The sequence below is a fragment of the Fistularia commersonii genome, chromosome 27 (genome assembly GCF_037954325.1).
Source record: "Fistularia commersonii isolate RoL2024-O1a breed Wild chromosome 27, RoL_Fcom_v1.0, whole genome shotgun sequence".
Classification (NCBI taxonomy): Eukaryota; Metazoa; Chordata; class Actinopteri; order Syngnathiformes; family Fistulariidae; genus Fistularia; species Fistularia commersonii.
This window is the reverse complement of record NC_141310.1, coordinates 5,173,070-5,317,248: the sequence shown is the minus strand read 5'-3', so window position 1 is coordinate 5,317,248 and position 144,179 is coordinate 5,173,070. Positions and strand designations below refer to the sequence as shown.

General features: G+C 39.6%; 2 protein-coding genes across 5 annotated transcripts in view; both read left to right on the top strand.

Annotated features, from left to right (window-relative positions):
* Nucleotides 1–3,680, top strand: part of ppfibp2a (PPFIA binding protein 2a) — a 15,457-nt gene extending 11,777 nt beyond the window's left edge. For 2 of the 4 annotated variants that reach the window (XM_086175204.1, XM_086175202.1), the window contains 8 exons: nt 114–242; nt 519–669; nt 772–883; nt 1,088–1,176; nt 1,268–1,390; nt 1,781–1,906; nt 2,047–2,235; nt 2,325–3,679. In XM_086175204.1, the coding sequence (XP_086031330.1) occupies nt 114–242; nt 519–669; nt 772–883; nt 1,088–1,176; nt 1,268–1,390; nt 1,781–1,906; nt 2,047–2,235; nt 2,325–2,543 (1,138 nt within the window). In that variant the 3' untranslated portion in view covers nt 2,544–3,679. Of the gene's footprint in view, nt 1–113; nt 243–518; nt 670–771; nt 884–1,087; nt 1,177–1,267; nt 1,391–1,780; nt 1,907–2,046; nt 2,236–2,324 lie in introns of all 4 variants that reach the window. The other 2 variants (XM_086175201.1, XM_086175203.1) reach the window with 2 other exon arrangements.
* A 64,364-nt stretch (nt 3,681–68,044) lies between these two features.
* Nucleotides 68,045–136,809, top strand: mafa (MAF bZIP transcription factor a). Its single transcript, XM_086174630.1, has 3 exons — nt 68,045–69,282; nt 77,029–77,094; nt 135,678–136,809. Exons 1-2 carry the CDS (start codon nt 68,315–68,317, stop codon nt 77,054–77,056), a joined length of 996 nt encoding a protein of 331 aa, XP_086030756.1. The 5' UTR covers nt 68,045–68,314; the 3' UTR covers nt 77,057–77,094; nt 135,678–136,809.
* The last annotated feature ends 7,370 nt before the right edge of the window (nt 136,810–144,179 follow it).

Here is a 144,179-nt window from a genome sequence, read left to right as displayed (position 1 = left end):
ACACACACACACTCACACACACACACACACACACACACACACTCACACACACACACACACACACACACACTTTTTTAAATTGATTATCTAATATTTATTCATTTCCTCTGAAGACTTAGAAGAACCCAGTCTGGAGGACTCCAGGGAGCAGATCAAGAAGCCGGTCCATTTAGAAGAGGGGGCTTGCGAGCAACAGCAGGTCCTAGACTGACACGCACCCCTGAATCGCATGACTCTGCATGGTAAGTATTGGTGTGCCTTTTGCTCACTACTTGTTTCATTTTCTTTACTGAACTATTTCTTTCAACAATGTAATAATTACACTAAGATATGTTGAATGAATTTTTTTTTTTTTACTTTTTTTGTTATTATTGTATGTTTTTTTAAGTTCAGAATGGCCAAATCAATAGTTAATCATTGGGGATTTCCCTGACAAGACCAACCTTAGTTTTCAGTGCACTTAAATTACAATGGACAAGCAAATTGACTTGAAATTTCTCCTTTTATTTTCATATCAGTGATATGAATATTCCATTCAGACAGTGGACCAAAGAACAGGTGTGTAGCTGGTTAGATGACTATGGATTGGGCCAATATGTCAGTCTCACTAGACAGTGGGTGGAAAATGGACAGACCCTGCTGTCTGCTACACCTCAAGACTTTGAAAAGGTGAAAAAACATAAGAAGGCAGTAATTGTTAATTTATAATAAAGATCTCAATGTAGGTGAAGAAAAACACACTGAATGACCAAATGACCTTACTGACCCCAGGAAATGGGAATGAAGAATCCCCTGCACAGGAAGAAGCTGCAGCTTGCCCTGAGGGCATTTACCACTAAAGTTATTGAGAAGTCATCAGAGCTGGACCACATCTGGGTGACACGTAAGACATTTTCATATTTGTCATTCTATCCTGTTTGATGTTATTGCAAAACAGTGGCAAACATAGATCAAGGAAAAAACAGTAAAGTATAAAGTAAAAACAGTAAAGATAAAGTAAAAGCACACACATACATATACATATATATATACATATATATGCATGTGTGTGGTAAAATGATGAATACAAATATTGTCAATTTTTTAGGGTGGTTGGATGACATTGGTTTACCTCAGTATAAAGACCAATTTCTTGAAGCCCGTGTAGATGGTCGGATGATACAATACCTTACAGTGGTAAGAAATATAAAACAATTTGGTATGTAATAAACTTGCATGCTCACCTATATGTACAGATCTCACTTGGGCTACTTCTCTGATTTTTCAGAATGACCTCTTGACTCTTAAGGTGACAAGCCAACTTCATCATCTCAGTATCAAATGTGCCATACATGTCCTTTATGCCAACAAGTTCAATCCCAACTGTCTTAGACGCAGGCCTGGAGAGGAGGTAAGCCCCAAAAAGTGAATGCTTTATGCTGCATTAGTGTGAATGAATTACTCATGCTTTATCTGTGTTACAAATAAAGTTGTTCTCATCTAATCATCATCATCTCAATTTATTCCCTTTGAAATGGTCTCAAGGAGACTGCTGAGATTTTGGAGTTCATTACATAAATTGCCCATAAGAGGGAGACAAACAAAAGGACACTAAATCCTCAAATCCCATTACAATTAATATTTTCACTGATTGTTTTTATTTTTAAGGATATTGTGAATTTAGTATTTTCGATCTTTTTAATCTTATTCATTCATTCATTCATTCATTCATTCATTCATTCATTCATTCGTTCATTCATTCATTCATTCATTTATTTATTTACTTATTTATTATTTTTAGAGACAACCATCTCCTTCTGAGGTGGTACAGTGGTCCAACCATCGTGTGATGGAGTGGCTCCGAGCTGTGGATTTGGCTGAGTATGCCCCTAATCTGCGGGGCAGTGGAGTACACGGTGGGCTGATAGTGAGTACATTCTGATCTTATTTGGAATCTTTATGAGATATATCAGCATTAAAGACTTGAATTTGTTTGACATTGAAGACAAAAATTTGCCTGGAAACAAAAAAATACAATGCATGATTTTTCATTGTGCTCTTCCATAGATACTGGAGCCACGATTCAGCTCAGAGACTTTGGCCTTGCTGTTAAATATTCCTCCGCAGAAGACTTTACTCCGCCGTCATCTTGCCACAGCCTTTTATACACTAGTAGGGGCTCAAGCTACGCAGGAAAAGCGAGAATATGGCAATGCTACTGGCCATGTTCCTTTAACTACCACAGCTAAAGTGAAGGTAAGAGCCTCAACGGAAATCAGAAATTATTGCAGCTGTTGCAAAAATGAAATGATAATTACTTTTGAATGACTTTTTTATGTTTGCAGCCAAAGAAGCTGGGCTTTACACAATTTAGTCACCTCAGAAAGAGGAAGCCTGATGAATCTGCAGACTATATTTGTCCCATGGACGGTGGGGCAACAATGAACGGGTTTGCTCGCCTGCCCTCTGCAGCACTTCAGGGCATTAGCCCCAACATCAGCCCCAAAGCTGAGAGGCAGGAAGGGGACGCAAAGCTCTCACAGACAGCAATAAAGCATAAGTGAAATAGAAGGTAGAACTCTACCCTCTTCAAGCAACTCTTCTCTCCTTTGATTATCGTATTTAAGTGGTCATAAACTCCAAGTTTGGTGGATATGCTAAATGATTGAATGTCCAGTGGACAATATTAAATCATTTTGATGTATGAAAAAATAATAATTTGAGTTGTATCTCTGAAATGCTGTAAGAAAAATTGTCCTGTGTAAAAAAGTTACCATGAAAGTTGCTTTCTGCATTCCTTTTACCATAGAATTCCAGTCCTTGCTCTCTTAAACTCCATACATTTTCCTGACCACTTTGTATTAAAAATGTCTGTAAATTTTATTTGAATAGCAATGGTCTTCTCCTACCCTTGATCTGAATTGTATCTAAATTTGACACCACTCACTTTGTTAAAGCATGGTTGTTTTTTGTTCCATTTCTGTGTGACTGACAAAATGATTTAAAAGATCAAATTAATTAGATTTTTCATGATACACTCTGTATTCCTATTACTATTATGCCTTAAATATAATACAAGAATGCTGCCTGCAAGGATTTAATATACCAGATAAATGGTAAATCTTATTGGAATCTGCTGAAAAGAAAATAACAGGGAAATCATTGCTTTTATTTTAATTCATCCATGATTAAATGCTTAATAATGTATCTGAACACCTGTATCAAATTTACATATATGCCATATTCAAAAGTTTAAATGCCTTCAGTGTAATTTTGTCTTAATCATTAAAATGATAATAGCACCTGTTTTCTTAACGACATAGAAAAATCCTGAAAAATCTTTTAATCCTGAGGACGGATTGAGGGATCTTCAACGAATGGTAGAGTAAAGCCTGTCATCTGCTGGTTAAAAAGTAAAACTGCACCTGCTATTGATTGCATCAAGGATTTCAAACTGCACTAAAAGTGGTAGTGGAAAAGGAACAAACTGAAGAGGCTTCTTTAATACTGTTGACTTATTCTGAAGTCTGTAAGTTCATTTTCTCTTAAAATTTTCAGTATATAATAAAGTCTTCTTAAACAAACAAACTAACTAAAAGTGCTTGTGTCCAAACACATTGCTTGAAAACTCTGTGACAAATAAATTTGCAATTTTCAATCAATTTGCAAAAGTCGTACCAAGCTTAAGCAGCTGGTAAGCCATGATATTTTTCTTCCTCAGTTCTCTCCAGCACATACTGTAACATATCTCTGTGTTTTGCAGCAGCTTTACCACATGTGATAGAAGAGAAGCAGACTGAAAGCATTTCATGATGTGACCTGTAGGTTATAGTCAGATGGAAGAGTAGTGATTTTATATAACATTTAGAATATTTTCCCATAAATCCACTTCACATTACAGTCTCTGAACTGTTAAGCACTCACAGTAAACAACAAAAGCCTAGGCAATAAATGCATGATTATTTCACCCCAGCAGAGTCCCAACATATAAGTGTCTGAATGGGTTTTGTGTGGGCACACTGTAGGGCAGTTGTAAACATTTCTGAATTAATCTCTATTAAATGAAAAAATATATAGCAAAAATACATTCAGCATGACATTCCTAGTTCACCAACAAGGAAAATTCTGATAAATAATTTCTAATAGCAGGCTTGTCAAGAAGCTGATAAGCCTGTAATGCTGCTCACCGAACTCCCATTAGGGGTAAAAATAGGAGAAGCCCTAAGGATTGAGACATTATCTGATGTTGATATACTTGACTTATAATTGCAACACGAAAACATGAGCAGAGACACGCGTGTATTCGCGCACGCTCAAATAATGCACAGTTAAAAGTAACATTGGAGAATATGCTTTATCATTAATGGCCAGTAGATGTCCCTGTTGTCTGTAGAAATGCCTTAAACCTCTGCACCAAGCCCTCAGCCGGTAAGTATCGCCGATTGTGTATCAAACTAAATATATTTAATATGTTTGATCTGTCGGCATTTCGTTCTCGTGAGAAAGTTATTTTACTATTATTTTGCTATTAAAAGCAACAGTTAGAATTTCCCAGTTCTCATTTAGTTATATAAGAGAGTGTGACTACATTGTTTTAGGAAAAGATGTCACATTATTAATCAAACACTGGGCCCAGACTAACAGTCTGTTGTGCAGGGGCGGGAGGTCATAGATTAATAAAACAAATCAGACTGACAGACAGACAGAAATGGATTAAAACTAAAACAGCTTAAATATGCTTCTTTTTGATGTATTGCTGTTGATAATAAAGCGATTACTTTATCAATTATGCTGAGTTTATTTTGTGTGAGTTGATCAGCATGCATGTATGCATCTGTTTAGAGATGATGGCATTGTTTATAATAGTGCATCTTTTCTAATTTCACTAATGTGACACAGCCTTCACTTGCTGACAGTTTAATAGCTATTATTTGTGTTACCCTCTCTCAAACCGCTTAAGCAGTAAATTGCTATGCACAGAAGAATGTGGTATGACTGACATTTTACCTTGCAATATGATATCTATTGTTTTAATTAAGTGAAAGCGATTGTGACATTTATTGGTTTTCAAGCAACTTGTTGATGGCAGAATAAAATATAGCATAAGTAAATTATCATGGTTTACATTACATAAATAATTTGCAAACCCGTTGCTAATGATTAGGTGCTATTCTACCACCTAGACTGTCAATTGTTATGAATACATTAGGAAATAAAACGTTGTGTTGGTGACGCAACACAATCGTGTTGGTTGTTGTGAATCCAAAGTGTTAATGTACTCCACATTACAACTTTCACCATTAAAATAACCATCGTAGACTCTATTCTGTAACATGGGTGTTAAAATTAATGCCAGCCACAATAGTATCAGGGCTTTAAGTCATCACCCTGTCTGTTTGATCTATGGACTCATTCATATGTCGTTAGTGGAATGTAATCATGTTTTTATATGATGTCATAGGTTGTTCCTGTCATTAACTTGCCACCAGCTTGCCAGTTTGGGGAACATATTCGATGTTAGGGTGGTGCATGTGTTGCATACTCCCCATCCAGGTTCTAAAGCCATATCCCTCTCCAGCACACCAGTTTATTCTGACAGGCCTGCCACAATGATGACTGCGTCACCTAGATGCAGCAGAGCAGCTTGCAAGCCGACGCTGACATGCTGTCAAAAAGAGCAGCCAGCCGTCTGCATGAACGTTCTTCTGCCCCATTGAACCTCAGAGCCCGTCTTGTCCCGCACAGCCATCCGCCAGCACAGAGGCTCTCTTTCTCTGGGTTTATTCCACACTGGGTGTGTCCTGTGTAAGCACTATTTGGATGGGATGTTGTTTAAAGAAAGATAATGTCCCACCCATGATGACTCTCTGGACTAGCCATTACAGTAAAAGCAGTCCACTGACAGAGACATAGAAAATCAAGCAAATAAGACAGGATTGACAATTCTTCAACACAATTCCACAGCTTATTGCATTAACACCTACACTTATGGATAATTTTGTGATGCTTTTCGTCAACCTGAAAGTAGAGATTCCAGCATATGTATGCAACTGGATACAATCTCAGCGGTAATACACAAAATCAAAACAAATAAATTCTGTATAACATCCACAAACAGGTACCTAAGTGGGCATCACAACTCCCCCGCCTACTGTCCAAATTAATTCAAAAGCTGCCTTTTATGTGCTAAAATGCTGAAACACAAAAGTGTTTTGATGTCAAATGAACAGGAGCGATTTCCCTTCCTCAGGCCATCATCATGGGTGATCAAGACTGATGTGCATCACCAGAGGCCTTCATGTCCGATGAGAACACCTGTCTCACTCCCTGAAACTGGACAGTGGCATGCCATTACAAATAACCTCTCATATGCACCAGTTCTTTAGAAGACACAGCGGCATTGCAGCGCATAACACAAGTATAAATGCAGTATAGAAATGATTCAGGAGAATAACAGTTTGGGTGGTTTATGTGATTAAAATATGAGGTGATGAATTCCATGCATAAAATGAAGAATCATATATGTTTGATTATCTTATGGTAAAATGGCATTAAGAAGTGTGTAAGAAGATTATTTTTTTCTCTGTTATGCACATTATGAGGACACAAATTAAGGTATACCACAGATGTTAAAGTGAATAATAGAAGAACAAAGGAGATTTCATATATTTATATCTGGTTTTATATCTGCTAACTAAAACATATTATTTAGGTGAGATGTACAGGCAGGATGACCTTTATCATGATCAGCTGTGCAGTATCTTCAATAACCAAAGGGTTGGTTTTAGTTTTAAAAAGTGAATTCAAACCAGTAACAGGATAACATGCACCATTTGACACTGATTCATTTGAGAAAAAATCTGATGTCACAATGTCTCGTGCTTCGTAACAACACACACATCAGCCTGCAATGGGAGCCAGTAGGCCAAGTGCTGTTTCATCGTCGTCCATCCAAATTTTTTTTCAAAGTATTTAACTTGTATTTTTTTAAAGGTTATTAGAATTGCTTCACAGCAAGTTTCCCTTTCAATTAGTCTGAAGTTGAAAAAAAAATGTCTTTTCATCCAAACTTGTTCACCGTGTAAATACAAGTAAATGATTTTTTTTCATGTAATTTATCAATGTATTGTTATATCATAACTGGGATATGTTGAATGGAGATTTGTCTTCAACGTCAAGCTAACCAAAAAAATCTCTATCCACTCCCAAAATGTGTTGGAGATGGATGCTAACCTGCAAGAGTTTCCTAACTACCTCACAAGGCATATTCATGGTGGCAGATTTCAGTGCCTCTAATTAACCGACCTTTACCTGCAGCTTGTAATACATGGGACAAGAGGCATGTGGCATTTTGCTCAGCTGTTGATACGCACTATTGCTGCAATAATGAACTAGCTGCTAAAATATCCAGGGCTGGAATGTAATAATCAAACACTCATCTGCTCTATATCCTAGCAATGTAGTTCATAGCATTCAATACAACATGCATTCTGCATGGCAAAGGCCCTCCAATGACAAATGGACTTGTAATCCTTTTCTGGGTTGAGGAGCAGGTTCCATAAGATATAAGTTGGATTGTTAATTGCATAAAACAATACAGCTGACTTCCTTCATAATTGAGAAATGACTGTTAATGCTGTGCATCATAATTTTGACTCATAAATTTTATGCTTTAACATATGTCCAAAAATGATTTGTCTTGTAAATGAATATCCATTGTATGTATGAAAAAGAAGAAAGCAGTTGTTTTGTACAGTATGTCCCTTTAATTAACTCCCCACAAAACAGGACGTATCATTGAACTGTTGTTTTAGTGGTATAGACCACATTGTGATGGTATTCATAGTAACCAAATCATTCCATTGGCATTGGCCACAGGTGGAGAAAAGGACTCATAGTGCCCTAAGTCCATCTTCAATTAATATTGATAAGCTCAGCTGCAATAAGTTGGAGTATTTTTGGCTCTTATCATATTCATTGATAAAAGTGCAATGTCATGCTGACACCAAGGGCAGTGCAGTAGGTGTCAGTCAGTGCAAGGTCTTCTTACTGTGCTGTGCCCATGACACACCATAAACAAACTATAAAATCATTGACAACAGCTGGCATAAAAGAGTGGCCTAGTACACATCCTGGTTGCCAGTTGAAGGCTACCAACAGTGCTTGATTAGATCTTATTGATTTTCAAGAGTATGCAAATTGAAACTATGGGTTATGGTGTCCTGGGCTAATGCTGAGCTGGCTGCTTATGCAAGTCACTGTCCTCAGCCAAGCCTGTAAACTGGAGAGAAAGCAATCTTGGCTCAAATCAACCATAGCTGTTCAATGGTGGTCAATGGGCTTAACTCAGCTGCTGTGACCAGCTAAGTTTGATGCAGAGTCAGACAGGCCTCTCTTGCAAACTCAGTTATTGTGAGGGAGATGCAACAAAACGTGTGTGTGTGCGCGTGCTGTCTGAACATGGGAGGGTTCAAATAGCAGTTAACTGTTTATGGTCCTGATTTATGAGCAAGTGTGCAGGCAGGCATTGGGCGCAGTAGGAGGAGCAGGATCTGTGAGGTTTTAGTGTGGATCATGTGCGATCACAGACCATGGCTTAGGTGACGGAAACAAAATATATTTTGCAAGGAGGAGTGGAATGGAATCCCAACTCCCAATTTCTGGCAACTGTAGGACATTTACAATGTGATGTCTTTCTGGTGTGTTGAGAAAGAAGCTAAAGGGGGCAGTTATGTTCTCATGTAATCAAGAGTCACTTTTCAGGCTCTGAGGCCTTCTCTGCGTTCTCTGGATGTACCAGACTGTTGCACTTTCTATAGAACAGGTAACCCAGAAGAGAGTGAGCATGGAGGGAATAATGAAGTCTTCCCAATCCATATCGTTGATATGGAATACATTGGGGAAGGAGATGCTTTACAACTGGGAGCACAGGGAAGGTTGATTCTGCTGGCGGCAGCTTCAAACAAGCGCCCTTCTAAATAATAATAAATGTAATGGCCCTCCATTGCTCTTGTTGTCTACTGCCTTGCACACAGATGTTACTCCAGCTTGTTGAGCCATCTTATCCCAGTCAATGAATTTGATATTCCCTTCTAAATCATTACCAAATTTGCTTAAATTGAGGTTGCCATTTGTGCTCACTAAAGTGGAAGTCAGCAGAACAACTAACCAACTATACTGTCTTCCTTTCCTTTTCTGTAAGATTCAATCTTTCATGTTATCCGCTTAGACATTGACCAGAGAGGTGATCTAGGGAACACTTGATGGATGGCCAGTTGCATTGCACCACTGGTTGCAAGTCTGTTAGGATCTGCATTGCTTTTAACTTTACAAGAAAAATGGACTGCTACTCCCCACAGCTTTCCATGCATTAGCTAACAGGCAGCTAACGTGCTTTTTTTATAAGAAAGGTGCTGAGAGGCTTTTCTGCTAGAAAAGAGGGATGAGTCTTACGGTAAGCGGATGGAGGGTCAATGCCGGTGCTTGAAGGACAGAAGAAAAAGAGTTGTCTTTTAACCGCGAAGGACAAATCATCTTTTGATATTCAGAAGTCACATAATAAAAGTATTATGTGTGAAAAAGTAATTGATTATTGTGATCCAAGTGTTACGTATGCTACACTATTATTCCAGCTATACTAGAACCATTGAAGTCTGAGAGATGGGATGCATTACATCCTATCTCTTAAACAGCCTGTTGACAAACTTGAAAAACAGACAGCAAAGGGGCTGTTTAATGAAACAAGAGTGCCTCATTTGAGCAATATTGTATTTTAAAAAATATGCAAGAAAACAAAACCCCGGCAGCAACGTTTAATGAAATTACAGACAAAAAAATTGTCTCTGATGAATTGGCACTTAATTACTGCTTGATTAGCATAATTATGCATGTTAATAGCATCTCAAATGAATTGCAGTTGTCAAGAGGGAGGAAGCATCTGTAGTGGTGGCAGCCTGATACATATTTTCTCCCATCCAACAGCCTTGTCTAACTCTTCCCCTGAAGTGTCCATCGTTAATCACGACACACTCCTTCCTTTGGAGTGAAATTTTGTGTTTTTGGATAATTGGGCTATTATGGTGTTCTTGTCACATATGTATTACTAGGCTATGAAGAAAGAATCAGAGCATGTAAACAGAGATAGGAATATACAAACTAGATATGCTGTCGATGGATCAGTACCATTCATTGTTATATGATATCACTAGTGCCAAATAACGTTGCGTGAAAACCTCTTTATATAGATTTTACACATTTTCAGTTCAATAGGTGATTAAATATTAACTGTTCTTTTTTTGGATTTCATATTTAGCAGACAAAGGAGGAGATGTAGTGAAATGAGGCATGAAGTGGGTTTGAGAGAAGAAGATGAAAAGGATAGGGTTAAATGGAGGCAGGTGATTTGCAGTGGGAACAGATGAAAAGATAAAAGTTCCATGGATTTGGACTACTTTATTTATTCAATGTCCCTTCTGTGTTATAACCTCTTAGATGGATACCACAAATTATATTTTTGACACTGCCCTTGGTAGATGGATAGTCTCAACTGAGTGTCATTCTTTAAAAAAAAAATCTTAGTGTAATCATTAATTTCCTTTTATTATTACAACTGTCCAGCCAATTCAACTGTGGCTTACAGGAAGAAATACAATTATGTAAATTGTTTTAATCTTGTTTTTTCAATTGTGAGAAAAGGGGGACATGTATTTAAAAACTAATAGAATTTAACCTGATGAAACTTTTTTTTTTTAAACAGACTTTCCAAACAGATATTCCAATTGGCATCTGGAATTTTAACTGATTCCTATTGAGAGAGGCAAGGTAGGGTAGGAGGAAATCTCAAGACTGCAGGTGTTCACATTGTGCTCTTATGGATCAAGGTAAAGGGCAGAGTCCGAAATTAGAACTGATTGCTACATTGTAGACTCTCATCAGATGAACATGACATTTATTATCATCACAAACAATATTTGTTTTTAAATTGTCACAGACAGGAAATCTACTCTAGTGTAAATACCACGTGTTTAAAATGTATAAAACTAGTCTAAAGACATGAACCACTTCTCCTCATCTATAATCCAGTTTAGGGCGTGGTTCATCTTCACTAAGTCATTGCACTATTTTGGTCAAAATCCCATTTTTAGCTAACTTACTTCCTATTCTTCTGTGCCTTTTCAACGGGTTATGGAAAGCAGCGCTATGTTGGCTATGAACTCACTGATGCCAGGCGGTCTGTCATTTGCTATGACAGCCTCTTAAGGCCTCAGTGGCCCATTTACATTATTGATGAGCCAACCCAGTGTCACCTGAAACACAAACAATTTAAAGAAAATAATTTTATGCAAACTACATATTGATGTACTAATGATCAATTGGCCCGCTTTGTGTTAAAAATATGCAACAGTTCCAGTGTGATGTACATCTACAATTAGAGGCCCTGATGACTCACACCAGTGATATGACTGCATTATTTGGTTCACTGACCAAAAGTGGTGGGAATCCTCTGTATGATTGGTTTGCCATCTGAAACAAACACTGTGGTGAATAATTCTCTTTAACTTGCCAAACTGTAACTTGGATAACTCTAATCACACCCTGCCCAGTGTTTTTGTTTTAGCACAGAATTTTACCTACCCCCCTCAAAAAACATTTGGCAAGATAGCTAACTGGTAAGGAAGCTATGTTACTTTACAAATAATTAAACACTGTTCTGGGTCATGACATAATTACATTTGTCTTTATGCTATAAGCTTGAAAAAATAACTTATTCTAAAATAATGCAAGAGTCAGTTGTCAGTTGTTAATTTATCTATTTGCTAAGGCCTTGAATGATAAAATGTAAGAGCCACAGAACAGCCACTGAACACATCTGTTAACTTATTTTTAAATCTTTGAAATTGAAAGTTCATGCTTTTCCTTTCACATTTAAATATATCTGAGATACTTTCTGAAAGGTCAGAGATGATACATTTAAGAATCCCCTTGTTCAAATGTCTCAACTCTTCCCAAGAGACATCCCCTGTCTTCAAAATACAATAATCAATATTTTGATCAATCACATTTGTTGTTCACACAATAATGCAAATTGGGTCTGCCATGATTGTTATTGTCTCCCTGACAAATTGGGGGCATTGTTTGCATGTGGGGAGAAAGGCTGTCCGCCACAGAATAGCACGTAGTTTACAGTGACATGAAGGGTTTGTTTTTCCGATTGACTGGTGTCATGCTTATACGCCCATCAGTCTCAAGATTTCAAAGAGGTATTCATGAAATAATCAAACCCACCCGGACCTGCAGAGTGCTATTAACTTACTGTCTCTTCAACAATAGCTGCATTTCATAGTGTGTGTGGCACAAAGGCCGATTCCTGTTTGCTGATAGGGCTAGAGAGCATCACTGGTGATGAGACCGTCTGAGTATCATCATTTCTATGAGAACCTCCTCCCTTACCAATCAGACAGATTGCCGATTCACAACATTAAGGGCTACAACTAAATCTACATTACCCACCCTTCCCTCTACGCAAATCATCTTATTTATTAATGAGCCGCATGTACAGAAATTATTTGCACAGGCTTATACACGAGAGTGTTAATGCAACTATGGTAGTCTGACAATCGTAATGAGCAAACCCTTAAATCCCCCTCAGTCAAAGGGTAGAGGTGCCTTTCCACCCATCAGGGCCCCACGTAGCCCACTGATCCCCCTTTTTAAATAGATTTAGATTTTCCTTCTTTGTACACATGAATGATATTGAGACTGATGGTCAAGTCTAAAATGAACTTTCAAGATATGGCGTTGGTCTGAGTAATAGTGAAATTTACAGAGGTTATGAAAAATGTTATCATGGCTGAGGTGTTACTCTCACACAATGAAAGGAAGTCATTTTTCCCTTCCACGCACACTTATATATTGCCTCTCTGCCAATGAAATAGCTTTTCTGACATGTGAGAAAAGTGTCTGCTGAAGACCGGTCACTGTGTTGATCATTATCTATAGGAACCAGACATGGAGACGCATTGAACCTCTGTATATCATAGTTTTATTTCAAGACATTGATTCAAGCGCGACAGACATTACTTGTTAAGGAATATACTTGGCATGGAAATAGAATCAAAGCTGGGCGGTAAGTGAGAAGTGAAAAAATATCTGGACAATTATCTTGTGATTTATCTGATAGCCTTAAATAAGAATAAGTACATAGCGTTAGATTCCTATGAATTGATTTACAATGTCTGAACAAGTTACACAGATAGTGACATGAAAAGGGCTAGGAAAATTATTAAACAACAATATCATCTTAAGAGACTCATATGATAATAATATTCAAATCCTCCAGTGCCCATTTAAATAACTTTAATTTTCCACCATAGAAGGTCAGGAAGTGATGAATCTTTAATGTCAGTTGCTGCTGCCTACCATTAAAGTGAAATAAAGAAGACACAGCTAGTCAGATAACCTCATAAAATTATGTCACGATCGACAAGACGGACATGTCACTTTAATATCTGGTATCAGACACCATACTGGGAATATTTGTAACTATCTGTAGGGGTTAGCAGCATGGCAAGATTAATAGATGTATACTGGATCCTTTCTGGGGCTTGAAGTCCAGTCAAACAATCTGCTCTGCTTTAGTTCACAGAGGTATGACAAATCATATTTCCCCCTGTCTTTCATTTCTAAAGCCATGTATTCGATTGTCTCATGAATGGTAGACATAAACCAAACCAAGCGAAGATAAGCAACTAAATCAGTCACCACTCCCTCAGACATGATGTGAAAACTGACTTTCCCCTCAACAGCCTACTACAGCAACACTTCAGCATCTTTATCATAACACTGAGAATGCAAATTATATTATGCTCATGGAAATCAGACCAAATGTTTGTTAGACACCATCGAAAAATTTAAGAGGTAATTTTTTGGGGTCAACATTCACAAAAAGCTTTCATTTGATTTAAATTCATGTACCATTTTAAGGCATGTAAAGATTTTATAACGTTTATTTTTGTATATATGCTTGAGTCTGTCTTCCTGTGACATCCTGCATTATATAAATGGAACATGTTTTCGTTTCAACAGAGATGGTGTTATTTTACCAGCAAAGCTGTCTGCTGGGCTGATGGCAGAGGAGAAACAGGATTCCATATAAATGGGAAATTAGCACAGAGCATCGTCAAAAGTAATTAACTCCCCACCTAACCACTGTCCATTAGCCCTGACACGATGACACAAGAGGAAAAAAAAACAAAAAAAAATCATGTCAACTCAGGCAGCTGCCTGCACTGATCAGATAAACATTTTTTGTTTTGTTTTGACGCCTGATTACAAAATGATTAGCCAGCGTGCTTGTCTCCTCCTTACCCTTCACCTCCCCTGTTGTTTGATTGACAGATGAGGTGATGTGCAGTTGGGTCTACAACAAATGTCTAGCACCCTCTCTGCCACAATCACAGACGACACACACTGACACACTGAGACACGCACACACACACACGCGCGCGTGCACACACATACACACACACACACGCACACATACGGAGGGAAAATAGAGAGAGAGAGAAAGAGAGAGAGATTTAAACATTGTAAATAATCTGTGGGATATGTGTTTGGATTGTATCTTAGCAAAGAATGAGCAGTTCTTATACATCACCTACTCCGAGGGGCAAATGAAAGTCTATTGATGGATACAATTTAACTGAAAACATATGACACAAATAATAGATTTTGCAAGTGAAGCAGCTATTTTGGTTCAGCAACAAAACTAACATTTTTTTTACAAAAACAAATGAAAGTAAATGGAGGCTTCCAATTTGAAATAATAATAATTAATGAGAAATGCCCTTCATGTGGGGTACCATTTGGTAGAATGAAACAGAGGCAGATTCGAGGCAAACAAAAAGCCACGGGCTTTGAAGGCATCAGAGAAAGATTTTAGATTGCTCATGAGGAGGCAAACACATAAAACACCTTGGACATATATATAAATAATATTATTAGTTTCTTTTTTTTCTGAATTGTTGTCATTATGTGATATCTAGAATCTCAAATATGCATACATTTAAACTTGAAATATTTTTATTTTCATAACTTGACACATTGTCATAAACTATTTTCAAGTTATTCTATGACATGTTTGAACAAACACCATGAGCACCTTTTATGGTGTTTATCACTACAACCATACTGTCACATCCTTGTCATTGATCATTTACCTGCATGTCATGGTTAACACTGGCTTTAAGGGCAAGATAAGACGCAGATAATTTCACTGTAGGACAACATATACAAAGTAAGGTGGAATACATATTACGGAGATGCCTTTCTTTAATCAATATATCAATGAAAGTGGAGAGGTTTTTCATGTGCATATGTTTGCTGCATGTTTGCTGCATGTGTGCGCACACACAGACACACACACACAAAATATGAATGCAATTTTTGAAATGTATTATTAATGTTTCAAATACTTTTCTTGGGTAAAACTTTACTATCTCATTGTGATCATGAGCGACATTCATATGGATCAATATTGTAGTAATAGATGGCCATGTGATTGTCTAGATAACACAGATGGTGCACAGGGTGCCCTTGTGTTTGTTTCAGTAGCAGGGGGGAATGTTCATTTACCCAAGGGGGTGTTGGAGCTCATATTTTGATAAGACTCTGATAAAAGCGTGATAAGAAAGGTATCTTAAATCTTTGGATGTATTCATTTACCGGTGTGTTGTGTGTACAAATGGTATACCACGTCCTCTTTCCTCCCTTGGCTACTTCACTAAAACAGGCTTAGTCTACTATGTCAGGAAATGGTTCCTGTATGCACTTGTTTGGCATTTCATTTATACACTATGTTTGAATTAATTCATGAGATGTTGTTAGCATTCATTTTGTGCAAGTAGACCTTATCCAGAACAGTGTTTACAACAAACACCCATTTTTTAACTAATGTGCTTCTCAATTATATCATACAGTATAAACTCAAGACACAATCTGAACTCAAAAGGACTTGTATAAGTAAATAATCCATGGAGTATCATTCTAATGATATTCCATCAATAATTTATCCCATAGCTCTGTGTGGAAAGACCAGTAGTTACATTAAATGCTTTTCTGGCATACTTTCAATTCCAAACAGTTGCAGCTGTAAAACAATTTAAAAACTACATTAATGAACAAACAAAGAATAAATGACTGACCAAATAAATAGTGACTGGAATTAATACATGAATACAATTTGGTTTTAATTCTTTTGCACTTTATTTTTACTTTGTACCCAATTATCTATCATGAATATTCAAAGTTTCTCATTTTGTCATACTTAATTGCTTATACAGAATACAGATAAGTCTTCCTTTATGATATAATACAATAGTCAAACGATAAGGCAATCTACTGCCTGTCCTTCCAATGTTGTAAATTTACAGCCTAAATTTCCCCCAATTAAAGTAATAAAAGTCTGTGTTTCAACTTTGGACCCAGCCAAAGCCAACAGTGTTTACAATACTGACGTGTATATTGACATAATAGTTGTGTGCCACAGAATTCCCCCACGATAGTAGTGAATTAATTCAAACTGAAGAATTGAAATTATATTCCCTTTATCTGGGAGAAAATATGGAATATTTACAGCTGCAGCATTTAGATCTAGGTGCAAACAACGTAGAAATGTGCATCTTTGTCAGGCACAATTCACTTTTGTTATCTGTTCCTGAAAATCCTTTGGCTCTCAACCTACAGTGACTGTTGTGCAATCAAACACATCACCACCCCAAACACACTACTCTTAAACACAGTCATGTGCACCAGCACATGTTGCTATGACTTGGCCTTTGGTCACCGAGTAACTGTGGAACAGTGCTCACATTTAAGAGCATGCTCCTGGTCCTAATAAACATAAATAGCCAAGCCAGTGTTGAAAACAATGTTGTAAAATGAATCGTGTGTTTCATAAAGTACAATGCACAGTATTATATCCATCTGCTGTGTCCAGAATGAAATTCACCCTTCTGATTAAATACACAGAACTTGTCAGGATTTGTTAATAAAAGAATTTGTAATAATAATGATTTATTAATCCCTCCCAGGGAAATTCAGTCTCTGCATTAACCCATCGTGAATGACCATGAGCAGCAGGGGAGCACTTGGTGGTTCAGTGTCTTGCTCAACAACTCTTCAACACACTAGGAGGAGCCGGGAATCAGACCAGGAATGATCGTTTCCAAAGAGGATTGCTCTACCTCCTGCGCCACCCCGCGCCACAACATAACGGTATATATTGTAATAGATATTTCACAAGACTAATAAAACTCTGGGAAAATCTTCACCGTTCGTGTTGAAATTTGATGAAGTTATAGGATGGTTCATGTGGCCTCATTATTCCATAACAGAGACTGGTTGTTTGGCTTATTATAAATCACATTGGAAACACACAGTGATGCAAAATCTATAATGTGAACATCATGCTTAGAACCATATTTAGGCATTCAGGAGCACTGCTATAATTACCTGTTAGCATGCATTTTGCATTTATTTACCAATTAAAAATGCATTTGGTATGGATTTGAAAATACTATGCAAAGATGCAGTGCTCCTGTAAACAGATTATAGTCCTGGGGGACTGTGTGGTATTGAATGACTAAAAAGGCGTACTATGATTTATGATAATGCATAAGAGAACAGTGCCCTTACCCTCAGTCCCCTAACTCCACATGGGAATAGGAGTATTTGCATATCATTACTAGATTTGTTCATTGACTGTAAAAATATTTTATCGGCAACATAACATTTCTGTTAATTTTTCAAAATGCTCTTTAAGCCATTCTGCATTGTCTTGAAAAAGGAGAATGGAATCAAGGGTGCAACAAGACGTTGGAAGAAAATGAAAGTGTCCCTCACTCACTCACTCACTCACTCACTCACTCACTCACTCACTCACTCACTCACTCACTCACTCACTCACTCACTCACTCACTCACTCACTCACTCACACACACACACACACACACACACACACACACAGCAAAGAGAGGCTAAGTTTTCTTTTCTTTAAAGCAACATGACAGTCAAGCAAACCCTGCACATCAGAGTACTCTGATCTCCCGGCTTTAGTTTACACACCATCAGCAGGGGCTGCAGTCCATGTTAATCAGTGAGCGGATGAGAGTGCTTCATGAGTGGGAGAGAGGAGTTCGTTAAGGTCTCTTTCATTCCAACTGACGGTTTGAAAACTCCTCGGAGCAAGAGGAGATTTGGGCATCACTTTATGTGACAGAAGAGATTACAGAGGTAATCCCGCCTGATTATCGTGGAATCATCTGGTCTTCAATTCGGTCTTCGTAACTGGTTTGCACATACAGTTTGTGTAATTAACCAGTCTCTTAATTTACACCTTTGTGACTTTGTTTCTGTATCCAGCAGAGCAATTGGACTAAATATCTTTTATTCCATGGCTCAGCTATGTTTCATTCTAAGGCCTAGCCATTATCCTTTTAGCAGCAGGTTTCCAAGACTTTAGAATACGTGGCTATGTAGTTTTGTTTTACACTATCCAGCAGCAAACCTCAGCACTCCTGGCTTTTTTCAAGCAGTGTTTTAGACAACCCAGGCCTGACTTTGTACATACACACATACGCACACACTATGGCCACATACATAAAGTAAAAATGAAGCTTAGTGCATTTAAGATACTAAAATACAAGTTGTTTAGTACTTTAATATCTTGGAGCATAACATTTTGAAATACCAATTCTGCTGCCAGATTTAAAGTGGCCTTTCAACTTCATACAGTAGCTTGCACCATAAATACAACATGACAGGAACACATATCATTACACCATGACCGTAACAAGAGTATATCCTTTACTTGAACCTGGTTTGTGAACCTTTGAAATGTAATTTAATTTTTATCAGTCAGTAAAAATAAAACCTTGTGCTTGGGTCATCTGCTTGTGTCATGTGATTCCACCATTTAAATATGACAATGGAGCCATCTCAGTGGGCCTCCCACATCAACCTGCTCTCACTTTCATCGCAAGAACTGATACTTTATTGGTGGCTCTTCTCAACAAACTATACCACTGTAGGAGCACCTCAAACATCACTTATTGGTTCATATTAAGAGGGATCAAACAAATCCTTGATCCTGTGACAAACAACGCGATTTATTTCTTTATTCTACATCCGAATTTTTGTAGGCCAAATTCTTAAGGTAACCAGGATGACAGAATTCTTTTGAGAAGTGTAGTTACTCCAACCCAAACCATGCCTTTTCCTAACCGTAACCTCATATTTTTCTACTGAAATCAAGTCAGGCCTCCACTGTGGTATTCACACATCAAAAAAAAAACTATTTTTGCAGACTGTGGTCTTTCAACAGCTATTATGATTTTTTTTTAACATAGGTCCACTGAACAGGGTTGAATGGGTTGACATTCATGAATTTTATAGAGGATATTTGAGACAGCTTTTACATGAGCTGGTATTAATAACAAGGCAGGAGGAAGAGTTGGACTGATTCTAAGTAACACATTTAGGAGATTAGACCAAGCCTACTGGTCAAGCCCACCATGCTGTCTATAATTCAGACTTAAAACATATTATAGGTATAAGATCACTAGTTCTTTGCTCATATATCTAATTTTTTTCTGACTACATGGCACATTGATTTCATTATTTATGTGCATTGGCATTATCACAGAAATAGTCCAATGGTTAGCGTTTCAGCCTCACAGCATGAAGGACCCCGGTTTGATTCTGACAAGGCTTTTCTGTGTGGAGTTTGTATGTTCTCCCCGTGTCTGCATGGGTTTCTTCCGAGTTCTTCGGTTTTCTCCCAAAGTCCAAAAAAATGTTGCAGGTTAATTGGGAAAATTGGGAAAAATTGTTGAGATGTGTGAATGACACTGGCAACCAGTCCAGGGTGTACCCCGCCTCTTGCCTGATGGCAAGAAGGGGGGCTTATTTATGGCATTATCAGGAACAACATGGGATTGGTGGAGCTGAATTCAAGCTATGGAATAGCTTGAATTGCCAGCTCTAGAAGAACTGAAAGTTCTATCACCCAGTCTTGAGGCCAATGCAATTTAACCATAGGTTGGATTGGCCAGGTGATATCTTAGTTGAATGGGATTGTGAAAAACCCTCTATCAGCAACCATATGGTACTGATGCATTTGATGAAAACTTTTTCTTTTTTTCAAAAACCAAAAGCAATAAATAGATCTTAATTCTTTTTATTACAATTGGATTGACATTCTTAACATTTCAAGGGTATTCCGTAAGGAATATGCGAACACAGACTGTATGCAATTGTCTATGATATCAATTTTATTTCAAATTTAATTTAAAAGAAATAATGCAGCCTCACAAACAAAATGCTTAATTTTCAAGTTCTGAGTTTCCCAATAACCAACATTATGCTAGTTGTTTAAATCAATGTGGCCTCATGGTGGCATGGGCCAGTTTCTCCCTGAGCCTGTCATTAGCCCTGATGAATGCAGAGGGTTGCGTCAGGAAGGGCATCCAGCATAAAACTTTTGCCAAAACCAAACATGCAAATCGAGCCTAATAATGTCATACCGGCTCGTTTAAGACCCAGGTTAACAACAACCGCCATTGGTACCGATGACCTACAGGGTACCGGTAGAAATTGGGCTACTGTGGCTCGAAGAGGGAGAGAAGGAAGGCAATGTTCGGATGCAGAGAGAGAAGAGGAAAGGCGAGAGTCTTGGACTGACAGTAGGGACTTTGAATATCAGGACTATGACAGGAAAAGGTAGAGTTGGTCGACATGACGCAGAAAAGGAATGGTCTGGAAGTGAAAGCAATGTCAGATAGTCTTATGAATCAGCAGCTGGAAATTGAAGGTGTGATGCTCAGTGTTGTTAGTGGCTATGCCCCGCAGGTGTGATGTGAGTAAGAGGAGAAGGAGAATTTCTGGAATGAGTTAAATGAAGTGATGCAGAATATCCCAAGAGATGAGAGAGTGGTAACTTGGGCAGACTTCAATGGGCATGTTGGTGCAGGCAAGAGGGGATGAAGAAGTGATGGGCAGATATGGTTTACAGGATAGGAACACAGAGGGACAGATGGTGGTAGACTTTGCAAAACGGATGGAAATGGCTGTAGTGAACACTCTTGTCCAGACAAGACAGGAACATAGGGTAACTTATAAGAGCGGAGGTAGGAGCGCGCAGGCAGACTACATCTTGTATAGATGAGGTAACCTGAAAGAGATCAGTGACTGCAAAGTAGTTGTAGGTGAGAGTGTAGCCAGATAGCATAGGATGGTGGTTTGTAGGATGAGTCTGGTGACAAGGAAGATCAAGAGGACAAAGGCAGAGTAGAGGACAAAGCAGTGGGAGCTGAAAAGGGAGGAGTGTTGTATGGTTTTAAGGGAGGAGTTGAAAAAGGCTCTGGGTGGTCAGGGAGAGCTTCCAGCTGACTGGATACCTACAGCTAATGTTATCAGGGAGGCAGGTAGGAGAGTACTTGGTGTATCATCTGGAAGGACAGTAGATAAGGGGACTTGGTGGTGTAATTAGGAAGTGTAGGAATATATACAGAGAAAGCGTTTAGCAAAGAAGTGGGACACTGAGGGGACTGAGGAGAACAAACAGGAGTACAGGGAGATACAGTGCAAGGTAAAGATAAAGGTAGCAAAGGCAAAACAAAAGTGTACGGTGACTTGTATGCTCAGTTGGACAGAAAGGAGGGAGAGAATAACCTATACAGGTTGGCGAAGCAGAGAGATGGAGATGGAAAGGATGTACAGCAGGTCCGGGTGATTAAGGATTGAGAGGGAAATGTATTGACAGGTGCTAGAGAGTGATGGAAGAGTACTTTGAAGAGCTGATGAATGAGGAAAATGAAAGCGAGGCAAGGGTACAAGATGTGACTATTGCAGACCACAAACTAGTAGAAATTATTAAAAGTGATGTCAGGAAGGCACTGAAGAGAATGAGTGGAGAGGATGAGTCTTAAGACAGCATTTCTGCTGTCTTTTAAGTTAGTTGTTTTTTTGATTTTTACAGCAAGCTGTAGATATGTAATGTTTTTTTTAAAATGATCACTGCTGACCCTGGTAGCACAATTTGCAGGGAAAATGTACTTGGGAGGTTGAACTATTTTCTGTTACACACACACCTTCTTTCAAAAGTTTAACATATTACTCGCTTCTCTCCTCTATTCTTCAACACTAGTGCCCCCCTTTCAGATCTTAATTAAAGCATGCTACCCCTCCCCACTTTCCACCCCAGTTCTGAGACCCCTGTGCAGTAGGATTATGGGATTATAGCAGTAGGGTCCATGCCTGTGAAAGCCCTCTCTAGCAACCAGCGAACAAATAGCAGCCCCACTGCACAATGGAATTCTAGGTGGAATTCTTCTGCGGGACAACAGCTGTGGCCTTTGTAAGCAGCAGAGTACAGATCTGCCAGAATCTAACTGTATGTTTCTGTGTTTGCATACACTGGACAACTAATGCATAGTTCAAATATATAAACAGGTTTTCAGAGAAGTGGCATTCCATTACGCTGGAATGATGGAATAGACCCGGGAGAGATGTGTGTATGGGTTCAATGTGCGTATGTTTGTGTGTGTTTGTGTGTGTGTGTGTGTGTGTGTGCGCGCACGCGTATGTTTGTGTGTGTGTGTGTGTGGTAGGATTAATAAGACTATTACTTCAACAATTAGTGCTCTTTGCAACACCAGGATTCATTTCTATGTAAATACAATGCCACGAATTAAAAGCGTTGCCATCACTCTGGCCTTGGAGAGGTTGTCTCAGAAGATACATTCCCCATTGAATTACAATTTATGAGTTGGAAAACTGAGCGCAATTATTTTATCAAGAATAAAACATTCTCTATCGAGCGGTTGATTGGCTAATCTAATATTAGTGCTTTTACTATATGCGGGAAACAAGGCTCATTCCTCTGAAACCATCAACAAGGGAGGTGTTTACCTCCTGTTGCTTTTCTGTGTGGTCACAGCCCATCTCGAGTGTAACAGTCACATTTATACAGGATACACTAGACTAAGACAGACATACTGTTAGGGAAAAAAAGGATCATGATGATGAGGTGGCCTTTATCAGAAAATAAATGGGCAAAATGGAGAAGTATTGTGTCTCAGGTGCTGAGGGTGGAGGGCATTAAGCTGGTTAAACTGCACAAGTGCATATTCCTTATGCATGATGTGGATGTCTCATATGTCACCTTGCTTAAACATAATCAATTCAGGGGGGTTAAGTTCGCTGGTGTTGAGCAAGAGACATGGTTGATTTACTGTCGGCCTCAGATTTGTTTATCTAAATTAATATAATAATCATCTAACAATGTATAATATTATATGATAATAATATATGATATTCAAATATTAATGAGAATGATGTGATTACATCCCTTTTGGTGATTAAAATGTCATTTACATGTGTATTGTCAGTAATATTGTTTTATTTCTCCATTAAAACAGCAGTTGAAAAACAATGTTGTTTCTGCACCTGCCAAAATCTCCATTACTCTTTTGTTAGTAATTGTATATCTGTGCCTTTGTTAACATTCAGATGCACTAATATTCAAATGTTGTAGAGAACATATACATGTGCTCGTGAAATATAATTCATTCTGAGGATATTTTACATGGAGTTAATATCACCATGTATGTTACATAAAGGTTACAGATGTCAACCTGATTCCTAAATGCAATGGAGTGTCCACTATGACTGTCTTGTATGTCAGCACTTGTAATAACCCTTGCATTAACGAATGCTATACATTTTCTGCAGCAATTAAACATGTTTGACACAAGGGATCTCCTCAAACTTATCATTACTGATTTGCAAATTACACGTATACCTCTGACATGTGCCCCCAATTAGTCACTTTGTACTCTTAATTAAGAAGCATTAATCTTGCGTGCATGCAGAAGCTGTGAGCTAAAACTGGCAGCACCACAGGACGACAAATTAAATGCAAGACTTGGTAGGGAGGGTGCTGGAATGTTCATATCGGACCTGGTGTAGGTCAAGTCATGGCTCCTACAGACAAAGATGTGATCCGGAATACAATCAACTGGATAAGCATACATCAACACTTCAGAGGAGTATTCTTATGGCATGTGATGAAGACTATACAGGAATGACCCCTTCCACTAAGATGAAGGGTATTTTGTAATTACAGGTATTTGCAATTCTGGTGCCCGACCTCAAAATCTGCTATCTTTCTCCTTCCCGGTCCCCACATCGTTTATAAACCAAATGTACCTTGCTAAAACACACAAGAATTTTTTTTCCACATTTCCAGGGCGCAAACATTCATCAGGCCTCCCATCACGTCGAGCAGTGGGCCTTCATCCTCCATTATATTTCTAATTACCGTGGATTTTCAGAATTTAACATAATTTTTCCCTGGTGCAACCCACTGTTTACACTGCCAGCGTCTCCATGAGTGCCACTGTGAGTGTTTCAATTACAGAAAGACTGGACTGTTTCTGGCAAAGGAATTTATTGTTGTATGCACAGTATTCGAGTCTCTTAATGACACAAGCTTATTTTTGAGTAAAGATGGGTTACATATGAATTTTTGTGTTTAAACTAGGGGGATTTGTGTAAGGTTAATGCAATCATAAAGAGACTATAAAGAATCTGGCCTGAAAAAAAAAACATCTGGATACATATATTATGTTATTGTTAAATGTAAATAAAATCTTAAAATTGTATCGGTATTGACTTGAAAAAAATTGCTCAGAGAGTAATGCAGAATAGAATATGAGGAAGGCAAAGGCGTTTAAATAACTCTATCCTCAGTCTCCTGCACATCTGGCACTTAAATTTCAGCTGCTGCAAACAAGGAGAAATTTATAGTGATCTTGACAGGGTTTCAGACTGGGCACTGAGCCCAGTCCCCCTACCTCACACAGCCTTGGAGCCCTGAACACACATGGGGGCCATTATTTGTAAAGTAGCTGCGGTGGCACCAGGGAATGATTTGAAAGGAGTGTGTGTGCACGAGTGTGGGTTTGCGTGTGTGTCTATGAGAATGTATGCGTGTCTGCTGAAACACGCAGCCAGAGTATATTTACTCTATGTTATCACATCCACACATCTCCAGCAAAGTGGTGGGGAGAGACTATGCCGTGTCAAGAAGGAGATATGGGGAGATTATTGTGCTGTTTAAATCTCAAACTCTCCCACCCCCTCCTCTCTCATTGAAAAAGGATTATCTTTTCAAGTATTGTAAAGCACTTGAGTGAAATGTTCGACCCACACATTTATCTCACTTGTCACTTGGCAGTGAAACCCTGCCACATGTGTTTATTGCAGCAACTTAGCAAGTCTGCAAGGAAATATGAAGACTAAACAATGATACTGGAGCGTGTTTAAAAATAATACATTAAATAACACATTAACCTGAGGGTGTACAATGGGAAACGTGTGAACAAAATACCAAAACTCCAAAGACATGAAACCCAGACAAACTAAATAGTCCAGAGCCCAAAGAGAGTGGTGATGCAGTAATAAGAGAAAACGGGAATAATATCTCTGGCGTGCAGCCCCATGGTTAAGCCACTGGTTGGTCATGGCTCTGGGCTCTAGACGGACCGTCTCCTCACAGTGCTGGGTGAATTAGGTTGTGGTTCCTCAGCAAACCTCAACCAGCCTCAGCAATGTGCTAAACCCAGACGTGACATATGGCTACCCACCAGAGATTTGGCCGCTGGACCTGGGACTTACACTGCAGAGCTGTAAGGTAAGGGAGGTTTCATCGCAAGTACCACAAAAAAAAAAGTGGAACTATTACATGACATATGTACTGGCACAATAAGCCTCGTATAATTTTGCTAACCACTCTATTCTCCAGACTGAGCATGGGGGAGCACGCCAAAAACACTGCTCTGTCCAGTGGTTGCTTGGCTGTATTCACATTTGTGGTCTGCTGGTCAGGACGAAACCACAGGACAGAGATGTTCTTCTTAGGGCCATAACCACAGCTCAGAGGGATACTCCTGTGTCGGACTATGAAGGGTACAGTGGTTGGAACTGATTTAAGAGCATGATCTTCTGTTGATGTAATACTCACCATTGCAAGTGTCCCCAATCAAACCTCAGACAGACAAAGGGGGAATAATGTGTATTTTTCAGAACATTAAGAAATGGATTATATGCAGGCCAAGTGTGTTAAGTAAGAAAAGACAGTTACCAAAGCATAAAAAAGGGAAAAAAAAACCTTTAATTCCCCCTTTTCTGCCTGCATTTATTGAACAAGACAGAAACTGTCAATGCTACTGCTCTCTAAAGCCAGTTCTGTGTCTTTCATCCCCTTTCCCAGTTAAAACCGTCTCTGATAGCTTAATAAACAACTATTAGTGTAACTTGATAAGACTCTTTCTAATTTGTCAGTTCTCACAAAGGAGAGTGCTCAGTTCTTCAGACTGTCCTTGTAGATCATGCTCTGCAGCATGCCAGGGGATCTAACTTTCATGCTTCAGCTATTAAACCCAGTCACTGACATTATGCCAGAGATTGCATCACGACGTGCATAAAATGACAAAGGGTGATAAAGTGTGGCCTCTGCCAGAGAGTTGTGTTTACTGCTTCATTCAAACAATTGTACAAACCTGAATTAAGCTGTTGCCCAAACATCCCCTACTCAACTTTAACCCATTTGTGTAGAGATTGTTATTATTTGTGTTCTCTCTGCAACAGCAGCAATCATATTTGCTGGACATTGTGCTTGAAATTACAATTATTCACCATCCCTGATGACATATAGAATTTAATTTGCAGTATGCAGTTATTTATTGACCCACAAAGGCTTATTAGCGTCCCCTTATGAAAACTTCTTCAACAACATATATCTGTCATCACGTACATAAGCAGCAGGTTTACTTGACAAATCTATCGCTTTCGCCGTTGGGCTGTGGGGAGTTCAAGATTCCCAGACATTATACTAAGCTTTGTAAATGTGGTACACATATTGATAATAAACAGATACATTTTAAGTTTGCAGGAAAGTGTATTCTTACTTTAATTTAATTACTGAATCTGAAATTTCAGCAGTATTACAGCAGAAACAATACCGTCATCAAGCTTTTCCAAAAGGTAAAGATTCTGAAAAATGTCCCATTAAACATCCTTCATTATTAAGTGACCTGAATAAAATTTTAAAATATCACATTTACAACGCTCCCATTGCCACTGACCTCCTGACCCACTTTAAACAGGTTTTCTATCATTTCTGTTGATTAATATTATCTTAAACTGTCACTGCCTGGATGATATCAAGATCATCCATTCATCCACAGGTCATTAGGCAGTTTTCAGCGAAAAAGAATTAAGAGACTCCTAGAATAATAGATGCTTGTCATATAGTATATTTTTTATCAGAAACATACAGGACTGACTCAGAAAAAAACAAAACATTAAAAAAACAAAAATTACTTTTACATGATATTCTAATATTTTGAGAAAAGATTTTTGAGTTTTCTTAAGATGTAAACCATAATCAGCAATATTAAAGTAATAAAAAGCTTGCAATATTTCAGTTGATTTGTAATGAATCCAGAATGTATGACATTTTTGTTTTTGTAATTGCATTACAGAAGATAAAGAACTTTATCACAATATTCTAATTTTCTGAGACAGTCCTCTAATACTTTAAGCCCCCAGCTAATGGGATCTATGGGTCTTTTACAACTTGGCGATATGTCTGTGTGTTCGCCTGCACTTTTGAATGCTGAGTGTAGGTGGTGCACCTTTTAGTGCTAGGATGGAGGTATGCAGTGTTAGGACTTATCGCCCCGTGTCAGGTGGAGAGGTCTGTTGCTGACACCGAGGATGTCAGAATGCAATCGGTCACTACTCTCTGTAAGAGCTGTGGTCTCGCTGAACTTAACAGTGTTACAAGCTTAAACAATAAAATCACCCTGCAGCTTAATTCAGACTCAATGAGCTGCATCAACACTCTGTGTCATTACAAAAAAAGCCTGTCAGCAATCATAAATGTTAATATACCTTCAAGATTATATTAAAAAATCCTACCAAAGTTTCTCTGTGGTTCCTCTGAGCATGTGACAGTGACATATATAACATTTAATTGCAGTTATTTGACAACTGGCATATTGTATCTCGCATTGACACAGACGAGTGTCTTTATATGTCTTGTGGTATCAGACGACAAGGATTATGATGAAGTGTCTGTGTCTGATGAGACGTGCCTCGGTGAAGTACACTCAAGAGGGGGTGGTTTGGCATGAAGCCAGATTTTTGAAGCGTCAATCTTCCACATACGCGTTATTAATACACAATAATCACTTTAAAGAGCCGTATAATTATGCTATTTTTCTAAAGTGGTCTCCAGATGACTGATGCACAATGTAGAAGAGTGGAATAGCGAACTGTTATATTTTCAGCATCTAAATAATCCAACAAAAACAATGGCAATCTAGAATCAAGCAGTGCTTAAAACTATATATATATATCACAAAAAGATAAGATAAGATAAGATAAGATAAGATAAGATAAGATAAGATAAGATAAGATAAGATAAACTTTATTGATCCCAATAGGGGAAATTCCTTTGTCACAGCAGCGTACCAGTTATAATGTAATATCTACAAGGCCTTCAGGGGCAAAGTATGATATTGTAAATCTAATTAAAATGGGGTATTGATAAATCAGACTCTACTTCATGTACCTGGTGAATCGTAATGTTGTACATTTAAATCACACACACACACTCACATACACACACACACACACCCAAACACACACACACTCATACGCACAACCTTGCTCCCCCTTTGGTTTTCAAAACAGCGATTTATCCCGGATCATTTATGGCGCTTCACTCTTCCACTTTTATTGGCCATCATCGGTCTTGCTTTAAGCAACTGTGCATTAGGAATGGAGTTGCTCGATGGTGGGTCGGGGAAAGAGGGTAGGGGGTGTCCTAGTTTGATAATGACGCATGTGAGTGGTAGTGCCGGTGGTGGGTGGGTGGGCCGTTAGAAAGAGACGCAGTAATTAAACTTTACAGGTGATTCATTGAAATAGAAGGTGGGGCAAGAGAGTTTGACAACGCAGCAGTGTAGACGAAGCTTAATTGCGAACGTTGGTTGGTGCTGCGATGGATTTTTCTTGCTGGGGTGTCTGTCTTAGTGGAGGCCTCATGCCGAGGATGAGTTTATCTTCTTAAAATGCCCTTACTGTTTGGCTCTTTGTTTATTTAAATGCTCAAATTTCCAATAAACATCAATAATGACACCACAGCTGTAGCTATTAATTATTCAAGCACCAACCAGTCATTATGTTTAGAGTCCTCATAAATTGTAAACCATAATGTTGTCTAATTCTGTAATTATGTATGTATCCTTTAAAACCTGACACTTGGAAATTAGTGTTATCTAGGCAGCGTTGTATTACAGTTCCAGCTAAAAGAACACATTCTGAAATCTCCATGTGATGATCTGTAAGAACTGTTCACATTTAAAGCTGATTTCATATAAGTCAGTTGAATTAATAAAATCATTTTATATGCATAAACCATACATTCTATTTCATTTTAATTTTTTTTGTTCCTGAAATTATATCTTCATGACAAAATTCACTTGAGTCTTACTGATATTTAGCTCAGTACTGAATAAAAACATTTGTAGGAAGGAATGCCTTCTTGAATTCATAATAGCGTGACCTATGTTTGTCCAATTTAAGGGATGTGCTTGAATAGTTTAATATCATTTAACTGCTTATTCTGTTTTCAACCTGACAACTGCATCCTTGTGACTGGTAGCTGGAAGATGCCATTGTCAATAGCTAAATGCTGAAGGTTTTTTTTGTTTTTTTTTTCCACTGTCCTCATGATACATGCTACATCCCAGTTATTTTTCTACATGCAGCATTGGTAAGTGTGGGAATAAACACAACCCTGACGCAATAATGAATGCATTCATTACTTTTTTCCTCTGTAGGGACTGATGAAACATTTTTTGAAGTAATTTAATTGCTTTGATATTTAAGTTACACATTATAAAGCAAAATCCACGCCGTGATAAAAATATACGAGACGGAGGAGAGTAACAGTTCTTAAATGTAGTGGATTAGCCAAACATGTAGTCACGTATGATGTAATGGATTTATGGAGTTTAATCCTTTATCAAACAGACTACACAATGAAATTAGGTCCTAATCTAGAGGAATTTCACTCGCAGTTTCCAGTGTTTGGATCCACAGGGGTGTCCTGCTCTTTCTGATAACCTTGAATAAAGGAATCCAGCTGTTCCATCAACCACAACTGCTAATTAACACCAAGATTTGAATTCGATGAATATCCATTTCATGATTTGTCTTTGGTCCTGATTTTCAAGATTGCCCATTTCAAGATTGTCTTTGGTTGTATAAAATGTATATTTTTCCATAGACTGAGCACAGCATTTGACCTTTTGAAAAGTAGGCTTTGTAAGAATTGAATATTTCAAATTATTTACCCTATTAGATGTAATTTGCATCCTTCGAGGCTTCGATCTCCCGCAGAAACCTGCAAGGGACATTGTTCTTGCAGGGATCCATTGCAGAACTTGATGTATATGTCTACTTTTCATTGCAGGAACAAGATAATTCAAAATATATATATAATATCGTCATTATTTTTCCTAGAAGAGAATGCTCAAATATATTCTGGACAAAAGTGATAAGTACTTGATGTTTCAGTGCAAGGGGCCTCCTTTTCTTTTGATCTGTGAATAATTAATTCCATGTGCTACAAAAATTTAGCTATTCATGACCTTGATAGTGGGCACATTAAAGAGGGGGAGCGTTTGCTAAACGTGAAATTATATGCGACTAGAAAGGCGTAGCTACATCACCGGAGTCACCCCAGAGTAAACAAACGAGTTCAGCAAGCAGAGGAGGGATTACCATATCTCCACTTAACTTATTTTATCCTGTGAGAATCATCAATATTAAAGGGTAAGGAGAGGGAGAGAAACTGCTGAGGTTGGCTTTTAACAGCAGGGTGAACCACTGTGTTTAAAGAGAGAGATAAATGAGAGATCTCCCTGGAATCTACAAAGAGCATAAACATAGTCTTTTCATCTTTTCTTTTCACCATACAAGGTCTCTCCATTTTGAAATGGTTCAACACTTTTGATGTCACATCCACCCTGCTCCTCCTCCTCCTTCTCTTCCTCTTCCTCTTCCTCCTCCTCCCCATCCTACCGTGCTGTTTAACTGGTTGGGATTGTTAACTTCTGTGCTTGTTTTCTCTGTCTTGGGTTTGATTTACAGTGCAGAAACTGAAACACAAATATTGACTCGACAGTTTTTACATATTTGTTGGCCTACTAATGTTTTCATTAATTCAATCACATCTTTATTTTGCAGCTCTCTGCAGTTCTGACACTTAAGGAAGGTAATGCTCTCTGAGAAGTGACCTGTGTTATTGCGCCTAAGGGTGAAAAAGCTGGTAAATGTGCTGTGTTTGCCTGCCATGCTGGTGTATAACATATGGAAGTGGAGGCTGGCGCAGGGCTGTCAGAATCAGCTTGCCTTCTTTGTCAGGTAAGTGACCCTGCATGACTGCTGATCTGTAGACTTTACTTCTGTTTGGCTCACGTCAGTAAAAAAAAAAAAAAGAAAAAAAGAAAAGAAAAATCACGCAAACACACACACACAAGAAAAAAATATCGAAAACTACAAAGAACTTTTACATACTTTTGTTTTACATGTGTTACACAATGTGCTACTTACTTTGCCCTCTGAAACACTAAGGCATCTGCACACCCCTTGCCCTCCTGGACACATGCCAGTCAAGGCAGACTCGGCCCGCAGGGGGGCCTCCGGCCACCTGCCAAAACCGCTGCCCAGCTTCCAGCTGATATTAGTTATCGATATTTTACTGGCTCCTATTAAAACTTTTATAAGGCTGCGACTAGATGCAAAAAACAAAGGGGATCCTTCATGGAGGGGGGAAACGTGGGGTTTTAAAGATGGTTTTAAAAGGCTTTGATTAATGATATAAAAAAAGTGCTGTTGTGTAAATGTGTGGGGTCAGGCAGCTACAAGGAAAAAAAGCTCCTGTGCTGTGGTCGTCTGCCAGCTCTCAGTGCCTGTAACCACAAGAATTACACTGCCATACGAGGCAAAGCTGGTTTTACAGCTTATTAGACACTTTGTGGGATGACATCTAACATTTCAGTATATATAATTTGTAAGGGATCATATTTGAACCCAGAAACCAGAGTGAAGCGTGTGAGAGAACATGTACCGGTGCATGTTTGACAGCAAGAGATTTTAAATTCATGTTCAACAGAAACTCAAACTTCTCTCATGTTTTTCATCTCTTTCCTCCTGAGTTACCAAAAATCCAGGCAAATAAAAAAAAGGAAAAAAAAGGCATATGATTTTTATGAATTATTGTTGTTATCCATCTGATGCACTTGCTTTATTGGAAATCACAGCCGTTCATGACCAGATTAACTCTCATCAGACACACAATCGTGAATTGTCCATTGTGAGGATTTAAATATAAAGGATTTATTGGCATTCTTGAGTTTTCATTCGTTATGTTTTCAAAATGTGACTTAACTCATGTGAATAACCAGTGTGGCTAGTATTTTTTATTAACCATTCATTTAAATCTGTCAAACAAGCATTTTCAATAAAAACTGAATAACAATTGTCATTAGATTTGTTTAAGCAGAAATCTTCAGCTCAAACTTCAGTGAAGTTGACTTTTTTCTGTACATAAATCTACTAATTAAGGTTTGTGAATATTTCATGAATTACAGAGAGGTTGGGTCATGTTTGCTTTGTCAGTTTCCATGCTTTTTTTTCCCTCCATACACATGTTTATGTATGACTGTGAGTTGTATTGTTTTGTCTGGGTGTGGGCCTGAGAACACTGTGAAGGAGGTTTTCTAACTGCAGCCATGTCAGTGGAGCATCAGTGATGAGGAGTTTTGGCACTGTTTAGCCCCCAAACCAAGACCCCCCCATCTTCATTCCCCCCCCACCCAACAATCCCTATTGTTTTCTCAAAGGTTGATTCTTTACATCTTTTCCTTGCTCTGTCTCTTTGTCTTTTGAAGTTTCCGTCCTGCAAAATATCCACTAAAACTATGAGGCTGCGCGGAGCCCAAGCATTCTCATCAGAATCGGAGGCCGGGAGGACAACATGCTGACTCCGAGCTGTGATAGAGCAGCCTCTGAAGTGTTGCTTAATACACACGCCTTGAGTCTCAGTGGAAATACATTCTCACAGTTGAAATATTTTTTATTTTATTTTCAGTTAGAATGATTTTTATGGGCTTCTTTCTGCCCATGGCTATCAGACTGTACAACAGCAGTCTGGATAGCACACAACTCTGACCCGCCAGAGTTGCATCTGTACTACTGGCCACATTTTGCAACTGTCACTCAATCGTCACTTTACTCCCGTCCCCAGGTAGAGGATTGTCATCCATTTTTATCCTTCTCCTGTTGTTGTTGTTTCTGTTTTTTTTTTTTTTTTAAATTTCTCTATTTATATCTATAGTTATTGTTAATGTCTCTTGCTACCTCTACCCTGCGCTGCTGCAACACCTGAATTTCCCCTATGGAGATTAATAAAGTATTATCTTATCTTACCTTATCTTGTCTTATCTTATCTTATCTTATCTTATCTTATCTTATCTTATCTTGGAAACTGGACCCCCCCCCCCCCTTTGATATGATTTATGTTTTGATTATATCAAAATCAAGCTAAATTGCTTAAATCCATATGATAATCGTGAGGCACGTGTGCTTGTGTCTGAGCATTTAGGGATGGATACAGTGTGTAGGCGTGGGCGCGCACACACACACACACACACACATAGTCGGCATCACTCCTGCAGAAATAGGTGAATCATTTTAAAATGTAGGCTAATTTTTAAATAGGAATATAGAGTAGCTGTTGTATGTCAAAGTATTTTTTGTGAATATTTTTATTTATGTGATTCTAAAACACCAGTATTGGATACGACGTTTCACAGTAAATCTATAAACAAACATCATATTTTGAAGTGTATTTTTATTGTTTTGAGGTCCCTGTCTTATTCTTCTCTCCCTCTTCTTGTCTTCCTCAGTTGTTTTCCTCCTTGATTTTACTTCCCTCACCCTTCCTGTGCTTCACATTAATTGCATGGTTCCCCATGTGCCATTACCATTCCTGGGGGATGTTCTCCCATGAATAGTCAGCCTCCGAGGTTGGTTCCTTGGCCCAGCACCACGTCCCATTTGGCCTGGCTAAGGTGGAAAAGCCAAGCGGCAACCACATAATGACCTGTGTCTGAGGGCCTTGCTAATTTTTCATGTTCTAACAGGCAGCTGCGTCTTTGGGCTCAGACTGAGCAACTGTAAAGTTGTTTTTTGAGCCCTCCAGGGGTCATAAATTTGGGGGAAGGGAAAGCTTTGGCATGACAATCTTTATATTAAATTTAACTAATTTGTGATGACATTTTACTTTATGGATATGTACTGTGCAGATGTGCACAAGGTTGAGATTAACCCTAATGTTGCAAATGACTGAGTTGATAATAAATGCATGATTTTAACTTGTAATTTGATGCTCAGTTGAATGAAACCATAGTCTTCACCAGCAAATAAATATTCCTCAAGTTATTATGGCTGTGATTTTCCTTTTCCTGTCTGGCCAAAAGGCAGTGCTTCCAAATTGGCAGCGAGCAGCTTTTTCAGTGGCCTGACAGAAAAATGGTAAGTCTATAAAGTCCAAACACCATAAAGTCCAATCTGACTCTTGGCCGAAAAATCCCCTCTCCTTACTGTGTCTCCCCTTTTTATTTCAGCTACTCCGCAGTTAATTTTCATTTCTGACTTAAGTAATATATATTCCTCATTTCTGTGCTACTGCAAAGATGTCTCACTCCGTGACGTTTGTTCATTTATGCAGATTATGCAGTTACGGAGAAACAGGGCGAACCCATTCCTTCCTTGATTGATAGAAATTCCACTCGGTCTGAGCGTCATGCCGCCTGACAGGATGGCACTTCATGGTGGGCAACTGCTCAGGAGACATGTGGTTGTATAAAGATTCTGTTGGAAAAGAGCGTTGTGTTCATGTTACGTGATGGAACATTCAAATTGAGTGATTCAATGCCAGATTTTAAAACCAGGTGACCATGGTTACCCTTATACAAAGGTAAAACGCTCTATTGGCAAGGGTAGAATTTTACATTTTTTTTTCCCAAATTTCCTTTGACTTGCCTTAAGTAGCATTTCCTTTTCCTCTTTTGTTCTTTCCTTTCTTCTTTTGTCTCATTTTACTGTTCCCTGTCAAGTGGTTTGCGGTTGTCTCGCAGCACGCATGTAATTCTTGTGTCTTTGTGTGGATTTATTGGGCATTTCCTTTTGCTGCAGTAATTGCACATACCCTGGCACACATACCCAATGTAAGATCAAAGAAGATGTACCAACACACTTGTAAAGGTAGGTTTTGGCGTTAAGCGCACCACCCATGAATTCTATCAAGGCTTTTCTTTTCTTTCTTTCATGCAATCAGTAAGTAACGCCATTTGAGGACAAAAGACAAAAGATAGTAACATAAGATATTTTATTGGCCAGACATTAGTTTTTATATGTCGTGGTGGTATAGCGGTCCAAACAACCACTCCAGGAGCCAAGAGTATAAGAGAAGCACGACTGCCACAAAAGATGACTGGACTGGTTACTGCAGGTTTTTGGAATAAAAAAATTGTGCTTGTATCTATTTTGCAGTGGCTGAGGATAGCATTCTTACCGTACTTGAGATGTGTATGTGTGCATTTTCCTTTACTATAAATTTTTAGCTCCTACAAGCTGGCTCAAGATGTTGTGGTTTCTCTTTCCAGTTTTCTTTTTTTTTTGTCTTTTTTCTTGGATTTTCTTGTTTCCCAGGAAATCCCACTCTCTCGCTCAAAAAATCAGTAACAAAGAAACTAAACGTCTCAAAAAGAGAGGACAAAAAAAAGGAAACGCTGCTCTGGAAAGACGTTTACATAATAGGCTGATTGTTATCTGATAGTAGACAGAGAATAACTTCTTGTGCAGATGCCTTTATTACTTGGTAAGAGAATATGGCACCATTCTGAGTTGTTGCAAGGCAAAAGAACAACCTGCATGTTGACCTAAAGAATCTATTTGGTAAATCAGAACAATATTCATTTTGTTGGGAGTTAATGGGAAGTTTGCAGCACAGCTGTTTCACCCTGTGGGTTTTAATGGAAGTAGCAGTCTCATCATGATGGATTGGTGGTTCACTGTTCTGAGTCTTTTTTAACCTGCCACTATATTCGTTATGCTGTACAAATATGCAGCAAATAATTAAGGATATATTGGTTTTGCTAAATAAACACAAAAGAAAACATTGATCTCCTTATTACTATGCAAATACCTCAAACCACCTCTTCAAAATTACATAATGGTCAAATCAAATTGCATTTAACTGATAGTCCGCCAGTTCTGTACAAAAGATGACATAAAAATACCCTTAAAATAAAGAAATGAAAATAATAACAATAGCAAACTCATGGCTGATGAACAAATGAAGGTGCAGGTGAAAGTAAGGCTACAACAGCAGGTTAAGCTGTGATTCAAATTATTTACAAACTCTTTTGATACATAATGGTCATTCTGTTGTGTTACTTGAGGTCGCTGGAAGACAGAAAAAAATAAGGTAATTTCAATTGCATATAACTTTATGATAAAGGATTAGTAGTATGTGTGTCATTCTCTCAATGTTACACTGTCTGTTTTGCACAAACAAGCAATTGTGCATCTGTGACCATAATCACAACTGATTGAAAATGTGCAGTGAAACCACCGCTCATCAGTATATCCTTCTCGAGAAGTGTCTCTGTGGTTTTGCTGATGTGAAGAACAAAGACTGGCAGAAAGTTTCTGAGTAAACCTGGACTTTTTCAGGGGGGCTTCCTGCAAAAGCTTTTTCAATTGTACATAATTTGAGACCTTGCTTTTTCATGTACAGTGTAAAGCTAACCTCAAAAAAAAAGTCCACGGTGGCTATCCCAGAATAAGTGATGATAAAGGTATTGCTGCTTGAGAAAAAAACGCATAAAGTTTGATACTCTGTTTAGAATTTTGTGTTATCTTTTAAATTGGCGATAAAATGTTTTTACATCTTTTGGTTCATTTGCTTGATTCACCATGGGCAAATTACTACCAGTTATACAAATTATTACAGGTTTGAATATATTCACAAAACATTTAATTTCAACCATCAACTCACAACTCTCTGGTAATATCCTGCCCCCAGTTTTTGTTGTAAATTACTAAGAACTAGAGGAGGGATATTTGAAAAAAGGCTGTGTGAAAGTAGGGGTACCGTTTGATTCTATAATGTGGTGCTTTTCAGACAAAATGTGGTTAAACTGGCAATGATGTTTTGTGATGGTTAGAGCTCTTGTTTCTGTGCAACCAAGCACTGTAGTCAGAGCGCAACTTATTTCCACTTTAACCTTGTTTGCCTGCACAATATCAATGGGGCAGGAGCTGCAGTATGTCTGACCAAGATTAGAAGTGAAGTATTTCCAGAAAGCAAAGAAAAAGAAGACAATTTTTAGGTAAACTTAATATCAATGTGTAAGATTCTTTTTTTCTCAATAGGTCCCTGACAAATGAGATTCAACTGAATATTCATCGAATTTAATTTGAGATTGGCGGGGCTCATCCGAGGTCCACTTCGGACACTGATATGCTGTCGCTTGTAAATTATGAATTGACATGCAAGACAATTGTTTACACCAGACACAAGTACTTTGCATCTCTTCTACTATCTCCCTCTCCTTGTTTTAAAAAATACCATGTCAATATTTCATGGCACAGTTGATCGCTGTGCGTCAGAGCAAGCCTGAACAACTTCTGACTGTGTCTCTAAACATGAGTGATACAAAGCTGCAGGGAGATACTGATCCATGCAGGCCATTTGCCTCCAAACATACAAGGAAACGGGAGAAATGAAGAAACTGACTGAAGTAGCTATTTTGACAAGGTAACGTCTTATCGATTGTATGGGGTTAACTAGAAATCATACACTAAATCACAATCACACACAAGTGAAAGTGCAGACTGATTCATCAAATATTTCATCCTTTTATACAGGGAAAAGAAAAAAAAGTTGAAAATGCTGTTTTTTTGGACATGTATTAGGTATAATAAGTTAAGATTTTACACAGGAATAGATGATTAGAAGAAGGGGTAATTCATTTTTCATTTCTCTAAACAGCAAGCAAATTAAACACAGAACTTATATTAGGACAATCATTTACGGATTAAAATTTATGTATGAGTGCAAAATCAGACTTTTTAAATACATCCATTTTAAAAATCACTGGCAATCTTACAGAGGAAAGATTGAAATGGGCTATAGTATATTAACCCTCTCAGGCTCAAATTAAGTTGTGGCGTAATTAGCTAAGTAGCATTTAGCTGTCGCAAATCTGCAACATCTGCCTGGAGAAGGTTAAAATAATGAAATTATATATTTGTATGGATATACATATTTTCCCTAAACAAATAAGTCACAGTAAGAATTTAGCTCTAGTAACATTTGAATTATTTTGGAAGCTGTCTGTTGATTTATAAAGATCAGATTTGATTATGCTAATCAGGATTAATGGGGGGGCCATATAGTTTCTTTTTATTTTTATTTTACATAATAGTACAGTATTTACTGTCTGAAGAATATTCAAGGACACTTGAGCAGGGCAGGTGCTTAATGATGTAATGAATTTCAAGTACATGTTGGTTTCCCCCATTCGGCAGACCACCCTGCAACTCAAAATGTATGGTTTGGTGTGGAAATAGTGGACCTTGGCAATTTGACATAGGTTTGGACATAATAAACAAATATTAGGAATTATAAAAAGATATATAATCATTTAGAAATGCTGTCATAAGAAATGTTATAATAAGCGTAAGTGCAGATGGACGTGACCCGCGGGGCTGTCGAAATGGAAGAAACAGTTTCTCATTATCTTGCTCCTACGTTGAGGGCATGTGATGGAGTTGTGTTTACATCTGCGGCTGGAAATCTAATGCAAATGTGACGCAAAAGAGGGCAAGTTAAAGAGGAGGTTGGAAAACGAAAGGATAGCTACACCACCTCTGGGATTGTGGTTACAGGGCAGCTGCCAGCTCTGAGACAAACACAGTCATTCAGCCAAACTTTAGTCTGTTAATTTATAGTATCTATAACAGATAGCCGTAACTCACAGTCTGAAGGGAACTTTTTGAAAAATATTGTAGTAGATTGAAAAGGTAGCAATATATTGCATAATTTAAACAGTGTGAAATAAAAATCTTCAGAGAACAGAAAGTTCCTTATGACCTTGGAAATGAATTATTAAAAATATGTTTATATTATATTTGTGCAAGTATATTGTAATCTTAACCATAATGCCCAAAAAATTGCGTTTTTTTTATCACCATCTAAGCTGCCTGAGGAATATTATCTCCTAGATAAAGTATAAATAGTGAAGTAAAGCATGAGTTTTAGCACAAAAGACACCTGGTTGAGGCTAAAAAAAATATTTTCTACCGGTAAAGCCATGACACAACCTCCTTCTCGCCCTCTGCATGTGCGTGTGCGTAATTTAGCTGCAGCACTTAGCATTCTGCACATATAGTGAGCTTCAACTCACAACTGGCAGTTTTCAGCTCCATCTTAAAAGAATGTGATATTGTTTGAAAATATAAAAGAGGAAAAAAATATGCTACTATTAAACCTGTTTTCCTTGCACCGCCAATGATCAAATTTAAGTACTGCTATCTTAAACAAGCGAGCAACTCCAGAGTTCAAAAAGCTTAAGAACATTCAGAAGTCCAATAATATGGTGGGTTTTGGGCTTCTGTCCAATCTTTATGCCTTTGTCCCTCTAGTGAAATGATAAACTTGACATCCCAAATTGCAATATCTGTTGATGGGGGACAATTTTCATACTTTTATCTGCCTTCACCAGGGCTCTGACACTGTTTGTGACTCTAGTTTAAAAAAACAAGCATTTGTTTGTCATCAGTGTTTGTTTTTTATTTTATTTTTGTGTACATAAAGAGGAGCTGTCAGCGACTTGTCTATCTGTAGCCAAGCCTTCCATCCATCAGGGCTTAAGTAGTTTTCCAACAGTACATTGACCTTGAGTGCCTGCTATCGATTTCATGTGGTTTCACACTGAGAGGGGTCTTTACCACATGGCCCCTGCCGTGGGGTGTGATCAGGAACAGATTCCTGAAATCCCAATGTGATGTTGATGGATCGCCAGCCTCTGCAGACCATCAATCCTCACCTACCGTAACCAGGGTGACACCCGCACTGAATTTATCATCATACAAGCCACGACAAAAGCTGGGATGCTGTGTTAGTGTATGTGTAAGTATAAAGTAAACTTTCATACCTATACAACAAAAACATGGCCATTCATGTGTACCAGTCATGACCTTAGCAAAGAGTCAGCCTATAGTGTTGTCCCTCCATCCCATATAGTCTCAATGCTATTTATAAATGATCACAGATCAGAGATAGGATAAAGGTTAGAGAGCAGACATGACAAGACAAAATGCAACAAAAAAAAAAATTACAAATATAGTTGTTTGGCCAGATATCAAATACTTCTCACTGTGACATCATAAAGGAAAAAACTATGAATGAGGGTTAACAAACTGAATTTCATTATCAGCTTGAAAAATAAGCATACAGCACACACACACACACACACACACACACACACACACACACACACACACACACACACACACACACACACACACACACACACACACGCACACAAAGATTGTAGTATGAACCTTCTATTTGCCTCAGTTTCTGCCTTGGTTTTTCTCAACATACTACTCTAGTGTACTGTGCTTATATGACATTTAGCATTTTCTTTATCCTTAGCTTTATTTTTGCCAAAAAAAGACAAACTGATAACTGCATTACAGGCATTGTCTAAAAGGCCGCAGTATTCTGGTGCCATTGAGACTGCAGCTCTGGGCCTCAACTGCAGGCACCATGTGGAGGAGAGCAGCTTACCAGCTTTACTCACCAGGAGAACACTCCCTCAGCACAATGCGCCTTTTCAGTTTCTACATGGGCGTCTCACATACTCACCATGAGATCAGGCCACAGGTTTAAGGGCATATGCACAGATACATGCATGCACAAACACATTTCCCTGTTTCAGTTGCTTTAACTGGTAATTTGAACAGATTAAGTCATCCAGGTCATGGTGAATTCTTGTCAAAATCTTCTGCTCCGGAAACTGGAAGAAATTCAAGTTCAGTTGCCAAGACGAGAAGATTTCGAAAAGAACAGGGGAGATGATTCTTCTCAATATACTGCTGGTTTCAGCCAGATGTTACACTATTGTTTAATAAGTTGTGGGTCCATTTAGATCATCCAAAGGGCATGTCCAAAGCACTTTCACCATAGCTTGTCATTTAGTCAGCCTTAAAAGTCTGCCTTTCGTTAATCAGATGATGCAACACATAGACTCCACATCAGGTGCATGGCTCAAACAGGTCAGTCTAAGTCTCAATCATTAGTTCATGGGTGTGTTTCCCTGTAGGAGGCTGGTGCATGAGCCACGCGTGTGTCTGGGCACAGCCTGAATGTGATTACTATGAAACATAATATCAATGTCTTAAAAAAAAAAAAAAAAGGAGAAAAGGAACCGTAACAAATTATAAAAAGAAAACACCTCATGCTCATCTGGAACTGAAAGCAATGAAGGGAACGGAGGGACCATCTGGGGTCAACCTGATATGAAACAGGGTGTTGTGAGACTATGGAGACATTTGCGGAAAGAAATCTGTGAGTGTGAGTCTGTGTGTGTTAGTCCTGCGTGTCCTTAAAATAGCATTTATACATGCATCATGCAATTATGAGCTTCAGACTAGTTTATTCTTAAACTGACCTATGCCTGAGATAGCATTGCAGGAGGAAGTTGCTGGAGCACACCCTAGTTTCAGACAAACACATTCAGTGGTACACAGAGCAGCAGGTGGAATGACTAATTGAAAGACATGGCACACAGCAGAAAAACAGACCATATTACTATATAACCATATTGGCTGAAGAGCTAATAACTGTATGTATAGCTCCAGTTCAGGCACTTCTAGCACTCAGAGAGAGACCATTATATTTAAGTTGCTCTGGTCTTACTGCACATTTGTATTTCTCATTTTGGATTGTTTTCTCTGTGTCAAGTAGATGTTATTCAAAGCTGCTAATCAGGATTAGGGTTTATCTTTCATTAGCAACACATTCTGAGAACACTGATAATGCACTCGAGTGAGAGTTCCGTATGAGGTTTTCATTGGCACTGTGATATCTCTGCTTCCCATTGACTTTCAGCAGACCATTTCACAAAGAACTGTAATTGAATCGCTGAGTATTTTGAGGGAACATCTGTCTCATTACATGCTTGTTTATTTGCATTATTCTGAACCTGAAAAAATTTATGCAAGTAAGTCATGATCCAAGATGACATGGGGATCACCAAATAAAAAATAATAATAATAAAATAAGAATTAAAAAAAACAGGGTTGAAGTGAAATAAAGCAGATCCTGCTTAATTATTGATATAGATGTGTTCAAATGTACATTTTGTGAAACATATTACTTCATTTATCATCAAATAGATTCTTTCTAAGGTCTTGGTTTTGAAAACTGACTTTGAAAAAAAACGACTTTGAAATGCTCCCTTTCCATAGTTTTGTTTTACATTGTGCTGTCCACAATTTGACAATGTGGCACAATAGCTTTGTTAGATAGGCCCTAATGCAAAATATTGATTTGCAACTCCCATTAGAGAGCAGAGGAGAGGAGCAAGGGTGTCACATGAAATAATCCTTTCCCTGAAAAAAACTTAGGCTTCAAATTCATTTTTGAAGGCAAAACACTAATGGTTAAAGGATAGCACTTAAAAATAGGCTTTGCAACAGTTTGCATATTTTCCTTCATATTTGTGGTTTTAACATGGTACAGTAAATACATAAATAAAAGCATGGGGTTGGAGGGGTTGCAGAGGCTCTTCCTGTTTCCACTTGTGGTGTCCTTGTTCCTTGTCTACTTCTGGCTCTGCTGGCTTCTGCCAGCCTCTGTGTGCTACTTATTCATCTACACCGCACATAATCCACCCTGCAAGGTACACCTCACCCCCTCTTACACTATCAACTAGTGACGAGGCACTACTCATTTCCTCTATATTTGGACGACTTTTCTTACGTATCATTAAGAGAGGTGGGTTGGGCCTAAGTTTCTGGGCTCTTTAATGGAAAAAAACAACTTAGAATGCAAAGTCACACTCCAAGCATGATGATAGAAAAAAAAAAAATTATATTAATGTGTTAGTCAGCACCTTGTAAATGTCTGCATCTCAGTTGCCCACTAATTTTGTGCTCTATTTCTATGTGTGTTTTTCCGCTAACACTGTCAGCAGTGAATTTTGAACTGGTTTCCCAAGGGCCTAATTGTTTATTTCCTGCTCACAGAATATCCAGCCATTGATTTGTTATCAGACTCTGATTGGGGTGCAATATCTCTCAACTTTAGATGTTCAAGTCACATACACAAATATATATACACACACACATACTCACATGCACACACACTGTGTAAATTTTATGATAACGTGTAGATGAAGCGCTCACTCTTACTCAAAATTCCAACGGAGGGGGCGAACAAGGGGGATCACAATCTGTTTATTGGACCCACATGACTCCTCCAGTCCCCTGGTGACTTACATGTATCCTTGTGCTAGTAAGCCTGCACAGCTGTCAGCCCAGCCTGGCCTTCCTTGGAGTATCGTGGGCGGCCCCCGGCCACAGTTCCCACAATGTCCAAGGATGGTGCAGAATGTGGTTTGAATTGGAATAGACACTTAATGGACACTTCGAGGATAGCAAACACATTTAACTCTGGAAATGGAACAGCGTTGAGACGTCTTGCAAGGACCTTTGCAGAACCTTGATGCTCTCTGTGTCTTTTTCTCCAGTGTTGAATTTGGAACCAACAAAACCACTGCCTCTCTCCGTTTCATTTGGATTCCCAAGGGTGTGTCACAAATCATATTTTCTGCCCCTAAGTTTAGATGGAATACAGCTCAAATGATCAGGTGAGATTTTCTCAGTAGTCAAATGCCAACAACTGAAAACTGTTATTACCACTAATTCCATGAACTGAAGTGTTCTTGCATCTACCCGTATCCATATTACGGTCCATCTCCTTCTCACCTTCATTGTTCCTGCATTCTCTGTATTCATCATACTGGGCAGTTCAAACAAGCTGAAATTAAAACTAGCTCTACTGCCATTTGTTAGTTTCCAAGTTTTGGACAGATGTATTTAGCTCCATGCCCAGTGGTAGTGTTTGTGATGGGTACTGGCTCTGTCCCAAGCCTCACGTCCAGTCCAGACATGTCAGAATGTTGTCTGAGTCTGGTGTCAGCTCAGGATACGCTGGAGTCTGCTGTACATTCATATTTTCCGTACTTCTGTGTTTTTTTTTTTATGTCTGTCTTGTTTAAGTTCAAGCAACACCTCGTTTAAACAGGACTTGGCTTCAGTTAATGAGGATATTTATTTGCGAGAGTAGATTCTTTCTAGCTTAATATGTATATTTTATCTTTTTTACTTAAACCAGGAAGCAAATTGAAAGTTTGGCTCATTCACATGGGAAATGAGGGAGGAAACCCAAAGAAAACCTAAGCAGACATGGGGAGAGCATGCTTACTCCACCCTGAAAGGGCCCCTGTCAGAATTGAACCAGGGACCCTCTTGCTTGGAGGAGGAAGTGCTCGCTACTGCATCAATGTGTTGCCTTGCCTTTCTGAAATATATAATTATAGGTAGAAAAACAAACAAGGGATGCTTCATCAGCCACAGATCAACATAAATGTCATATATGTTTGCGGCACATCAGGGATTACAAGTCCACCACCAGCATTGGCATCTGCCGGACGACCTCTACATCTTGTACGCCCACTTCGAGAACCCCAGCCATAACACACAGGTGAGTCACACACACAGCGGGAACCCTGACCCCTCCTATCACTCCCCCTCTCTTGCAACAGTATCATCAGACCAGATACGTCGAGCACTGAGAAGGATCAACCCCTGCAAGGTAGCTGGACCAGGGCGGGTCCACAGAGCTTGTGCCAATGAACTGGCTGATGACAACATCATCCTGAAGTTCGCAGATGACACTGCAGTGATAGGATGCATCACCGGTGTCGACGAAATGGCCTACAGGATGGAGGTGACCAGTCCGGTAAAGCGGTGGGAGGACAACAATCTCACCCTCAACACAAACAAGGCCAAGGAGATGATGGTGGACATGAGGAAGGATAGGAGACCTCATCAGCCACTGTTCCATTATGGTCTTGAGACTAAGAGGGTGAGCAGCTTCAAATACCTGGGTGTCCACATAAGCAATGACCTCACCTGGTCCCTCAACACTACGCAGGCGGTCAGGAAGGCTTAACAGTGGCTGTACTTCCTGAGGAGGTTTGGCATGTCATCTAAGATCGTTAGCATCTTCTACAGCTGCATTGTTGAGAGCATCCTGACCAGCTGTGTGGTATGGTAGCACCACTGCTCTGGACCGCAAGCCTGCAGCGAGTGGTAAAGACTGCGGAGAGGATCACCAGAAACCCACTGCCTTCTCTGCAGAGCATCTACCACCACGGTGTCCACAGGAGAGCTCCCTCAATTGCCAAGGACCACGCCCATGCTCAACATGGACTGTTCACACTCCTACCCTCCAGCCGGAGATACAGGAGTGTGAAATATAGAACGACTTGCCCGAAGAACTCTCTTCCCGACAGCCATCAGAATCCTGAACATCTCACATTCATTCTTCTTTTCTGTACTTTCAATGCAGCACTGCACATGGAACTACTGCCATTTAAACTGTACAAACCGTTACACCTGGACTTTGTGAGTTGCACACCGAGCTGCACTCAGTGTTTTACTTGCACTGCAAACACCGTTCATATTTATAGTAATGTTTACAATACCTTTTTATTGTCAGTACAAGTCCGAATACATCATGGACAGCAAAGTAAGAATTTCATTGTAAAGGGAAACATGTTTCCACATTGTACATATGACAATAAACACTTTGAATCTTGAATAATTCATCATTTTCATGAAAAAAAAAACAGCATAAATTCTGCTCAAAAAATTTTCTTTGACCTTGTGCACTGGAAGTATTTTGCCACTGTATACAATGTCCACAGTATTGTTTGAAGTGTAGGTGCTTGAGAGAGAAGGATTTGTGTGCCTGTGGGAGGGAAAGAAATGTGCAATAGGAGGCAGAAGTGTCCAAATGTGACCCCCTCAGCAGAAGCATCTCTAACGGCTGTCTAATTGACTGGCTGTTGCTCTCCTGCTCATATCCTCCTCCCCCAGTCCCCGTAGATAGCCATCAGATGGATTGTATGAACTTGCCCCTAATCAAGACCCATTCACCACTAATGAGAAATCTGTTAATGACCGTATGATGTTTGTGTGTGTGTGTGTGTGTGTGTGTGTGTGTGTGTGTGTGTGTGTGTGTGTGTGTGTGTGTGTGTGTGTGTGCCCGCGCATGCGCACACGTGATTAGTTTCCCTGGTCAGTGTATCAGATAGGCAAGCTAATAGAAAGCTCTATATGTGCAACTTTTAAAAGCAAAGTTAAGGTAAAAAGCAACTCTCAGTGTAACACATTGCTAAAACATGTAGTTTGATCAAATCAAAGAGTGATGTTCTTTTTGGGACAGCGGTCAACTGTCACAGGGAATCTCCTGTGTCTCATTATGCTGCCATCATTTGGCTCAGAACCCTTCAAATGTCTGGCAAAAGTATCCAAGTTTACGGTAAATCCTAATTGCACATAGCTGATTGAGGTCAGCTTTTAATTAAATATACAGAGAGTATTTTTTTATACTCTACATTGATGGCCCTTTTGCATTTATTTATTTTTAGTCTCGGAAGGATAGCAGGTTAACAGTCATGGATTGCCGTTCAGTCAGAAATCATCCCACTATTTGCCAATTTGTGGCAAACTTTCCTCCTCCTGGTGCTACTTTTTTAATTTTCTTTCTGGGGAAAGTTCACTGTGAGGTAGACACACTTTTACAGGCACACCTTGATAACATTCACATTCACTACAATCACAGAATGATATATGCTGCATCGGAGTAGTTAGGGCGAAAAAAAAGGAAAAAGAAAAAAAAAAGTCCTAGTACACGGCATTGCCAGTATTTAGAGATAGGCAAGTTTTTTTCCTTTCCAAACTGGCAACCCGGTGATTTGCTGACTCATAACTACAGCTGGCCAAGGTAAATGTGTGTTCTGCATACGAAACTATTTGAAATTACTCTAAAAAGTGGAATGTGATAACAGGAATATCAACTTACATATTTTCACTCACTTTCCAGCACCAGCAATTGAGATCATCATGTTGTTATTCCTTGGTCACGGTTACTTCTTACCCCTGTTTCCTGCTAAACTCAGCTGCTTCTGCAATTCAAGTGCACTGTCACTGACAACAATGCAGATTTCTCTCTCACAACTTTTTTCCCTTTGCTTCTATGACCATCATTTTTAAGACTGCTTTGCTATTGGTTAAAACGTATTTTTCATAGAAATGTGTTTGCTATAATGCTATATTATCAAAAATTATTGCACTATGCTTTTTTTCTGTGACACCCCATAATAAACAGTATGTCAATATCACCCAAGCACAGACTGAGGGTCTGAATACAGTTTGCTGTGTCTGAAAAAAAACATAATAAAACTTGGTGTCATAAAATTATCTACTTGCACCCATGCTGTTTTGTTATTTAAGAGAAAATATAAATGAGGTTGTCTGGACAGAATAACATTTGTTACTAATATAAACTTCCAGTCTGTTTGAAAAATTATGGGATACAGCGTGTCACTCTTTGATCTTAGTCTCATCACCTTCGTCTCATCTCAGGAGTATATTTCAAGTATTGTTTAAAATAGTAAAATGGAAGTCAGCTTTTGACCAGAAGTTAAATAGCCCCTCAAGAACCCCCTTTCTTTACTAGTAAGAGTTCCCTGGTGTTTTCGAGAAAGCGTTGAACTACACATCCATTAAGAGGCCCAGGACTACCATTTGCTAGTCACCGTTACCCCTTTCAGGGTACAGGGTAGTGCTTTAAATAGGCTCTTTCAAAACTGATTGCATGTCATCTCTGGAGAAGATTAGACATCAGGCAGGCAGCAGGATCTTTGGCACAGCACGGCGCTCCCTTTGGCTGCAGGAGAGGCTGCTCGGAGGAGTCATCCATCACTGCTTTTGTGAAGCCCCTCCACTAGGGGACGAGCAGCTAATGACTGCTCTGGTCGGTATTTCGAGGAAACACACAGGTATAGGAGTAGTATCTCCTGAGGCACATGCTGATATTTGGGAAAAGGGATATTATTTTACTTATGAAACTGACCATGAGGTTGAATATTAAATCATTCCAGAAATGTTGATGTGAGGAAACATGTTATGATGAAGACTATAAAATGTTTGGTGTTTTTAAGTTTAACTGAGTTTCACTTTCTTTGGTCCACCGTAGTGTTAAGTAGTGCCGGATTATGTTCTTTTCCTTAGGCTACTGTGGGGGAGTATTATGGGGAAAGAGAAAACAAGAGATTTATGCCCCTGACATGCTGCTTTTACTCTCTTGTTAATGAAAAATGAGATGTTTCAGAATCATGCAGAAAAAAAGAAAGAAAAAATGGATAGCTCTGTTTGAGTCCTCTGCTTGTCAGCTAATGTTTAACAGACATGACTCCACTCCAATAGGACAATATTACTATAATGAAAATATGTTACGTTTCAGCACTTTTGTTATATTTTGACCTAGACGCCAGCATATGTAGTCCAGGGCTGTTTTTAATGCTTGAAGAACTTCATTAAGTAAAAAGATTCCTCTAAGATTGCGAAATGATCACTATTCTGACCGCGAGTTCATTCACAACAGACACGAGTTTACCAACATGCCCTCCCATGTGCAGTGATTGGTCTGTCACTGAAATGGGCTCACAATGCTTCAGCCAAGGTCTGTGAGAAAATGACTTGGGTCACAATCTTGTAATCTCTTCCAAACAAGGAGGGACCATTCCACCATTTCCATCCGTCACAGTTACCCTTTGTCCATCCAGTCTGACATTCCCATAATGCCCACATGTTTCAGATGCCTTCTTCTTCCTTGTTTCTTCAATTCTGTGCCTGTTTACTTTCTAAAGAGCTTTCCCTATACTCTGTTTTCAGGCCCACTGCCCACTCCTCTGTAGGAGAGGAATGGGGAGGAATGAGGACACTCGCTGTGAGACTTTCCCAGTGCATTGAAAGCCTTGGTGTAAGGAAAATGTACATTTAGATAAGGACGCCGAAACAAAGACAAAAAAGGAAACAAAAAGAAAAAAAAGACATTAGCTTGCCATCATGTTATACTACTTGAGCTATTATGGCACTGACCTGGGTGAAAATATATAAGATTATCATTTCTAAATATTCAGCTTCATTAATTTCTAAATGACAACTCAATGGACAAGAATTGTTTTCATTTGTTTTTTGTTTTTTTAGCAAACCTCAAAAACGTTGAATGGCCACAAGAAAAAAAAATCTATAGATTTAAAGAAACTTGTCAAGGATGATTGATTTAAATACATCACATCCAGTCGTGAATCACACAGTGTGTAGTATATTTGAACTATGAGATATGTTGTCTCCTCTGTAGTGACCATAACCCTCAAACTTTCCACACAGACTACACCCTAGAGATAGTTATCCTTGCAGGACGTCCCTGCTCAACACTTGAACCCACATTTATACTGATCAACAAAAACAATACCTAAAACAACAACAGGGGAGATAAAAACCAGAGCTGTGCAAACCACAGCAGACTCTCTTCCTCCTGAGCACAAAAACCACAGCCACTGCTTCCCGTGTCAGAGACCGTAGCTGGATTTCATCCAGGAAATGATGAGTATTCTCTTAGCTAATCCGAGTTCTGTGGTCTCAATGGGATTAGCCCGACTATGTGGCAGAGAACCCCATGGAACTAGCACATAAAGCAGCTGAAATTACCAGCAGCTGAAGGGACAGCTTGAATAACTAATAATTTGGATAAGGTGTAATTGCACTTTTTTTTTTGCACAGTTATCAGGGCCTCTTGTTTCAGTATTTGATCCATGAAGCATAACACAATGTTTTTCACAAGGTACCTGGTAAGTGATTTGTAATATTATATGCTACCGATTGTGATGCTTGTACACCGCACAATGCTGTCCTATTAAACCTAATCAAACGTAGCAGCCGATGTCTTTTTGGCATAAGACTCCTTGGAGACGCTCACTGCCTCATCTATCAGGTCTGGACCTGGTTCAAGATCCTCGAGCAACCCCTAAATTTGTGTAACAAGATAAGGGCCTTGAGATGCATGCCTGCCACAGCAAATTGCCCTCATGTAGAGCCAGAGAAGCTGTGATGGGGGAGAAGGGTGGGTGTAAAGGGAGGACGGTAAAGCTATTGAGGATGCAAGTTAGTGCTGGGAGGTAATCTTAGAGCCTCAAGGGCCTGGGGGGCCCAGCCCTCTGACGCTAAGCGTTTGGCCTCTGAAGACAGATATCATGTCGTCAGGTGGGTAATACATGGTTTCAGCCAGAGCTTGGAGTGTTAATTTGACTATGATTGATAGGCTGAGTCTCTTTTCCAGCAAACCTATTCAATAATTAGTGGATTCAAGATTTGTTTTATGACACTATGAACTGTTTTCATCTTGGTTTCATGACTGGTCACAGTAGCAGTGGTTATGAGGGCTATTATTCCATGTTTGAGGGCAACAAAGAACAGAAAAGAAACAGTTTTAAAAAACATAAAAAAATATCCTCTCATTTTTAACTGTTTTTGGAACTATTTCTGTCTGTCTTAAGTTTTATTGTTTCTAACTGCCAAAGGTGTAATAGCATGGAAATATGTATCAGAGTGGTTCATCGGGTTGATTTAATGAATATACTTTGAAATAAAAACACTGTCTACTTTCCCCATTCTCTCCTACTCCCTCACTAAAAAGTTTTTTTTTTTTATAGTCCTTGTGGAACTTTGCCTGAAATTCTGAAATTATTAAATTAAAATACTTTGTTTATCAGTAAAATAAACAAACAAGAGACAAACACACAAGCAAACACACCTAAATGAGGAAACTTAACCTATGCCAAATCTTCCCTCAGACCTTCATCAAAAATATCTTTCATTTCATTTGAAGCTACTGTTAGAATATGTTATTTTAGAAATTGACTGTTATTCGCACTCTTGAAAGAATGTTTGTCTTTTGACATTGTACTTTACCTTTACCTAACTGACCAGAGTTCCCTTTGTGAATCCTCATTGTCTCAGTTAACAGACTAAGCTGGAGTAAAGAATTAGATGTGGAAATTGGCCGTGTGTATGTCTTTGGCAATGATTTGAGAATGCAGATCAGTGCTGCAACGTGCTTGACCCTACATGTCTTCGAACGGCCCATTCAGCCCACACTGCTGCTGTGGCTTTTTTTTTTTTTTTCAGTGAGAGCCTCTGCTTTCTGTTTGAAGAAAAAAAAATCTAACTATCTTCTATGCTCTTCCACATCCCTACACTGAAAGGTGGTCAATAGTCACAGAAGAGAGTAAGTTATTTCCTCTATTGTAGAGTGATTCCACCTCACAGGTCATTGTCCTGGTAATACTTTTCAGCCACCACTACTCAATACCCACCTTGCAACAGGGATCAAGTTGCTGCTCCATGCCAACTCCACTGGCAGAGTGGAGTTGGCATCACACCAAGTCTCATTCCAATCCAGCCACACCAAACCAATGCAACCTAACAAGATGGTTCTTCAGCTCAATGTTTCACACCTAAGGCATAATCTTGCCTCAGTCCCTGAAAGGAGGAATATTTAGAACACCTAGGTTTCTGATTAAAACCAGCAATCCTTTGGCAAGGGTATTGTAAATTCTGTATCATGATGAAATGGTGGGCCCATTGTCACAGTCAGGCCGATCTTCACGATGCCTACCGTTCTCCCTCACTCTGAGTTCTTCTGATAGGAAAAGGGTCGAGAATGAGAATGTCTAAAATTGTGGGGAAGTAATGCAATATCTTTATTTTTCCATTTCTGAAAGGATGGAGCTAGAGAATTGGAAAAGTTTCTGGGGAACAGCTCAGCATTTGAGGTGGCTTTATGTATCTGAGTGATCGTCAGTGTTGCTCATTTATGTTGATGACAATTTTAACAGAGATGTGCCCTGTCTATCAAATTCTAACTAAATGTCAGCTTGTGAAATTGTGGCCTAAACCAAAACACAACTGTCAGTGACAAAAAACTTTTTTTTTTGTTTTTGTTGTTCAGTATGCAGTTTTCTTATCATCCCATTCTACCCATAGAACACACGGGGTTAATACAGACCTCCTTTCCTGGCAACTAAAGTCAAGTCTCTGCATGTAGAGATGCAGGCTGCGAAACATCTACGTAACAAAATTGTGACAACCACACAGTTTTCATTGCATGTATAATACCAACTGAAATACTGCTTTAGCTTTCTCTTTCCTCTCCTTTCAACCCGCTAAGACAGCGATGTTTGAGTGACTTGTCATTTCCCATCAAAACTGATATGAGGGGACTCATCTGTTCACACGCACAAGCACATAAAAAGCCAACTCAGGTGAAACTAGAGACCATGGACGCCACTAAAAATGTCATTGGAAATCAGACACCCCATAATTATAAATATTGCTTTAAAGGTTCTTCTTATTATGTATTGATATAAAAACTTCTCACAATAAAGAAAGAAAGTATTCTTTAAATGTATTTGGGGAATTTACTCATTATCAATTCATCGATATCTATTTAAAATGTTTGGTTAATGTTAACTAGATAATGGGAGTTTATCCATGTCCGAAAAAAAGGTTTTACAAGTAACTCATTAGTGCTTAACTTGGATTTCACTACAAACCAGACCAAAGCCATGTACATTTCCTCTAACTTGGTGACAGTTATCACATGAGTTATCACAGGCCATTGTAAGATATGGCTGAAATAGTGCTTTCCCAACATTCATCACTAGTGCTCAAAGACCACTTGTCTTCACTTCAACATCTGAGAAACATCAACTGCGAAACATGGTGTGCAGGACTTTTGACCAAATATTCGTGAAATTAAGGGTGAAAGATCCAAACCAGAGTAAAAAATATTATTGAAGAGCCTGTTCAGTCCTTAGGCAAGTTGAAGAGATCAGGTTGTCCAAAGATCAACCTGCGTTAGTTGTTGTTCTTGAAGAGCATTTATTACTTAGGTCCATTGCAATCGAGTCCATCAATGGCAAGTCAGTGCATGGAGGCTCTTATGCTACATGGATTGTTATCCTTGGGAGAATGCATTGCAAAAAGAGCAGAGGTCATTCTCCTGCATGTTCTGACAGCAGCAGCATGAGGCAAAAGAGGATCTGTGGTTATTGAGGTGTGTCATCCTGGATCATGGAGGAGAGTGCTTACTTTTTGCCACTTAACAAATGGAATAAAACTTTGCAGTTTCAAATATCAGTTGAATGATGTAAATACCCCCCTGGATAGGTAAGGAGGAGATGATCTTTTTGAGGCAACAAGGCTAAAGTCTGAAATGAGTATGGATCAAAAGGAAACATTATATCACCCATCAGTGCGGAAGAGTTGGGTTTCCCATGGAGGTGCTTCTCTGCCCTAAAATTAACGAGACGCTCATCATCAGCCAGGCTGCTTTAGATACCACAAGGTGCCACATCTATGCTGCCAAATTGTTAACACTGGATTGTAAGCTGACTTGTTCCAGAGAATCCATGTATTTCTTCTACAATGCTACTTCAATTGCTACTGTGTTTTCCTCGTTTTCTCAATGTACCCTTTGTGTGTCTGTTATTGGATACGTTTGCCTTCGTAGCTGTAACTGGGATACCTACTTAGGTTTGATACATATTCTACACAGAACCAGGGGAATATTAGTGTCTTCCATGTTAAAGAAAGACCATTAATTAGTTTTCTATTATTTTCATCCTAGAATCATATATTTAAATAGAAACTAATGTAGCTAATTCATGTGAATTGGTTCATGTTGACCATTTTGCATTCCATTTGCCATTAATATGATTTTATGTATTTTTAATTCTATCATATGTTTATATGGTGTCACTGGGACATTCAGTTATTTACCTCGGGGGTCAAATACAACACTGATAACTCTACGAGGAGTTCAGCTCACTCTTTCTCTTCTGATCCCCAAATCTGGATGATGTGTCCCATTATGTATTGTTGTATCTTTCTCTTTAATTGAAAGCTTGCTTTACCAGGTAGGTGTAGTGGACGTGTGGTAGTCTGAATGAAAATCAGAGCACATGAAAGCAGCAGTGACAAAAGGAGGAGGGAAAAAAGCTGAAGGAAATTCAGTTGACATTGAAATTAAATAGTAAAGCTAATGAGGGCAGTTCTTTGGCGATGCTGTTGGTTTGACATTATATGCTTTTCTATTAAAGTATCTGTATCAATGTGTCTGTTTGTCTGTCTAACAAGACTGTTTCACCTTGCCTCTAAGTTAATTTGTGTTAACAGGCTGTAGTTTACGAGTGAAATTACTACCCTGACCATGCCACTGGACTCACTCATCCTCTACAGGTGTGCTGTATGATACTGGTGTCAACTCTCTCTTTGTTCTCTCCCCCCATTATTTTCTGACTCTTCCAGGAAAGGTATACTTCTCACTCACTGCCAGGAAACCATCATAAATGTTTTCACACCCCCATCCATCAACACCATTCATCGGCAAAAACAAGACTGGGCTTTCACCAAGCCACAAACGTAATGAAATTATATCCATTAATTGTTGTGTTTCCATTACAAACCACTCACATAGAAAATGTCATTTACAAAGTAAGGAAATACAAATTTATAGTCGTTTATATTTGGGGAGAAAAAAATCAGAGTAGTATATGTGTAATGAGTGAAAATATGTCAAGACATCACTTACTGTAGGTAAAATACAGTGGTGGGGATCCCCAACACTACAGGATGTATGAACATGTGGTGAAACATCCTGCCTTCCTCTCACTTTACACTTACACACACACACACACACAACCACACACTCATGAATATTCCCACACATGCATTGAGCTCCGTAGTTTCCTAGCGGGTTTTTTTTTTTTTCTTGCTCTATGTTCCATTCTTTGTAATGCTTTTTCTACTTTCTAGGTATTTGCCTGTGTGATAAGTTTCAATCCTACCTAAACCATCACCTTAGTTACACTATTTTTTCTCTTGTTACTAATCTGTAAACGTAATGTTCATGACGTTCAGTACAAAACTATGTGAGATATATAAAAGCATATAAATGTAAAAACAAATGTATTTGTTTAACTCTGACTGGTTTTGTGAACAGTGTACAATAATGACAGGAGTGAAACATAGTAGTGATCAGTGAGTTAAGCTCTCAGACTCTCCATACACTGCTCTTCACTCTAATTGACGGGCGTAATTTGATGGTACTCGTAACAGAGTTAGAAAGCAATTAGCGTCATGGCCCATCGGCACAAAAAGTGCAGAGAACCCACCTGTGGGTCACTTTTTAATTTGGTTAAGTGCTTAGTGCTTAGCGCAGGACTCTGCCTTTGATATACTCAGTAGATGGTAAATCCTGTTAGCGCTAACTCCACAAACTACCCCACCGACCAATATCCATCTGAGCTCACCAAGCCACACAACAAATTACTAGGGTGTCATCTGGCCCAGGAATAAAATCCAGACTCCTTCACTCTTAAAAGAGGAGGCGGAGGGGGGGACAGGAGAAATACAAAGGAGGGAGAGGAACGGAAGGGAGGCTGCAATGATGGGGGAGGATGTTTAATTAAAACAACTGATCCATGCTGTTTGTTGAAGGACTAATTGTCTTTCCCCCTGATGAGGCTGTTTCCTTCAAATTACACGCACAACAGAAAATCCTTGTTGGTGGTAAAGACTGCTGCATAAACTGAAACGGAAAAAAAAAAAAAGTCAGAAAATGTCATGTTTACGCCATAATAATAAATATGTGATATATTCTTTTCTCTCTTTTTTAAGGGAATGGTTGGCCTATAGTGACTGCTTTTGTACTAATTAGGCCAGAGTTGTTGATCTTGTCAGGCCCCACAATGTCCCAGATATCTCCAGGGAGCGTGTTTAACATGTAGTCCCAAGGCAGGGTACTTGACCCAAAATAGCCTTTGACCCCTCATTAAAGTAGCTTGGGTTCCCTTTTCAACCCAGCCTCCCCCAGGCCAATTTCTGGAATCTGCTGCCTTTGACAGTAACCCTGCTTTCCACACTCCACAGTATAAATGAACAAATCCAATCAGTTCAGGTGGGGTACTGTTGTCCTGTCGATGTCCATCAAGCTGTCATCAAGTTATCACTTCTTCTTTGGGTCGACTACATTTTAAATCCGGTGCGTTTATGAAGCAGTCCAAAGTGTGGGGTCGGTAACCTTGTGGTAAAAAGAGCTCTTTTTGCCCCTTGCTGCAGTAGAAATCTGTGTGGATCAACGGGTCTAATGTCTAAATCAGCAAATTAATATTGCAAGTATTCATTTATGTATTAACAGTATGAGTTTTTGCAATTATTCCCTCATTCAACTGCACATTTCGATTATAACACAATGCTTTGTTGCATGCTCTTCAGCTCAAGTGTCTTCTTAACTTAGTTGCAAAGTTATTACCAGCAAAACAGTAAGAGGTGAGTCTTGAAGTGGAGGCGAAAATTCACTGCGTGAATTCAACTTATACATGGTATTAATTACAGACAATTACATTTATTAGGAACAAAAGTGAAAAACAAAAGTAAAGTAAATAAATAAGTCTTGATAAGGTACATGGCCTGGTGGCCTCTTCTCTTTTTCAAATTTGACTTAATTCAAAAGCTTTTATGGCCTTATGTCTAACATCATAACATCATAACCAACAAGCTTAGCTTGTTCATCCACCAAACATATTTAGAATAAAATACAAGGAAATCAATAGTTTAGTATGATGGCAATTTTTTTTTTGTTTTATTTGTTTGTTTCTTTCCCAGGATTGTGTGAGACATTAGCAATTGACAAATAATTGAGCCAAACAAATTTAATCCATCTTCCAAAGTATAATTAGACAGATATATTGTTTCTCCATTCTAATCTACTATTCAAAGATCAATTCTCATGGAAGGTTATGTACAGAAACTCAAATGTAATGTAGCCATCTCCTGCACCGCCTCTGATTGGTGCATAGTGTACTGTCACTGGGCAGCTTAAACCAGTCAGATTTCTCAAATTCCCACCAATATAGACAAAGCCAAAGGCCTGGCCCCACTTATACAAACAAAAGAGGGGAGAAAGACACCGACGGGGAGCTCCCACAGCACCGGACAATGACAGTGTAGATTGGAGATCTATGAATGTACTCAGAAAGAGGAAGTGAGCAAAGAGCTGTCAGTCTGTGCTAACTTGCACTGATGGTGCTCCTACATCATACAGTCAAGGCCTGTTGTCTAAACTACATTTATATTTCTGTTTAAAAACCTTGCAATGAACGATTGTTCATTACCAGCACTCGATGAATTGTTAAAGTACAGAGTTGTTCGTTTTTGAGTGCTGGCTTATATTGTTTATTGATGATATATTGTTAGTTGTTACATGTGTTCTTCTACTTGAAACACCTGCTTGCATGGGTATTGGTACATCCAACCTCTTGTCACTTTATAGGTGTAGTTGAGGTTAGTCTGCAAACTTGAGCATGGACATGTGTGTTTCCTTGTCCCCACTGTATAATTTAAAGTCAAGGCTAATGTCTTTACCAGCCCAGTAGAGGCTGAATTAGGTGCAAAAGAAAACTCTGACCTGTCAACAAAACACACTCACATGGTTAGGGTTATAAATGACAGGAAAAGGAGTCCTGGTTACTCTCTTTTCCTGGTAATTTGCTGTCACATCAGTTATTTTTTTAAACTATTTTCATTTTATTTTATTTTATTGGTTAAGTGCATTGCCCTGAATGAGTAAGTGGGTGATTGGTTGTCTGTCTGTATATAGTTGGCCCTGCGATTGACTGGCGACCAGTCCAGGGTGTGCCCCGCCTCTCGCAATACAAATGGCTCTAGCATCCCCTGTGACCCTGTATGCAGGATATGCGGCAGACGGTGGATGGTTAAATGTGATGTAAAAAAAAATAGATAAAAAAATAAAAAATAGCAGCACTATGTCTGCTTCTTCATAAATCGTTGCAGAGACGGCCATAGATGGGGAGCGCAAATTACTTGAAGACAATGTTGCATGGCTCACTTTGCAGCACCAACGAACAAAAAAATTGTAGCAATCCTGCCGTCTGACATCGATACGTATCGATATGTGATGTGATGCAACTGGACAAGTGGAACAGATGTTTGCTTTATTGTATTTTTAACTTTGTTTGCTGACAATCAGTGAAACCATTTCGCTCATTGATTCATATTGATCAAAGCAGCTTAAACATGGCCTGGTTCATGGTGAGTAAATCAGTATAATTATTTCAACATCATTACCCTGAACTCAGCTTAATCCATTTTGTAAGAACAACTGTTAAATGATCTTCATGGGCTTAATATATTAATTACAATAAATCCATATTCTGGTGTCTGGAACTGAGCTCAGGTAGTGCTGTGTCTGGTCAAGAAGGACCATTTCAGAGAAAAAGTATAAATACATTCCAAAAAGCCAACCAAGGTCTTCTACCATTTCCTTTCAATCTTGAAAATTTCATTTCACACTGAATTACAAACCTGCTTCTGCTCACTAAATTGCTGCTCTGGTCATTAACACATAATTATGTGGTGTGAATAATGGTTGTGTTGCTAAAATACAAGCATTTGGACAGTATATAATGTTGAGTTTTACATGACTTGAAGTTACTGCAGAAAAATGAACTGAATATGGTTGTGAGAAGCAAGAAAAGGTATTTAGTTTCTAAGGAAAAGTAAGCTGGCAAAAAACACAAAAACACTGAGTTTAAAGCTAAATGTCACAGAATACATCACTACATTCATAGAGAATTTTAAAACTTGAAACTCATAACCATGTCAACAACAAACACACTTACTGACTTGTTTTCAATGCTCTTAGATTAATGTGAGATCATGCAGTGACTACGAATTATTCTAATGAACTAATGACAAGATTAGACCGATGGGGAGAAGGGGGGGGCGGCAAGAGAAAGGAAGAGGGTTGACCTTGTATGCAAACAGTGAGACCCATTGTTTTTGTGAGTAGGTGTTTCGGTCTGAATTGGTGGGCCTGGTGCTGTAATTGCAGGGTGGAATGTCAGTCTGGTTCGATGACTTGTTCTTACAACTGGGTATCATTGTCTATGTGAACTCCCATGTCAGAACTCTCAAGTCACGAACCACAATTTAGATTATGAGCTTTTATTAGCCAATTTTATCTCCTTGTCTCCATGGGAAGTGCATCTAGTATAGTCATTTGAGTAAATGGTCTGACTGGTCTGTATGTATCACAGACATGTGACGTCTGGAGAATTAAGCTAATTCTCATAGTATACATGCGTTGTATTGTGTTGTGCAACTGTTTGACCACTATGCAAGTAATTGTCTACATGGTCAAAACTAATTTGTAGCATTGTTTTCCAAAATAAATCAATTGCAACTGTCAAACTAAACTGCTGTGGTTCTTACAAAAGACTATATTCAATATAGATATAGATATGGATGTAGACTCATATTTACCAGGTTGAAAGACTGTGTTGCCCAAGAGTTTTTCTCAAACATATGACATCTGGAATACACTGGTCAACATGAAAAAAATTATCTATACATCCTATCTATAACAAAGGTACTGGACACAGAGGTTTGACCTCAAAGTGTCTTAACATTATCTTGTCTATTGGAACCAGTTGTTTGTTCCCAATAGTCAGTATAGTCATAGTATGTCAGTGTTTTAAAGGTGACTTTCAAAGCACCATATGTGTAGTGAGCATCCAAGGGCTATCATGTGATATGGAGTTGTCAGAATGTAAAAGCATTTTTTTGTCAATTCTATACGGCATGATGACAGATGTCAATTATATAGGCGGTTGAGATTTGAAAAAAATTGGCAACAAACCGATCATTGGCAAGTGGTAGAGCTGCAAATGCACATAAAGCGCAATGATGATCTCTATCTCGTTCTCTTTAACACACATACTCTCACATGCAAACATGCACACAAAATCTGCCTCATCCCCGGCTGCTGTCAGACAAGCTTGGAGACTCATTGTTCCACAGGAAATGCTCTCACCATACAGACTGCGGGCTTGTATACTCTAGATTTAACCTTATAACAGCGTCACAGCATTTAACCAACCAGCTTCCGTTTGCTTTATGTTGAACCCCTTTCACAAATACAAAATACACTTTGTCAGTGCTCTCTTGGAAAAGCTGAACTGAGAGAGGAGACAGAAAGTTCAAAGGGTGCAGAACATCAGGGGACAAACAAGTTAGATTCCTTGTTCAACAGGGTGCTTCACGCTTTCAAGAAGCTGCTTCATCTTCATCTAAATGTAGACAAATGTTTCCTGTCACACCCTTAAATTTAAAGCAAACAATATAAATAGTGCAAGAGACATTGGATGGCGCCAGCAATGTGACGTGTGAATTTCTGACAGTCTTGAAACATGCAGGTTAATATTACCAATAGTAGTACAGCAGCAAAGAGTGTTTTTTAAGGTTGAAAATGCAGCCTCACAATCAGACTTGCAGTCAGTGTGGCTGTTTTACACACTGTGGACACAGGCTTATGTCTGAATTTACTTAGCTGACCTGCCTTGTGTTTCCTGTCACACTCCTTACTTGCCTCTTATATTGAAAGGATCTCCCACCTGATCAAGCACCTCTACACTCCAACTCCACTGCACTGTGAGTAGCAACAATATCTAAATGATAATTTATCTCTAATGAATTGAGTTATCCAGCAGAGTATCCTCCAATCACTTTATGTCCTGTAGGCTGAGAATGGACTTGACTATTGCCATCCGCGCTCATCCTCATCAGTATCTCCCCAGTTCTCATTCCATTAAGAATCACTTCGGAGAAACATTTAATTATGCTACAATGGTAATTAAATCTTTCTTAAATGGGTTCATTTAAATCATCTTCATTTGTGATACAGTCTGGTTTTTAATGCTCAACGCAGGGCTCAAATGAACATTAAGCTCCTTGCCTACTGGGAGTGTTTGAGGGGCAATGCTCACAATCACAGTCAGATGGCATTTTAACCAGCTTAGCAGTGTAACAATTGTGAAGATATTATTGGGGATACATACTGACTGCAGGATTAAATTATGCAAACGCTTTAATAACTTCCAGTAGCCAATGCACATTTGCGGTTGAAAGAGTATTCTACAACCTTGCCATTTCATCACAGTGGTTAGTCTTTTTGTCATTATAACAAATGTGACATTACTTGTGATTGCTTTATACACTGTTTGACACAGATAATAGAAATGGTTGAATAGGAGCCAAAACGTGGTCTTCCAACATTCCGCTGTAACACAGGTTTTCCCCAAAAAGGTTAAAATGTATAACAATATCAGATGCAAATGTCAACATTAATCCTGTTAGAAATTGATGAAATATTACTCAAGTTTAGAATTTGAAAAAATATTGTGCAAGGCTTCAATATGTTTAGTACCTTACCATACTAATATCTTGTGTTCTCTGCTTCTAACTGACATATTTTCTTTTTATTTACAGGAAATGCTTCATGAACATAATATCACAGGTTTTGGTGAGTTAGTCAAGAGTTGATTTTACTTCACTTTTGTTGTTGTGTTGTTTGTTTGTATGTAACTAAATGTAGTTCTACGAGGAATATAAGTTATACTTACTTGTATTGAAATAAACTTTTAATCATCTACACTGAGCGCTAATAGGCCCAGGCCTAACCTTGTACACTCCAATATAATAAATGTAATAATTACGTGTTGGTGAAATAACTGTAAATCATTTAATGACCCTACAAGGCGAGAGTTATTTTTAAAAGGGGATTCATCAATATTCTCCAGGGGTACATGAAGAAAGGTCAGAAAATCTCTCATTAGGCTTGGAGTATGCGTATGTGTGTCCCTGTATGCGCATTTATAAAAGCCAGCATGCATCTGAAAGTAAGTTTGTGTCATTGTCTGTGCTTTTCTCTGTCTACATGTTTCTACAGGTGAGACATGGCCATGCGCTGTCACGGCATCTACCATCAGAAGAATGAGCAGAGAACCAATAGCCACTCATCTTGTACCAGTAAGAGTTGATTCACTTCTTTGAGCAGATTAAACATAAATAAGGACGGACAATTTTAAACAATTTTGCATTTGTTTACAATGTGTGTGAAAAACGTGTCTCTCTGCAAAAACGTTGATTGGGATTGAGTTTGGTAATCCTTTTAGTGATGGGTTTTGTTTTGGTTTTTTTTCTCTTCACTTATCAAATTGCTGTAAGCCATCGCAGCTGTATGTCTTTTCTCGGTCAATTGTCTGTATTGGCTAATTTGACAAACATTGTTTTGAACACAATGAGGAAATTGTCTCTTACTGTGTAATGACCACCTCAGAGATGACAGACGATGGGGACAGAAAACTATTGATAATGGTACATCCATTAATTTGGCAGCAACACAACATTTGACCAATGATATTCTCTGTAAATACATGAAGGCTGCACATGTGATCGGATACCACTTTGATTACTATACCTTCCCCTATGAATATCAGGAAACACGGATATTTTACTTCACCTCCATATATCCGTCTGCTGAGCCACAGGCATTTCACCTGGGGAGGCTAAAAGTCTTGCTCCAACATATAAATGCTGCTCTAATTAGCCACCTCACTCTATGTAATTGTAAAAATGATACTTTATTGTTAATGTCATTTCCAGGCTACAACAGCCCAAGGGCATAAAACCAACAGAAGGGTCACACACGTGCCACAAACTGGTAGACACCTCTTGCAAACAGGAGTGCAATACCTCCTGGTACTGTAATTATAACAAGTAAAGGGAACTGTAACTGTGTGTATAATTTAGTACAATCTAGTACATAATCCTGTTAGGAAATGCACAATTTAATGCTTACAAATCAAAGAAGCAAGTGGTAACATTTGGTTAATGTTGTCATCCAATTTATTTCAAGCCATATTATACATATATATCTTATTCATGTCCAAAACCAACAACTTTCTCCCATAATACACAATCATATGCACTCTCCTGAGCATTCTCATGTACTCACATAAACTGGCAAGCGCACACAGACACACCAGGAATTGTTAGAGCTCGAGAATACGCACAACGTTGCAAAGTCTACGTGGTAAGAAACTTTCCAGGACATTCATTGGTAATAACCCCGGAAATCTTTCTAACAGTTAATGTGTCATTAAATTGCGATACACATTAACCATACGCATGACAGTAAACCAATACCTTATGTTCATGTGAATGTAATTATGGCTAATATGCAAGCCACTCTGCCAACTGTTGTGCAATATTGACTTATCATCTTCGATTATTTGGCATGTGGTGAAGATGGTGGCTTACACTGATGGGCTGGAGTATTAATTAGCAACCACGCTATTTAACATGTAGAGGGGAGATACTTATGAAACACTAAACCTCAGAACACGGAGTCGTTCCCAGTCATACGATGCCGGAGTGCTGATGAAAGGTGAAACTCCCCCTCGCGTACTATGTAATAGAAGTGTTTTTACTTTCTCCGAGCATCAAGCCGTCAAGCCAAAGAAGTGACACAAGCTCAGTCATAAGACAAAGTTCTCAAGTCACATAAAACCCTCCTGCTGAAGGCTATGAAATGTTTTCAGAGCGTTCATCCAAAATCCACCTCAGACTTTAGATCTGCTCTACATCTGACCTTGTTTTGTCTGCCTGTCCTCTGTCGCACCCTTCTTAGCCTCACCCTTCTTCTGACTAATGGATTAAGGTAATTATGACATGGCTGTGCCCACATTCTGTTGGTGGGGTGAAAATTGATATTCTAGCTTTGTTGTTCTCACTCAACTGTTGATGGGATTGCATTGCCCCGGAGCGACACAAGCGCCTCATGTTTGCTGACATGTAAAGCACCGGTAGTATTTCTGCCCTCTCAATTTATAAATCTAAAAAGCTTGCTTACTCAAAAACTTTTATTTTGACTCAAACTAATAACGTTGCCACTTCTCCCCCAAATACAGGCCTGTGTTAAGCGATAATACCCGATTTCAGGTATTTACTGGTGCTTATGTGCATACAGTCATTGGCTACGGTTAGTGGCAGCATTGAAATGCCCTGGAATGTTAAAAAGGCTGATTAGATGGCCTTATCGAGTCCTGTCTGGAATTGACCATCTCCAACGCGCACAGACATACGGCAAACAACTCAGTGACCTCTGCACTCTCCACTCAGTCACCTCTATCAGTCTCCAGTAAGAGAAGTGCACAGACTGATACCAGCAGCGCAAACACCCAATTTGAATGACATTCCTCATTTAATTGCTATGTTTAGGTATCGCATTTCTCACATGTTATATTATCGACAATTCTCTGCAAACATTAATATGAGCCTTCAAAAATGGATTCAATAATTCACAGTTTTAAAAAGCCTTCTGATTAAGACTGATGGAATCAAGTTGCTCGACATCTTCTTTTTCATCTGTATCACCAACACAAAAGACAATGTCTTTTTTTTTTTTCTTGTGAGGTTCATGATCTCTCCGAGGAGCCTTACAAACCAAAGCCCAAAATATGCGTTGGTCATATATCGGCACGCTTTTACACCTCAAAGACCTATAAATACTGTACTCTTTGGGGTTCAAAACAAACTGATGGTTTGAAATTCTCAAAAAACATTTTTTCCTGTCGGTGCTGTCATTGGTTGTCCAATGTAGTCTTAACTACACAAATTGGTGATACATCAGATAATTATGATAATCATTCACAGATGCAGCATCTGACAGAGTAACTTCAAGTACCCTGAACATTTACATTTATTGCAGAGCGTTTTCAAAAGGCTAGAAATAATGTGGCCGATAAAGAGAGCAACCACACAGTATTATTTAATGTTGATTATGTATGAAGAATCACCTTTACAAATTACACAAACCAATTTTTTAAAAAGCTGAGACTCTCACGTGAACTTGAAACGTGTAACATTCATGCGGTAAAGCTCGTTCACCTCATCATTTGAACTTCTGGTCAGTTCACAGCAGCCTGATCCGTATGTAGATCTCGCTTAGCGCCGTACCATCAATAACTTCAAAGGGACAAAAGCAGCTAAATTAGGTCTGCCACTTTCTTCTGTCATGACTAATGAGCTTTCCCTTCGTTTGTGTATTAGTCTCGCTCTGCTGTGGCCGTACCCCAGGGAACGGGCCACTGCTGTGCAGGTAAGCCCAAACAGATGACAGGGCATCAGCACGGATATAGAAACAATAGGGTTCTATTTGAGTTTTGTTTGAGCCACACGCATTAACTTGTTCACAGATGTATCCATTTTTCCCTTTACAATTTTCAGTGACGGGCGATAATGGTAGCGTGGTCGGCTTATTTCGTTTTTAAGCTGTGCTTGAGCAGATTGCTGATCTTTCTTTTTATACAAGTAGCAGTCGCTGAGATTCTCAATTATTTATTCATTGTATAGTCTGCCGTTGAATTTATCAGTATGTCTGTGCACCTAATGTAACAGCGAGACTTTTTTTGTTGAAATTTATAGACAGTGTTGAGGGGTTGGCCGGTGTTGAACAACCACAGGAAGCGCTGAACTGTCTTTGGATATGAAAATATCTGCTGGTTTATCCAAATCATCTTCCACAGCTATTGGCAGCAGGGATGAGACCAGTTTGGCCTATCATTAAATAGTGTGCACCAAGGAACCTAAAAATATACATTGTCAAAGATGAGATCATACATTTAGTGAGAGACTATGATTATAGGCTTGTGTCCCAGGAAAGAAATGGTTATTTGACAGAGCTATGTCTAGAAAGCCCGTGAAAAAAAGTCAACACTTGCTGGTCAGTCGGGACAGACCTTGGTAAAGTTTACATCACTCCTTTCCCAAACAAATTGAATGATGACTGAAAACATATATGCCATGTGTCCCTAGTTAATTCAATTTTGGCCATTAAAACAGACAGAGGGGCAGTGTTGCGGGTGATTATAAATCTTTATATGAATGCGATGTCCTCTTAATCCGGGAGTCTGGTGGCTACATGGGGACGGAGCTAACGCAATAGGAATTACCAGGAATTTTATCATGCTTCACATTAGATTTACACCCAAAAGCAAATCTGCTACAAGAGCATTTTAATCTGATGCCACACCAGCAGAAAAACCAATGTAAGTGTAAAATTACAAACCAATGATGTGTTTGCGTATTTCTCAGCATACAGAAATAATTAAAAGTGTCCCAAAAACATGTTTTGTCCTCACAACTTCACAATTGTCACCACTTCGAGAAAAGACACACACCAAAGATGAAGGACTTGAATGATTATAGTAGTCTAGTGGCAATGCTGCGCACAATCACAAGTGGAAGACCTCTGAACTGAGATAAAGAGCAATGAAATAGAGTTGGTTATATGACTCCGCTGCAACACCAGGGGCAGGCCTTAGATAAAGTGATTTTATGATCATAGGACATTGTATCATTTTGGATGGAACACTGGGTACACTGGTTTTCATTTCCACTCACACTATGAGTGTTTCTTGTTTTCTATTTGTCTAAACGCCGGACAAAACCGTGTTTATATTTTTATAAAGCCGGGTCTTTTGAAATCATAGAAGAGTAAAAACGAAGAACATCCGGCACATTCTTTCTATTATTTAACTCTACACGTGTCGTTATTTGATCTTAGTGTGTGCTGCTGCTGTGCTTGGAAAGGGGATCTTCTGCTTTGACATGCCCAAAAGGTGGCAGTGTTGAGTTTTACAATGGTGCGAGAGTGTATGACCAAGCTCCAGTCCACTTTCTAGATTATTTTCTTTCTTTTCTTTTATTTACCTTTTGGACGGCATTTATTTCATTGCACGATCTATGACTTTATCTGCATTTATGACTCACAAGTGTCTTTGGTGGATTTACAACAATAAAAATAAATAAATAAATAAATAAATAAATAATAAAATAAACGATATTTCCACTAACATATTTCACTGAGGGAAATGTAAGTACCTGTGTTAGTGTGTTAAAATTGCATTTTTTGAATAACAGTAAAAACTTACATTTACAAATTATCATTAAAAAATACATAGTGTGCAGCCTCTCTATTTACCTCTCTAACTATTTATCTATCAATCGATGTCACTGTGTACTAATTTGACTATCTGTCTACCTCTCCATCCATCCATCCATCCATCCATCCATCCATCCATCCATCCATCCCCTTAACTCCTTAAACACCAGTTCTCCCATGCTGCCCGCGTCCGCAAAGGAAAAAAAAAGGCGACACTGAAATACACTTTACTTGACCCAGTGATGGATGTGGCGTTCACTGCGCCCCTCGGAAGCCAAAGAGTTAAGAGGCAGTTCCCCAGCTGACAGTCAGCTGATGGCCTTTGACAGTTGAGAAAAGTTTCGTTTCGGTAGTCTACTAATATGTTAATTAGCTGTGCGAGTGTGCGACCCTATTGGCTCTTCGTCCGAGTCAATTTCCCACTTGCAGCCTGACGTCAGGGAGCCTACAACGCTCTTAAACTCAACTGCTGTGTGATCCCTCTTGAAAATCACCCCGCTCTGCAGCTCCCGACGTGCGAGGGCTACGCTCTCTTGACTTCCGTGCGCGCTCGGCTCTCCTTCCCCGCCCCGCTTGCGCAATGTCTCCCTGAAGACGGCGCAAAGTGTTAAATGTTTGAAATCGAGAACCGCCGAAGTCCACATGCTGAAAAGGGACTCCGCTGCTCGTGTGCGCGGCACCGCTGTGTCTGCGCAGTAGACTCTGCGAAGAGAAAACACTCATATCCGCCTGCAACTACTTGGCCGCGAAAGGGAAGCTAAAAGCAGTTGCTGTTGTTTTTTTTTTTTTTTTTTTGGTTTGTTTTTGTTTTGTTTTTTTTGTTTTTTGGTTTGTCGTTGTTTCTTTCTTTCTTTTCAACTCCGAGACAAGCGTTTAAGAACATTCAAACTGGCTCACGTTGTTCCAAGCCAACCGAGTTTGACAGCTGCTCTTCACCCCGTTTGGAGGACTGTCAGCAGCAGCAGCAGCAACAGCAGCAGCAGCAAGAGGATGGCATCAGAGCTGGCAATGAGCAACTCCGACCTGCCCACCAGTCCCCTGGCCATGGAATATGTTAATGACTTCGATCTGATGAAGTTTGAAGTGAAAAAGGAGCCGGTGGAGCCCGATCGCAACATCAGCCAGTGCAGTCGCCTTATCGCCGGGGGATCCTTGTCTTCCACCCCGATGAGCACGCCTTGCAGCTCAGTGCCCCCGTCCCCAAGCTTCTCGGCGCCCAGTCCGGGCTCGGGGAGCGAGCAGAAGACACACATAGAGGATTTCTACTGGATGTCCGGTTACCAGCAGCAGCTGAATCCAGAGGCGCTGGGCTTCAGCCCCGAAGACGCAGTCGAAGCGCTGATCAACAGCAGTCACCAGCTCCAGTCGTTCGATGGCTACGCCAGAGGCCAGCAGTTCACCGGCGCGGCCGGAGCTGGAGGCGCCATGGCCGGAGAGGAGATGGGCTCCGCCGCGGCGGTGGTGTCGGCAGTCATCGCCGCGGCGGCGGCGCAGAACGGAGCGCAGCACCACCACCACCACCACCACCACCACGGCAGCGGCCACCACCAGGCGCCGGGCGTCCAGTCCAACGGCTCTTCCGGGACCAATCACCCACACATGCGCCTAGAGGAGCGCTTTTCGGACGAGCAGCTGGTCACCATGTCGGTGCGGGAGCTCAACCGGCAGCTACGGGGGGTCAGCAAAGAAGAAGTGATCAGACTGAAACAGAAGAGGAGGACCCTCAAGAACAGGGGCTACGCGCAATCCTGCCGCTTCAAGCGGGTCCAGCAGCGGCACGTCCTGGAGGGGGAGAAGACGCAACTCGTGCAGCAGGTCGAGCACCTCAAGCAGGAGATCTCCAGGCTGGTCCGGGAGAGGGACGCGTACAAGGAAAAGTATGAGAAGCTTGTCAGCAACGGCTTCAGAGAAAGCGGCTCCAGCAGTGACAACAACCCTTCGTCCCCGGAGTTTTTCATGTGAGTCTCCATATTATTGCGAGAAAAAGAAAAAAAAAAAAAAAGAGAGAAAAGTTTCACAGTTTCCAAATAATATCAAACTTTTTTTCATCCTCATTCATTTGGCGCAGATGACTTAACAGACGAAGAACCTGTTTTGTTTTTTTTTCTCCATTTTATACATTTTTTAAACAAGTTTTGCTCAATTCTGCGACTGCATTTACATGTGGAGGGTTTTGTCGTTCGCCTTTTTTTAATTTCATTTTATTTTATTTTATTTTCAGAGTTCTATTCGCGGAACTTTTTATTTTATTTTATTTTTTTCTGTTTTAAAAGTCTTACCCAGTATATTACACAGAACTTGTCGTCGATATTTTTCCACCGTTCTTTAGATTTGCAGTGTTTGAATACGACGGTTTTTGAAAGTTGCTCCAACTTTACGCGGCGGTATACAAAGTGCATGCAAGCACTCAGTGTACTTTTATTATGATTTTTATTTTTTTTTAAGTTCACCAACAAGCCCTTCTGCATCATTCTAGTTGTAATTACATGTGCATAAACCCGTCGACATCGACAACATGTTTTGGTCTTATTATTTTATTTTATTTTTTTGTCTGCCAAACTTGGAGGATTTTTAAAAAAGCCTGCCGTTTGACTCCACCTCATCTCATATGTTCGCTTGTTATCGTTTTGAGCAACAAAAGACAATATCCATGACAAAACTATTCATTACTTTGGGAGGAGATGTGTTGTGGAACTGCCCTGCATGCTGGACATGTACGGTTTATTTCCCACCCTTTCTTTTTGTGCTTGAAGATGTCCTTTTTTTGTCGGATGACTCCAGCATGGCATTCATTCTTCATTTATGGCCTCGTCACTTTTTTGAGGCAGCAACAAAAAAGTGACAGGACACCCCCCCCACCCCTCACCCCCTACACACACACACACACACACACACGCACACACACACGCACACACACGCACACACACACACACACACACACACACACAGCCCCCTCCCGGAAACCTATAGAATCTGCGCAGTTCTGAAGCAGTCGACTGGCATTACAGGCTGCGCTTCCCTGATCGAAGTTAATCGGCGGGGGTCCTGGTTCGAGTGGAGAAAAGAAAAGAAAAGAAAAGAAAAGAAAAGAAAAGAAAAGAAAAGAAAAGAAAAGAAAAAAGTCTTCACTATTAAGGACCCCCCCCCCACCCCTTCCTGGAAGATTTAGCTTGCTGCTCGAAGCCTACTGTTATTTAAGAATATTCAACTGGCATTTGATGGCGTTGAATAAATTGAAGACATAATTTAATGACAAAGTTTTAAGATGAAGATCAATAGATTGAGGCAGGATAAGACGAGGAAGACGCGAAAAAAGTGTATGTATTGTTCAATTTATTTGAAGACATTGGTTTGGAGGAGACTGGCTCAGCTCCAGTTTATTCAATAAGCATAACGGTATAGTGCACAAAGAGCCCTTTTTTTAATCCCCCAAGCATGAGCTTCAGAATAATGTAGTCTCTGCCAAACAACATCATTGCATTTCATCAAGGATTGTTCGAAAATGATATTTCTCACAGTCAAAGCTAAAAGTCAGCTGCCACACTTTTTTGGGGAAATTTGTATTAGGACTGAAAGGCACTAAGTATCCTCAACTGTAATCCCAAGGACGTTAGAAAAATAAAAGTATCATTCATATATCTATCTATCCATCTATATATATCTATATGTATATGTATATATATATATATATATATATATATATATATATATATATATATATGACGATGATATCCAGAGCGTGTTTGGTATTGTGTTGCGAAGTGATATTTTGATTCTCAGTCACTTCGGGAGAGGCTATTGTTTTGTACTTAACGGAGTCAGTATTTACAAAGCAATAATAATTAATATAGTCGATAATGTCTGGACATTGTTAAATGGTCAGGGATTGACACCCTGCATCTTCAAAGAAAGAAAAAGAGGGAGTTCCATTCGCCTAAAATGAAAGTATGTGAATTAATCTTTCATCTTCTTTTATAAAAATATATATGTATATATATATTTTGCTGTGCAAAATGATTTCACTCACTAACCATATGTGATGTTCATATGTGCTCGTTTTGTCATTTCATACAATTAAATGATATGCAATAAATGTAAAATTGTCCTCAACAAGTTTCTCACTTTTCTTTTGAACTTGTTCTGAGAATTGTCTTGCTGTGGATGAAACGTGATGAAAGTGCAGGACAGATCTGAGTGTTTAGACGGCCGGCCCGCGGTTCAGACCGGACTCTAAAAACTATTGGCGTTTACAGCTTCGTTTTTTAAATTGTATCTTTTAATTAAATTTTCTAAACTAGTTTAACCAAACCAGAAGTATATTTTATTTACTCATATTGGTTATGAAAAAAAACATAGAAAGTTATCCGGGTTAACCCACTTTATAGAAAGTGCGACAGAGCAGTTTATATGAAGTGTTTAAGTGAAAGTCAGGTTAAAATGATGTGATATGAGTTCTGAACAAAAGAGAGATGAAGACATGGTTTATATTTTTCAGCTTATTTATCATACCTGGATTTTTTAATATTTTAAAATTAGTAAATAACCTTTTTTAATACAGAAATTTACCTTTCATTATGAATCACCAATGATCAAGCAATCAAATGCTATATATTTAAACTATATTGGTTCTTGAATTGCAATATTGGAATGTAATAAGAAAGAAAAATATAGAATACAAAACCCAGTTTTATGTACTCATTTATTGTTATCATATCCTTTGTTTGGGTGTGTGGGTCTGCAGGCTATGTGAGAAAGGATGCATGCTCATGTTTGTGCGAATGTGTAAATCTCCCATGCATGTCTTACATACATGTGAACGTATTACCGTTGTTGTTTCTCCAAATGATTGTCGCCGGGATGTGTGGTTCTTGGCAACGCATGTTCTACTTGCAACCTCCATTTGCCCTTTCTTCATATTTTTCACTTCCTGATCAGAGTACGTGTTGGGCAATCTGTGTCTGTGTTTTTCGGACTCTTTGTGCTGACTGTCATTAGGCTTTTCATCACTTTTTTTCCCAAATTTTCTCCACTTCATCCTGTTTGTCAGACGACCCGGAGCACCATGGAGTTAGAGTTAGGGGGGCCAAGGGGCATTGACCTGCTAGGCATGTGAGGGGTTCCTGGAGAAGGTGCCAAAGTAAGTCAGTCACAGAAATGGGCAGAAGGAGTTTACAGATATCACTTCTGACTTGGCATTTTACTGCTGTTTAGATGTCATCGTGTTCGCTCATGTCTGTCTAACTGGAAAAGGTTAATTTTCCAAAGTGCAGTAAGGAAAGATTTTTTTCATGATGGAAGAAAGAATAGTCTCACTTTGTTTCACTTGTTCCAGGACAATTTTATTTATTTATTTTAATCTTTTAAAAAAAAAAAACTTTGCCAAAATGCAGTTAGAAGAGTCTCAGTTTTGTTAAGACAAATCTATATCTTGATTTTTTCAGCATTCCTGTCATGTTTTTTTATAATTCTCTGTGTGATCTGAGCTGCAAAAAGAGGACATGCAAAGCCTTTCCAAGAAAATCAACCAAAAATATCAGTTGACTGATAAACTCCATGTGAAGAATAACCTTCTCACCTATGTATGTATTATTTTTTCAATGTGATAATCTCCGCTCTGTCGAGCAGCAGTGTTGTTTAACTCCACCATTTGAAAAAAAAAAAAAAAAGAAAAAAAGAAATCGGCCTGAATCCACCTCTTGCAACCCCTTGTGACGCGTGTGATTTCCTCAGAGTTGTGCTGCTGTGGTGGCTGATCAGCCCGGAGTGAGCGAAGGAACTGAGACAATAGGTTGGGCTTGTGCTGTATTAAATGATTTTGCTGATGATTAATAGTGGTGTGGGACACCAGCTCCTGCGACGTAGAGATGATAAATTGTGATAGCGGTTCTATGCAGCTGTGCCAGTGAGGGTCTTAGCATGCACACACCACGCAATTTACAGCCCAGCCACTCTCCCTCTTCCTCAATTTATCTAATTACATCTATATGATCTGAGGAGTAGTGCTGCTAAATTTTGATATTTCACATTAACAACGGAGCATTTGAGGTCTTCAGGAGGGATAAATAATTTGCTTTAATTCATTTTCACTGAAGGAGTCTCCATAATTGCCACTGTGATTTTTTTTCTTCCCGAATCCACTTTGCAGCTAGGCTTTTTGGTCTTTAAAAGCCATTTGTTTGTGTGTTGAGTTTTTGATGTGTTTTCAGAGGCATGTAAAAAAAAAAATGAGGATTTGGATTCTGTAAAAGATGCCCCTGTTAAACTCATTTGCCTGCTTATTGCGACTGTTTCCCATTTTTTGAAGGATAATTTCATTTGACCAAGGACAAGAACTAAGAACCTGTTCCCTGCAATGACACTACAAACACACGCATACTGGCATACGCATATAGACAAATGGCCCCTGCACCATTTTGCTGTCGCCTATCCCACAGCATGTTATTCCATGTGATACTTGTCAATGTGATGTTGACATGCGATTCAAATCACTTCACACTCCAGGCGAAAGGAAATAAGTGTTGAGAAAGATCTGAAAAGATGTTTCTCCTTCTGTGGCACAAGTGTGCTATTCTCATGTACAAGATAAATCTATTGATCATGATCTTGCTGTGATGTTTTTACGCGTGGCACTTGGGCACCTACATGATGACAAGCTAATCTGCGGCATGATGTTCGCTCAAGTCACGGTGTGCATGTTGATAGAGCTTAAAGTGAGGGCGAGGAGGGTATGAATTCATCAAATCTTTAAAAGGGTATCAGAGGAAGGGTTGCGGCTTTGGTTGTTTGTTATTCTGCATCTTTGATCGAATACTGGCGTTTGCACAAGGTTGCCGTGTGCGTGTGTGTGCATGTGCGCTTATGTGTGTGTCTAGGCATAGAAGTGGGTGCCTCTTGTCATCTTTTAGAGAGGAGGATGAGTGGAGGTCAAAAGTTACAGCGCACGAGGCTGCTCTCAAAGTCATTAGAGTAATCCCTGCCCTGGGGAGCTCATGCTCATTTCCTCTGCCCAGAGTCCACCGAATGAGATGTACATGCACATCCGACATGGTACAGCACACAGTAAATTCAAGATTACTCAATGCCAATTTTTCTAAAACCTATTTACTATATCAGAGTCCTGCAACATAATTGGTACTATGGAATCCAAAAAAATATAATAACTTCAATAAAAAAAAAGTAACAACAAGCCTTCCATCTGTGCACAGCTCCTGCGGAATGCTTTATATTACAGGCCTAAATAGTGAACGGGCGCCACAGCGGTGCAGCGGTTAGTTCTCTCTCGCCTAACAGGAAGACAGCTTCCCAGATCGACGTCGATGTCTGACCAGGGCCTTTCTGTGCGGAGTCTAAATGTTCTCCCTGATCCTGTGTGGTTCTCTCTGGATTCTGCTGCTTCCTCCCACAGACCCAAAGACACACAGTAGGTTGACTGTAGAACATATTGTCTAAAATGGGAATGTGAGACCGAACGGCGTGTCTCTATATGAGGCCCTGTGATTGGCTGGTGACCGGTCCAGGTTGGACCCTGCCTCGCTCAGTAAAGAGTATAACTGAAGAACCAGATATACAGAGTCAAGAGGGAATAAAGATTTAATACATATCCGAGGCTTTGTACTGGTTTAACAGTTGAACTGGTTAATAGGATGACCGTGGCTCTGCCCCAAAGACCCTGAAAATAAAGTTCCATTACTTAGATTTCTTTTGCGTCAGATTAGATGCTGAACTCCAGCATGCTCTAGCCTGACAATACCAAAATGTTTGAAGAAATACAATTATCAGCGAGATTTTTTTTCTGTTTTCTGAGAATATATACAAAAGTCAAAATTAGATGACTGCACGGAAATTTAAAGTCAGTCATAATTTCTTTATTTGTCTTTCAGTATGTCATATTAACATTTAACTTTTGCAAAATGTTAATTTCAAAGTGAGCGGTAAATCTGTATTTGCCTAACTGTAGGCTTTGGAGCCTAGTCACTGAGTCCAATAGGCTACTGAGAATTTATCGAAGCCATTCTATCAGAATGTGAAAAGCAATAATGTGGATTGAAGGGTTCATGAATGCGATAGCAGTGGTCAGGTGTCTCAGCACAGCCAGGTGACGGCTCCATGTCTAAAAAGAACTTTCTTGAATTTCTATATGTTTTCACAATATATCAGAGCCACTGGCGGAAAAAAAAAAGAAAAGAAAACCTCATTCAGAATTAAATGTACACTAGGGATCAATTACAGCTCTTATTCCACCAGAGTATACTTTGCTCTTGTAAATTTCTCCATTTTTGGAGGTAGAAAGTCACAGCATGCTTCAAATAGACATTAAGCGGATAGGCACTGTGTCATTAGAGAGTTGTCCTTGAAAGACTGGCTGCAGGTTATGTTGTTAATGAGGTGGTCAGGACTTGCTGGGGTAATTTGATATGTCTGTAAATGGACCCAAACCAAGAATCTGTGACTTAAATAAATATCGCTCACTGGCCTCCATTGCACATGAGGTGACGGTGTTAAAATAATGTGAGAAGAATTATTGATTATGACGTGCAACTTTCAATTTCTGTCCCAAAAAGCCATTAAAGACAGGGCTGAAACTCCTTGGCACATGCGCACGCATATGCACACGCACACAAACACACACACACACACACACACACACACACACACACGCGCGCACACACACACACGCGCGCACACACACACACACACGCGCGCACACACACACACACACGCACACACACACACTCTACAGTTACAATACTTGTTTGTCCGAAGACCTAATAAGTAGATCGACAGACTCTCTTCTTTCAACATAAATGCTTTTTTTTTTTCCCACATTTAAATATTTTCTTCAAAACCCACATATCAAGATAATCAATAGCCTGCTTTCTGCTTTGTTACTTATATCATCTGGTGGTTTCCCTGCAGTTTATAAAACCTACATGGCATTTATTTGAAAATCCAGTGATTTAAAATTTCCTTTGCCGCAGTGTAATTTACAACTGTCATTTTACACATTTTTTTTTGGGAGAGGCCGTGTTTGGCATCCATATATAGTCAGACGAGAGCAAAGCTAATGTTTTCACTTAACATTTATGGCCAGTGTGGATAACTATTTGCACCTGCAATGTTATTTGTATATTTTCTGAGAAGAGAAAAGTGCTTGTCATAAAGTGGTGGCGGAGGCAAATATAGCCAGCCTCCTCTGTGTCTGCACATTTGCTCTGGTCCCTTTTGAGCAATTAATTGTGCCGTTTAACTAAATGCACAGGTAAAAAACTATTTTGCATGTTCTGCGCTTCAAAATACTCTGTGCTTCCATATAGTTTTTTTTTTTTCTCTCTCTTGTGGTTACAGTGTTTTGATGCATGGGTTCTGCCTGTAGAATCTATTTGCATGCAAATTTTTTACATTTCCCCGCATCAAACACTTACTATGATACATGTACTGTATTCCATCAGAAAGACAAGGTAAAAGAGAATTGTGCTTCAATTGGATCTATTTGTTTCTTTGTGATTTTGATTGCTTATCAGCAAGTGTGCATTTTTGACAGGGTGGCTGCGAATGACACACAGCAGGGAGGGAGGGAGGGATGGGGAGAGAGAAAGCGAGAGAGAGAGAAAGAGAGAGAGAGAGAGAGCAAATGACACCATGCTCACTTGCCTTGATGAAAAATGATCCACTCACATTTGTCCAATTTTATCTGTTGCTTTCAGGTCATCAAGAAAATTCCTCCATCTGTGATTTCAAGCCCAACTCCTCCATGCCCATGGCTCCCTGAGGTAGTAAAATACTTACATCTATCACCCTCTTACCTTTTCAGTACACAGAGTCAGAGGGTCCGGTAAAAACACAACTTCATCTCCGACATTGTTATAATGCAATTGTAATATATATTGTAATATGATTGTTTTTTGTGTGTCTAATATCACAATAGAATCAAGTCCATCGCAAATATTAATTATGTATTATCATATGTAATTGGGGAGACACAATGTACATAATCTTTATTACTTTTCCGTTAAGCTCAGTTTAGACATATATAACGTACTGCTGTTTGTTAATTCCAATTCATGCAGCTCCATTATATTTACAGCCTGTCTCTCCATGATCGCAATAATCCTGTGTATTTTTCAACTTAATTTAAACCCATGATGTTCAAAGAAAGAAAGCAAACCCTCTTAATGTGCGTGGTCATGCCACGTGAAGATGAGAGAAGGCATGAGCTTGTATTTATGACTTCCACCTTGGTGGCATAAAACTGTTTGTGTTTGTGTGTACATGCATTTGTATCCCGTGTTATTTACTTGATTATGTCTGAGTGGGGTGTTGGGTCTGGCCTTTCTCCAGCTCATCCCAACTTCGGTAGGGGATGCAGGACAAAAGCCGTCATGAAAGACAAGGACAAATCATCTTTAGATGAAGTGTTTTAAGTGCTTTGATTCTCCTCCCACGTCTTTGGTATGAATTAGGTGCCCTCTGCTCACTGTTAAGGGATGTAGAATATAAACAATGCCAAAGGCTCGGACGTTAAACGAATGAAAGTGGAAAACCATGAGGGTGTCCATCTTTATCAGCCTCGTAAATCTCAGCTCCCTTGCCATGCTGCCGCTCTGTACCAATGCTGAGTTCTGACAACCTGTCAGCAGAGGGGCTGCGCATAGTATGGTCTGGTTGATCTTTTCTTTAGTGGTTTTCGCCATGGCATGTGTTGCAGGCAGAGCCATGTCTTTGTTTTATGCAAATCTAAGCATATGCAGAGTGGGGAGGGGCAATGAGCAGTCTGGCCACGTAGCTCCAGGAGGACAGGCTGAGTGATGGAGACGGAGAGCCAGGTCTTGGTGTCCTTGCCTGGGGAAAGAATGTCCTGACTCTGGCCTGGACTGCATTGACACCAGCAGCAAACTGTGTCACTGTAGTTTAAGCAAAAAAGTACAAGTATGAGAGATATTGATTTGGCAAGGAGATAAAGAGAGGTTAACGGTGGTACAAGCATGTCAGTGTGTCTCACACCAACTAATCTGTGTGTCAGAGGGAGAATTTGTATGTGTGTGTGTGTGTGTGTGTGTGTGTGTGTGTGCGTGTTTGTATGATTGAGTGAGTGAGTGAGTGAGTTGTGAGTTAGTAAGAGAAATAGAGAGGGAGAGAGTTTTCTAAAATAAGTCACACTTCAAGGGTTTTCTATGAAAAAAAAAGCTAAAATTTACCACCCAGCAGGGTGTGATACCCATGATGTGCTGACAGAGATAAAGCACCAGGTGTGTATCTGAGTGTATTAGGACATATATAAAATTATCATTGTGAGGCATGCACACACAGATACAGAGATGCATACAAACTGCAAACTGTGTGCGTCTGTGTGAGTGTGTGTGTGTATGGGTATGCGTGTATGTGCGCGCATCTGTTGGCTCACACAAGTGAAGCATTCTGGGCCACCACCCAGATTCCATTGCCCTGCTGTAAAACTTAACCGTCATAAACGCATCACTTTTAGTCACCAAGACCAATTTCCCATCTCCACCGGTGTCTTTCTGCTCCCCTTGTATGAGTGTAATAAATTGTCCTACGAATCACAGTTTCTGTGTGTTTTGCAGCACCATCCTCTGAGACTCACCCGTTCCGAGAGGTGGTAGCTAACAATAACACTGGTCGGAGGCTCTTCTATCATAGCGAGATCTATTTCTGGTTGCCAGAATGTTGGTCTCAGTGATCGAGGGCAGGTGAAATTGATCCAGTTTGACCTGTCATGTGGAGGAGAAAATGAATGAGATGGATGAGGGGTGCAGAGGCCACCAAGGGGAGGGGGGGGGCAGAAGTATGAAAACAACCTTGCGGTCCATATGGGTCAAAAGCGGTGGGATTATTTAATCAAGTATGGGTGTTATCCCTCGTCCCTCCCCTCCCTCTCTGCCCCACCTGCCTCTCAGAAAGGAGTGAGAAACTGGAGACTGCTCAGGAGGAGCTGGCTATATTTAGTTTTGGTGACCAAAGATACTGTGGTCTCACTTAAAAGTTAAAAATACAAATATCCATGTACAGTGAGAAGGGAACAGTTTGCGTCACTACCACACACCAAGCTGGCGTTATTCATCTTGGACAGAGGACAGGGTTTAAAGGAGCCTGCAGTCATGGCCGGGAGGTGTATCAGGAAAGAGAGCCCAGGAACAGATACCCATGATATTCATGAGTAGAGAGAGAGAGACAGAAAGAAAAGAAAGAAAGAAAGAAAGAAAGACAGAAAGAAAGAAAGAAAGACGATTGATGTCTGCATTTGTATGTGAAGTTGTTTTATATCCGTGCCTGGGCAGAGTCTACCTTTGCCAATTATTTTTCCTGTGGCAGAGCTCTCAGCATGGAGCGATTCCTTCAGTCTGAGAAGTGAGGCTCAGCTGTAAGTGCTTAGTCAGCCCTCCTCCGGGTCTGAGATACTGTCGTTCTCTGCTTTCGGGGAAGTGCAGCAGCCCGGGACTGTGGGAAGATGCCAAGACAATCATTGGCCATCAGTGAAAGGAAGGGGAGTAAAACATAACTTTTGGGTACAGAAAAGTAAGAATTCTGTCGGTGTCTCGGTCCATGTCTGTGGCACTCCGCCATGTTGGATCTGTCAGTTCTGAGATCATAAACACTGCAAGCGCAAAAATACTCTTGTAAGAGTTTGTAGCAAGAATACGTGTTTGTTTGCAGGTTGATTGATGGAGAAAAATGGCACCAAACGATGAAACATGAAAGTAAGAGCCTGACATTCTATGCGTCACATGTACTATGAGACCCTGTTGAGTCAGAGACAAGCACAATGGCAGTGAAAACGATAAGAATAAAATGTATGTGCTGTAAAGAAAACTAACGCTACATGAGAGAACAAGCTTCATGGGTAAGTTGCGTCATCTTGAGACATTTAACTTCCACACACCGCAAAAACCTAGTCAGAGTCAGCTAGTATGTATAATGTACACAAAATGGCCCACACCAGTAGGCGGATGACGACTACAGTATATTTGTCAGTGGAAATGGAATACTACAATACCATAAATATTTTCATGAGCTCATCTTGCAATGTTGAATCCCCCTGATAGAAATGCGTGAAGGAAACTCAAAATCAAAACTTTTAGATTTTATGCTTGGTCACGTTAAACTTCTCTCTCGTAAACCCATTTGCTAAAACTGTTCAGTCAATTAGAGGGACTTCTTTCAGTGGCAGCCAAAGATTCAGGCTCAGTTATCGGAAAAGCTCTAACGCCTGGAAAATAAGGCCTAGTGATGGTCGCTGGTGCCTGACTGTCAGTCCTGTGTGTCAAAGTTCCCAGCAGATCGATCGACGCTTGGCTGAAATCTACGTGTTCAGACTGTCTCTCGTCTCCAACCTGTGGCTTGCACTTTGAAATGGAACGTGCTGACGTGAAAAAAAAAAAAAAAAATTACTTCCCCTTGTGTCTGGAGTTCAGGATTGTTTTAACATTTTTACATTGTGTCTTACATTTGCATTCTATTTTCTTATGATGATATGATACAAAGACAGACAAAAAAAACCCTTCTCATTATGAAACTCTAAATTCTTTGATTTCTTTAAGATTTCATTCAATTTTATTTAGAGAATAACAAAAAAAACTCAAAAATGAATGTATTAAGTGTGTGCCACTAACCTCTGTTTGTAGGAAAGGGCGTTCGGGTGGCTTCTGTACAAACTCATTTGCATTAATCGACATTTCTTAACATAATCTATTTGGATAGTTATCAAAGGAAACTGCATATTTCAGTCAGAAGACACATGTGGCCCTTGAAATGATCAGAAGTTATTTACAGCAGTAGACCAAAGACAGACAATATGGAGATGGCTATTTATGATATCACAGTCCAGTTATTGGATATCAGCAAACAATGGCAGAGCACACAAATACACCGTTATTCGCTCGTGCGCTTCCCTAATTTTCACAGACCATTCAGTGTAAAGGGAATGTTTAACTCTTCCCTCTGGATTTATATCTGAATGTTAAAGTTAAATATCTCCCCCTCTGTACTTTAAAAACCTGCTCCTTCTGTCGCCCCCCACCCCGATTTCCCCAGCATCACCGTTCTCCTCCAAAGCAATCTTGGTTCACTTCACCTCACAACTGTTCCCAACGTCATATTGCCTCTGCTCTCCAACCTCCTTCTCACACTGCACCTGCTTCCCTCCAGCTCTCTGCTCCCTCTCCAAACGTCACCCCTCCTCCACTTCTATTCTCTCCCTCGTTAGCTTGATGAATGGCTTCACTGCAGAGAAAGTGCTGATTTTCATCCCTGTGTCTGATTTCTGCTGGCTGTTATTAATTTCAAACACTCAGAGAAAAGCAAGTGAGTCGATAAATAAGGAAATGAACACACTTCATCCTGCCATACAGCAGCTCTCACAGTCATTCACCGAGGCTAGCGGTCTTCTGTGGTGACCGGTCCTTATGCAGGGAGCCCCACTCTTCGGTCACAACACGGGTCAGTGTTCGCAAAACTAAACTTAACCAACGCCGCTCTTTCACACAAAATGTTCCTGTATTTCAGACAAACAGGACTGGGTGGGCGACGGATACAAAGTAAAAAGTTTGCGGAGCGGTGCGGTTTCCCCCTTACAATCTACATCTTATATTTCTGCATCTTTTAAAAGAGATGAAGGGTGACAGCTGGAAGAGGAAAAGATAAAACGTAAGGTGAAACAAAGGCAATGAGGATCCGACGAATTGCTGCTTCCTGCACAATAAATGACGTGTGGCCGGGGCTTTCTTTCTACGTACACAGATTTCATCCCGGGCTTAATGCATTGCATTTGCACATTAACATCAAACACAAAATAGCCGCTGAGACGGCACGACATCCTGTTCCTTGCTGTCAAACAGGAACATCCACGAAAGGTTATTCTCTATTTTATGTATTTAATTAAAAACAAGGTTGGATATTTAATCACACCGGGATCACTATAATGCATGCAGAGACACAGATATTAAAGCCTCATCTATAATTATGCTGTTTACAATGTGTTAGGACAAACAGTCTGCTGAGTATTCTATTAATATATGTCTTAGACACATAAACATGTCTTCTGTTGTATCCATGCGGTCTTTGCTCTGCGACCACAGGAGTTATGTTTCCCTTGGTTAAAGTAAAACAATACTTGGCATTGCATTTATATACAGGTTCCCTTAGTCCAAGCACTTCCTTAATTTTGTAGAATATTTCTGATATTCACTAATTTATTTAGCAGGACATTCACAGAGAGTTCTTTTTCTGTGTCTTGAGAAAATATTTGAGGTACAAGAGATAGAAGGCCATGGAACAGTAAAGTTTTTTTTTTTTATATATATATTATCACACACACACATACAGAAAAACATACAAAATTAATGGCCTGAATTGCACTTTTTGTAATTCGCTTTGGATAAAAGCGTCTACCAAATGACTGTAATGTAATGTAACGAAAGAGACTTTAGGTTGTGCCCAACAATACGAATGACTAACATTTGCCATTATTCTCTTCAGGTTGTATGTTAAAGGACGAATAAGTGAAATTTAACAAATAAAAGTCTTATTCTTATCACATTGAATTATAAGAAGCAGGTAAGCAAGGTGAGGGCAGCACACCATGACTGTTATGAAATATTCAGTGATTTGAAAATTACATCATTTGAGTAAAATCCCCATCAGCTTTACACAGATATCTAATGTTCTCACTGCAGTGAGTTTGTGCCATTCTAGGGAGGAGAGGAAAAGAAAGAAGAGGGGAAGAGAAGTGAAAAGAGGAGAGGAGAGGAGAGGAGAGGAGAGGAGAGGAGAGGAGAGGAGAGGAGAGGAGAGGAGAGGAGAGGAGAGGAGAGGAGAGGAGAGGAGAGCTCATACGAGAAGCTGCAAGGGTAGTGGAGTCTGGATGTCTGCTGCATGGCTCCATGAGCGCAGACGCAACTATTGTGTTTACAAGGCTGAGTTGCTCTTATTGTTAAATTATTGGTGCAGGGGGTGCGCTAAGGGAGGAGGAACAGAGAGAAATGGTGGGGGAGTAAATATTTGTCCCTCTCTTTCATAGTTCTGGTTAACCAGACTGAGGAATGCTTTTTGAGTTTTATAAGTACAGTGTTTGGGCACTGTCAGCTGAGAAGAGTACACGGCCTGGGAGACTTCATAGAGAAGGGCTTTGTAGACTTTATGTAGAGACTTGTCCCAGAAGTGTGCCGCCTGAGGAGTGACGCTTCATGCCTGCTCTGTCTAAGAGGCATGTTATGATAATAGGCATGTGTCATAAAGCGTGTCGCATGTAAACAGGGCTAAATTGTGAACCTTGTTGGTCTCTTCTCTGTCATGTCGTTGACTTTGAATTGCATATGAGTATGCGTGTGTGCATGTGAGTTGGGGGAGGGTGTTTCACAAGAGACTCAACATTCCTGGTTTGCTGTGTCTTTTTTAATTCTGAAGAAAGAGTCGGCTCCTCCCCTCAAACGTACGCATCAACCATACCGAACAAACTCAATACCTCGGCGGCTTCAGTCCTCTTAGGTTTTTCATCTCTATGTGAAATGGCCATTAAAGGAGAGCAATGAGTTCACAGCTGATAGTCTCTGGTTGCGAGGAGCGGAGAGCAGTGTAGGATTACATTATCGGAAGTGGCTGCATATAGACACTCAAAAAAAAAAAAAGGCAAACAGAAAGAGAATACTATGGTGTACTTCTTGCAGTTTAAACGTATGTCTGCTTGGATTACACAAATGACCCCTGACAAACCATAATAATACACATGGATCCCTCTGACTACTAGCCATGACCAAAGGAATGAACTTAGTCTTACAACTTGACGTTCAATGGAAAGAAAGTTATTAGCACAGACGAAAGGCCTGCTTAGCTTTGTATGTATACCATTTGGTATAAATGCAAAATAGTACACATAAAGACACACGGAAACACTTTCTTAATATGGAGCCCTTTATGCTACAGTTGTTATTAGGGAGATGTGTAAGGAATGTGATGAAGAGGGACAAAGCCTCCCCTCCATCCCTGTGGCTGAAGTGGAATAGTTGTGGTGACGGGTTGTGACAGCTAAGGGAGCAAGGGAGCGAGAGGGGAGTATCATTGCAAAATCCCCAGAAAACACACAGGAGGGAACTTAAGGAGTAATTTAGGATGACTGCTGTAGCCTCTCTCAGGATGTCTCATTTGTTTCTTTCTCACTTTTGGTAGAGCACACACACACACAGACACACGCGCGCACACACACACACACACACACACACACACACACACACACACACACACACACACACACACACACACACACACACACACACACACACACACACACACACATTTGTTTTAGAGACCCTTAGGCTCCACCCACACGCAAAGGGTAATGCATCATTCTCAGCTGGATATATATACTGCCATTTGGACTTTCTTTGTTAATTTTGTGTGACAGCAATGAAGTAGATAGTAACTAAATTCTGTTGCGTGACAAACAGGGCAAAGAATAAGCAACTTTTTGTTTTCAAAATTAAAAATTAACTGACAAAAAGGGAAGGTGTGGGTGCAAAAATTGTGGGATACTTGTAATCTTGTTAAGTTTGGCAACAAATATTGCCACCAATAACATAATAATAATAATATCCAAATTTCAAACATGAGAAGTTTGTTCGGTAGGATAAGCACAGTAGAATGCATTACAGAGCCACTGGGAATTGTTACAATGCAAATACACAGCTGATATTCACTGTGTTGTAGTTAACAATATTAAAATATAAGGACAAAAATAGCATTAACCGAGCCAGGTGTCTACTGCACACAGTAGCAACTCCCCCACTATTGCTATGTAAATCAGAGTGATAGGTAATGCAGTAGAGGGTTTTGACTACCATTAATGTTGGAAAGTGCAGTGTATATATCTTCCATTCTAACAGTCTTAATGATCCAATGTTTTCAGCATGTCAGAGGCACTTTAACCCTATATCATTCAGCAGATATATAGTTGTTTCCCCCCCCCTGCCAGTGAGCATAATGTTCAGAGGATGATTCAAGACAATCTGCATACCTGCATGACGGTATAGCATCATCCTGTATGCTAAAGAACTATTATGATGCTTCATATAATAAGCGTCAATAATGTTTCATTGGGCTCTTAGGCTTGTTTGGAAGAGAATTAGAAATATGTCCAACATATATGATATCACGGTAATTGGCAGATATGGGCCCAGTTCCCAAACCTTCCTCTACTGTGTCTTGATGTTGTCCCTGGAAGACCTCTGTCTCAGAGGCATGCCAGGGAAAAGGTCACCTACTATTGCTCGAATGAGATATCATTGCCACTGTTTGTTTATGTCACTTGTGAGTGTTTGTGCTTGAGAACGAAAGATGTTAGAGATCCGGGTGGCTGTGTTTATCTCCACCCTTGTGTTGGAGTTAGAAGGAGGTCAGAGGTAAGGTTGCTTGTATCCATCTCCATTCCCACGGCTGCTGTCTCACAGACACAGTGGTCACAGGAGGATGAAAAGACTATGGATTTTTCTCCTCCTGCTCCTCCCCACACTCACCAGAGTAGGAAGATTAGACACAAGATGAGCTGTCCTGGCCCATTCAATGCAGCTTTAAGCCTAACATTGGAGGGATCTGACCCAAACTCTCTGGTTCAAGAAACATAAGTGCTCATGCACATGCACCCACATACACATACACAGGCACACAGGCACACACACACACACACACACACACACACACACACACACACACACACACACACACACAGAGGTTTCAGTGAAAACTGCAGTGGTAGATTGTTCAGTTGTATGGTTCAAAGCTCGGTCATACAGTGCCAAGATGTTGAACACTGGTTCTTTGACCTGTGTGACACACAGAACACACAAAAATAACTTGATGTGAGCGGAGAAAAAAAAAGGAGAAAAGTATTAATACTTTGAAAAGCTTTTACTTTCATTTGAGAACACAGAAAGCCAATTTCACAGAGTCCAGAGAAACTCCACCTCCTCTGGCCAAGAAGCCAAAATCACATAAAAATGACACAACAAAAGTGATAATAGCTATGACAATACTGCTTCACTGACTGTTCCTTACTAACTATTGCACTTCAGTCAGTGCGATAGGATACAGACAATGTAGCAAACATGCAGGTCCGGGGATAATGTATAGCAGCCATCTGAAGTAGACACCGAGCGTCACTATAACGCATATATGACGTTGTCATATGTCTTTTGTATTTTTTATTGTCTTTTTCTTAAAAAAAAAAGTCACTTGTTTATTTATTTATTTTGTGTGTGTGTGTGTGTGTGTGTGTGTGTGTGTGTGTGTGTGTGTGTGTGTGCGTACATGTGTGCTTCTGTTTGTGATGACCTTTAAGCTGGGGAGTACACTCTCTCTCTTTACCTTGACTAAAGCATGATTGTATATTCCTGCAAATTTCTACACTTTCCTAATGAATATGACGATCTAATCTTTCAGCATGTCAGAGGCAACCAGGTAAATGTATTTATTATATTCAAAAATATTCCGTCATAAATATAACTTTTTCTCTAAAGCTTCAGAAAAACTTAAAAGTTTGCATGACTGAATTTGTTAAGTTTGTAGACAAAGATGCATTATGAGTGGAAAGCTCTGAAAATATATATTTACCATTAACTATTGTTATCATTATTATTTGTAGCCGTAGTATTATTAGTATTATTATTCTCAATAATATGTCTAGTAATATGTGTTTATTTGTGTTTTACTACTTTTGCTCCCTGTTGCAAGCAATGAACTATTCTAGTTGCATTCTCAGTAGGTGCTGATATTATTCATGTGCATATACATCTACATACCAATCTAATAGCATAAAATTAGGCTTACTCATATGTAACGTTTGATCGTCAAAGAACATGTTTTGTAGAAAATCAAAATATAAAAAGAAAAAGTGAAAATACTTAATTCTACTACAGAAACTACCATCAATAATAATAATAATAATAATAATAATAAAAAATACAACCTCATCAGTCAGTCTATCAAACCCACTTGAAAATCATTGTACGAATGGATACATTTAAAACATGGATACACATCAAAAACTATTGATGTGTGTTCATGCATTAAATTGCTTTTCAAATGATTTCTAGTATTTATGGCAGTTCAGCTTTTGTAAAAACAATTAATGAATACATAAAACGTATTGAACAATTGTGCTTAGACATATTTTCAATGCATGTTACCTGGCGTGCGTGCATCCTGCTAACCATAAATGTCCCTGACAAGCCAAGCCACGCACTTTTCTGTGAAATTTGTGACTAGAGTTCCTTTTTACCTGAGTCTGTTCACCAACCTGAGAGCAAGGCTGCAAGGTGGCAGCATGTCGCATGTCTGAGTCATTTGGAAGGGGTTGCTGGCTGTCATGGACACACAGAGGGCACCATTCCAGTTAACAGGAGGAGGGTGCGATGACATAAGCAGGGTGCAGTGCCCTTACCCTACACAACTACATATGGAGGGGTCAAGGGCATGCATGCACTCTTTTTCTTTATGTCTCTCTTTCTCTCTAAGATGAACCAACAAATACACACACACACTTAATAAATGCTCATTCTTGATATATATCATTTAAAAAAAGTAAACTGAGTACTTTTAATTTGTAATTTATCTATCAATTGTGAGTACGTTTTTCCTTCAGGCAGAATGCATATACAAAACAAAGGGCTTCTGCGTCTATACACTTGGCAGCATCCTGCACACACACTGTGCGAGTGCTGTAAATAGCCAGAGTGTGTCGTGCAACTCTGCTGTGTTTAGACCTATTTTAGAGCTGACGCAGGAAACAGGGCCATTCTGACAGCCACCCTGCCAGCCGGTACTGCACACAGCAGCCCCGGAACCTTCTGTCAAACACACACACACACACACACACACACACACACACACACATACACACACACACGCAGTAAAATACCCACAAAACTTTTTTTTACCATTAACAAACTACTGGTGCTTGAACGACCTAATAAACTTTGACAAACATTTTTGTTCTTTTCTATATCAACATGCCCATTTTATATTAATGTTTTATTCCACTTTCCATCAAGCAAAGACCTTTAAAATAACTATGCTGTGTTATTTCATGGATCTCCCCGTCTAACATGACACACTGAACATCTTATGACGATGAGGTGATTCACCAATAGTTCAGTGAATGAGCATCCACTTATATTCTGTGTTAAATATCCGCATAATGAGAAAAACAATCACTCTCGCAGAGTGGAGGTCAATTACCCGAGGCACAGGTTTTTATTTTCAGCAACACGAGACTGCTGGAGATCTAGTACTACAGAGGGTGTTCATTTACAAATCATTCATGTTGTGTTTTCCTGTTGCATTTTATATATTAATCTTTTCATAATTGTTTGTTTTGATCAGTCATTGATTTGTTTCAATAATCTGCAGGACTCTTAAACATAAAAACCACAAACATGTAACATAAAAAAATAAATTGAGGCTGCATCACTATGAACATTAACTAATTCCGTCTGCATTCAGACATAAATGTTTCTTCAAAGATTTCAGTCCCACCAGCCAGCCTCTCCCTCTTTCTCATATTTTGGCAAGAAGATAAATTCTGCAGGATCCTTGCACATTCCTACGTAATTATGTGCATGGTGATGTGCTTTTACAGCTTGCCTAACAATTGGAAATTATCTCCTGGAAATGAAGTCCAATTAATTGTGACACTTAGCGGGCGTACATGTGTGCAGAAACACTTCAAAAACACTCAACGGGAATTCGGCTCCTGTTGAAATATCTAGTCAATATGTCGCGAGGTGATACACACTTGAACGTTAAACCAAGGAGCAGTTTCACACACTCACACTGAAAAATAAAATATACATTTTTGACGACCCACTCAGATATTTTAGGATTTATATGTGAAACTGATAACAGGCCTGTAAAACAACTGCATAACTGATGAAATGTTTAATTCACATCATGGATTTTTTTCATCTGCAATAATGACACCCCTGTCAATGAGGAAGCAAAGCCGGGGATTCCAGAGCGGACACACCTATTTCCGGGACCGAAGTTGCTGAAGCAGTCAAAAAGCTCTTCAGTAGTGGGGGCCCGGGGTTGGATGAGGTCCGCCCCGGGTTCCTCAAGGCTCTGGAGGCTGTAGGGCTGTCCTGGCTGACACGCCTCTGCCGCATTGCGTGGATGTCGAGGACAGTGTCGCTGGACTGGCAGACCAGGTTGGTGATCCCCCTTTTTAAAGAGGGGGATCTGCTCCAGAGGGTCTGCTCCAACTTCAGGAGGATCACACTCCTCAGCCTCCCTGGTAAGTTCTATTCAGCGGTGCTGGAGAAGAGGGTCCCCTGCGTTGTTGAACCTCAGATCCGGGAGGAGCAGTGTGGTTTTCATCCAGGTTGTGGAACTGTGAACCAGCTCTCCGCCCTTGGCAGGGTCCTCAAGGAGGCACTGGGGTTTGGCCTACTAGTCTACACGTGTTTTGTGGATCTGGAGAAGGCAATCCTGTGGGGGGTGCTCTGGGAGTATGGGGTACCGAACCCCGTTATACTGGCTGATCGGTGTCAGAGCTTGGGCCGTATTGCCGGTTGTAAGTCAGAGCCGTTTCCAGTGAGAGTTGGACTCTGCCAGGGCTGCCCTTTGTCACCAATTCTGTTCATAACTTTTATGGATAGAATTTCTAGGCGCAGCCAGGGTGTCGAGGAGATCCGCTTTGGTGGCCACAGGAACGAGTCTCTGCTTTTTGCAGATGATGTGGTTCTGTTGGCTTCATCAGGCCATGATCTCCAGCTCTCACTGGAGTGGTTTGCAGCTGAGTGCGAAGCAACAGGGATGAGGTTCAGCACCTTAAAATCCAAGACCATGGTGCTCAACTGGAAACAGCTGGAATGCCCACGGGGGTTGGGGATGAGGGATGAGGTCCTGCCCCAAGTGGAAGACTTCAAGAATCTTGAGGTCTTGTTCACGAGTAAGGGAAGGATGGAGCGTGAGGTCGACAGGCTGATCGGTGCGGCGTCTACAGTGATGCAGACTCCGTACCGGTCTGTTGTGGTGAAAAGCGAGCTGAACCAGAAGGCGAAGCTCTCAATTTACCTGTCAATCTACGTTTCAACCCTTACCTATGGTCACAAGCTGTGGGTAGTGACCGAAAGAATGAGATTGAGGATACAAGTGGCCGAAATGAGTTTTCTCCACAGGGTGGCTGGACTCTCCCTTGGAAATAGGGTGAGAAGTTCGGTCATCCAGGAGGGGAAGCTGCTCCTCCGCATAGAGGAGTCAAATGAGGTGGCTTCGATATCTAGTCAGGATAGCTCCTTGACGTCTCCTGGGGAGGTATTCCAGTCATGTCCATCTGGGAGGAGGCCACGGGGAAGACCCGGGACACGCTGCAGAGACTATGTCTCCAGGCTGGCCTGGGGACGCCTTGGGGTCCCGCCAGAGGAGCTGGACCATGTGGCAGGGGAGAGGGAGGTCTGGGTCTCACTGCTCCGGCTGCTGCCCCTGCGACCCGACTCCAGATAAGCGGGGGAAGATGGATGGATGGATGGATGGATGCAATAATGACTGTCATCCTTATACTGTTTGTCAGGTAAAAGCTGTGATGTAGCATTTGATTAAAATATATGCACATATCAGCCACATATATGTAGCTGATATGAAATTACAGATTTGAATTAATTAATGGATAACAACAACTGTTACCTAAAACAGGTGACAATAGAATAACACAGCAAAAGAGAATCTATTGGGGTCAGTGACATTTGTGTCACACCATTATAGTGCCCTATTGTAGGCCACACTCAGATGAGTTGGCACTTTTGCAGAATACCACCTTTTGTTTTTTGTCGGGTGGGGGGGTACTGTGTTATACCCAGATTTATTGTGTGCATATCCATTGTTGAGATACAATTCATTCAAGAATTTGGCTTTTCTCAAAAGGATGGCTCCTTTTCTCTTCAATCCATCACATTACAAATACATTTGTCAACAGCAGCACTCCCTTGAATCTAGTGTTTTGCTGGTTAAACATTTCTTAAATCGTTTGAAATCATGAAACCTGCTGTCAGACTGTTAATTGTATGTGGACATGCGTGCGATGTAAGTTGCATGTCTTGTTTTGATTGAAAAGTTCACGTCTACCTCATTCAATACAGCAGTATGTGGTGGTATGTGTGTGTGTGTGTGTGTGTGTGTGTGTGTGTGTGTGTGTGTGTGTGTGTGTGTGTGTGTCTGTACTTGTGTGTGTATATGCATGTGAATTAGAGATAACTTTAGACCAGACCCATTATGCTCAGTAGTATAGCACATAAATGGTACCAGAGTGGTAGGAGTATCAGCTAGAACATGCACTTTGAAGGCAGTGGCTATTCTACTAGGAAGCGCTAACTGTTATATTATTAGGAAATAAATGGTGAAGTGCAAAACATGGAAAGTTATTAGCACCTCACCAGCTGGGTCTGACAGCTGTGTTCATCCACTATCATGGCTGAACTGCTAACGGCTATATCTCAAATCGCCACTCTTTATCTCAAGTACTTTCACACTCATTCCCTAAGTCTCTCTTCACCTCGCTTGTGATCCGTCCTCCTCTTGCTGTGTTTCTTGTAGACATAAAGATAAGTGAGTGGATAATTCTTATTTAATCTTTTCAGATGAACAACACTTCTTTGTTTTCGTGCATTCACTGAAGTGGGCATTTTGTTTTCTGTCTTTCTTTTATTGTGAGTGTGGGTGTGTGTAGACAAGTTTAATCGGTAAATGCATGTTAATGGCAGCCAGGCCACTGCAAGAAAAAAAAAGCTAAAATGACAAAAAAAATCCATTGTTTTTTACTGCCTGCTCTGAGAGTCCCCATGCTTTGTAAAACACACATCATTTATGGCCAGATGCACATTAGTAACCACGAGCAACATTTCCAATCTGTGCAGAGACCCGGTGCCTTTTCTTTCACCTTGACTTTACTTAAGCAAGGGGTAATCATGTAATCAGCACATACCATCACCCCTGAACAATTATTTGCAATTCCCAAAACTGAACAGAATATATTATTCAGGGACAAAACCCAGGAGGTCACACAACCAAAAATAATTAATAGTTTCAGAAACATTGATATGTGTGTAGGTGTTAACTTCATATGTAGATGTAATCAGATTTGCTTAATACAATGGTTTTTTATATTCCAAATCGGAAATGAACAAATGACAAAGAGCTAAACAAAAGCATTAGTTTTCAAAATGATTTAAAAAAACACAGTTTGGCCTCCAAATGATGCATCCGTTCCTTTCTGAAGGTTTTCATATTCCAGTTTTTAACATGCATGGCAAATCTACACCTGCTACAAACATGCTTGGAGCAGATAGTGTATTTCCTGGTGTGCTATTGACATTTTGCACTTTCTTGAAGATACGAAGAGATGGTCAACAACAGATCCATGGAGACGAGACCTTGATGGCCAAAATGCCAAACTCAAAGCTTCAAAGTATCCTGGTATCAGTCGATGGCATTTCACAAGTTCACTCATCCACATCCAATGATTTTATACACTCCATACACAGGACAGAAATACCCCGTATTTCTCATCATCCACAGCATCCCTTGCTTTTAAACAAAAATCCCACTTTTCTCGTGACCCTCCTGTTAGTGGTTGCCCTTGGCAGTGAGATTGAGGTTTTGGCCATGTGCATTCTCAATATATCCAGTGTTTAGGATCATATTGCTGATAAATAACCCTTTTAAATGGATACTTAGATTTGAGTGCATTTTTGTTCTTGCTTTCTTGCCTACGTGCTCGCCATATGCTTTTGCATACGTTCATGCTTTCCCTCTTCCGAGATTTCATCCATTTTAAGTGCATGCATAAGGAAAAATCTGCAGAAATACTGTTTGCACGTGTATTTTTCTCTCCTGATCACATAGCTTTATTTAAACAGATAACCAGCTACTAGAGCCCCCAGCATCCCCAAAACCTTCTAACTCTGCTTCGTGCCTCCAAGTCCTTCAAAAAAAATGGTGTAAGGAGACACCTACAGAAATTAACAATGTTAGTGCAGACACTGCAGAAAAGCCTACCCAGCAGTGCCTCTTTCTCCAATAGAAAAATACTTTTCTACTGTAAAACAGGCCAACTCCTTCCAGGGGTGCGTCTCCTGTGCTCGACCTAATCTACATGCATACTTACCTTCCTTATATTTAGGGATGTCAAGGACTCTGAATGGCAAAGGAATCTATTTCACATGCAGATGCACAGGACTTGCACACAGGAATAGGCAACAGAGCAGAGAAAGTGTGTGTTCAATTTCACTCACTATCTAATTCTATTTGCTCTATTTGAGACTTTGCCTAGTCTCTTCTTTAAGGGCTACAGTAAAAGAGCAAAAATTTAGCTTGAGAGTAGACAGTGTCTTTCACTTGCATCTTTACATTACAATGTCATAGCAATATACTTTGCTTCAGAATTAAATATGAAAAAGCTGTTTATTTTTCCAACCAGATTCATGCACATAAAGATCCCTGCCAACAAGTGAACTTCTTGAAATATACAGATCTGCACCAGTTTAATGTCAGCATATTCATCAGCAGAATTTAGAATGGAAGCAAGTAATTTCTGAAAATTTGTCAAACAGTTACAAATATGACAAAGCAAATTGATTCTGTTCTGCCTGAGGTTTTGCAAAGGGACAATTTCTGTCTGACAGTATGTGTAAGTGTTAATATAGCAAGAAATACACATCTGTGTATTATGTGGTTAATGCACTTGACTTGAGCCTGACCGCAAATCAAAGTGATGGCTGTTGAGTGCCACATTAGAGAATAGAATTAAAGCAGAGCGTTGAGATCTAAAAGACCGTCCTTGGTCGAAAGCAATACAAGAGGGGCAGGGGGCCCTCTCAGCACTAGGTAGCGGTAACAAAAGATTGCATGACACACACTGCCTAGTTTAAAATAAAGTCTTGCAGTACAATATGTAAAATTGTACGTTTTCATCAGGTCATATTTTATGCCTTGAGTGAAGTGAGACCAGAGTTGAGGTTGTCAAAGCACGGTAGAAAATGGGAGTATGAGAGGAGATGAGAAATGGCACTGATGAGAGGGTTCTGTCACTGACCTGGCTCCAAGCCAGAGCCTAATGTGGGCTGTGGAGAGTTTGAGTTTGACAAGACTGAACACTGTTTGTCTGACAGCCAGCTTACTGTTCTGTATCTGAGGCCAGATTATAACCAGACCCCTTTCTACTTCCACATCTTTTGACACAATAAGAGGGCTCTCCTCTCCTCTTTTTCTCCTCCATTCTCTCCTTCGGTTAACACAGGGCTGTGATCACAGTTTGCCATTGATGACTTTATCCAAATTCTCACTTTTTTCAGTTTTGTTGTCCTACCTTATCTTTACTTCTGCTTTACATCCCATGACCCAGTTATTTCCAGAAGGGGTTCTTTGTTAGTCTCTCTGTCCTCGTGTAATTAATCTCATGAAGTCCCCATCCAGCCGAGGTCTGTGTTTTAGTTGATGCCACGACAGACCGTCCCATCCAAGCACTATGGTGGCATATCCCTTCTAATACTTCATCTCAGAATCATTTTATCATAGAGCCGCAATCGCGACAATAAATTTTTCTACTAGAAATAAGTCTAATTCAACATTCTCACCCTTTGAACTTTGAAAGTGTAATACTGACAAGGAGGCTAAATCAGATTGTGTGCCTGTTTGTGTGTGCGTGTGTGTGTGTGTGTGAGTGTGTGTGTGTGGAGAGAGGGAGAGATAGGTTTTAGGGACTTGTATGTTGTTGAGTACTGCATTGAGAAAATGTTATTACATAAATGGACTATGCAAGACAAAGACTTTGATATTATCATAATTAAAAGTGAACAGCACCATATGGCGAGGGAGAGGAGCTGAACATAAACAATCAAACTGAAAGCCTCTCTGTGAACAGAAAGAAACAGGAATTGCTCATTTTTCACCAAGGAGAACCGACAAAGTCTTCATTTTTCCATGACTCTCCTCTCCTCTCCCATCCTCTCTTGCGTCCTCTTCCCTCCTGTCCTCTCCTCTCCTTTTGCCTGTTCTCCCATGCTCTACTACTCACCTCTATATGTGTGTATGCCTGGTCAGTGCCCTGGACTCATAAGGGTCTACGGTATGCTCCAGGAATAGTATGGTCACATGGCCGCTCTGCGGGATCTGTTCCCCTGGCAGGAAGCTGTTATATGGTTACAGTTATTTCTGTTGTCTGTCTGAGGATACTTTTTACTGTGCTACAGAGGATCAATAATTGTCATAAAAAGACTGCGTCACCCCGTGCCCTCTTTATGCAGGACAGTGTGTATAGGTGACGGTTGTGCATGTGTGTGTGTGTGTGTGTTCGTGTGTGGAAAGGTGGAATTTTGAGTCCTGTGAGCCTGTTTGAGCATATGCTGTTTATCCAGTATGTTATCAAGGGTATGATTTTTAAAAAGGTGGGTGAAGGGTGGAGAACTGCTAAAGAAGAAACTTAAATATTTTAGGCAATATCTGGAAAGATTTTTTTTCATTTTACTTTATTTAATCAGAAATATTATATGAAGCCTGTCAAAGTTGCGATTTCAAATTTTTTCCATATATTTATCTATCGATCAGCGACGATCCGTGTCGATTTTGTCTGGAAGGTCCCATCACATCCAAGTCTGATGAGAATCAACATATTTTCTAGAGCTGGCCTACAGTATGTGTGCCACCGTAGCCCTGAAGCTGCAGTCAGCCCTGGGGACTCAGAGATGAGGTCCTATAACAGAACAGGCAACGGAAGCTGGCTTCCAGCTAATTGGTTCCTGTGTTAGCGACACACAGAGATGGTGTCAGAGTCAGCACTTTCCCTCTCTCTTCCCTCTTTCCGTCTTCTATTCCCTTTCTCCATCCCCCTCTGACTGCAAACCACAGATGCCGCAGGTTTGACATCCCTTAAGGACAAATGCCAAAGCTAATATTTTCATGGCTGCATGCTGGTGTGTTGACAGAGATTTTGGTGCGTTGCCGTCACTGCCAGTGAGACACACGAGTCCAAATTGTGACATAAAACAAAATCTCGACAAAAGCAAATGTTTTAGCAGTAAGAAGCAACAAGAGAAGCATAAAACTCTTTCTTTCATTGGCTCACACCATGTCCAGAGCAGATGAAGGTCAACATGTAACAATGTTTATATCACTCCTCCCTTCAAACACACACCTCTGCCCATGTGACAGCGAAGGTAGATTCTTGTCCAGGTAATCACAGACTGTAGATGTAATATGAAAATGCACACTAGCGTGTGTCTGTCTGTGGGTGTGTGTGTGTCTCTCTGTCTGTCTGTCTGTGGGTGTATGTGTGTGTGAGAGAGAGAGAGAGAGAGGGAGACAGAGAGAGAGAGACCTTTCATACTGTGAGAGATGACTGTGTATCCCACTGAGTTGGAGTCGCCCAGAAGAAAGCAGATCTTTTCCAGTTCTGATCGCAAAGTAGATGTTTGCCAGACCACGGGCTGCAATTGTGTGTTTATCATTGCAGGACATCCTCTCATAAAATTCTAAACTCTTATGGCACCGTTAGAGTGTAAATATGTCTGATTGTTTTTTTTTTTTCAAGCATGTGTTTGTTTGAGATTTGATTTCAAAGGGGATCCTATCATCATTTTCTTATATGACATGATCTAGATTAGGAGAGACATCACTATCTGCTATAAAAGCTCCAGAGGGCATGTAAATGCCACTTTGATACCTAACAGGCATCACTGTGTCACAGTAGAAATTCGTCTCATGAAAGGTCAGTGTGACTGCTCGTGCCTTGAAAAGAAAAGAAAAGAAAAGAAAAAAAAAAAGAGTTGAATGTGTTGTGCTGCTGGACTGAGCAGAAAACAAAGAAAATAGAAAACCTCTTTTTTATAAGCCCAGTAATCAGGCATTTTCTGGCAAAACTTTGAGATTAGTTTTTTGCTATTTCTCAAAGACCCAAATTGTTCACTGGTGAAGGAGTGGAAATATCTTTGAATTTGCCATCGAAAGAAAAAGAAAGGGCAAAAGGCAACATTTTCTCTACTGAGATAAACCATTCAAGATAATGCACACACCTTGCCCTGGGAATGTACTGTCTGTCCCACTCCTTTACATCGGTGCTACTAAGTGTCCAGCCTCACAACTCCAGCACTGACCTATCCTATGAGGATGACGGCCTGGGCACGGCCTCTTCTCTGCGCCACTGCATTAAACATTGATAGACCTAAAAGGGAAGGATGGAGCCTCTCTTATACTGTGGTCCAGCCTTTGCCTGCTGCAAGGCTGTCTTCTATTTGCCGGTAGTCTTCCTCCAATATCTTGATGCGTGATTTGTATCTATGCTGCTGCTACTGCAGTGGTTTTTCTACATGTGGCCCTGTGAAACTGTAGTGCATGTGTTTCTCAGTTTAGGTAGAGACCCATTAAATCTCATGAAATGAGAGTGATAAGTGTCTCTGCCCCTGCCTGTGGCCAATTTCACAGCAAGACGATGTGACTTCCTGGAAATGACTCTGAGTGTGTATGTGATTCCTGTATTTGCATCACTGTCTATGTGTGGTGCATTTATGTTATGCATTCTGACTCTCACCACAGCGCAGTTATATGAAAGGAAGTGGTAAGAGACATAAGGCAATACTTTCCTCTCTTTATCAGCTAGTGTGTGTGTGTGTGTCTGTGTGTCTCTGTGTGTGGGATCATGACACTGTGTTATCAATTTCCAAAAACTTTGTCAGATATTGCCTTTTCTCATTAAAAAAAGTAAACAACGAGAGAAAGAGTGACCACCACCTTACCTGAACCTGACGCTGCGCTACTGATACAGTTAAGACAGTGCTTGTATTTATAGAATGTAAAGTGAGCTGTACAAGAATGCAAATGAATGAGATGTTGCACCTGTGTAAATTGATATCCGACGTCCGCACACATATTTCACTAAATGGATGTGAAAGCAGAACTGGACAGATTTTGTGTTGATTCATAACGTGTCTGATAATATAGTCCCATGAAATAGGTAGAAAGACTTGACAGACCATTTGTGTAATATTTCCTCTGAGGACCACTGACCTACCAGCCAGTAACCTGCCATATGGGCCTCATAATTGCTACATAATTGGTACATTTGTTGTTTTTCCCCACAAAAATTACCCAAAGCAACAATGGGCAACAGGCTTCACAATACAAAAACTAGATACAAATAAAACAATGGCATTTACATGTATTATACCTGTAATATATATTTACATACACTGAACAGTAAAATGTAAGATCACCTAAATTGAGAAAACTATAGTGATGGACTTCATTTAATTGCAGCAGCAGTTGTCTGTTTCAAGGATGGAAAATTGCATTAATGCATGTAATTCACAGGTCTGAGTTAGGGCAAACGTAGATGAATAAATAAGGCAGACTAAATAAATGATCAGTGATTGTTTGGCTTTAAGTGCTGTTGCTGTAGCTCAGCATCCTGATTTAGTCGAAGCCTTCAGCCATCCCTCAGCGGAGCTATGGTCTTAGCGGAAGAGATACGGCTAAAAAGCCCCATTCTTCTTCATACCTTCAATATTCATTGAGAGCACTAATTGCACCAGGCTGAAAGAAAGAAAAAAGGAAAGGAGGTGAAGTGGGGAGGTGGGACGTATCTACTGGCTAATGGTCTGTAGGGGAAAAATAAAGGAGTGGGAAAAAAGGGGGATTTAAAAAGTTAGACATATCCTCAGGAGGTTCCTTCCACTATGTTTTCACCTGTGCATCTCTTAGCTGTAATGCTAATGCTCATTAGCCAGTCTGTGTGATATTCCTCATAATATGGTTACAGTTAGCGACCGTCACCAGAAGCACTCTAGCAAAGTATATGCATCCACTGATTATACACACACACACACACACACACACACACACACACACACACACACACACACACACACACACACACACACACACACACACACACACACACACACACAAAGGCACACACAGTCTTCTGTTGTCTGCTGGATTCTCACTCAGGCTTTTTTTTTTTTTCAACCCTCCTTTTTTGTTTTACCTCAAAACTTAGTTAGAAAGATATCTTGGAATATCTTAGCTCAAGGTACACACATTTGTAAAGCTGCATCAAGAGGAGCACATGCATTAATAAGTCTTTGCATGTGTAAGATGCCAACACAGCACTTTAGGTTTCCCTCATCTTCCTACCCATTTCTCACTTTAATCTTTGGTGGATTTATAATACAATAAGTCCCTGTAATAATTGAAAGTATATTTCCAGAATCACCTGGAATAAAATAATGGGCTTAAACAAGGTAGTAGGAATAAAAAAAGAAAAGAAAAAAATGCATGCAAACATGCAAAATTTTCATTGGAAACATAACAATGTAAAACTATCAATGTGGTCATTGAGTTGGAATATTAAAAATATGACTTTTTACCCCCGGGGGCAATGTGTGTCTCAAGCACTACGCACGGGTGTCTCACCTTCCACCCTGCAGTCAGCCCTCTCACTGTCCTCTGGTATAGGGCAAAGGAAATACTGCTGATCTGAAGTTTTTCTCATAAATCATGCCATCCACCAAACAAAGCAATAAAGATGTTTGTTTGCATTATTGAAGGAAAACTATTGCCTTAGGTCAGCTTAAAGCATGCATGCATTCTTAAAAATACATGCTCACTTGGGTGAGTGCCTGACAAGTCATTTTTTTCCTTGAAAAGTAATTTGCTCAAGAAAAGCTTATTTTATTGAGTCCACTTTCTCTCGTTTCCATGTGTAAGTGAGTAATGGTATTTATAATCAGAAATTAACTTGTGTGTGAGTGTGTTTGTGTGTGTGTATTTAAGTGTGAAAAATCAAAGTTATCGAACCATGGATTTACATAATGGAAGCATGTGAATAACAGGAATGTGACTGGGCAAGCAAGTTTGACATCCTGTGGTTTTTATTTTGGAGAATCACTTAAGATCACTTTAAACTGAATTGCACAACGGCTGACTTAGTGCTAATTATGTTATGCAAAACACAGGCTCAGACAACCATTTTTTGGATTAATTGTTCACTTTCTAGTCGTTCAATAGGACATTATATTTCTTTATTATTGCGATCAGTATCTACTGCCTTTACCATAAGTTTACTGACACTTTCATAAAGGCTGACTGCTGAAAAACAACATTTAATGTATTTTTCAATACTTGTAAGTTTTGGATGGGTTTGGAACAAACACACAAAAAGTGCCATAGTGCCAAGTGTGTTGCCATTGCAAGGTACGTTGATGCAAACATGTCTCAAATAAATCCTTTGTAAGAAACTACTGATGCATATTTAGCATCTTGGAGCGAGTCACAGACACATCTGCTCGCAAACTTGTTTTCTTGCAATTCAGTTGGAGAGAAACTGAGGTCAGCATAAATATGGCCTCACATCAGTTGGTCAGTCAGTGTTCCAGATAAGCCTGCATCAGTTAATCTCATTAAAACTTACCCTAAATGTTTTGTTTATGGCCCCATAGGCTCATAGGATTCATCATTTTAAGCATTTGTTCACTTGTGATAAAGGTGTCAGCCAATCCCCCTGGACTCTTAGCTCCAGTGTCATGAACTTGAAGCATTTATTTATTTATTTGTTTATTCATTTCATATTTTTGTATCTGTGCACTGCCAGCAAATGTTTATATATCTGAGATAAATTGTAAAGAATATCATGATTTCTAAATTTTTGCTTTACAAATTGGAATTACAGAAAACCAGTAATTGGGATTCCATAACAAGACAAAAGCAATTTGGGGACATTCAAAGCAGATGAGGTTTCCTGGTTTCTCACTGTTTTTTTTTTTATTACGTTGTTTATTGTGTTTTTTTGCCTAACTTTATTGAAGAAACAGCCTGTAGTAAATGACTTTGCAGCATAAGGTTGTAAGAAATGTTTTAATTATCTTACTACCCCATGGCATGAAAAAGACAGCAACAAAAGTCTTGCACTGCCACTGAGTCCAGCAGACTGTTCTGATGTGCATGACTAGACATGACACTGGTGGAGTGAGAATGAGCTGCACAGTGTTTTATGTGCCCAGGGGGACCGAGCAGCTTCAAGGACCTCAGCTGATCCCAGCATTAGGTTAGAAAAACATTGGAGAGAGGGTGACTGTTTGGTCAGAGTTCATTCTTATCAGGAGTGTGTTACCTTTTACAGTAACAATGACAGTTGTAAACCCACACCATATGAGTGAACAGAAATTATGCCCTTTCAAAGCACACGTACACACAGACACACACAGACACACACACACACACACACACACACACACACACACACACACGGGCACACAAACACTGCAGGACTAAAAAAAACATGATTTCCTGCTTTTCACTTGTTGAACGATGGATGGGTTAATGTTTGTTTTATCTGTGATATCTCTGCATGACAAGAGGAAACTCTGGAATCACTGTATCAGTGTTTAGACAGATTCTACAGGGCCTGAAAAACTCACAGTATCTAGGGCCATAAGGACAATGTTCATATAACATGGCGAAGGCCAAGTGACAAAAACCACCCTAAAACAATCTAAATGCTGATGGTGTATTTACTATCCACATTTTAATGTCAGCAGAAGTTCAGTTATCATTTCCAAGGTTAAATAATCATAATTCGAATGCATTATAATTGATATTATTATATTATCAATTATATTATCTTATAACTGATATAATTGATATAACTGATATCGCTACTTTTATCATAATGTTTTATTGGTATTTAAAACTGTGGAGAGGCTTGCTTCTGCAGTTCTTTTACATTTTGTGTGAGTCCTCAAGTGACTCATATGGCATCAAAATTTAGCAAGTTGTTAGGAGTGACCTCATGTTCCCATCCCAATCACGATAAGAAGTTAATTGGACCAGATGAAGGAAGAGATGCAGTAAAGCAGCAATGAGCACTGAAAGATTTAGACACATTGGGAACACACAGAGGCCTGCACGGGCATCTTCTGTCTACATTGATACCCCACTGATAGACAACAGGGACTTCACCATCTGCAGTTGCAGGGTACTCAGGTAACCCCCTTGCTTCTCCATACTCCTCTCCCACCCCCTGGACACACACACACACACACACACACACACACCTGTCTGATATAGAATTATCATATACATATGAACAAAATAATATCATGCCATGCACTGCTGTTCTGATGATTATGTAGCAGGCGACACTGAAACAAAAATATAGATTTGTTGAATATAACTTCTGACAGTAAACTGTGAATCATCAGTTGTCTCATCATTGTCACTCATTGCTGCCCTCGAAACCACAGTATGTGGGCTGAGACTCGAGTTTCTTCTTCTTGCTGCCTGAAACCATGCTTTCCATGTTCCTGCCCCACCCAGGCCACCCTTTTTGAGTAACTGTGAAAGGCAAAAGTGCATCATTTAAGAATAGATTGAAAACACTGGCAGTCATTGAAGAGCACTGGTATACTGTATACACGGATGACTACATATATACTGTATTTTGATTTACTGTTTCTTGTGTTCATTACTGCCAATTTGCTAATTATTTTAAATATAAATCGTTTCATGAGTGACACTACTCTGTTGTGTCAGGGGGCTAAAATGAACACAGAGAGGTACAGAAGTTTCTGTTATCACAAATACTATAATTTTACAAGTTTCAAAAAGTCAGCTGAATGCAAGTCTACGGCTTTCTGCTGGAGTGTGAATGCACAAACAGATTGTAAAACGCACACTGACATATTCCACTGAGCTACCTAATAATGACTGCTAGAGTTCAGCAAACTGTCCTGACAATAAATTAAGGGGATTTATTGCAATGGTACCCAGTGACCCAGACTTTCTGCTGCTAGAGAGGGAAAATACATGAAAACAAAAACAAAACTATAATGCAAAACATAGATTTGATGCTCTTGTAGTTATGTGCTCTTATGGATATGATAAAAAGATGCTTTATTTTTTTTCTCATTTGTAAAGGAATAGGTTTAGCAGAGATTTACCTCTTCAACTCCCTAAACAAATGTGTGTGCATGAGAACTATCAATACCGACGCTATCATGACACACATAAGAGAACACTAATCTTGCCCCTCTGTGCAAATAAAAATCAATATTCATTTTTATTTTTCTTTTATGGTCAAACATCAGTCTTTGGAGAAGTGAGATGAAGGGATGCATGAGTGAATGCACCCAAACAACTACACCACATGATTCACTCTGCTCTGTTTACAATAAAACCATAAACAACATGTTCACTGTGAAAGTCTATTTAGTCTCTGCAGTCAATCTTGCCTTCATAGGATGAAGAGAAAAGGAATCCTGTGATTACCTACAACAGAAGTGTATTTATATGATTTCTTTATTTGACAACATATTAGGTTCACCTCCTCACTGAGAGACTAGAAGATACCCTCCAATTTCATGTCTTAGTTGTGTTTGTTTTCCTCGGTTAAGTGGCTGTCTAAGATGAGCTGCACCTTCCCAGCACTGCTGAATGGATTGTATCTATTTCTGCTCCTTCCTGCCATGCTCAGAGCAGGCATATATATCTTACACCCCATCACAGTTCTCTTTAAAACAGTATTTCTGTCACCATCACAGAATGAAACACAGCTTCCTGTTCAGTTTGTTCGACCTGTGCCAGCACTCGCTGACCTGCTGGTCTAACGCTCCCCTGGCAGCTGGGACCTGAAACCACTGCTATCAGTCTGGTTCACCTCAGTCACAGGAAGTTTTGAAATGGTAGCCTTGGAGTTGGTGTTGAAATGAGGTCACAACATATTAAGCATCTGAATAAATAGATAAATATATTATATACACACACACACACACACACATATATATACATATGTATATGTATATATACATGTATATATGTGTATGTATGTGTGTGTGTATATATATATATATATATATATATATATATATATATATATATATATATATATATATACACAAACACACACACACACACACATACTATAAAGCCCTGATTATAATGTCATGAAAATCATGAACTTCAGTTAGCAAAGTACTTCCTCAAGCAATGGGGCAGTCTTATTTTGTTTCTGGGAAAAGAAAGAAAGAAAGAAAGAAAGAAAGAAAGAAAGAAAGAAAGAAAGAAAGAAAGAAAGAAAGAAAGAAAGAGTCAATGAATAGGTATGGGAACGTGTGTGCATATCAGACCTGCACAAGGGACGGAAGATGTGAAAAAGATGAGGAGGCGGGGGATAGGGAGAAGATGCAGACGATACAGCAGACCACTGAGTGTCTGAGGAAGTGAATATTACACTGTCTCCATCAGCGTTAATAGAAACACGCTTTAGCTCATTATAGAGAGATGTTTGAGAATAAATCATCTAACGGGCTCCTTTTCAAAGAGTTACCTTGTCAAACCTAATCTAACCTACCTCTGTCTGCTCCCCCCTCCCTTCACACACTTGCCCCCTATCCTCCCTCCCTTAGTGAGCAAAGCCGTTTTCCCGCCTCAGGCAAGGGCTGGGAACTTGAGAGCAAAGTCACAGCAGAGCTGTAGACACAGCCAGTCGCTGTCTGCTCTCAGCCTGGGACGTTAGTTTTGCAAAATCAGGTTCGCGATGTAACCTGCGCACCAATTTCAGGCCATCAGTTTGTTTAATTTGTTTGTCAAGATAAGTCGGACTGTAAAAAAAGCTGCTGTTTTTTTTTCCAATGTATTATTGATAAATTAACTTGATTTGAATAATGTTAGAGAAAGCTCTAATAAGAAGATGAAATATTTAGAAAAACAAAAGCAAAAGGGTCTCAGACTTAATCTTGCATGAAATCAACTCGGATGAGAACTGCCTTCTTCATCTTTTTCATTTTCTATATCCTCCCCGTGTCTGTAGCACAGTGTGGTTTTCACCACAAGACACATTCTTATTCTTCTGGGAACCATAAGACCCGCCTCCATGACAGAGTGGTAAAGTAACAAATAGACTAACACAGAGACACTGACCATGGGAAAGGACTTTAAAAGTAGCAGTCAGTCTGATGATATCTCGAACGCAGCATGCATTTGCGTGCACAGAAACCAGTCTCTTCAAATCAATTCATTTTTGAGTTTTTACTACATTTGGACTTGCGCATTTTGGAGTTAATCCTCTATGGGTTTGGTGGAGCTTTTGTTACATGATAACTGTTTAGCACAGATTCTTACTTCCGTTCTCACTTGAGGACAAGCCCCATTGATCAGTTTGATATGGAGCAATAAGCCACGCATGTCTTTTCAAGGCTCCCTCCAGTGATGAAGCAGGATGATGCTCTGAGCTCATTTGTGTGGGACGGCTTGACTCGCTGACTGACAGTCCTGGATAAGGGATAGTGTGTCTGCCCACAGTGCCAGCACAGCTAGAAGTGATAAACACCGGCAACCTGATCCAGAGACAAGAGATGCCTCTGCCTCTGACAGAGTTCAAACTTAATGCACTTCTATTCTTTTCAGCCAAGCCCAGATTTGCTTGGCTCAACCCCACTGAGTCTGGTATGCCCTGGCCAGGTGGAGGTCAGCAGAACCTTTTACAGCACTTTTTGACAACTTGTGATTGACTCTTGCTTTTGCCAGTCTATCTCATCTCCAGTCCGACAGACCATCGCATTTTAAATCTGCATTCTGTCTGCTGTCTGCTCTTCATAGCGGGGCTTTCAGTCTCCATTATTCCCAAAGCTTCTCCTATTCAACATTCCTATTGCACCAGTAGGACCTGGGCATTCTCTCTGTTTTGTAATATTTATGGAAAGTTTATTTTATCTGTTTTTTAATGCTACTCTTGTGCAAATAGGCCCCCATAGAGTCCCTGCACCCTGGCCTTGCAGTAATGGCAATGTAAACATGGGAAAGTAATTTGAATTCTAACAAAGTGGAGATTAGCTGGTGACAGTTTGTGGCATAGGCGATTATTTCTAAAATAATCCTGTTTCGATATGCATCTGCGTCCCGGCAGGAATTTTCAATTTGTTTTCCTATTGCCGTATGTAAACAAGCTCTAGTGTCTCCTTATCATGGCGTCACACAGACAAGGAAGGAGTGTAAATCTGCGCCCCCCCCCCCTTCCCCCCACTCCCCACCTCCTTCCTTCTTCCATCTCACTACACAACTTGTCTCCACCATCCTGCGTCTGGTTGGAGACGTTGAGCAGCCGTGCTTGTCTGGGTTTCAACAAGTCTCTTTATCACAAGGAGGTTGGGGGTTTTATGTGTGCACTTGCTAGTCATTTGCAAACATGAAGTCCTGAAAATGCACCTCTGTGAATAGGTTCTGCTTGAGGAGTTTTGGCCATTCCCCATCTGAATAGGTAAATATGCAGGATGGCAAAACGGCTTCCTGTCTACCAAAAGAGCCATCATAACCACAGGTGTGGGGCATTTGATAAATGTTTACACTGCTGATTGTCAACTAAGAGTTATGGAAAGAATTGACTATTTACTTGAATTACTCTATTAAAGATTTCACTTCAATTTAAAGTTGGCAACTTCACCCAAAATATTATTATAAATCCAGTGTTACAAAGAAGTTCTTGTGGAAGTTGTTTGGTTTCTCGTGAATTAAACACTACAGAAGTTTTCATTTAGTTACGATGATGCAAGCTGACAGAAAATTTAAAGTAACAAGGTTGTTGTATTAACTTACCCTTCTTTTATATACACGCAAATCCAGGGGGGCTGTTTATCACTCTCTGATTGATTGCTCCTGCCTGAAGCTAATCAGCATGTAGCTTGTTGTGTCTTAATATTTATGGGGATTATAGGAGGATAAACATGGTAATCCCTGATGTTGTGCAGGACTTCCAATTATCACACTGCTTCACCTAAAACAAGGTCACTATAGATTTAGCCTATTAATGCAATATAAGCCAGCTGACATCACTCTGCTGTTAATTTGACCAAAGTTAAACTCAAGATTTGAACACACAAGACTCAAGGCTGGTGTAAAAGGTGAATCATCCGAGCTACGGAGGTTGTGACTGGAGATGTCCGGCCTGTGTGGGGCTGTGGTCACGGCCATGACTAAGGCAAGCTTCCTTACAGATAGAGATAACAGGCAGAGGTGAATGTCTAGTCCATGCTGACAGTCTGAATCGATTTGGGATGGATCACTTACACACAGCGATCGTTACAACCCCACCCCGGTGCTCAGGTGGAGCCACGGAGTGACTCATAGCGGCACAGAGAGGTGATGGTCCTGGTTGAATTGTGCCCTTGTCATGGCAAAGAAAAACTATTTTTATGAGCTCCTGTTCATTGGTCATGTGAGTGCTCTGGATAAATCATACAGCTATTTAACAATTTAATGCAGTTATTCTGGTGTCCAAAGTTTTAGACAAATTGTTGCGTAGTATAATTAAGAAAGAAGAAAAAAAAAAGAGACAACCTACTTCTTTCATATAAAGTGTTATAGTCGACGATCTGGACAACCCTATATCCTCCTTTCATTAATCCAGTACCTTAAAAGTGCTGCACTCTCATGGAAGAGAAAGCTTTATAACAATACAGAGGAGTGGAATCAATTCAGCATTTAATGTTCCCAATGTAATTGAGGCATTAATTTACGTAGTTTCCAGTGAGGATTATTCATAACTAGTTTTTAAATTAGAAGGTGATCGGCAGAAATACTCTCTATACTGGAGCCAAATGGCTTTCGCCGTTTTCCCTTTTAAAGCATTTTCAAAACCTTTCACATCGCCAGTGAAACCGAAGGCAGAAATAACACCGGTGAATTTCATTTTGTAAATCAGCCTTTTTTGCCTAAACCTTGTAGACATTAAAAGAAAAATTCTTGTCATTATTTTTCATTGTAGTTTTTGACCAGAATCCTAATATGAGATGATAGAATATATAAACTACATATTTGTTTATTTTCCACATATATTTTATCTATTTCATTTGTTTTAACAGTGTTATGAGTAGTCTGCAACGATCAGCACTATCATCCCTTAACTCCTTTCCTGCCAATAAGGGGCAACAATAGAAAGACTAAATGATTGTCAAACATTTTCAAACAAAAAGCTGCGGAAACATACATGTGCAAATGTGCAGATATGTAGACGTGTAGATATTTATATAGTCATCCTTATACAACCATAGTCACTCTGTTACCGCTCTTGGCCCGTTGAGCGTCTGATATAATGTCGTTTTGACTGGTTACAGAGGATGCTCATGTAATACGTGTGGGTGTAAACACGCATGCACTAGTAAGTACATGCACACGCACACACACAGCGAGAGAGAGAGAGAGAGAGAGAGAAAAAAAGAGAGAGAGAAAGCGGGGGAGAGCAAGACAATTAGGCACATCAGTGTAAAAATGGTTAGAAGTGTAATTTTCAGAATAATTTGCATCAGTCGACAAAGCCAGTAACTATAATGATAGAGGGCCCAATTTGTGCACAGACCCCTCTCCCCCAAAGGCCCCTTGCTATCGTAGTCTCTGCACTGTTTTTAATTACACTGCTGCCATGGTGTCTGTTTCTGTAGAGATCTTTTTTTCTGTCTGAATTCCCTTGTGCTTGTGTACAGAATGTACAGAATGATCCCTTTCCTGTTCCTCGCCCTCCCCTTCATAGACCCTGCGCCACAATGTCAATTGCTTGATCCAACCTCTTAATGGAGGTTTGCGCCAGCTGATGAGATCTGAAGGAGGAGGCTGGGATAAAGAGTAGCTCAGAAAATTGTCCGCGGGCTGTTGGACAGTTAGGTACCTGTTGGTGGTCAGTTCCTCACGTTGTGTGAGGCTGAGAGGCTTCTAAAGTGAAATGTGAAACTTCCAAAAACCTCAAGTGAGTCAGTCATCCCAGACCAACAAATATAAACTGTTTACTGACCAAAATGGTGCAAATTTGGTACAAAATTGGTACAAAAGGCTGTATTTATTTTAAGTCTTCAATGGAAGAGATTGAGTGTGTGTCATTGTCGTTGTGCAGAGCTAAAGTAGACAGCAAAATTGGCAACATAATAAACATAATAAAGCATACTGTTTTGAATGTAAGGTTGCCTGCAAACCTGCAAGGAGGTAGTGAGTGTGCATAATCTATTATTTCAGTGGCTATTTGGGAATCGTAGGATGTGACTATAATATGAAAAATAAAATGAAAAAAATAATTAATAAAGCAGTTCGATGACTAAATGGGGCTGTAAGCTAAAAGCCATCCTTGAAATGGTTAAATCTTGCTTCATAACAATTGTGGCATTATAGGAGAGCCTCTTGTAAACAAATGGATAAGCAATTTTCAATATGTGTGAAATGTCAAGTAATGTGGACATTACTTGACATTTCAGACATTACATTTGGTATCAATTTCCAATTCATATTTGTTGTTTTCAATGTTGAAGGGGCATAACCAAACAAGAGATCCAACTCCCTCCCATATATGCAAAGAGACATGATCAGGCACATGGACCAAATGCTAAGGAGCTGAAGTCTCACTGTCCCCCTGTGGATTGGGAACAGTTGCTCCCACCTGTTCCACAGAACATTTATGATGCACATTTATTTTGCGAAAGGTTCTTTCATCGCGTTACAGCAGCTCAAGGTAGTCCAAAACTAAAGACAACAGCATTGACAGCAATACTTATTTGAGCAGTTACAAAACTAGTGGGATATGAGTATGACCCCAAATGTGATAAATTTGTTTTTTTTGTTTGAGACAGAAAGCAGGGACAGAGGCCATATTGTTTTGTACGTTGTGAATTGTTAAGAATTTTAAAAGCATTTTACTGCTTCATCATCTTCTTTACCTTTCGGCTTTTCCCTTCAGGGGTCACCACAGCAAATCAACCTCCTCCATTTAATTCTCTTCTCTGTATCCTCCTCTCTCACACCAACTAACTTCATGTCCTCTTTCACAACATCCATAAATCTTCTATTTGGTCTTCCCCTAGAACTCCTGCCTGGCAGTTCCAACCCCATCCTTCTACCAATATATTTGCTATCCCTCCTCCGTGCATGGCCAAACCATCTCAGTCTGGCTTCTCTGACCTTCTCTCTGAAACATCTAACATGTGCTGTCCCTCAGATGGACTCATTCCTGATCCAATCCATCCTCTTCACTCCCAAAGAGAAGCTCAGCATCTTCATCTTTACTACCTTCAGCTCTGCTACTATCATTCAAATTACATGCTTTTTTCTAACATGGGGGAATTTGGATTTATGTGCACTTAATTGTTGTGTGCATTTACATATCTAGCTTCTTGTTGCATGCTTTTAACAGCACACACGGATATTTTATTTCAATGTGCTGTTTTTGCTTGCTTGTTTGTTTTTTTGTAAAATAAACTAAAGTCAACAATGTCAACACTTTAGTTCACTTCATGAATAAGTTTAAATGATGGTCCTGAAGCTTTTCCAGTTGAGAACCACTGCTCTAGAAGCAAGCATGGCGTGCCATCTGGAGTTGGGAAGAGGGTTTGTTTGAGGGGTGTTGAAAATGAGTGGTACATGCTTCAACCATGCCGCTGACCATCTGGCTTGGCATACTGAGCATCAGTAACTTTGAGCCGTCCTGCTGTAGGGAGGGTGGGGGCGGGGTGGGTGGAATGAGACCATGGGGTATATAGCTGTAGGGTTAAAAGCAGCCAGATCTCAGTGGCACCATTGTGAGGGATTTATTCTACAAATTACAATCTCTTGCTTTCTTCCTTGTAGTAGGTGCTATGTGTGGCAGTACTTTTGGTGTATTTTCAGAGTTTTAATATAAGAAAAGTTTAAAATTCAGAAATACTCAAACAACAAACCACTTGTTAGGATAAAAGGCACACGATACAAAAAGTTTCATTTCTGCACTAAACAGCTTTTTGGCATTTATTCTTGGTAGACTAAATGATGAAGAACCATACTAAAAGAGGTTGTACTGAGGTCTCAATAGTGGAATGGCTCAAGAACATGAATAAATATCAGTGAGAAAACTGCTGTTGGTATTAAGTGTACTGCATGTGTGGGAGGCTGGGGGTAAAGAAAGATATAAAAGATTTATCTCAAAAGCCCTATGTGAGTCCTGACTCATGCCTGGATTCATACAGGTAAGGTATCCACTTCCCTTTAATATTTTATAATTTCCTTCAAACAGGTGCAGCTGCCTCTACTCAACTCTCTGTAGGTGTTCAGTGTAAGAAGTCAACTCCCATCCTCGTATCCTGGGCCTGGATAGTGTTACCACTCACTTCCCTTTACTGATCTCCTTATCTCACACTTTATCTTCTCAGAGCGGTGACTGCAGATTGAAGCTGAATTCATATCCAACAATACCCTCAAAGTAAAGTTAGAGTTGTATGGTAAACTGACAAATAAAATCATGCTGGATTACAGTTTATAGTTTGCACTTTTACAAGGATTTTTATCAAGAGTCTTCCTCAGGTAAAACTAAGGAGTGTTTGAAATGGACACATGAAAACTGGATATTTATTTTAATGTTAAAGATGTAATGGAAAAATATATGTTCTTTAGGTATTTGTTTCAGTTCTAAATTACTGACCGGTTTAATGGCCTGAGGGTTTTCAAAGCATGTGAAAAATCTGGTTTTGCTTTTACTTCAAAGCTAGGAAAGTGTATAGGGTTCTTAAATACAGAATAAATATTGCAAAACTGAAAAGTCACACTTCTGGACCTAAAGCAGAAACTTTCTGACGAGTGCCACCCTCCTGTGTCAGCCGTCCAACTTGCAGTAGCTCAACGGATAGGCGGTCTATTAACTATTTAAATGCACACAGAGATGTGAGAGGTAGTGGCCAGCATTTTAATGCAAAACAGAGAGTGAATTGGCTCCTGATGGAACCACTCTGTTTCTGATTACCATTACTACAGCTTGGAGTTACATTTATATGCCTGGATGTGATTAAACTTAGATATTTTCTTTTAATTTTTTTAACCTCTGTCTCTGAGCACGCTTGTCTCTTGGTGGTAGCTCAGTTTTTGTCTGAATGCCAAGACAGTGACAAAGTAATAGTAGATCCAAATAGGTCTAATTCAAAGCCAAAGTGTCATACATCCATTTCGCAGACTATATTTGGTACTGTGCAAAGAAGCGACAACCTTTACTTAAGTTATGTGAGGCCCTGCAAGAATTCTTGCTTAAATCTGTCAGCAGCCTCTCTGGGACATTAAGCCAGTTCAGGGGAATCAGGGTTACAGAGTTGGATTATATCAGTCATCATCGCTACCTGCAAAAAGGTAAAGGGTCTTATAGCTTATGAGTCAAGATTGTTTAAACAATCGCCGATCACTGACATAACTCAATGAACACGCATTTTGAAAATGCACTTTAATAATTTGATTTAAAATAAATGTTGTTAATGTTTAAATAATTAGACTGAAACAAATATAAGTGTAAATGTTCACTGGTTAAACAACAGACAGAGTAGACAGGACGATTCATGTGTAGTAAACCTAGGGACAGAGTTTAAAAGAAATTATGTCATTTGATTAAGTTCTCTGTGATATTTAGAGACAGCCCTCAAAATCACCATGTATGTTAGTAGGCAATGTCAGGGGGCAATACATATGGTTTCCACACACACACACACACACACACACACATATATAAATTCTATACATATGGGTGTTATTGGTGCTGCAACTTTATCCACACGATTGTGACAAGGACCTCGGAATTACAAAACGATGGAGACCCTGCACATATTTTCTCAACAAATGAGATGAGATTGTCCCTTTCTTTTCCCTCTAATAATCCAGAGAAATCTCTATTCCACAGTTAAGTATAATTCATTGCCATATAATAAATACAATACACAGGTTACCCCTACTAGATTGACCCCAGACAGGGTCATTACAATGTTTGTTTTCAATGTTTCTCTAATTTTCTCTTATTTAGCTCACCGCGGCCATAATGTTTCTCTCCTTTGCTTTTTCTGTTCTTCTGAAGTACATAATCTTGCACTGCAGTGCAACAGGAAACCATTTAGAGTACAGTCCCTGCATTGTTCCAGTCTGTTTCTCTCAGAAAGGGTTTTATCGCTTGGACTAAGCACTCTGCCAGGAGAGAAACAAAGATTTGTTGATAGTTTGTTGCTGCTAAAATTGCACCCTGGGGGCTTACACATTTAACATATGGAACATTGAATAAATTAAAAACAATGAGTTACAACATAATGGATCGAGGATGTTCCTGTGAGTGATGACAGCAGGGTCATGTTCTCTGGCAGGGACGTAGAAAATTCAGGGACACTGAAGCTTCCTCTTGTTATCTCAGAGCCTTCAGTTGAGCTTTTCCTGCTGCTTTCAAATGCTGGCCCTCTCCTTGTTTCTTCACTCACACTTATTAAAACATCAAACTGTATGTGGCACTGCATTGTTATAACCAACAGCATGTCAAAAGGAATTACTACAACTCACAGTATGTTCCTCGGCTGGATGTTTGCCTGCTACATCCATGAATGGAAAGACTATATTAAAATTTGAAAGCAGCTGACAATGAGCTGTATGCTACAATACATCCATTTATTAACAATCAGGTGTCTACTGTAGGAATTCATGGTCAGATGGGTGTTGTTGCCCTTTGACCTGGAAGGTTTAATTCTGCTCATTGACCCTTGCTCGGTTAAACTACTTTTGGGTAATCAATGGACACAAGTTAAGTTAATTTCTATGTCACAATGTCACAGTCCCTGCAGATCCAACACTGGGGTCTAAGTGTGGGGGCAGTTGTAAGAGGATTACAGGGACCAGATGTCTGTGTGTTCAGTTTTGGATTTAGCTCAGACATGTTCAAGTCAGACTGGCCTGTGAGTGTAACCAGAACAAGAGAGAAAAATAACAAAAACAATATAGATATACATATACAGTATGTTTTGTGCAACCCTTAACTGGTGATGGTAGTTAGTTAAGGCATCTGGATATAACGACTGGATCAGACATCCTGAGTGTCCTCTTTGATTTCACAGAATGGTTCCCTCTGTTTTATTTCTATACTTTGGTTCACAGTTATGCACGCCCAGTGTAAGAACTTGTCATATCTAATAGACGAAAGCAAAAGTTCCTTCAGAAGGCCCCATTAGATGAGGTGTGATCACACACCTCAAGCAACTTTGGAATATCAGTGGCTGGGTTTTTCTTGAATGTTGACTGAAGGAGCACAGCAAAGACACCTTCATACGGAGTAGGAGTAACCAGCTGTGGTTTACCTCGCTGCAGATGTTCAAATGGATCACAGGTGCCACTGTAGATGACAGTTCCTTTTATGGGGTCAGTTTTTAAGTGGGTTGGGTGGCAGATGATTATCTTAAGGATCTTGAACAGACCGTCTCCGAATTGGGATGTAGAAACCCTTAGGGAGGAAGATGAAGGTCAATAAGGCAGTCTTTTCAAACATATTTTGTCAATGTTATGAAATGACACCCACTCCTCATCAGATAGAAGTGATTTCTAAATCTGCATGAGACATCATGGCCTTTCTACTTACTTCAATGTAAACATATCTGCGTCTATGGTGCAATTAGAAAACATCACTATTTGTTGAGTCAGGATGAGAATGGCTTTCAGAGATTTTTAAGTCTCCTCTACAATAGTCTTACTGACCAAATGTCAATAATAAATTTTCAAGATCTTTATCTACATAGTCAGGCAAACCCTGTAATAACAAAAGCAACACTATGTCTTACTGTATATCTTATCACAGTGGTCCAGAAAAACCACCCCATAACTTGAAGACATTGCGTTACGAACAGACAGGCTCATTTTCTGCATAACAATACACTATAACCTTTATGTAAATAATTTAACATTCTCTTTGAATAATTGATCAAAAGTGGCTATGAAGCCAAGGGAGCTCTCAAAATGGCCCCATTCAATTTTTTAATGTTCTTTACTGAAGTATTTATTGTAAAAGACATTACTATACTGGTTTGTTGATGCCTGGCTAAATATATAATGTGAATGTATACAGTCCTCTGCAAGAAAATAAAGGTTAATTGTTTTCCTCAACACCTATATGTCATGTTGCACGGTGTTCAAGAGTGTATGAGGGCTTCTGGTGAGGAAAGAGGCCATTTAATATGGACTCTTTTGGCCATAGATAATGGAGATTTTTTTTTTGTATGGATTTGAAGAACATTCTAATGCATTTGTTTTGCATATCTATCTTTCGGGAAACTGTAGCTACAATTAATCTGCCCTTGCTCACAAATCAGCATGTAGGCCTGTGGCAGGAGTGACAGTCTTGTAAATGTATATGGTGACTGTAGGAGGGCCATGCAGTGCATTACAGATGTGTTCCCTATTTAAACCCCCAAACCTCTAACCATCAATGTTTTTATCATCCATCATAAAGCCACTATGGACTTGTTCCTGCCATGAGGGACATGGGGTACCTGAGGATAGACCTGAGCTGAATACCCTAAATGATTATGTGTTGAAGTGATTTTGTGGGGACTGTATGAGGGGCTGGAACCATTCAACTGTGTCAAGGTTTTGTCACTCCGTAACCATCACTTTTTCACTGTGACTTATGTCCCCTTAAGCATCTCTGGGACTCCATTACCTGGGCCTCCCTGTGTGAGAGCAACTCTGCAGCAGGCATGTCAGATTGATGGGCAAAGGTCTAACTGTGACCTGCTGACTTTCACTCTTATCACATCAACAGATTTACATGGAGTGGGAATGGGGCTTTGTGCATTATGTGAGTCGTGTGTAAGATGCCTGAATGCATATTGTAAAAGTGTCAGGCTTAGATGACTCTCACTTGTGAATTTCTTGAAAGTAGTACCGGGTATGTGTTAATCTGTGAATTTAAAACTCAGCCATGAGAGGAAGTGATGCTCTTACAATAACAAAACTGCATGGAACTGCATAGTTACACATTGTCAATATTCGCAATAATCCAATATTCTTTGTCATGTTACTTTTGCTCCTCCTGAAGAAGAGCGGCATTTGCCATCCTTTGGCAATTGACTTTTGAACAACAAAATAAAAATAAATACATAAAATGCATCACTTAAGGTCAAATACATTCGACCGTCATATATGTAGAGTTGCGTGCCATTATAGTAATATACAAAATAATTTATTATACAGTTTTAAAAATGTTTATCAAAAAGCAATTCTTTCCACTCCCATAGCACAAGTACAGGGCCAAGGGCAGGGGGTTTAGGATTTGTAATCACTGTCGTCTCTCCCTCTGCATTTCTCTGTCTGTGTTTTCTGTTAGTATTGGAGCTGACGGCCTCTCAGCAGAGGAAAGGCTCTGAACCTGAGGGCTGCTCTCTTCACCAAAGGCTAATCGCTACTTCAGAACAAGGGACTGACCCTAAACAAACATTTACTGCCGTAAAGACAGGGTCGGCCCCTAACGATGTAGGTCAGCAGGGCTTTTTACAGCAAGGCCTTTATGGAGACAGATGCCAGAGATGGACAAATAGCAGGACATTAGCTGTCAGCAGCATCAACAGGAGCCAGATCTGGTCGCACTTTAATAGCTGTTTGTTGGTGGAGAGGAAGACGCTCATAAAAGTGGAGACTCTTATCTTCTATGGACCCTCTGCATTTGTGTCGCAGCCAAGCCTGACCACAGCGAAACAGATGCAGACCAGTCCAGAACAGAGACGGCCTGCAGGCAATGAAGTAATTGCACTGCATCCTCCTTTCTATTAGCAGGCCTTCTTATAACACTCCACTACCTCTGACATCAAGCTGTCTTAATAGCAAACGCCAACACTTATGATTTGACAACAGAGTAAATATGAACTCTAAAGAAAGTGCAATATCATGCTATGATTTTTCTGACAGTCTAATGTGTTCATCCAATCAGGTTTTCCTTGGTGACAGTGCTGAGGGTCTTTCTTTGCCTGAAGAGCTTTGCTCCTCCACTCCACATGCTCATACTTTTAACGACTTCTTAAATGTCACAGAATGTCAGGCAAAAGGATAAAAGCAGAGGGCCTCCTCCTACCTGCCAGTGATCCTCAGTAGTTTTTTTTTACTACACTACAGTGCTGCTGGGCAGGACATATGCACTCATGTATGGTAGAGACTTCGCCAGGTGGCCGGCGACGTGATTAAATTCAATTGCCACTAAGGAGCCAAGTAAGAACACCTCTATCTTGGTGGAAGAGCTTTGACTGACCACATGATGAATGTGTTCTTTGCAGGAGATTTTAATCCATCACATGCAGTTTCATATTCTATGAGGCTTCAAATTATGACGCGGTCTCCGTTGTTGGGTGTCTAACTTCCTCACACGCGGCACATTGTTTTTTTTCATTTTTTTTTTCCTCTTTCGTTTCAGAAAGATTTAGGATCAGCGTAAGTTGTATTCCCTACGGAACAGACTACTGCTGTGATGAAATAATCATCTACTCTGCTCAATTTTCTATTGAGCTAACCAGGCAGCTCATCTCCATTAGCATTAGTCTAACCAGCTTCACTGTAGATCTCCTTAGCTGTGATCTCGCCAGAAGCCAGCTGGGTGTATGTGTGTGTATCTGCACATGCTTGTGTGATTCTGTGAGTGCTCAGTACTCTGAGCCCTACAGCTGTGAGAGATCTAAGTGTAAGGCCATCATGGGGCTCCGTTAAGCTCAACAGCATGAGACTGTATCAATTACACTGCAACAGCGATACGGACACAGCATGCAGCCTTCAAAGACAAAGACTTATGATCGCCTGATGTCTCTTCAGCTCCTTTGGCCACATAGTCAGCTGGATAACCTTCAGACAACACACACCACACAGACGGGAAAAAGACATGTTTCATTGGTTCTGTTCCGGGAAAAAAAAAATTGCCTTTGTCATTAGGACAGCAAAATGATACCTTGTAATTACACTTACACAGAATTTAGGTTGTCCCAACCAAAATGTTTTGCCCCTAATGCAGATCTAAGGACAAAGTATGAATATCTAGGTTGTTTCTAGAATAATTCAGAGTATCCAAAAAGGAGGTGTATGTTTCATATATGTTTTATGAATCTATAGCCTTATGTGCAGTTTCTTTTGAAAAAAACAAACAAACGAAAATGACTACAATTGCAATGGTTCTTTATCCCCTCCTGCTTAGCCATATATCCATTAGGAGACACCATGGTATCCATGGCAATGGACAAGTTTGTCCATCCCTTGCATGGATACCATGCAAAGAAACAAGATTGTCTGTATACAACTGTATTTGTGTGAGATAATGTGTGTACAGTTTGAGTGACTGCAGATAGTGAAATGAATTACTGTGAGACAAACAATGATACTGTAGATCCCCATTTCATGTGAAAAAATTAGGTTGGCATATACTTTTGTATGTAGCAAATGTAGCAAAAACTTGCAAGATACATAGTCTTGCCATTGTGCACTCATAATATTATTTGGAATTTCTCCCAGTGCTGCGTTGCAGCTGTGATTTCAAGGGCCGATTCGCATTAATGGTGACAGATTGGTTCAGATTACTCCCTTGACAGCTTTGAAAAGCATAATTTCCCATCCCTTTTTTTTTAATCACAATAAATAACTAATTGCAACAAAACTAATCAGAAAAATTAACACTTGAAAAAGAGTACAATTAGGGGAAAATAATCAACACAAAATAAAAAAGCAGCAGCAACACAATGTATTTGAGGTTTTTTTTTTTTTTTTGGCCCCCAAAAGGCTGCCATTTATAACATATATTGCACAGGAGTTAATCAATATCCTTTGTCTGCAGATTCAACTTTCCTGGACTCCTTTTTTTGGACTTGTGTTGTATGTTCTTCAATGGTTAATTAATATCAGATGAAAACTATGCATTTGCATAGCGAATGATATACCAATCATATCTGGAGTTTTGAAACAAGTGCTACCTTTCTCAGAAAATATTTAGTTGATCAGTGTAATAGATTTTGAACTAGAGGAAGCTGATGGCAGAATTTGACGAAATAGCATCCTGGCTTAGTAAATAATACATTCACGACTATTTTCACTAAATAGATTATGTTCTGTTGTGTCTCACTACCAGGAGTGAAATATTTATAATAATATCAGGCAATTTTAATTATATTCTGATTCCACATATTTGGCATGTAAATTATATGAATAGAGAAGAAGGAGAAAAAAATGACTTGAAAGACCAGGGCTTTGTCATGTGACTCGCCCCTCGGTGGAAAAGCTCTATTGTCCTCCCGTGGCTACTCCTTTGAACATCTTATGGATCTTCTTCTTGGGCTGGTACAGGCACACAGAATAGCGATAATCCATGCAGGTCCAGATTTACCTCTGTCCTCCCGTTAAAACCTGTTTTTACCTCCATACTCAATACTATTTCAAAGGCAACATGATGTCTTTGAAAACCTCGCCAAGGTTTGAGGGGTTCTGGAGGCATTTCCAAAGGTTGTTGGTTAAAATAATTGACTTTTATATCAGCCACTGACTTCTGGACTATCTGCTGTGTGTGTGTGTGTGTGTGTGTGTGTGTGTGTGTGTGTGCGTGTGTTGTGTCTGTGTGCGTGTGTGTGTGTGTGTGTGTGTGTGTGTGTGTGTGTACGTGCGTGTGCGTGTGCATGTCTGTTCAGCATGGTAATAAATGAAGGTAAATGGCAGGGTATGAAGAACTTCCTATCGTAATTTCACACTTGTCAGCTCTTCTGAAGAAACCTCACCTTTACACAAGGAGAGCAGGCTGAACCAGAGAAAACAGAGTATATATCTACATGTTGTGAGAATAAATTCCGTATTAGAATAATTTTCCTTGCAAATATATTCAATTCTTAATCGCACTAATTTTGTGTAAAATGAGTTGCAAAACAGTTCAAGATTACATTTTTTTAAAGCCAAGATTATTTCACATATTTCTTGCATTGTTTTGAAATAGCTACTTTAGCACTGTGATTTTGATGTTTAACACAGAGAAGTAATCATATTCAGGGTCAGAGTCAAATCAAACAAGAGGTACATTCTAAAAAAAAGAAAGATTCCTGAGTCATCTGCGGATGACAAGTTGTAGCATTTTAAATGCCAAGTAGAGTGTGGTATGAAAGTGGCACTCCTTGTGCGTGTGTGAGTGAGTGAGACAGAGAGAGAGAGAACAAGGAAAAGAATGGAGGGACTTGAGGTAGGATACGAGAGCCTTCTCGAGGGACCTTAAACAAACTGACTAAAGTGGTCCTGTTTTCTGATCAGCCACAGAGAGGAAGAGGAACACTTAGCACTGCTGGAGACACTAAACAGCCACTAAGGAATTAGCCTGTTACTGGGAAACTTCACAGGCTCTGCACTGAGCAACGTCCTCAACTTACTAATACAGAAAGTAGAGCAAGGAATAAATGGCAAACAAACAAATCCGGGCCTATATTTCTTCTGCTCTCTATCCCTCTCACTCTTTACCACACTCACACACACACCCACACACACACACACACACACACACACAGGTACATATGGAAATGCTGCTGCACATGCCAATAACCTCAGTTCTCATTATAGCTCTCTTAAAACAGGCAAAAAAAAAAACAAAAACGTGTAAATACACAAACAGACAAAAAAAAAAAAAAGTCACCATATGTTGTGGACAACTCTGGTAGATAATAAATGGGTCCCCAATATACGCTGCATGTCACAAATGACTTAAGACAAGGAAAAATATGTTCTCACTGAGGAAATGTAATGACCCGATTCCTTCTCAATGTTCTCATAATGTATTGTTTTGTGTGTTTTGCAAGGTTCGGCCAAACAAAGATGAGCTTGAATTTAGGCCCCATGACATCATCACAAACACAGCCTAGAAAGTTCATGTTTAATTAGGTTTCCCCTCTCCTCTAAAGTTCATTTCAATTAGTCCCACCTCGGCCCCACTTCTCGGTCTCAGTGATTTGTCAATGCCTTAACTTCTTTGTGGAGCAGTGAGGCCAAAATGCGGCATGGAAATGTTTGTGTGTCACATGAATGTTTTTGTACATGCGGGGATGTTGATGTTTGGTTGTGTGTGACCTCAACAAAAACAGGACGCCTGTGCCCTTGGCATTTCCTTCACATTCTTGTGATGAACTGCGTGTGTAATCTACTTGCTCGTAAGAGAGGTCCACATATCTGTGCTTTGTTCTGATAAATAACACAGAGTACCGAGGCAGTCGTAAAAATATCTGCTCGGGAGAATATACCTGCTGAATGCTGTGTTTTATCTACTGACTGTAAATTGGCTATAATTTTGGATAAAGTCTAGACACCCTTAATAATACATATTTATCATAATTAGAAATGTAACATTTAAAGATTTCAAAGTTAAATAACTGCAAATTAAATATCCCGAATATCCATTTTGATATGAATACATACATTTCATATTTATTTTTAAACTTTCCAGCTTTTTAATAGCTAACATGTATCTTAAACTCCGCATAAACAGTTCTCTTTCAACACCATTGTGTTAATCTTTAAATTACATGTCAAGTAAATGTTGCTACCAGAACCGCAAAGCTCTTTGATATTCAGTCAAAAAGCCTGTATTCAATATCTTGCAATATTTTACATGAACATGGATGAAAGAAGAAAAAGACAACTTCCCATCACAAAATCTTTGTTATACTTGAGTGTATGGATGCTGAAGGTGCTCTATGTCTGTCCCGTCCATTCTGTGACACCCTCACATAAGCCGATCAATCATCTGTAATGAAATCCATCAGGTCACCTTTGGAATTTATCATTTTTTTTTGTGTGCGTAAAATGAAACGCCCCATGATGGTATATAAGCTAAATTTAGATTACCTATATACTAACATTTCGCTACCCCTCTTCCCCATTAGGAAAAGGTTTTTGATTTATGCTGAGATGCAGACTGCAGCGTGACAGGTAACACCACAAGCATGATCTTGAACATGAGACTTTGCACTCTGCCTACTTCCCCTCCAGGGGGTGTCTAGTGAAGAATCCATACTTCCACCGGTAAGAATCAAAAAGTTTAGAAGGTCTGCATATCTGTAAATGTTTTGTGGCTCATCAGCAAAAGGTAAAAAGAAATTGAGCAATCACCTGACTGACTTATCTCCTTCAACCTGTGCTGTATTTCTGTCTGTTTCAGTCGCTTGCCGAGGCTTGAGGTGCTTAGCATCTCTTGTTTGCACGCAATCTGCCGGTGATTATCGCCCGCTTCAGGCTTCATGCGCAGTGATGGGTCTTTTCACAAAGCAGCTTCATTTGCATAGATTTTGCCAAGAACCTCTCAGATCTTAAGAAGTGCGCTTAAAGAGGAGTTAAAGATGAGCAATCACACCAACAGATCACCTTGTTTGTGTCGAAAGCAGGCAACATGTCTATCAGTCGAGAAGTGCAAAAAATGTAGTTATTCTTGACGTGCATGCGATGATTTCCCACACCTTACTGAATCTTCAACAACTGCCGGGATGTTTTTAAATTGTCTGCCCAAACATTTCTCAGTGCAATCAAGGTTGAACTCAATTTTCTGCAGATGGCAAACAAAAAGTCCTTATTCGAGCATTTGCAAGGAAACGAGTTTATGTAGTTGTTGATTTGTTTATTTATTTCTTTATTTTGTTGTTGCTATTTTTTGTGCTGAACACAGCTGCTTGGGCCCCACCATGCAGAAAGGCCCAATATGGCTCAGTCTGTAAATCGGAGTCCGGGGGCCACAAGACAGAAAACGGGAGAGAACCACCCGGCAAAATTTAGCGCGCGATGACTCCCAGCGGGCATCATTTGGGGACCAGAGATTTTTTTTCCCTCCTTTTCTCTCTCCTTTTTCCTGCATGGTTAGCAGGTTGGAAAGCTCAGCTCTAACACTGCTGCTGACACAACCACTCAGGGACAGCTGTAACAGCTCTCTTAGCATGGCACCTGTTATTGAGCCGTCAGAGAGAGCGAATGAGAAAGAGAGTGTTGTAGAGGAAGGGAGAACATGGGAGAGAGAATGGGGTAGAAGTGAAAGCAGGAAAGAGTTGAGCTCGATTGTAATTTCAGGGCTGTCACGGTTGTGAGAGCCAGTAATTCTGCAGTCGTAGCTGGGCTCGTACATTGTCTATTGGTTCGCCGAGCTGAAACTGACTCTTGCCTCATTGTCCAGTCTACTGAAATGTAAGCATTCATCTGGGATCGTAGTAAGCAACATGATTATAATTAGATCTACAGCAGGCTACCTTGTAAACAGGGAGCAGAGCATGTGTCTATAGAGTGGTTGGACTTTTTATTGCTGTGTTTGTCTGGTTGAACAAAATCGTCTTCATTTTCATGCAACTAAAATGACTCTGGCAGCAAAGTTCGGCTTCCATACACCTCTTTTCTTTGAATTGCCGCGCTAAATATCACAGCCCTGGAGATGTTAGGATGTGTGCTAGTCAGAGGATGCGATTGGAAGACTCCCAATGAATGAGATGACAGAAATGGCTTGTGGTTTGGGGACAATGTCTGGTGTTTTTAATTTATTCAAGACAACTGTAAAAGACTGGCGTGTTTAAAGATCGTCAGGATAACATATCTATTTAATGTTTGTATAAAAAAATAAAAAATAAAAAAAATCAGATTTTGCTCACAAAGCCAATCATTGAAGGTACACAACAAGTAGCTTTCCATTCAATCAAATCAGCGGCATTCCACTGCAGAGCAATCAAAATGGATTAAACAAACTACGCATCAGCTGCCTCCACGCAAATCAGATATGCTCGAGATGATGACGATGATAATCAATCAACAATAAAATAACACAACATGAATCTGATAATGTTGTTCCAACAATTTTAATAACAAAGATGTAAATATTGCCATGTGCACTGGAGTGATATATTGACAAAAAAGTGCTATCAAGCTCATATACACCCTATTTTGGTGCCCAGCCAATAATACCATTAACTGCATTGTTCAAACTCATTATGTGATGAGAAACACAATAATAATTGCAGGGCTACAAATGCACAATTTATCCCACTGAGTTAATCACTTTTGCTAGCATTATTAGTCTCTCCTTCTTACCCGCTCCTCTGTCTCTCTCTCTCTCTCTCTCTGTCTCTCCCTCGCCCTCGCTCTTTCTCCGGCTCTTTTCTCACTCTGTCATAAATCCTGCGAGAGGCTGTTGTATAAATCCCTTGTGCTGAATTAGTATTGTAATTTCTGGTATCCACACATGCTTTGCCAGCGCAGACCTCGGTAGTTATTAATCTGGGGGGACAGGTGCCATAGAAACAATATGCTGAGCGGTTGGCCTGTACTCTGGCCTGACCCTGCCCTTGCCAAAGCCCTCGAAGCATTCAATTAGAATTAACGTACGGATTGTGGCCCAGTTATGATACACATTAAAAACAAAACAACCAAAAAATTAAACAAAATAAAAATAAAATAAAAAAACACGGGGGATTTGATTGAATACCAAACCTCTGTCATAACAACTTTTTAAATTGCATTTAAAAGTACGGCCATGTCTTCCATCCGTTCATCTTTATAATTTAAAAAAAAAAAAAAATGTTACTCAACATGCAACAAAAATGCAATATGAGTTCTGGTTCTGAGGGTGTCTGAGCTCTTGGAGTCCAATAATGTGTGATACTGTGTGGTTTACCACCTCTCTGATAGAAAAGCTGTTACACTGCACATATGGCCCACTGACAAGCATGACAGATGAAACACTTTGTTTGCTTTTGTTTAAGCACCGGCTCCTCTCCTAATACAAGCCTTTTAAGTGATCAAAAAGGCCCGGCAATATTTGATGTTGTCTGCAGAGAGATGGTGGGGGAGGCAGAGGAAGTGTCATCCAGTGATATACTGCTCCGGTCCACTGTCACACAGTGCAGTGTCTGCAGGGAAATAATCTGACATCTTGTGCTCAACACATTCAAGCGATGAGTTGAGAAAGAGGGGGGAAAAAAAGGTGCGTGTGTGTCTGTGTGTGTGTGGTGTGTGTATGAGTGTGTGCGCGTGGTTGGAGGAGCAGAGAAGCCAGAGAGTGATGGGACAAAGAGGCGAGGGAAAAGAGAGGGACTGAGGGAAGTGGGAGTTTGAAGGGGCAACTGAAAGGAGAGGACACAATCAATTCAACAGCCCCGTCTCCATCATGTCATCGCCTGTCAGCATAGATTTAAGAAAAAGGCTTTTGAGAGACCTTCCAGAGCTACCGTCTGATCGATGCTGGAGCGATGTTAGCCCTGATGTCACTGACATGCATCGCGGCACTGCACCGAAAAAGGACAGATTCATTTTTGACCACATTACTGGGGGGGAGTGACACTGAAGTGGACTTTTGAGGAATGCACGTTTCATTTCACGCATTATGTTTTCTACCTCATCGCTGCTTTTATGTGATTTTATATAACCAGCCTGAACTCTTTGCCAATAATTTCAATATACCAATGGGAAGTGGAAACCAGAGGCGCATATGGGCAATACCATTAGGGGAAACAGAGAAAAAGATGAAGAGTCAGTGACAGGGTGAATAAATCGAGTCATTAAGCACATGTTTTCGGGAGCCCGGCTCCCATGTGACCGCGCAGGGTGGCAGGATGATTCTGTTGCAATTCCCTGTAAACAGAGCAACAGACTGTCTTGTTTCCCTCACTCCTCTTTTGCCTTCCGTCTTCTGGGAAGGTGCTTGGGACTTCCCTCCCCGGAGCCTCCAGAATGACTGCTGTATTTCAATTTATAGCTTGGCTTCTTTTAATTAATCAACACTGCCGTCAAATGTCAAACTCACTTAGAGACCATCACGAACAGGAGGCTTTCTAAAATTAATTAATTTCAAAATGTCACAGATCAAAATGTAGTAAATTATGTTTAAGTGTTCGGCACAGAATTACAGTTCCTTCCTTTTTTGTCAGCAGAGCATGTTTTAATCACCTTTTTGAAGCATTTGTTAAAGTTGACTCAATGCCAAATTCCATAAAATGTGCATTAATTTAATTGCATGATATAATAGGTTGGAGAATTCACCAATTAGGTCACATAAACGTTTTTGATATTTTCTATCACTGAAACAGAATAATAAATAAACACAAATGAATGCCTGCCTGACTTATTTTATTTGCTATAACATGATCTTAAAGCCATACAAACATCCTTAAAATTATACACTTGGTCAAAAAGTTATTAAAACAATTTTGTATGCGTCTGTCTATTTATTTTTATGAAAAACCTGTAGATTCTCTGAGCCGGGAGCTCTCGTCGCAAAATTTCACTGTGCCTGCACAATGACAATTAATAATTTTGATTCTTCTTGGTAATGGAATCTTGATTCTGATTCTTGCTCCAGACTTTCTCGAAATAGTGAAGTGTAGAAAAGTCCATCAATAATGTAAAAATGTAAATATGTTGGTTGAATTATTTTAAGCTTCATTGGATTAGTATAAAACAGCTGTGTCTTTACAAATGTGACAGCTGAACAGCATTTAACTCTTTCACACGGTTTTCATGTTCTGTCATGTTTTCAGTTTGCGTTAAGATACCTGGATTGAACACAGAATTATATTTCCAAACATATATTTTTTCAACAGAGTAGAAGAGAGCGATAGCTCTTTCAGAAATAGCTTGAAATAAAGATTATTCAAGATGGTGTTCAAATTAATTACCGTCAAAGAGTAACTTGGAAACATAGAGACAGTCCAGGCCAAGATAAAAATGTTAAAAGTCATATCTGCCAGCCGGGTGGAACAAATACAACTTGTCCAGTGGAAAGAGAAAACCACAGCGATTCCATTTTCACAGCGGAGGGAAAATCTACCTCTGATTTCAAAACCGTATGACAGTGTCGAAAGAAGAAAAAAAAAAAGCAAACCTGTCGCACATTTATAGATTTTAACCAAGATCAAGCGAGCACCACGCCCCTCCCCATCCCCCGCCCCCACTGCACATCTCCCTCTAACACAAACCGTTATTTTTTACTAAACCGACTTTCATCCGTCCGACCCTAACTTACGCTCTTGCTCGTCTTTTAAATTCAGCAAGGAGGGCGGTTGCAGCTGAGTGACGGTGCCCATCAGTATAGTGCACGTGTTGTAAAACTGTCAGCCGCTGACAGATTGACTGACACGGTCAACCCTTCGATATCCGCCGCAGGGAGGGCGATGTTAGGGAGGGGAACGCGAGGCAGAGGCACACGCTGTGGATTCAGAGGGATGCCGAGTGGAGGAAGCAGGTGCATCGTGGAAGTCTTGTTTTAATTTGTTTTGTTTTGTTCTGTGAGCACTGATCAAAATTGGGACTAAAACTAAAGCTGTAAAACAAACCAGGTTGATTTTAAAAGGCAGAAAGAGACTGCCATATAGTGGAGACGGATGTAATTTCCAACAGCTGTTGATTCAAAGGGAAAAACTTTATTTGGTCCAGATGGTCTCAGTCAGTGGCAGAATGAGAAAGCTGACTTCATTGGCTTCAGCCATGTGTTTTTCCTCCTGATAGAAATTAAAATGGTCGTTCGTTTGTCACTGCTCACTACACAGTTTAAAATGTAGCAATGAAATGTTCCTTGGCGATAATGCACCATAATTACTCAAACGCCTGTTCTTTATCTGCAGCAGAGGGAGAACATAAGGAACATTTTCCTCAGATGAAATTTGAAATCCCAGAGAGCTTGCTGCACTGCTGGAGATGGAGAACACAGGCGAGCATTGTTCTTTCTTGCCAGAGAGAGCAATAAAAACTGTCATCGTCTTACTCAAACCCATAGAAACTAACAATATGAGTGTTATGTGACCATTTTTGCAAAAACAGTATAGTTAGAGATTGACTGCAGCACAAATTGGTAATCCTAAGCACCATTGAGTGACATTTTTTTTAATAATTCCTTTCATTACAAAGGTTATTGCCATTTTAAAGTAACAACCTATATTGCAGAATTACCTGCAGACAAATTTATTTTACCGTATAAAGGGCATATAACCATAACCCACTGATTCAACGCACAGGCTCATTGACAGTTACAATCAGGGAATCTGTAAGAATTTAAAGGCATGGCCTTGAGAAAATACAATATATTAAAACAATATTTACAGTCGTGACTCACTGATCTCAAAGCCGTTGCCACTCGGAGTCTATGACCTGCTAGGTGGACCACACTCAATACAAAGCAGGCCGTTTGCACCTTCAGCCCTAAAACAACCACTAACATAGTTCACACGTACCACTTAACAGCCGCCTCACCTCCTTATTGCCCCGGTAAAATATGTGCAATGCCTCCCACCATGACCAGAATGTTTCGGAAAAAAATAGCACATTGTCAGCAGCCTGCCCCTACTTTTACAGCCCCGCTCAGCAAACTGGCATTGAAAAACTAATGTTACATCAAAAAAAGTACGAAAGGGTCAACTAAGTATTGCGCTATTCTGTACACTGATCCTGAGTATCTCTGACTCCTATCAGATGTAACACGCTGTAGTATCATCGTATAATATGTACATATCAGAGTTTGATAAATGTGTTTATTTTAGGAGTCTGATGGGTATTGATCTCCATGGCTCCTCCACAGGCTAACATTATGGGACCCTGAAGGAAAGAGAATAGGCTGCTCTCTAACAGCACACATCTCACACCTCACAAATGAGGTGAAAACATGTTGTGGTGGAAAGTGTGTAAAGGTTAGTAGTGTCTGCCATGAGTCTGACTGCCAGTTAAATATGACATCCATCTATTATTGGAAATTCAAGTAATGGCGTCTCCATTATTGAGATGAAAGACGTGTAAGCAGTTGCTTTGGAACAGTGTGAAAGTGACACAGAGAAGAAATACGTGCACATATACAGCCTACTATACATGGGGCAGAGAGGTTTGGGCAAGCGCAAGACGCTTGGATAATGACCTTTGGTCATTTTGAAGCCTGATATAAATGTGAAAAGTTGAATGTGTTTCAGGTAATATTATATTTGATATTATAATGGTTCATATAATTAACTTCAGATTTTTTTTTCCTTTGTAATAATCTGAATCACACCACAAAATGCATGTAAAGTCAGAGAAAAAACTAACAAGCTACTGTGTATCAGAGAGCTTGAATAAATTACAGCCTTAGAGTAAAACATTAATCTCCTTTTAACATAAAAACTGTTTAAAAAGTATAAGAGTATAAAGTTTGAGAGAAAACAAGATAAGATCTTTATTAGTATCAATGTGGGGGAATTTCGTTTTAACAGCAGCAATGTCCTGTAATGGTATAAGTAATGCTATTCAGTGGAACAAAGGTGTGTGTTCCTTCAATTTAAACTACCTTATTTTTTTTGTTTATTCATTGTATTCATTAATGTATGTATTTTTCCAATTATTGATTGATTTACTTATGTATGTATTTATATATATTCTTCAACTATATTTATATATATATATACACACACACACACACACACACACACACACACATATATATATATATATATCCCTCCTGTGCTTATCCTAAATTTGCAGATGTGCAAAGTCTGATCTGCCTTGGTAACTAGCATCTACACTGAGCCTTTGTGACAGTAAATACACCGCGGTGAACGGCATGAGAGAATGGAAATAAATTTCTAAAAATCCATACTTTTTCATATCCCACCACAAATAGTGAGAGGAAATTTACACTTAGCACCAGAAAGTGATAAATAGTTTTATCACTACCTATAAATGATCAGTTGTGGAGTGTCTGCACAGTGGGACAGTTTTTACCAATTGATGGAAGCTGGGTGGGAAAGTTAGACAATGATGCCTAACAGAGAGACAGTCAAGCAGGTCACTGTGCACCACTCCATGGAGCCGCAAAACTAAGTGATTTTAAAATGACAAAGCGTTTCATGTCTTCCATACAGAGAATACGTAGCAGAGCATCTGAAACATCCCTCTGTTTATCTCTGCAGTTACTCAGACGATGATACACTTGTGTGCTTTAACAGGAACACACAAAATGTGTGAAACAATTTAATCATCAACGTGCCATGCACAAAAATATTAATGAACACGCTTATCATTATTAACTGATGTATTGAGTGGTTAAGCATCCCTTCTTGTTTTGCATAAAAAAGGATTTATACACCAACAGTCTATTGTTTTCAAAAAAATCTGCCATTTGATGCCATCCGGAAATTCTTCATACACATTTTTGTATTTCTTTTTTTCACTCTGCAAATGAAGATTAAATTAACTTTGTGTTTGTGTATTTCTTTTATTTTTTGTACTTCATATTGTTCCCCACTGTATGTTGTTTCCAAGCAATTCAGAAAGGTTGATTTAGAGAAAAAGAAAGTTCCTTATTTGCAGGCACTTGAAATTGTGCATTAAAGAATGTTATCAGAGTAAGCTATATTTTCTAACATATCTCAAACTTTCCAAAACTTCTTTTACAATTTTTCCCATGACATGTACATGATGGTTCTTATCGGCATGTGTGTTTTTATGTCTGTGAGCATGCCTGGTTGATTAAAACAGACTCAGTGAGTGAGTCAAGTAGGATAGCGGGAGGCCATCAGCAGACGAACCACAAGCATTTGCATCTCAGGAAGTGTGTCAACGATATGGGAAAGTCCCAAGACTGAGGCACTCTGCAGTTTCTATGCCTTCTGTTTCTCTCTCTCTCTCTCTTTCATGCACTAACTTGTGGACACACACACACACACACACACACACACACACACACACACACACACACACGCACACGTACACGTACACACACACACACACATGCACACACACACGCCTCAATAAATCGTTAGATAAATATATAAATATTGAGGTTTTGAAAAACATTTTATACCTGAATGAATGAATGAATAAATAAGTAAATGTAAACATTAATTGTTTCTTGTAATATACTGCTTGGCATTAAGTTGTATAAATGCCGAGGAACATTTGAGAAGGTTTTTTATTATTGCTTTTTATTTTTCCATTACATTATTCAACCTTATGTTAGCTGTTTTCAATGTCCAGTAATATTGCATTACATTTCCAATATGCTTGGTGTGTTTTTCCATCGTTCACAGATCAAGACTTCATGGGCTTTTTAGTTGAAAAATTATCAATACAAAATGAAGCATCAGCAAAAAGGCACTGACACCGGTGCCAGCATCAATAATTCAGCCACTAGCTCATAACTTTATTTTCAATACATAATTGAGGCCAACCACTGTTTGCTTCAGCCATTCATTCGTCAAGCAATTTTTAAACAGTAAAAGGAGAAGACAATTATGCTTTTAACATCTTCTCTATTTCTGTTTTCACGACTGGAAAGTAAAGAAAGTGCAGCCATTTCACTGTCAGAAGTGTCTCTAGAAGGCATGTCTCGCCGATAACTACTGTAAGCAAAAGAGCCTTAAAAGCACAACTGTGAGGAAGCTGTGGTGAGTGATGAAAAACTCTAGATTCCTCATTCAAAACGTGTGGTTGAAAATAGGAAGGGGGTCTTTGAGTGGGGTGAGATCTCTACCTCTCTACTACAATGATGTAAAGTACTTATCTGAACAAGAAAAACACTCTGGGCTCAGTCTCATTTATTTGACCTGACCACAAAGTATTAGTGTTTAATAAATATTGATTTACTATCTTAATTACATGTTAATCTCAAAACACATAGGTGCCAGGCTTATGACTCTCTAAAGTCATATTGCAAATTTCCTGTTTTCCTGATGGCATCCTGAGAGGGCTATAAAACCGGATAGCGATCATTAAACACGGACTCGCTGTCCGCATCTTTGCAAGTGTCAATATCAGCAATGCAGACTGACCCACCCGCTAATCAATTAGTTCTTGTGATGACACACAAAAAAGTGGTTATCAAAACTCTTCACTCGATTAAAAGGCCGACAAACATCAGTCCCTGAAGGCATTAGGTACCTGACCATAGAATGGCAGAAGAACAATGACATTTTTCTAGCTGAGATTATTTATCAAAGCCATTTTTAATTGGCACTTAGTAAAAAGTAAGTTGCATTTCATTGGAACTTTTTTTTTTTTTCATATTCAATACAAAAATCAGGGTACACATAGATTTTACAGTGTCTAAATGTAGTTTGTCTTTTTATTTCATTTTTTTTTACATTTAAAAAGAGTTTGTCGCGATTATTTTTACTGGATTGCTGTGAGTGGGATATGGCATCTTAAGACAAAATAAGATTTCTTTGTAGTCTAAATAGTTATTTTTAAATACATATAATGTTGCTTTTTCATTTTTTCTATTTTATTCATTACCTATCTATGAATACCATGGACCTCTTCTCCAATCTCAACTAAATTCTAACATGAAACTTTTTAAAGCAGTTGAATTAAATTTGGCTTAAATTTGATTTTTAGTCAATGATTTCAAATTCAAATTTCTCCACTGAACATTTCCAAATCTGTAATGAAATCTTGGGAGTTTTTCCCTGCTGCATGACCTTTTCTTGCTTCATCATTCTCTACGTCAAGAAGTTATTTTAAATGCAAAATATGGGGATGAAAGATTAGTTTGTACATGAGTGAAGGACAAAACAAAAACATTTTGGTCTCATTTGGCATTAAGAAACAGATTCTGGAAAGAATACTTTTTTTGCTAAAAATGTGCAAAAGACTATTGTAGTGTTTGTGAATAATCCATGCGGTATATAAGATCAAGGTTGCTGGTTTAATTGAGCCAGTGCTGGACCCAGGGCTGAGAAAGCAGGCGGAGGGGCATCGATAAACTATGAAATGGTTCCAATATGGCCAGTCGATGAAGCTTTGTGAGCAGCTCCCTTGAGGCTTTGATTTTCCTCTCAAACAACAATCCAGGATCTCTGCTCTTCAAAGGCAAACTCCATCTCTGCTGTTATTGTTGTTGTTGCTTCCCCCATGTTTGAGTGATGTCACTAAGGTTGATTTTATCCATGTCCATAAAGGCTCTCCCACACTTGAATCACCCGGGACACGGGGCTTCTGTTGGTAGGGGCAATGGTAACAACCAATAAAGGTCAATCTCCCATGGTAATAGCCAATTGGGTTTGTTCCCATTATTGGCACTCTAAACTGTGGTCAACAGATGGAGAGCTGGCATCGCCAAGACAACTTACAGTCCAATCTCAAGGAGGCTCAGCTCGGTCTTTAAGTGGTATTGTGTAAGTCAACTCTATATCTCCCCCCAGTTTCTGCCGGCCCGCCATACACCACTCAATCACGTGCAACTTCTGTATAAGGAAACCGTCCGCAGTAGCGCGGCCAGTGAGGGCTAACCGTCTAACCATTTCAGATAATTGCCTCATTAATGATTCACTGGTGTTAGGCTGCTCCAGCACTTCGCTGTGGGGAGCAAATTGTTCTGATTGGTTTGCCTCTGTCAATTATTGATGAGGCAGTGAACTGAAGTGCTAACACCTGGCTTTGCAGGTCCAAATGGCCCTGCATTCCCATCACATACTCCGTTATCACACACCCTGGGACCACATTCAATCTTGAATGGCTTGACTGTTGCTGTTTTCAGAGAGTGGATGTAGCATGCCCCGGGGAAATGGCTGGGATCTCAGTGGTGAGGATATGAGCTCAGGGAAGACGGCCTTCTAACGTGCAAAAGGTGGATGACACAAAGACCAAAATCTTTCAGTTGTTGGTAAAAAAAAAAAAAAAAAAAAAAAAAATGATGAGGAATTTGATGAGAAGACACCAATGCTATTAATAATAATACAATCATTCATTGAGCGAACTTTTTTTTTATCCTCACAACACTGGATCTATGTATCTATGTTAACTTCTTCAATTGGAGTGTGTGTGTGCTTGTCAATGGGAACATATTAAATCTAATGCAAATCAGAAGATCTTTCAGTGTTGCAAGTGTTCAAAGTGCTAGAGTAGTATATAATGCAATCTCAATACTTGTATTGTTTACGATGATTTACAGTTTGGACAGTGAAGGCACCTTTACAGTCAAGTCATGTAATTGGATCTCTTGTAGATAGAAGCTGGATTTCACTGTTGCCTGTGTGGCTAATGGCCCACCCACAAAGCGCTCCTTCTGGCAATATGAATCATCTACGCCGGTTGCAGAAGCTGCAGTTAGGCCTCATCAAACTTTTTTTTTTTGTTTGGTTTTGTTTTGCTTCTTGCACTGCAGAAGAAAGCAAAACCAAAAGTATGTTTGTGTTTTTCAATAACATAAAGGTATGGAGACACAGTGGAGACTCGCTGCTGTTAGGGAATTTGCTTGTCTCTCTTTGGCCTTAATTAAAGCTGATTAAAGAGTCACCCCCATGCTGACGCCACTGTCACTCTGAATCTTGGCCAAGTGGGCTCGCCATGTACACTCACAGGGTGGTCACTCCTTCTTTGTTTTCACACTGCCATCACTGACAGCGGAGCCCTCCCCTCACCCAAAATACTGTGACTGACACACAATGAGTCACTCTTCCAATAACAATAATTTATTTGAGTAGTGGTTTTCGAAGCCAGGAGTTCAACACGCTTTTGAAAGAACAAGAAAATAAGAGACGACGATAAAAGTCCGGCATATAAAACCTCATTAAAGAGAATATGTGATGTAAATCTGGGTTACACAAGTGTTCAAAAAAGTAAAAATAAAAAAGTACAACCAAAATATATGTAAATAAGATTTATTCTAAATAGGTAGTAATTTGATGTGTGATATTGTCGGAGGAAAGGCACAATGGGACTAGGCATAAAACACAAAGAGAGTGAAAAGAACCCATAGTGATGAGACCTCTTTTCCAGAGCCAAGGTGACTTTCTTGCAAAAAAAAAAAAAAAACATTGATCACCTTTTAACCTCTCGAGTCTGGACTCTAGAACACCTCGTAGGCCCAATTTAACTCATCTGAGATGCCTTCTTTGATACTAAAATGCTAGAAGATAAAATGTGATTAGAATTATGATTTCACAACGACCATTGAAGAAACTGGTGAGCAGTGTAAAACAAGGAGAGAGTGGGCGGAGGGTTTGTTCTTGATGAGTGGTGTAAGTGTAGAGATATAATCATGTAAGTATCTGAGTTACAGCTCTGGTTCTCAGATGGGTAAAGACGGCATTGCATTAGTCAAGGTATGAGAAAAAAATACTAAGCAGGAACTGCTAAAATGACTTTATATAGACTTACTTACAAAGCACTGTTCTAACCTTGATGGCATTGAAAGTGCTTCACACTATTGCTTTATTCATTCACACACATACATCCATTCACCAAAGCTCGAATCTGCTCAGCAACATGCCATCCAGCTAATCTGAAGCTGTTACAGGTCCAGTATTTTGCTCTCAGACATTGCAACTCAATCCCAGCATTCAGCAGGGACTGAAACACCGATCTTCCTTTTACCAGAAAGCTTTTACTGAAAAGGTGTTTGTTTTGATAAATGTATACGCCGCGAACGAAGAATACCCCAAATTCTTAGCACTGCAATTGTGGTTATAGGTGTGTGACCAGCATCAATAACATGAAGACAGATATGAACAATGCATCCAATGACAGAGACAGATTATCATTTTAAGCTTAAAGTGTCTGAGGATTTCATGACAGAAGTCAGACTTGAATGACTGTTCTCTTCTGTTCACAGGTATCCTTACGACTGAGCACTGATGACATCAGAGTGGCTGATGAATCGTATGAGAGACACCTACAAAGCACAACACTCAAAAATGACTTCACTGAAGATTAAACTACAAGACCTGCTGAAATCCCTCAAACCCTCCTGCACAGAGAAAGTCTGTGACGCCTCTTACTACTGCTGTTTTCCGCCCTGATATTTTACCTCCAGCCTTTTTTGTATGAAACATGAAAAATAATTAAAAAAATAAAACAGAGAGACCCATTATAGAGATGGTTGACAATACAAGAAAGACCCGATGAATTCATCGGGGGACTATTTTCTCCTCAGCGAGAACTGCATTGATGCATGCTTGTGTAAATAGATCATAATAAACCATATTCTCAGCCCAAACATAAAACACACCAAGTCATTCTCAAAATGTCATGTACCTTCATGACCGAGGATAGACTACTCACGATTACCCTTTTCCAAGTAAGGCAAGAATTATTCTTTCTTTCTCAGATACCATGTAATTATAATTTCAGCATAATTTCTTAAAATGATTTGAATTGTAAAAATCACACTTCCTGTTATTGTTATTCTCTTGACATTTATGGCTTAGACTTCATCTTTGTAAACCACTCTAGTACATGTAAATAGAGGTGAATGAAATCATCAGCATGTAACGGAGTTTAAAGTACCCTTATCACTCCTAACATAGATCCCACATCACAATATGCGGATATTTCTCATATCCATTTGAAAGTAAACAAACATAACTTACCTTGTGTGCTGAGTTCAAGACATAGTCACAGTTATCATCACATTGTTTAAGTTTCAGTTAACCCGATTAATGGCTTTTTCGATATCTACAGCTTTACTTTGACTTTATTGCAGCGATTATTAGACATAGTTTCTATACGTTTCCAACCGGTGACTGTACGGTTAAATCAAAATGGTATAGTAGGCAAGTCAACCAAGAGTCTATTTTCTAATTGTCTTTTTTTTAAATTAACGCAGCATCTATTTTAATTCATTATTATTATTAATATTATTATTATTATGAATGGTAGTTGAGGCCATATTTTCATTAGAAGTAGTAATAGTATTCTCAAGTGTATTTCATTTATTTCATATCCCACAACAGTATTTGTCCTCCTGCCCACATGAGGGTGGTAACTACTGGAACAGAGCTGCAGTCAGCTGCCGAGGGTCACTTTGTTTTCTTTCTTTTTTTTGTTCTGTTTTTTGCATGGTTGGAGATGTTGCTCTGATTTTGAGCAAGAAAAGAACACCGTTAATTGCAATGTAGACAGCAGGACATTTTGACCCCTGTCTTCCATGGACTATTAGGATAACCAAATGGACTGACAGATAATATGCCAAGCCAGTGAGCAGACAACCTCAAAGATTACCCCTCGGTGGTGAAGACAGAAACACCTTTGCATGGACAAAAGGAAAAATACTTGCTATTTGAAGACCTCACCTCCACCTTCATGCATCCTCTACCTCTCAGTGTTTGCTTTGCATCAAGGATTCCATGACTTTCAATGACGTCTCTGCCCGTCCCCACAGTGCACTGCTCTGCTGCATGTCTTTTGTCTCATGGGGAGAGAGTGTCACTCAGCACTGAATGCTACCAATGGAGGCAACACTGGGGAAAACAAACAAACAAACAAAAAATGATTCACTTAAATACAGTCACACATACTAGCGCATGCATACAGATGCACAATCATACACAGCGCTGCTATGTTGCTGTATATACAGTCTGTACAGTATATTCACTATGTATAGTCACAGATGGTGTACTTTGCATGTTGAGTTTTAGATGGAATGTGACCATTATTCATAGATGACGATGGGCAGGTAGGCCTAGGTACTAGATTGCAAGCTCTTTGTCACCTTTACATCTTAGTAACATGTCTCAATATTTTTACCTCACCTGTTTCTGCCATGAAAGGCCTTCTCAAACCTTGGAGGCCGCATTACAATGCTAATGTTTCTTAAGCTTTTTGAACAGACACAACACTTCACCATTGAGGTCAGACAGACGCTGGCCACAGCGAGTGTGGATAGGAAAAAAAGAGAGAGAAATGCAAACTGGGGCACTCCAATTAAATGGCAGCACACAAAGTGGCATGGGGCATCCTGCCAGCAGCTGTCTATTCATCCTGTGTCAAAGGGATTTGCACATCTCAATGAGTCTACATGCTGCCAGAGAAGTCCAAGTGCAGAGCAAAGGGAAGCAAAACTGGAGCTCTCGCCGCCATCCATAAAATATACTTTTCTGACCGTCAGCCACCTTGGAGAGATCAGAAACCCTTTGACCTCGAACTGTTGATCTGTTATGCAGCTCCATGAGCTGTCATGACCTCATGTCCTGTCTGGCATTAACTTTGTGCTAATAAGCACGGCCCTCAGCTCAACCAGATGTTCAGCCCTGTGATTAAATACCTGTAACCCACATGTCTGTCTCCTGCAGCAGCACTCTCACCTTTATTTTCATATATTAGCCGTACTCATACTTGTAGTGAAACTAATCCGAATTTGATCAACTTCACTCACGGTATATCTTATAGTCAAGCATAATAAAAGTGGTTAAAAACTTACAGACAGCAGATCATTTATACAGAAACCCCACTATTTCAAATTCTGGCAGATCACACTCAATCATTAGGACCTACAACCCAGCGGTGATTAATTAAAGGGGATTTGAAAAACGGAAAGGATGAAAATGTTGGTCAAAAAACATGCCGGTGCTTGGTGAGACACGTCTTTCCTAAGCCTTAAAAAAAATGTAAATCAATTCTAATTTTTTTTTTTACAAAGCCTCTTGTTAAATATGCTTCTTTTTTTAAATTCAGCTGCTAAATGACTGTGTTGTTCTGCCTCCAAAATAAGCAGCATGAGTGATTTTATCTTGCAATGACCCTGACCGGGATCAGGACATGACTGTAAACATGCATGGTCATACACCTTCCCTTCATATAAAGAATTCATGATCTTGCTCCCTCTCACACAAGCACGCATGCACGCACGCACACACACACACACACACACACACACACACACACACACACACACACACACACACACACACACACACACACACACACACACACACACACACACACACACACACAGATATGCACGCATCATACTAATCTAAACTGCGCGGCTGTATGTAAACAGATCGTCAACATAATGGGATTGTTCAGTGTGCAAACAATAAGCTGTTAGTGTAATCACAGGTCAAAGATATATTACCCAGTTGGCCATGCTGTAGGTATATTAACATGATGGATATGTGGGTGGAGGAGGGGGCATGGATTTGAAGGATATAGAGCTATATAGATTCAGATTTAGCCCCATATTGGCTGCACTGCCTTCGTCTCCCTTAGCTCCCTCATATGGGCCCCACTGTATCAGCCCACCTCCTATTCACAGTCACTCATCTCTTTTTTTGACACTTGGTTCTTCTTTTTATTTACAATTTATTCACTAAAATACTTCACTGTTTACAGTAAAATACTTCTGTTTGCCTAGGTGGCTCGCCTTGTCCGAGTAATGGAGTCCAGCTGTACACTGAAAGTGTGATATCAGGTTAAAGCAAGCCATTATTCCTGCTTTAGAATGAAGTGCAGCGGATATTGTCAGTTGAAATGGTTCACTAACATTTTTCTCCTATACACAAACAAGAAGGTAGCATTTAGAAAAACACATTATGATAACATTTGTAGCATTCTGTGTAAATGCTTATTAATATGGAAATGAACAATGTGGCAAAACACCCTACATAGTTGAATGGTTTGAAAATATGATCTGTACTTCCGCATAACTGAAAAAACAGATTTTTGTTCCCTAAATGTTTCCTAATCTCACAGAAATATGAAATAACCATGTATTTTAAACATGGCATTGTGTGGTGGTGGTAAAACATCTTTAAAACTTGCAAGGTTGAACCTGTATGCCTGAGTGCCTGTTAAAAAAACAATCTAATTTTTTCATTTTTATTTTTGTGTTTCTTATTTGTGTTTTTGGTTTTGCTTATACAGATATGCCTTTTTTACGAGTAGACATACAATCTCTGGTTCAGTAATAAAACATACTTGTGAACGGGTCCACATGAATTCATGCAACAATTAATTAGACCCCTCCCTCCCTGATTTAGACCTTGTTATCCCGTGGGTTTTTTTTTGTGGCACCTTATGTCTGCTAGATGGGACATGCATTGACTGCCACTTCATGGTTTACATTTCCAATCCCTCACTGATTAGTGCCTAAATGTAACTAGTAGGAGCTCCAGAAATGTTAGCCCTTTCTCTCTCTTTCTCTCTACATACAGTATATATAAATATATATATGTGTACTTTGGGGATCTTTCCTTAAACTGATGTGCATTACTTTATGAGCATTCAAATTGTTTGCTGTATATCCTTTACATTCACATAGTAGTGTCCTGGTGATGTTTATAATTTTGGTGTGAGGAGAGCTTTATTGTAATATTATTTGATTAATTTCATAACAGTCAATTTCATATTTTTCATATCATATATATTTTAAATGGTTTTATGACATGTTACTGATTGTTGCATTCAATTCAGGCTGATAAAAGTATCTGGGATCACATTTGTGAAAGATTTTCAGAAATCTGTTTCAGAGATTATCTGATCCAGCCACCACCCTTCGCTACCCATTAGAAAAAAGGATCCTCCATGATTCCGGCATTTTCATCACATGAGCCACCACCGCCTAATTTGTAATATGTGGTAATTTCATACATTTTCTGTGAGAATGGGTTGCTTATCAAGAACCATAACACAAAGTGCTGTGATGGGTCATATCACACCTACTTCTTTGTTTTCACAATTAGTTCACATTACCTTATTTGATTTGTATTAAGTCCGTTATATCAACTAGTTATTAAGTTTATGTATTTCTGTCTAGAAACATTATTTCTGTGAACACTGTCTGGAGCTTGTATGAGGTGCATCCAATTTGCGTACCACCGAACAATAAGCAGAGAGGGGAGGTGACATTGAATAAGTAAAAGAGAGAGAAAAACAAAGACTAACTTTCATCGTGAAATCTCCCACCAATGCTCCTTTTTAAATTCACGAACCTTTGCATCATGAGAATTGATGAAGGAGTAGGACAACACAATTACAATTAAGTTAATCCTATATTTTAGTATTTTGTCTCAGGTAAAGGAGGATGAAACAAACTGGGCTCTGAAGCATGCAATCTTTCTGGCTGATTATAAGGCTAAAATACACATAATAATACATAGAAAATACATTGTTTTCAAAATTGTACAGACACGAAGACACACAATACGCTTGGTTGTGCGTCATGATTTGAAGTGACCTTAAGGCAGACATGGTTTGGTGTGATGGGGGTCAAGGGTTGAAGGATTACAGAAGGGTTACTCATGGCCACTGGTAACCTCTAAAAGCCTCGAATTAGCCGAGAAATATGAAAAACACAAGGATAAAATCAGCATACTTTCTGTATATTATTATCAACAGGACTGCTTGATGATTTGTTTTTTTTTGATGAGCAAAAGGTTTGATAGAGGTATAGTTCATACCTCTGAGGATATGGCTGAGGATATTAAGACAGTGGATGAGGGCTGCTCTATTGACCAGACAGTCGCAAAGACAGAGCAGACCTCCTTATGTCACAAAGCTAATGACGGGGATGAATAATAGAGCCTCTAAATCCCTCCCTCCCATCTCATTCTGGCCGGCACATAAGCTTGTTCTCCGGGTGAGCATTTAGCCATCAAACCCCGCACTGAAATGAGATGGACTCACAAGAAGCTTTAGGGAGGAATGGAGAGAATCAGATTAACTGAACTGCTTCAATTGGAATAAATACTTTGAGTTCACTCAAGACTAATGCCATTGATAAATGCTGTAAACCAGATCTTTAGCATCTGATTAGGTAATGGAAGAAAACACACTCTTTAAAAAACCATCTGTTGCCATAGAATAGTCCGAGCCCTTCTACAAGGATGTGATGTGGTTGTATCAAATGTGACCAGACAAGGTTTGTTAAAAAAGATAATGAATGACTAAATCCTGCTCTAAAAATAAATACACAAGGAAGTAATACATTGCCAGAGGCTGTGGACAGGTGGAATTTTAGTCTGCAACGCCTAACTGTGCAGTCTGGTTTCTGACAGCTTGATTTACTGTCTTGCACCTGAGCCAGAATAAAAGGGAGAGAAAATTAACAACAGGAAAACAGCTTAACTAGATTCCAATTTGCCCGCTCTGAAAAACAATTGATGAAGCTAATGTAAATGAAAAACAGAATGGACTTCCTGGCGGCTAGATTAGACTCACTGTGATCGTGCAAAGACTGTCCCTACTCATTCGTGTACAGGTAAAGGCGGCAGGCAAAGTAAAAACAACAGATCACACAGCCCCATAGATAAGACTGCTTTGTCTTATGTTTTGTGTGTCCATTCCAGTCTCCTCTATGGTAAAAAAAGCAGGATTAGACAAGGTACATGAGAGATCCAAGGATGGATTCCATTCTTCCTGCTGTGAACAGGGTGTAATCCTTCAGTTTTAGAAGTGAAAAGTTAGCAGCCTGCAGAAAGTTATGCATGAATCCCTTCTGGCCCCCTACGGAGCTGAGAGTGTGAGGCAGCAGGGGATAACCATATGCTATCAAAGTGTTCCCTTCAAAAGCTACCATCTTTAGTCAACTAAAAACATACTGTATCATCACATACACCTGACAAAAATAGAGGAAATTATAACAATGTACTTCACTTTGCTCATAGAAAACATTCTCTGAAGGTTTTTTTTTTTTCTTTGGTTGGTTTTTGTTCATTTCCTGAAAAAACAGAGGCCGTCTTTACAATTAGGAAGGAAAAGCGTTACATCTTTGATGTAAGCTTTAATTTAATAGTAGTCTAATTCTTTAACAATATGGATACATCCATAATGTTGTATTTACATGCTTTAAAAATATTACTACTGGCAGACAATAAACATTTTATTGTGCTAATCACAATTAGCCCCATGTCTGTTACCAAAGGTTAATTTCTGCCTACCCATCATTTCAATTGTACTACAGTAAATGTGCACATTATTTCCCACAAGGGCCTGGATCATGGGTTTGATAGTCCAAAGGTAAGCCTCAGCCGCCTCCAATATTGTCAGAGGGGTCGTAAGATGGAGTAACAGCTTCTAGGGTCTTATTGCAATGGTGATCAGCCCCTTGCCACTTGGCCTGTATGACCCCAGTCAAAGATAAGCTTCATGGGAAAGAACATTAACATGCTCCTGGAGTCACTTCCATCCGTTATCAAAGGCAGTTATGTGAATTCGAGTGTTTATGCAGCCCTGGTGAGGATATAGTGCTGATGATTGTCTAGAATAGGGATTAAAGGAAAACATGGTGGGGTGGAGAATAGACTTTTAGTCATGAAGATTTGAAATTGATGTTTTTCTTACTTACTGAGCAATATTTTTCATGACTGCAACACAGGGAGTTACTACCACCTGTATTACAAATACTGTCTGCAGTCTGATATACATGTCTTCCGTTCCTACTGCAAAACCTGATGCTACTGTATTGTAAGCTATTAAACATGCATATAGTGATGATCTAATATGAAATTTTCCAATTATTTATTCTATTATCACTATTGTAATATTGTAGGTTTTAAAAACTTGTATTCTTTTTGTATCTTTGTTGTGTTTTTCACTGATTTTGAGATCAGTATCCATGTAGATCTCTTCTTTCCTTTTTTTCCTTCATCATGTGTTGTGTTGGGACAGAACCATTCTTGTGGTTATGAATGGGACAATGCAAAAAAAATGCAGCGGTGTCAGGAGGATGCCTGTGTGTGTGTGTACGTGTGTGTGTGTGTGTGTGTGTGTGTGTGTGTGTGTATGTGTGTGGGCGTGCTTACAGCCTGGTCACTGGCAAAAAAAAAACAGCCTTTCGGTATGTCTGCAATGATGGATGGTGATAGCTCTGTGTCTTTGTACACATCAGGGGGGCCCAACTGTTGTCACTGGACAGATAGAGGGAGTGAGACAGAAAAAGATATAGCCGCATCTTAATGTCCTTCTCTGTTGCTATGCATGCTCTTTCCTATTTGCTTTTCCCTTCACGGCACGGTTAACATCATAAATTAACCTTTCCAAGCCCCCTGTGATCAGCGACTGGTGTGCAGTACAGAAAATGGGGGAAAAATAGATCTGCATTATGCAATGCTGCACTGGTCAAATGCATAGCTTGTTACAGAATTGAAAGAATCCTTTTTTTTCCTGTGATGGGGAGTAAAACAACATACTGTGTTCAGTCAAGAAAACATTCTATTTTATGTGCATGTACTCTGTAAACCGGTATGAGGCTGTTTGTTTTTCGTTCTCCATTGTAGAAATGTAAATGAAACACATGAAAGAAATTGTCTGGTAGATCCTCAGTTCCCATCTGTAAATAGGATGTAAATACTGACCAGCTATGCATGCTAATATACAAGCAATTTGTTCAGGTACT

Excerpts from the sequence above, each read along its gene's own strand:
- mafa (XM_086174630.1), top strand. The coding sequence starts at position 68,315 with ATGGCATCAGAGCTGGCAATGAGCAACTCCGACCTGCCCACCAGTCCC. Across the intron at positions 69,283-77,028 it reads TCGTCCCCGGAGTTTTTCAT|GTCATCAAGAAAATTCCTCC; the intron begins GTGAGTCTCCAT and ends TGTTGCTTTCAG.